Source organism: Amyelois transitella, chromosome 23 (assembly GCF_032362555.1).
Source record: "Amyelois transitella isolate CPQ chromosome 23, ilAmyTran1.1, whole genome shotgun sequence".
Classification (NCBI taxonomy): Eukaryota; Metazoa; Arthropoda; class Insecta; order Lepidoptera; family Pyralidae; genus Amyelois; species Amyelois transitella.
In genome coordinates this window covers 6673733-6817911 of record NC_083526.1, presented here as the reverse complement: position 1 = coordinate 6817911, position 144179 = coordinate 6673733, and the positions used below count along the sequence as shown (strand labels likewise).

Genomic DNA, 144179 nt, shown 5'->3' with positions numbered 1-144179 from the left:
TATTATATACATAAAATCTCGCAAAGAAGAAATTTTAACACAAGACTTTGACATTCAGGAGTTACTGCTACTTTTATTTCTGGAAAATCCCACGGAAGCGAATCCGCGTTAAAAGTCTAGTCTCAATATGAAAAAGCTCTATCAAACGCTAATAATAAAAGTTATTCATAAGGCTATAAATTTTTCACAAAGTCATATTATGGTGATAATGTAAATTGCACTTACTTTGTATGCGACGTACGATCTTTATACTACGTCGGCGATGCATTAAATGACCTTATGGTACGTACCTACAGTTTATACTGGGTGTAACAAAAACAAACTCTTCAGCTTTATAATATAAATCATCTATAGGTACTTATATTATAAAGCTGAAGAGTTTGTTTGTTTGAACACACATTATTTTTGCGTTGAATAGACCATTTATTGAGGAAGGCTATATAACATCACGGTGCTACTACTAGGTGCAACGAAATAATGGAAAATGTGAACAAAATGGGGAAAATTATTCATCCTTGAGGGCTTCAATGATGCCCAAAATAACTATTCCCCGCGGACGAAGTCGGGGGCACAGCTAGTATCTAATATTTTAGTCAGTAGTAGTTTTGGATGGGTGTTGATGTGAAGTAGGATGCAGTAAGTACCTTCTGCAATAACAGGAGGATGTTAATGTATGTTCGCGGGTCGACGCCGAGCGCCGGCACATAGTACAAATTGAGCATTTCAGCCCTTTTACATTGGGACTTCTTCAAGACATCAATGTAATAGGTGGTAAAATAATAAAGCGAGGTGTAAGAAGTATAGTTAATAAAGTTATTTATTCCTACAGAAGAAAGAAAGAGAAAAGAGGAGAGAAATAATCAGTTTTAAAATAATTATATTATGAACATAAAAATTGAGAAGCTTTTACAATAAAAAATATTTTTGACATAAATCACTAACAAAACCATGGCAACCGTTGCTATTGGCGTCTAGCAAGAAGGTTGCCTACACGAGGTGATATAAAAAAATATAAAATGTAATTATTTTGATAAATCTCGTAGGGTTCAGCCTGCGTTTGCAATGTAAGCGGAACAAAATATGATAATTAACGACATCACATTTTAGAAACCTCAAAAATAACAGTATTTCTCCACTATTTAATGGATATTATTATAGATGTAAACCTTCCTCTTGAATCACTCTATCTATTGAACAAAAACCGCATCAAAATCGGGTGCGTAGTTTCAAAGATAGATAGATATAGATAGAGAAAGAGAAAGCGACTCTGTTTTATACTATGTAGTGATAGTGTTGATGATTATACTACACATTTTTATTTTAAACTAGCGGACCCGACTAGCGGACCCGACAGACTTCGTTCTGTCTAAAAGATTTGTAATATGACAGTTTTTTGTTCCTATCTATTAGACCTACAATGCTAAGACAACAGTGAACTTTATATATTAGCAATAAAGCTCCAATTGACTGTACGTATTCGTTAGAAAACGTTTGTATGGGATAAAGAAAAGGACTGTTTTTAAGGTTTTTCAGGAAATTATTTGGTATATGGTGGTATTTCGCCGTAAAAACCATCCTCGAACTTCAACGAACATTTTAAAAAAAGAATTGGCCAAATTTGTCCAGGCGTTCTTGAGTTATACGCTTACCAACACATTCTGCGATTAATTTTTATATTATTATAGAAAGATTGAAATTACTTTGCGGCTTTTATGCCAAAGGTGTCCCAGTGTGAACCTTTACTGGAGCATTAAATCGATACTTCTGCATCTCGTATATAATATACAGGGTGTACCTATGTTAGCTTAACTCTGCCACGGCAACTATGTCACGCTGTATAAAGAGACATTGTGTGTTGATGGTTAAGTTTAACTTTGATGAGAAACATACAATAAACACGTCTTTATCCCCTACGGGATAGAAAGAGCGATCGGTTGTACGACATAATGATTTTAAGTTTAATAAAGTCTGCTTAAATATGCGTAAAACACGTCTTTGGTTCCCGACATTAATAAAAAAAAAATAGGGGTCACTCCATCTCGTTTCTGTGGATGTAGTAAAAGCGATTAAGGGATAGGCTTATTAACTTGAGATTCTTCTGTTAGGCGATGGGCTAACAACCTGTCACTATTTGAATCTCAATTCTATTATTACTCGTAAGCCAAACAGCTGAATGTGGCCTACCAGTCTTTTCAAGACTGTTGGCACTGTCTACCCCGCAAGGGATATAAACGTGATAATATGTATGTATATAAAATGTGATGTAAAGAATTACTGCCTGTTTGTATGTGTGGGAGACGTATGCTGCGCATCCCCTGGACAGGTCATAGAACTAATATCTCCATTGTGAAGGAACTCCAAATTAGCCAAAGACTTTCATCTATTTGTCTCCAAAGTATTGATAGGGATCTTCAATACTTTGGAGACACATTGCAGGAAAAGAGCCAGCAGATAACGTGGAGAAACTGTTGATAAACGGAAAGATAGAAGGAAAAGATCCAAGGTCCGAAGCCCAATACGATGGACCGGTCAAATCAAAGATCATTTCTAGACAAATGACACCTAGCAGAAGATCGCTGCAGATAGAAAGAGACAGTTAGGAAAATAATAGAATAGAATAGATTTATTTTCAAAATTGGATACATGGTATCACTTATTGATGTCACATCACTAAATCTAATTATAACTTCTACCGCTTCCAAAGCGCATGTGTAGAAGAAGCGGCGGAACAAACTACACTGCAGCATTTTCATCGGACGTCAATATACAAATATAGATCTCTTAAATCTAAATCGTGGACGAATACACATTGTCTAAATTAAAAAACATGAATGAATGTAGAACTAGTTATTTCAGTACGAATATTTCGTCAAATAAAAAACTCGGGCACATCACGACGCTCAGGAGGAGTGAGCGATAGACTTCTTCCTCCTGGCTTTAGTCCCGGTTGCATCCTCACCACTCTGGAGAGGAGCCCGGGGTATCCCTATGACTATGGATCCTGGATTGGGTGAGTCAGGTTTTGACACGAAGCGTCTCCCATCTGAGCTTCTCAAACTTTGCAGGTAGACCTTACTCGTATTGGATCGATCATGGTTACACATCCAGTTGCCTGAATGTGCATGTTTCCATACGATGTTTTCCCTCACCGTAAGAGCATCGGTTAGTATTTAAACTAATGTACCTATATTACCTTTACCTACCTTACCTTTAAAAAGAGTCATTGGTGCATGGCCGAGGTGGGATTTGAACCTGTGCCGTTCTGCGCATCAAGCATTTTAACCGGGCATCTTACCTATTCGACCACTGACGCTCTTCGACTAAAGGAGGAGTATATTTGTACTGGCATCACGCAAAAACTATAGTACCGATTTGAATGCGGTTCTTTCATATGTGTTAGACTTAATCAAGCTTAATATTGGTATACAAAAACTTCTCCCCCCACCCCTCTAAGGGGGCAATACAGCTCCCCTTTGTATTAAGAGTTTGGATAGTTGTGAAGTTGACGTTGTTGAAGAAAATGCTCCAGCGCAGTTTGTTACCGCTTCTTCTGCACCGACGCTTTGGAAGCGGCAGTAGGTAAACTTGGTTTTAAGATAGTATTATATTTGACGTCAACCAATGTTGCGAAACCAAAAGATATGACTATTATTAAGTGACGTTGAAGTGTTCCATAATAATGAATATTTTCTTATTGGATTTTGAATTATATTTTCAGTGAACCTTCAAGGCGAAATCGCGGGCAACAGCTATATATATATATAATATAAAATACACGATTCGTCAGTGAGCAAAACGCGCAATTAAGGTAGGCGATGACACAGAAAATTAATTCTGAAGACGTTTTGAGAGGCGGGGGATGTCGCCCAGCCATTGAGATGGTATTATTCAGGAGTTCTTTTTTTATTTTTTTATTGATAAAATCTTTATTAATATTAACTTTATATGAATGATATAGATATATAGAATTTGATGTGATAACACCGATAACCTAAGATTTGATAGTAACATACAATGTATCTTTTTCCTCTTAGCGTTAGTCCCGGTTATATTCTCACCTTTCTGGGAAGGACTGCGCCTTTACGGCGATGAGGGATGGATTGGGTGAAGTAAAGTTTTCAAACTCACTTGCCATAATTATGTATATAATTATTCTAAGTTTGGTATCCAATTCTTTTGCAGTTATTCTAAACTAGCTTTCCCCCGCGACTCCGTCCGCGCGGATGTCGGTCTTCGCGTAGATGGTTTATTTCTCCATTTTATTTTCAGTCCGGTCACTTTAGACCAAAAAATAGGAATGAAGCTACATTAATTCCCATCAAGCTGAAAATGAGTATAATTGTTTAAAAAACAATCAAAAGCATTATTTCAAAATTCCCCATGATTCCGGTTTAAGGAAAAAAATTACCCAAGGTCAAAGGTAAGAAAATGGGATTTTCACGATTTTCTTCAAAACGGTAAGTTTTATAGGAAAATTACCTCAGACATAGATTGTAGATCATAAAGATATCTATAAAAAGGAATCAATATTTTTTTTCAATAAAGCTACCGTTTCTGAGATATTACGATGCAAAAAGTTGCAAGCGTCATATTATGCATAAGCACGTCTCGTATATACTCTATGTAGCAGTAATATAAGTAAAAATATTGTTCTGTCGGTAATTTTAACTTGAATTCAAAATATAAAATATACATAAGTATAATGAAACCCAGTCCCTTCATTTATACTGTAGTGAAACCTTGAGACAACATCTGTCTCTCTGTTTAATTGTGTACGTGGCCTAGGCTCGTATAGCTGCTGATGTGATAACACCGATAACCTAAGATTTGATAGTAACATACAATGTATCTTTTTCCTCTTAGCGTTAGTCCCGGTTATATTCTCACCTTTCTGGGAAGGACTGCGCCTTTACGGCGATGAGGGATGGATTGGGTGAAGTAAAGTTTTCAAACTCACTTGCCATAATTATGTATATAATTATTCTAAGTTTGGTATCCAATTCTTTTGCAGTTATTCTAAATACCTACCCTTAAAATTACAAGTATAAAGGCTTATCAGCTTAGTTATGATGAGAATTCAGAGGTTCCTATTCTATAACATACAATTTAGGTTTAATCTCATTTGTCTATCTATCATCATCTATCAAAAATATTAAAGCCATTGGAGAAATTCCAGTAAAAAAATCACATAATTAATCCCTCAATTCTATTATTATGTTTAAAAAAAAAACAATTAAAGCACGATGATTACGATTTAATCTAAAAACATCTCTGTAAAGATTAATTTTATTTCTGTAACGACGCACCAAAATATCTAGCGGATGGGAGACTACCCCCGCCCAGCTTCCCCTAACAGCCGTTTACGATATAATTTATGGGATATTTTAATTTTAATTAACAGGATTCGCCCGAATTCTGTCGTCAGCTCAAAATAACAGATTTATTGGTGAAAACCGCTGTCAAAATCATTTGTCAGAACAGTATTTTTGCTAAATTTAAGCTGTTTCTGGCTAAGTAGAAACGACTAACAAATAGAGGTAATTACTGAATTGCTCTTCGTGAATTTTGATCAAGAAAATAAGTTTATAATTCACTATATCCTCTTGGGCTTTGCTTGAGTACGCGGTAATTTCAGAATATTATTTTAAAATTTGTAAAAAATAAGAAAACAATCTCCGCTGAAATTATTCTGTAAAATTTTAAAATTGTTATTCTGTAAATTATTAAAAATTTACCGAATAAGTATTAAGATTCTTCTTTTAGGCGATGGGCTAGCAACCTGTCACTTTTAAAATCTTAATTCCATCATTAAGTCGTACAGCTGATCGTGGCATTTCTTTGTTTTCGAAACATTTGGCTCTGTCTACCCTACCCTATCCATATATATGTAATGTATGTATGTATAATAGTATGGATTAGGTACTGATTAATAGATTTTATATATATTTTTTTTAAGAATAACGCATCTTTAATGGTTTTTATGTGAACTGCCACTTTGTTTATGGATTTTCCTTTTCATTTTGGTCGACTGGAAGAAATACATATTCTTCTAAATCCATTGACTGTTTTGTAATTTTTTATATTGCTTTTTTTTCAATAAAGAGTTTACAAACTAACACTTTACCAACTAACAACAATGCTATTCTTGTCTTGAATTCTAGTGTTAAAGACAGGCAAACCTGGGGGAAATCATATAGCGACGTCGTGGAGCCAATTTACATACTCCACGACAAAGCATTCCGTTTAAATAAATGACGCTTACAAAATGGAGCTTTCTGTGGTTACAACTGGATCTATTTTGGATTAAACACGTCTATTTCCCGGAGGGACAAGCAGAGAAATCATCATTCTACTTGCTGCTTATTGCAAGATCAAGTGTAAATAGAAAGAAACATATATTCACGTCTTTATCCCATGCGGAGAAGACGGGGCCAATAGTCTTGAAAAGACTATTCGGTCACATTCAGCTGTTTGGCTTAATGATAGAATTGAGATTCAAATAGTGACAGGTTGCTAGCCCATCGCCTAAAAGAAGAATCCGAGGTTTATAAGCTTATCCCTTAGTCATCTTTTGACGACGTCTATCGGAAAGAGAAACATTGTAAATGTAAAATTCAAATTCTAATAATTCTGCGAATCGACTCCTATCAGACCTCCGCAACCTTTGCAGGTAAACCTAACCCGTATAAAATCAAGCCTTTTATTTAATAAGTGCTGTGTGGTTCCTGGCACCAATATAAAAAAATAATAGGACCACTCCATCTCGTTCCCATGGATGTTGTAAAAGGCGACTAAGGGATAGGCTTATGAACTTGGGATTCTTCTTTTAGGCGATGGGCTAGCATATAGACGTGACTATATGTATGTATGTATTTAATAAGTGGTAAGCAGAGATCGTATTACTCTCGGGAGAATTCACGGACACACTAAATAAGTATATATAAGTAGGATTATTTAAACAACGCGTTTAAAATACAGTTTTAATGTAATTAGGTCATTGGTTTCACGCTTGGCCGACAAGACAGGCCCGCATCGGCTTAGTTCAAAAAGGTCAGGTCAGATTTGAGGAAAATGTGAGGGTGGATATAATATAACGTACTGAATTTTGATTAAAATAATGTACTGATTCGACGGCCTCTGTGGCGCAGCGGTAGTACGCTTGTCTGTGACACCGGAGGTCCCGGGTTCGAATCCCGGCCAGGGCATGATGAGAAAAGAACTTTTCCTGGCCTGGGTCTTGGATGTTTATCTATATGAGTATTTATTATAAAATACATTATCGTTGAGTTAGTATCTCGTAACACAAGTCTCGAACTGACTTCGAGGCTAACTCAATATGTGTTATTTATCCTGTATATATTTATATTTATTTATTTAATGCCGTGTGGTTCCAGGCGGTTTAGAATAGGACCACTTATTTCCCTTGGATGTCGTAAGTTTTTTGTCCTCCTGGCTTTAGTCCCACCTCTTTGAAGAGGAGCCCGCTCTATGCCTTCGTCCATGGATCCTGGATTGGGATTTTGGATTAATCACACGAGCTTGCATGAAAAGAGTAGTTTGTAAGCCTATCCCTCAGTCGCCTTTTAGAACATCAATGAGAAAGGGATGGAGTGGTATTATAATTTTTTTTCTATTGGTGCCGGGAACCGCACGGCACTAAAATATATCTAGGTAAAAGTTACTGTTAGGTAAGCCTTTTCAAAGTGTACCTTCGTAAATGAGATACCGGGAACTCTCGGCAGAGACACGGCAAGTTTTAATAAAATTGTTGCCTCTCACCGAGACTTGACTGTTAAATTTATTTTAAAAAAGTATTTAAGTGCCGTGTGGTTCCCGGCACTAATACAAAAAAAAAAATGGACCACTCCATCTCGTTCTCATGGATGTCGTAAAAGGCGACTAAGGGATAGGCTTATAAACTTGATATTCTTTTTCAGGCGATGGGCCAGCAACCTGTCACTATTTGAATCTCAATTCTATCATCGAGCCAATTAGCTGAACGTGGCCTGTCAGTCTTTTCAAGACTGTTGGCTCTGTCTACCCCGCCAGGGATATAGACGTGACTATATGTATGTATGTAAATATTTTACCACCGTTCCGTGTGGTTCCCACGAATGTAGTAAAGGTGAATCTAAAAATGCTGGTCTTAAGGAAACTAGTATGTTCCATTCAGGTACTGGTCAAGTGCTAGGCTTAAAAACTTGGGATTCTTCTTTCCGGCGATGGGCTATCACATTTTTCCCTTTACGGGGTGAATAGAGCCTAAAGTTTCAAAAAGTCTGTAGGGCCACGTTCAACTGTATGGCATATCGATGGAATTGAAATTCAAATAGTGACAGGTTTTAACCCATCGCCTAAATGAAGAATCCGAAGATTATAAGCTTATCTTTTTGTCGCCTTTTACGAAATCCATAGGAAAGAGATGGAGTGGTCCTTTTCTTTTTGGTACCGAAGAACCACACGACATATATTTTAAAACACACACATTTATTTCTATCTTTTTTTTTTATATATGACTTATCGCGTTATAATTACTCAGAAACATACATTCGAATTAAAAACCTCCTTTTATGCAGTCGGTTGAAAATAAGAAGGGAATAGTGATAAATGATTGATAAACAATCCGGCTCGTTTCCATACAAATCTACCAACATTTTACAAAAATAATTATACACTTTTTTTAAACAAAAATAAGCTTTATATCGAAAGTGTTTAGGATCATAGCTACAGCACTATGAATGTAAGCCTAATCTGCTAGTATTAAGAGATCGGAAAACAATTTGTTTGAAAACTTTTTTGTATATTTTTGCAAAGGATTGGATTTCAACAGCGGATTAGTCCATTTGTTTTTGTTGTATTGTAAAAATATTATACGTAGGTATAGGTATGTTTTAAAGAGCGTCAGTGGTCGAATGGGTAAGGTGCCCGGTTGAAATGCGTGTGGCGCAAAAAGGGCACAGGTTCGAATCCCGCCTCGTCCATGTACCAATGACTGTTTGCGAAGTTATGTACATTAGTTTGATAACTAACATCGTTAGGAGACCTGCACATTGTACATACATACATACATACATATAATCACGTTTATATCCCATGCGTGGTAGACAGAGCCAACAAACATTTACATTTATTTACCTGCACATTTGTATTTATTTATTTACTTACATCAACATAAAAGTCAATAAATTCAGCTCATATTTAGAAAAAAATTCTAAGCCTCAAAACCAGTACAATAAGCAATATAATATTATACCAGCGGTTACCCGCAGATTCGCCCGCGTGAATTTGGCGCCACCTATAAAAGATTACGTAAAGTAGATTTGCGAAAAACCTCGCAAATATACTTTGGATTTAACCGGGATAAAATATATACAATATGTCCTTCATTCATCTATATCCTATCTATACACTCTTAATTATAGATATGAAAAATTACAAGAAGGTAGTAGTAGACAGTAGATAACGCGTGAAGAGACAACAAACTTACTTTTGCATTTAGCATATTTGTTGGGATTCTGTTAATCTTTCCAAAACTTTAAGCTTTGTCTGCTCCGTAGGAGATATAGACGTGATCATACGGACTTAAGTATCAGAATGTAAGTGTTTTCAACTCATATTTCTTTTTAAACTTCAAAGCCATCTATGACACAAATTATATTCTGCGAAATGATAAGGCAAAGTTCTCACTGTGAGCTATATCTGACACCAATTCTCGTAAGAAGCGAGTTCTATTAACGACATCAAGAGGAAAATCACTAAAATCTCCCGCGATCACATCAAAGTGAAACAGAAAAGTTTTGATATGCTATTTCCCAGTAACTTTTTCTTGTTACTCAACTGCTCGGTGTAATGTTGGGCCACGAAACGGGAGTTTGTTATGGTGAATAAAATATATACATATGGTCACGTCTATGTCCCTTGTGGGGTAGACAGAGCCAACAAACAGTCTCGAAGAAAGACTGAATGGTCACGTTCATCTATTTGGCTTAATGATAGAATTGAGCTTCAAATAGTGACAGGTTCCTAGCCCATCGCCTGAAAAAGAATCCCAAGTTTGTAAGCCTATCCCTTAGTCGCCTTTTACGACACCCATGGGAAAAAGATGGAGTGGTCCTATTCTTTTTTGTATTGGTGCCGGGAACCACACGGCTCAATAATAGAATTATTTTCAAAATCGGATATACATGGTATCACTTATTGACATCACTTAACTTAAATCTTATTATATTACCGCTTCCAAAGCGTGTGCAATGTGTAAAAGAAGCGGCGGAACAAACTTAACTTCAGCATTTTCACCGGACGTCGATTTACAAATATAGATCACTTAAATCTAGATCATGAACGAATGCACATTGTCTACATGTAAAATGTGAATGAGTATAAATGTCTTGTGCAATGTCTCGAAATTCATTCGTTTACGGATTTACGGAACAAGTTGAGTTAACACTTCATATACCAACTTATTATATGTAAGTACATATACACTTCTTAATGTCTTACGGAGTAATTAGGGTAAACGTCTCGTAAAAACTGTAAGGCCACGCTCAGCTGCATGGCTAAATAATGAAGTTGAGATTCAAACAGGGACGGGTGTTGCCGGCTGCATTCTTAGTTCAAGACTGGATAATTCTATAGTGTCAGTGGGTCATTCTACTTTTTAGTGCAGGTTTTTGTGTCCCCCCGGCCAAAAACATCTAGATCGGCCATTTTACTAAAAAAATAAAAGGAATTTGCAGGACACGCAAAACTGCCGCATTATTACCTTAATTTCAATAAACATTTACATTTGAATATTTTACCTATTTTAGGTTATTTATGGTAACAAAGTGGAGTGTTACAGTAACATAGTTGTTTTCCATAGTGTTGCAAAGTGTCCCCGGTCTAATGTACGCGGACTACCTAACCAAAAAAAGTATGTTTCTTAGAGTGGAGTCCTGCTTCAAAAAATTGGTAAGGTTACTTAATTTGTGGGCATTTATTTCGTTTTTATCATATACTTTTAATAGGTTTAGTTTTTTTTAAAATAAATAATTGGATTTTGTCCCTATAGAACAAGATAAATACAGTACAACTATGTTACCGCTTTTAAAAATACCGTTGTAGTCGCAGAGCACTGCTGGTCGCGTGCTCGATCGGTAGGATGTGCATGAGAAGAACGGGGTGGGGGGGAAAGGTAGCAGGCCGCGCGACGTCATTTTAGTCACTGCCATGTTGTGAATCACGACGCGTGTGTTTATTCGGTGTGCACTTTGTTACCCGGCAAAAAGGTAAGTTTCTGAACTTTTACGTTATGTTTTAAACATTGACACATAGTATTTATGTCACTTAGTTGTATTTTATTGTGAGATTTGGAAATTACTTCATTGTTTCGTAAATATTAGATAAGATCATGTAATTTTACAACTGTGTTACTGGTCCACTTTGTTACTCCACTGTGGTAACCCAGTAGTAAAGAAGGTAACAGTTGTAAATATACTCTGCTAATGATACTTTCCAATTTGATTTAACTTTATTTGTTCGTACCGGACCCCTACGTTTGTAAATTACCAATTTTACATTTATTTACTGGCTTACTATTATTACTAAAGGTAAAATTATGTGATCTTTTTATCTTTAACAGAACATCATGCCGCTAACACCAGCCGAAAAACAACGTCGGTACCGAAACAAACTAAAATTAGACCCTGTTAAAGAAGAGGAAGCAAGAGAAAAAGCTTTGGAAAGGTACCACAAAACGAAACGCCTCGTCAAAGACGTCGTGAACATCGCCAAATAAAAAAAATGGCGGGTCGCCAACAGTAAAAGAAGGGACCGTATTCGCGCCCTGGAATCTATTATAAGATATACTCCTGAATTGACACCTCAACCCTTTGTACCTCGTGAGAACACATCACCCACAGGACAAAATGCACCCAATATTCCTGAAAATTATCCGATACCCGATTCTCGTAGGTTGTGTACACCTCTATGTCTATCTCCATTGCCTTCACGCCAGAATGCTCAAGAAAACGCTCAAGAACAGATGCCTAGACAATCACTATTGCAATCATGTATGGCTCTGGAACGAATTGTGGACGAAAACAAGTAACTTGAACAACTGTGTTACCATTGTGTCCCTAATTCTAAGTAAAGGTTTTTCAACTTGAGTTGTACAATTAGCTTATAAATTACATTACAGGTATATGAAAACTAAGATATATATATATTATAAATGTTAAATACGTTACTAAGATATTTGCAGACATAATATACATTTTATGTCAAATTATTGTAGACAAAAGTGCACAATAGTAACACAGTTGTCTTTTAAATGTGATTTATCAGACTGAATAAAAAATAATATCTAATTTTAGTTATGAAAGAGAAAGATATAGGTTTCTAAAATACGTTTTGTTAATTGTTTCTTTGTAATGAGTGACTAAAAGTACTCAATAAAAATATTTTGATTGGTAACAAAGTGGTATGATTTTCTTACCTTGGCCGACAAAACCCTTATTATCTGAAAAAAATATGTGTAAAATTCGCTGCTGGCAGTTAATTGTAATTGTGTATGTATAATTACGCATAAATGCAGCAAAATTACTTCATTTATCTTTAATCATAAAATTTTTGAAACCTACTTTTATCAGCGCCGAAAACCTGCACTAAAAAGTAGAATGACCCCAGTAATTTAAAGACTCATTAGTTAAATATACCTTAACCTGCCCGTTACCAGAATGGTATATAAATATTACAGAAATCCTACTAATATTATAAATGCGAAAATTTGTGAGAATGTCAGTATGAATGTTTGTTACTCTTTCACGCAAAAACTACTGAACCGATTACGTTGAAATTTGGTATGTAGGTAGCTGAAAACCCAGAATAACATATAGGCTACTTTTTATCCCGGAGTTCCCGCGGGATTGTTTCCACGCCTACGAAGTCGCGGGCGGCCTCTAGTTTAATATATTTTTCATCGCCTTTTAAATATAATCGCCAATTTCCTGGCCCCACACAACATCGCAGATCCGTCTTCATTCACTCCACACTCGCTACGGGAGATTTACATTTTTATAAGTTCCTCCCACCGTCGCAATAAAAATGACAACACTGGGTGTACAAAACAGAATTGAGAAATATTAAATTTGAGACTAGAGTAAGCCTGTGGTTTCGCTAGAGTAAAGTAAAACAATCTAGTACATTTTCTCTGAAATTCTTTCATTACATACATACAAACATACATAAATCACGCCTTTTTCCAGGAGGGGTAGGCAGAGGCCACGATCCCTGATCTTTCCACTTGCCACGATCCCTGCACACTTCTTCCGCTTCATCCACATTCATAACTCTCTTCATGCAAGCTCGGCGGTTCGGGTGCTCTTGACCATACCTTTTGCCAGAACTTTCTTTAAATTCTTTCATTAAGACCATGTAAAAGGCGACTTAGGGAATAGCAGCATATTTAGCTAGTGCTTTTCTTCATGTTCAAATTCATAGTGTGTGCCAGCTGCCACTCTGCCCATGCAGATTGTAAAAGTCAACGAAAGGAGAAGCTAATATACTAAGGATTCTTCTTTTAGGCGACGGGCTAGCAATCTGTCAATATTTTCTTCAATAATTTCAAGGCTATCTTAACACAGCGTGGCGCCATCTAGGTTTTTACCGTGTAATCATAATATGAATATAGTGGCGCCATCTATCTTTTGAGTACATTTCTATTTCATAAATCATTTAGCTTATCAATAAATCGAATCTACCTGTTTGCCCTATGTGATTATAATAAATTGAATTAAGTAATTGGCTACTATCTGATTAGTAAAATAAAAATTAAGTTAATTTTTATTTTCTAATTTTTTATTTGTATTGTCTCCGCAATATGAATCAAAATAATAACACAACAAGCACGAGTGAAGTTTCACTCAAAATTTTCCTTCTTACCTATTAATTCAATTATACACTGTGACTCTATCTAACCCGTGATGGATAGAGACGTGATTGTGTGAATGTGTGAATGAAACCCATTGTCAGCATATAAAGATACCATTCCACAATCATACAGGAAGTGATAATAATTATAAAAAACATACGCCTTGAAATAATGCAATGAAACGCTACGCCACTGATGAACACTACATTTTTGGATTACTAAAAACTAGTATAACCCGCAACTTTGCCTTCCCGAATTTAGCGTCACCTACAAAAGAAAACAAGTTCTTACGGGAATGATAAGTTTTACCGGGATGAAAGGTATCCCATGTCCTTTTCCAGACTCTCAAAGAATGAAAAAATATTGTTTTATTAATTTATTTGTTCTTTATTGTAACAATTATAAGTAATTTGTAAAGTACATAGCATTATCTAACAGTCTACCATTGGGTTAAGCAGACAAACTTTGCGTGAGTGTTTGTTTGTTACGAATAAAGTCCAAACTACTGTCCTGATTTAAACGGAATTTGGCACACAGATGGAATAAAACTTCGGGTCTTATTCTATCGTGGCTGCTGTTTAGGAAATTCCCTCAGGAGTGAAGCCAAATCAAAGCAAATCTCATTTCTTTTTCTCTCTCTCATCTCTCATCTCTGCGTGTTCCCGTTTGCACCCTCCACAGAAGTGTTTCGGGGCCCTGCTCTCCACTCAAACACTTATAAAAAGCGACTAAGGGAAATGCTAATAAAATTGAGATTCTTTTTGTAGGCGATAGGCTACCAACCTGTCCCTATTAAAATCTCAATAACTGAACGGAGCATAGACCTGACTTTATGTATGTAACTACAGACAAACCCATACGGCGCGTGTGGGGCTAAAATTCTTAACCGTATGTTTACTGAATTTAGAACCGACCAATCACAATTCAGAACCAACTCCGTAAATAAAATGGGACAAAATAAACAAAAATAACTGAACTATACACAAATTTATGTCGGAATCAATTAACAATAGCTTTTAACACGACACAGTCGAACAGGGTTGCATAAACAAGCGACCATCGCCGAGAAATGAGCCAATAAAAATTTGATTCTAAAACGCGATGTCAACATTTTTTCGTTCGGTCGCATAAATACAAAATTGTTGCTTGTTCTGTCGGTCTTCCCTCGGGTTCCATCATTGACCGATCCAATACCGTTGTCTTTCAATGTTGTTGATATTGATGAGTAATTCGGGCACGTATCAATGTCTAAATGTAGGTAACAAAACCTGTATTTAGACAAAAAACGAAGTCACCTCCATCTTTAAGCCTTTCTCGGGTTAGTTAAGTGCCCGTGTTATCTTATCAGATCAATCATCGTTGGAGGAATCCGGTCTTGCTAACTTATATAGTTAGGCAACATTTGACTGGGCATGCTGACATCCTCACCACGGGATAGACAGCAGGCCAATGCGAATGTTGTCCATTGGGAGACGATGAGACTCGAGGGAGGCACCCGTTGTTGTAAACAACGTTAAAAGTTACAAAGCAAAAAACAAACCCAACCTTTTGTTTCTGAGACATATTTTGGAGCTGATAAAATTGAGTTTCTAGCGAAAAAAAGGCGGTAAAACTTGTGATTCTTCATTTAGGCGACTGGCTAACAACTTGTCACTATTTGAATCTATATGCATATACATATGTATGTAATCATGTCTGTATCACTTACGGGGTAGACAGAGCCAACAGTGTCAAATAGACTAAAACGAAGTGCTAGCAACCTGTCACCATTTGAATCTTAATTCCATCATGAAGCTTTACGGCTGAACATGGCCTTTCAGTCTTTTGAAGACTTGTCTACCCCGCAATGTTTATGTATTTTAATAGAATCTGAGTTATAATTATCAATAAACACTTGGAATATCTGAGAACAATCTTAAATTGTCAAATTATTATATATGTCCTACTAATATCATAAATGCCAAAGTTTGTGAGTATATCAGGATGTCAGTGTGGATGTTTGTTGCTCTTTCACGCAAAAACTACTGAACCGATTACGATGAATTTTGGTATGTAGATAGCTGAAGAACTAGAATAACATATAAGCTACTTTTTATACCGGAGTTCCCGCGGGATTGATAGGGTTTCCATGCGGACGAAGTCGCGGGCGACCTCTAGTCTTGATATAATAATCTGACATTTTTAATTACACAAACCAGTGCCGTGTGGTTCCCGGCACCAATACAAAAAAGAATAGGACCACTCCATTTCTTTCCCATGGATGTCGTAAAAGGCGACTAAGGGATAGGCTTACAAACTTGGGATTCTTTTTAGGCGATGGGCTAGCAACCTGTCACTATTTGAATCTCAATTCTATCATTAAGCCAAATAGCTGAACGTGGTCATTCAATCTTTTCAAGACTGTTGGCTCTGTCTACCCCGCCAGGGACATAGACGTGACCATATGTATGTATGTACAATCCATTACTCTTCAGTTTTCGTGTAGCCATATCAAATTATATTTCCAAGTCTTGAAGTGAAAAATTTATGATATTAAATTCGTTCGGGTTTCACTGCATTCGTTCATTTTATTCTTTATAAAGCTGTGTGCACACTGCCATCAAGGGATCGACTTATGAATTTGGGATTATTGAAGGCCATCGGCATTATGACATAGCAGCAGAACGTGGCCCTTTTGCCTCTGTCAACCCCGTAAGGGATAAAGACGTGATACATGTTTGTATGAACGAATAACTTTACAGTAATATAGATTCCATTCAGGTCTGGTAGAAAAGAAAAAATATAGCATGCAGATTGTAATAGCCAATCAAGGGATAAGCTAATTAAATGGGGATTTTTTCATATATAAGTTATTATAATGTATGTAGGTCGGGGTGGGAAGGCCTAGACGAACGTATCTTGATCAAATTGAGGACGTCCTGGTAAAGGGTCAGGTCAAGAGTACCTACCCGAAACCGCCGATCTTGCATGAAGAGAGTTATGAATGTGGACGAAGCGAAGGAAGTATGCAGAGATCGTGGCAAGTGGAAAGATGTAGTATCTGCCTACCCCTCCGGGAAAAGGCGTGATTTTATGATGTGTGTATGTATGTTATAAGTAAGGAATAAAGATGGCATTATGTGAAATTGCCCTAAGATTGAAGTCATTAGCTGAACAAAATGCCGGCTCGTACTCTCATATCTCTGGTACCCGAATTTACGTCCAACTTGTCTTCCTTACTCGTAATTTACGATTTATAACAGTTCCAGCTCAAGTTCTACGTGGGGAGATCGCTTAGATTTATTATAAGCGTTCCTGAAATAATGACCTCGATAATCGATATTTTTTTTGAAAAGGCGAAATGCAAGCAATTTTACACTATTTGAATCTCAATTCCATCATTAAGCCATACAGCTAATTATGGCCTTCCTGTCTTTTCAAGACTGCTGGCTCTGTCTATCCTGCAAAGGATATAGACGTTCGATCGTTACACTTTCAATAGTTGAGTAATTAGTATCGATAGCCCAGGTAATGACACGAAATTATACTACCTATAGTTTTCTTCCTCCTGGTTTTTTTTTTATTATTTTATTTGTACATACATACATACATATGGTCACGTCTATATCCCATTCGGGGTAGACAGAGCCAACAGTCTTGAAAAGACTGAATGGCCACGTTCAGCTATTTGGCTTAATGATAGAATTGAGATTCAAATAGTGACAGGTTGCTAGCCCATCGCCTAAAAAAGAATCCCAAGGCATCCATGGGAAAGAGATGGAGTTTGTATTGGTGCCGGGAACCACACGGCACCTGTTTTGTTTGTTGTAGCTTTAAATTTGTTTTTCACTTGTGTTTTATAAATTATCTTTAGCTATCTGGTATATGCAACTCAAACCTCAAACCAGTTGGCTAGTGTTTTTTTAGTTTGATGACACAAATCCCTCCTCGTTTAAGTCCCCCTTGCATCCTCACCACTCTGGAGAGGAGCCCAGGTTTACACACGTAGCGTTTTCCATCACGATGTGGCCGAAAATTGAACCCGGGCCCTGAGATATCATAATATAAATCATGTCAGTCATTTCGCCATTTAACATCACACGCCTGACACTTTAGTTAAGGCAATGTCGACGAATGGATTCTTCTCTATATAAAAAAGTTAACTCATTTTTTTAGTCCGAGCCAGAATTGAAATAGGACCTGTCCATCTCTTTTCCATGGATGTTGTAAAAGGCGACTAAGGGAATGGGCGCAAATTCATCATTTATATATTTATCTACATCAAGGAAAATAAGAATAAAATTTAAAACAAACATAAATTCAGTACAAGGGCACTACTTATTTGTAGAGAAATTTCTTCCAGCAGTCCCACGAGAGGAAATTGTAAAGAAAGGCATTGGCTTGTGTACATGATAATTACGATATAAACTTAGGAACATAAACTTATTGATTGATTCTTGTAGAGAAAATACATTTTGTGTGCTAGCAGTTTCTCTTCTCGTGCAGATTAGAAGACCAATAAACTAAAAATTCACGACCGGTGAAAATGCTGCATTGTAGTTTTTTCCGCCGCTTCTTCAATAATTTTATGATTAGACTAGCGATGTGACGTCAATAAGTGATACCTTGTATCGAATTTCGAAAAATATATAAATCTATAGATTTAACACTAGAAGGGTCGGGGAAATTGCATACCTTCAAAGACCGCGACCGTCAAATTGACGGTATATGATAATTACGGAGAAAATATGATTGAAATATGTACCTATGTGTGTCATAAAAACAAAATTACGAATTTTAATTAATGCTTTTAATTAAATACTTTGATTAGTTACATAAAACATTTATTACAAATAATTTTTTTAAATACTTTTTTACACATTGACCACAAACAGCTTTCTGGCAAATAGTACATAAGTCACAAGTGCGGTTCTTTTTACATTTTGAATTAATTTGACATTGTCGTCTATTTTGTGATGTAGAAGGCTGTTCTTCTTCAATAGTTATGTTATCCAAACGTTGAAAAGCTGATGCACTTTGTTTTTTATTCACGTACTCTGCGCGGAGTTCACTTACAAGTTGTAGAATATAACGAGAAATGTTTTCACCTGTAACTTGGCGATAAATAATCCATGAATTTATGGCGGCCAAATCTAGAATATTATAGAAGACGTGGACTGGCCATCTTCGTGTTCCAGCTCTTACAGTATATTTTCGTGCCATTTGGTCAATTATATCCACGCCTACCTTAGTTTCGTTATAAAATTGTATAGTCTCCGGTAGTTTTTTTTTTGACTCAGCATCAATATGAATATTTTCGTGTAATGTACTCAATACAATGACATTTTTCCCAGGTTTACCTTGATAAATTGTTAGGGTTGTGTTTGTTGCCGATTTCAGTATAAAGGTTTCATATCTCTTTGTACGAATGTTTCTACAATTCGCTGGTACTTCTCGTCTTGCCCGTCTCATTGTTCCAACAATACTTGTACTTTCAGATCTAAGCTTTTCTGCCAATTTTAGAGATGTGAAAAAATTATCCGTTGTAACGTTCCGACCTTTTTTGAGGTAAGGTTGTAACAATTTCATAACAACATGTTCTGGTAACGACATATTACTTAGGCGCTCACTATCTTTTCCTAAATAAGGAAAACCCCCACACAGATATTTGCTCTCAACATCCACTAATAACCAAAACTTTATTCCAAATTTATCAGGCTTGTTCGCAATATACATATTGCAAAAAAGGGCAACGTGTTTTCGATGGAAATAACTGCTCATCAACAGTCATATTTTCACCAGGAATGTAACACATTTGGCAATTTTCTATAAAATTATTCCATATATCAGAAATCATTGCCAATTTGTCAGTAGATACGCGTGCTTCTCAAATCAAATCGTAAATATTTTATTATTTCTTTGAATCTATTTTTACTCATAGTATTTTTGAAAACTGGCGGACCCCATTCTAAGGACCATAAAATGTCTAGGTCTAAATGGCTCATGTTGTAAGCTCCACGTGCATAAATCAGTCCAATGAAAGCATCTAATTCATCTAAAGAAATTTCCCACGATTCATCTTGACATTTGATACGTGCTTCAGTTTCAGTGCACAACTTTATGCGTCGTAATATAAATTCTTGAATAAAAAGACGCCAAGAAGTAATAACTTTTTTGGATTCTACATACCGCTTTGCATATGGAGTGGGACCTGGGTTTTCTCTGAGTACATTTTGCCGACTTCGACGGCCCGTCTTTCCACCACTAAAACTAGGAATACACGTCCATTCAGTGCCATCACTAGCCACTTGTCTCATACCTATTTCGGGTAATGATGACGTTCTGACTTGCCTCCCACCACGTGTTATACTTCCCGAATGCACTGCTCTTCCGCTGGATCCAGGTCTTCTGCCACGACTTCTACGTATACCACGTTCGCTGTGTAAATTACTGTCCTGCGTTTCACTGTCGAAATGACTTTCAGTTGGAATGTCGGCTTCTGAATCCTCAGATGTAGAACTTTCTTGGTCTAGCTGAAAGTCTTCATCTTCGTTATCACAATGCGTTACTGATAATTCATTGCCACTTTCATTACCTGAGTCATCTTCTTCAATATTACAAAGTTGCGATAACTCTCGTTCTATTTCTAAACTCGAGAGCTGTTTGGAATGCCGATTGGAACTCATTATAAAATAAACACACGACAATTCTCTTCAAATAATCAGTTGAAACTGTAAGTCATGTCAATAAACACAACATATAAATATATAGGTAAGATAAGAAGGTAGAAACAAAACTTTTGTTTATAACACTTCAAAGTATTCAAGTGCCGTCAAATTGACGGCGTCCGGTCTTATTAGGTATGAGTAAGCATACCCCGCATATCAATCATTATTTATTTATTTTTATTAAGTTAAAACTTATACAATCATAAGTTATGAAAAGTCATTAAATATGAATACAAACTGAAATACAGACAAAAAGTTATTAGCCATCAAAATTATTTTGCCGTCAAATTGACGGCCATGGCCCTTCTAGTGTTAACTATTCTAAACTAAGAAAATTTGAATCTCAATTCCATCATTAAGCTAAACAGCTCTTTTCAAACCTTTCGACTCTGTCTACACAGTAATGGAAGGAGATGGGATTATATGTACGTAAACATAACTAAAAGTTATGGGACCCAATATGACCTGCCCTTAACGCGTCGCGTTAGGCAAGATTATATCCAGGTTATCAAAGTTACACCCACGTGATACAAAATTACTGTTACCCTTTACCGCCCTCTACCTAATAAGGGGGGCGATATATCTTTAAAATTACACGCAGATTTGACGTGCCTAAAAATTAATTACGTTTAGGCTTAGAGATGACGTGAACCATAAATACTTACAACCCTTTTAACGCATATTACACCGATTTATTATTCAGTGTCGTGTCCCCATGGATGTTGTGAAAGGCGACTAAAGGATAGGCTTTTAAACTTGGGATGCTTCTTTAGGCGATGAGCTAGCGATTTTGAATCTCAATTTTATCATCAACCCATACAGCTGAATGTGGCCTTCCAATTTTCAATCACGTTTGCGGGGTAGGCAGAGCCTACAGTCTAGAAAAGACTGACAGGCCATGTTCAGCTGTTTGGCTTAATGATAGAATTGAGATTTAAATAGTGACAGGTTGCTAGCTCATCGCCTAAAATAAGAATCCCAAGCTTATCCCCTAGTCACCTTTTACGACATCCATGGGCAAGAGATGGAGGGGCCTTCTATTTGTGCCGGGGTCGACACGGCACGCTAAACATTTGAACCTTAAACAATAATCAAGATCTTAATTAATTTCTAGAATAGTACCGGAAACATTTTACAACTGTACCTACAAGTATATTCGAGTATTTGTAAACATTTATAATGAGTACAGTCGTAGTGATAAAAAGGTTGTGTATTTTTTTGCAGTGCAGAATTGAACTAATTGCTCCCATGCTTTTGAAAAAATTTTTATCGCAGTTACATCAAATCTCTGGATAGTAGAGTAGGTAACTCATTCATAGAGTTATTCATGAAAAAAATATATATGTACGTGAATCACGAAGTGAGTGATTAAATATATCTTTGAATCATTTGAGATCTATAGATCAAATATTCAAATGTATGCTTCCAATCAATCATTTAATTGTTTTTTATTTTCCAAATTGATTCATAAAATATAAATTTACCTATAATTTCAATAACTTATTACCTATATCAATCATATACCTTTGAATCTTTGTTAAAAGTAAATCTTCGCAGCGGATGAAAAATTTTGATCAATTCCCTATCTGAAACAATTCATAGGTTTCCAGGCAGGCAATGATTTAATGATGTATTATGGATTTATAAATCTTTAATCTGCGAAGGTTGCAGAAGTCAAATGGGAGTCGCTTCGTGTAAAGTCTCATCCAATCCAGGATCAATAGCCAAAGGCTCCTCTCCAGAGTTATGAGTATGCAACCGGGATGAAGGCAAGGAGGAAGAAGATATATGCGAATAAGTTTTCCCGCCTGACTGTACATATTTTGATACGACTATTTATAATAGTTGAGATCTTGGACATTTTCCAACTATACAAAGATACCAATGTCGTCTGCCATTTTGTAAAAATAGATTTATCCGTAGGTAATTTTTTCAATAAGTAGTTCACAAGAGAAACTTTGTATAGGAAATGAGAAATTTTATATTGTGACAGGATGACATTTCAAAAAAATTGGGGAAATTAATACGCAATTTGTTACATTTTTTTAATTGACACTTGAAATTGTATCGTGTGGTTTCCGGCACCAATATAAAAAGCAATAATATATAAAATATTTTTGCTATACCAACATTTGTATTGTGGACAATAAAGTTTAAAAAAAAAGAATAGGACCACGCCATCTCTTTCCCATGGATGTCGTAAAATGCGACAAAGGGAAAGGCTCTTTATATCTTAATGCTTGGGTTATTTCTTTCTTCGACGGGTTTTGATTCTGGTACGACCTTTACTTATCTCTTCTTCTGTAACTCTTTTCACTTATAATATTCCTGTTTATTCCCGGTCCCGGCCAGTATTAAAAAATCCAGTATTGATAAATCGTCTTAACAAAATCTTTCAAAATAACAAAAATAAAAGAACCGTTGTTTTCATGTAATGTTGATTGTGTTAATTTTATTCAAAGCTCACTTTCAATGTCATTTTAAAAGAAGCGATTTCGCAATGTTAACCAAATATCTGAATAAGTTTTGTAACATTGAAAAATATGTAGGAAAGTCACAAATGAGTGGATACTATATCTATCTATTTATCACGAAAGGGTAAGAAAGTGAGGTTAGATAAATGTGAGGTCGTTTTGCCCGGGGAATATAAATATCAAAGGATATATTATGTCCTGTTGTGAAATATAGTAGACCAAAGTTAAGCTCCATAAGAAATTGCTACGAATTATAGGTTTTAGGTTTTGTAATTTTCTTTTTTATTTTTGTTCTCTCTTAAACATATCGTAATGCCACAATTGGTACTTGCTGCATACTAGTTACTTACGAGTAGATACTTTATTCTTCTTTATTTAAAAATAAATACAGGGGGAATTCTATTTGTTAAAGAACTCATGATTGGACGATGACATTGAGTTAATTTTTGAATGGGGGATTTTTTTTAAATCATGTAGAACACCTTAACTCACTGTTCACTCTTCCCCCTGGCTTTAGTCCCGGTTGCATCCTCACCACTCTGCAGAGGAGAGCCCGGGGTATGCATTTGACCATGGATCCTGAATTGGGTGAGTCAGGTTTTAACACGAAGCGACTCCCATCTGACCTCCGCAACCTTCGCAGGTAAACCTAACCCGTATTGGATCGATCATAGTTAACACATTCAGTTGCCTGAATGTGCAGGTTTCCTCACGATGTATTCCGCCACCGTAAGAGCATAGGTTGGAAATAAGACTAATGTACATAACTTCGATTATAATTATTGGTAAAATAGTCATTGGTACATGGTCGAGGTGGGATCTGAACCTGAGTCTCTGCGCATCACGCATTTTAACCGGGCACCTTACTCATTCGACCACCGACGCTCTGTATGCGATGAATGTCACTGTCCACTATACATACATACATACATAAAATCACGCCTCTTTCCCGGAGGGGTAGGCAGAGACTACCTCTTTCCACTTGCCACGATCTCTGCATACTTCCTTCATGCAAGCTCGGCGGTTTCGGGTACTTTTGACCTGACCCTTTATCAGAACGTAAATTTGATCAAGATACGTTTGTCTAGGTCTGCCCACTCCGACCTTTCCCTCCACACTCTCCATGTATATCTGCTTAGTCAACCTGTTTTCATTCATCCTCTCCACATGACCGAACCATCTCAACATACCCTTTTCTATTCAATTTTATACTATAGGAGATAGAAAAACAAGTGACTAGCCATTATTCCCTTTGTAGTGAACGGGATTTTTGTGGACTTTTCACGAATCGAGTCCCAGAATCGAATCAGCAAATCGAATGGATAGCAAAGGCTGTTCACATGACGAGCGCGCTCTAGATTTTAAAACTTTCAGCTTATATTATCAAACTAGCGATCAAGTATATGTCGTAAAAGCCGACTAAGATGGACTAGCAACCTGCCAGTATCATACATACATACATACATATGGTCAAGTCCATATCCCTTGCGGGGTAGACAGAGCCAACAGTCTTGAAAAGACTGAATGGCCACGTTCAGCTATTTGGCTTAATGATAGAATTGAGATTCAAATAGTGACAGGTTGCCAGCCCAACGCCTAAAAAACGAATCCCAAGTTTGTAAGCTATCCTTTAGTCGCCTTTTACGACATCCATGGGAAAGAGATGGATTGGTCCTATTCTTTTTTGTACTGGTGCCGGGAACCACACGGCCAGTAGGTATCATTTAATTTCAATTACATTAAGAGTAGTAGAAGTTTTGGAAGCGGTAGTAGTTATAATTAGATTTAAGTGATGTGACGTCAATAAGTGTAATCTTGTAACCAATATTGAAAATAAATCTATTCTATACTAGTAGTACAAGTGGTTCTGCCTACCCCGTAAAGGATATAATCATACCGCCACTACAATTACCTGTGTGTGTCAACTGCTAACTGCAAGTCACTTATTTGTGCTTGCAATAATTTATTACATAAGTAAGTAGGTATAAAAGTATTTTCAATTTGAAAACATATACCTCATTTTCACAGCAGTCGAGCAACGAAACAGAGAAAGATAGGAACCTGGAGCATTCGTATGCAAATCCTTTGATTTACGACCCAAACGAGTCTAAAGTGATGAATGTTAGAGAGAAGAGCTTGGTCAGGGATATTATGGATTTTTTTACCACCGACGTAAAAAATGAGGTGTTGTAGGGTTTCGTGCCGTGTGGTTCCCGGCACCAATACTAAAAAGAATAGGACCACTCCATCTCTTTCCCATGGATGTCGTAAAAGGCGACTAAGGGATAGGCTTACAAGCTTGGGATTCTTTTTTAGGCGATGGGCCAGCAACCTGTCACTTGTTGAATCTCAATTCTATCATTTAGCCAAATAGTTGAACGTGGCCATTCAGTCTTCAAGACTGTTGGCTGTGTCTACCCCGCAAGGGATATAGACGTGACCCTATGTATGTATGTTACATATGTAAGGTTTTGTTAACTTAGTTACATTCTATTCTACGGTCTCGTAGGAACTGAAAGGCCACATTCATTATATATTGACTAAGTAGATATATAAGGAGAGTGTGGAGGGAAAGGTCGGAGTGGGAAGACCTAGACGAACGTATCTTGATCAAATTAAGGATGTCCTGGTTCTGTCAGGTCAAGAGTACCCGAAACCGCCGAGCTTGCATGAAGAGAGTTATGAATGTGGATGTATGCAGAGATTGTAGCAAGTGGAAAGATGCAGTCTCTGCCTTCTCCGGGAAAAAGGCGTGATTTTATGTACTACTAGCCGTGCCCGCAAATTCGTCCGCTTGGAATAGTTATTTTGGGCATCATTGAAACCCTCAAGGTTGAATAATTCTCCCCGTTTTTATTCACATTTTCCATTATTTCTTCGCTCCTAATAGTTGCAGCTCGATGTTATATAGCCCTAAGTCTTCCCAATAAATGGTCTATTCAACACAAAAAGAATTTTTCAATTCGTACCAGTAGTTCCTGAGATTAGCGCGTTCAAACAAACAAACTCTTCAGCTTTATAATATTAATATAGATTTTTGTTATTAGATACAAATAGTGACAGATTCAAAGAGTCGTAAGTTCATTAGCCATTCCCTTGATCGGCTTCGACAATCTGCGCTGGAAGAGAAAAACTCGGTTTTTTTTTATCTTTGGTTTGACAACATTGGTCGACGTAAAATGACTTACTCAAAACTTCGTTTACTGCCGCTTCCAAAGCGTCAGTGCAGAAGAAGCGGTAACAAACTGCACTGCAGCATTTTCTTCAAAAACGTACATACATACATACATTTTTGAATATTATAATCGAAGTTATGGTCACGTCCATATCCCTTGCGGGGTAGACAGAGCCAACAGTCTTGAAAAGACTGAATGGCCACGTTCAGCTATTTGGCTTAATGATAGAATTGAGATTCAAAAACGTCAACTTCACAATTATCCAAACTTAGAATAGAAATTTGAACGAGAGAAAATTAAAAAAAAAAAAATTTAATTGATTTACATATTTTCTGCCTATTTCCAGGAAAGAGTGTTTAGTGAGTGAGTGATTTTATACATACATATATGAATGTAAATAAGTATCTATTCTTTCTATGACAAAGACATACGACTTACTAAAGGATACATGTCTCGTTTGTCTTTCGTCCTTTTAAGGGCTGATCGATTGTGATTTGTCTTTTGGCCAGTACGAGTGTTAAGGGATCAAGGAAAATATTGGAACAATAAATTGAAACCACAACTATATATATATATATATATATATATATATGTATATATCTGCTTTTATCCTGTCACGTATAAATAACAATAAATTCCAACTTAAATCATTTACCCAAATTAAGTGTTACATTACAAAAGTATAACATACATATTATCACGTCTATATCCCTTGCGGTGTAGACAGAGTCAACAGTCTTGAAAACACTAGATGGCTTTATAATTTGACTGCATCCTAGTTTAGTTTAACTATATTTGTTAATTCTGTTCTCATGTAAGTGGATTTAATGTAATCTTTTATGAGAATAAATTCTTGAAACCAAATAATTGAATTAGATTCTAATAGTGACAGGTTGCCAGCCTAAATACAATAGCCATTCCCTTGATTGACTTTACAATATGCGCGGGAAGATAACTAGATGGCAAACACTATATTTTTATTAATTTCCACACCATTTTGAACCTGTTATAGATTTATTTGCATTTTTAGTTAAAGTTTTTGAGTAAATGATGAGGCCGTAACAAAAACGGAAAAAATTAAAACCACAAATGTATATACGAAAAAAATTTCGTTTATTTTGCAAAAAGCATCGATTACACGCACAATATTAGGTTAAAATCTCACCACGCATTCACGAAATAATTTAAACATAATATATCTATTTATTAGCAATAATAATACAGTAATTGAAGTAGAGATCAACTTATCCCATTGGATATGTTAGTAATGAACAATATTTGAATAAATTAATTTTATTTAAATTAATAAATTTTTAATAATACACATTATAGAATTTAACATTTAAGTAATGTTTTTTTTACGATATTTGTTTTCATAGATAAAAACACTTCCAAATTGAATTCTTAACTTGAATCCTTTTTATTGAAATAATAACTCTAAAGTTGAATTTAATACGATTGTTTCAAATGTTAATTTTATTCGCCTTTTATAATAATTTATTAAATTTTCATTTTGATAACGTTTCGTAATTCTGACATTCTATTTTAAAATTTTTGTATGACAAATTTTGTTATTTTATTTATTAATCTAATTAGCGAAATAATTAAACTTATTAGTTCTGTTAATGATTCAAATATTTTGTAAAAAAAAAACATTTCAAACAGCAATCGGTATATTTTCTCAAGGGATGAGTTGATCTCTAGTTCTTTTATCACCTATTGTAATAAAATAATATTTACAACAATAACATAGTAGTGATTTGATCAAGTATTACTAGAAAAAAACATAAACTCTGAAATATTTTAACGAAACAGGTGTAGTGTGGTAACTATAATTTTAAACTATCACAGTCAGAAATGTAATTATATTAACAAAAATGATTAAAATTAATAACGTTGATAGATTGCAAAATAATTTAACAATAATATATGAATTTAAAATAAAAATAAATATGTTAATTTATTATACTATAACGGATACAAATATTACATAACCTATGTATTGATATTAAAATTATACCTAAGTACTTACTAAATTTTATTCTTGTGTCTTGGGCATTATTTTGTAAGAAAAGAAAATAAGAAAACGCGTTCTTTTTTTTTTCAAATTATAAGTACCTTTACAATCAAAAGATATGAAATATCATAAGTTAATTGCAACTTTCCGACAGTAAATATAACTTGCAAAAAAAGTATGAAAGATCTTAGACATGTTTTTCTAAAGTTAATTTATTCAAATAATCAACCTTTTCTACCTTATGCATCGATTTCCCTTTATTTCTTGAAGTATAGCTGTTATGAGGTTTTTAATTAAAAAATAAATCATAATAAAAAAATTTAACAAGTTTTATATTAACCAATTAATATCAATTTGAAAGTTACTATAAAAATAATAACAAAATAGGTTATAATAATGGAAATCACCTTACTTCAAGAAAAAATACATTGTTAGCTTACGATTTCAAAAAATCTATTTCCTAAACATTTATTACGAAGATGCAGCGGTAGTCCTGAAATTCTATACTATACATAGAATCTACGATGAATATATATATATTTCAAAGATTCACTTATTGCTGTATCGTTTTCAACTAGGTAGTTCTTTTTTTACAATACTGTTGCTTTTAGCTAATTAATAACATAAATTCCTACAAAACAGCCATCCATGATCATGTTTTTAAAATCTTAAATCAGATATTAGTGACTTCAAAATTTTTTGCGCTCGAACATCTTTAATTAGATTTTTTTTTCTTGTTTTACTCAGAAATAGGATATGGCTGGTTAGATTATTTCAAAAGCATTAATTTCATAGTTATCTGAACCACATATTGCTGAGAGTGACACTGTTAAAATTTTTAGAATAATTTAAAATGAAAAAAAAAAAAACATGTATCATGGATGATTTTAATAATCTCTAATAAACACTATTGTGGTAAATGTGTTTTATTTACAATTTTCAAAGTCACAAATTTTTTCTAGATATTATTAAAGTTGAAGGAAGCTAAATGAATAAAAATTTTGGACGGATATAAACTAAACCATTACAGTGAAAGTTAATAATTTTTTTTTTATGGAATTTAAATTATTTGTCTCAGATGAAACGATCATGAAACTAAGATAAAAAGGGCATGAAACATAAAATAAAAAAGACATTTCAAGAGTTAGTTGTAATATCTATAGAAGTCACAACCATTTATTATTACTCTTTTTACATATACAGCCTGAATGTGTTTTTTATTTATTATAAATATAGTATAGCAATCCATGATTTGTTGTTTAAATAAGGATATACTTTTATATATATTTGAAAAATAAAACATTTTACACTTGATGTAGTCAATTTATTTTTATTTACTATATTTATAATAACAAACGCACATAATTCAATACCATTGATAGACACATTTAATTAGTTAAATTGGCATTATATATTTATTTTGGAATTGCTAATCTAATTTCTATTTAATTCATTTATTATTTGTAAGGTAAGTTGAGCCTAAATTACTTATTTCAAAGGAAGACACATTGAATTTACAATAGCAGTTAGAATTTTTTTTACTGGAAAGGAAATATAAGATCTGTCTTATTGTTGAAATTTATGTTAACGAAAATATAATAAGACAGGGTCTTGAACATGAATGAAGTTATTTACGCATAATTAATTCAGTTTCATATGATATATTATACAATACTTTCGACTTTTACCATTATGAAAAAAATAATCGATATTTTGTTTCTTAATTATCGTTTTTTTAATTTATTAATTTAAGGTGGCATTAAGTTCGCCCTTTGTGCATTTATTTTTGTGCAATACAGTTTAAAATAAATAAATAATCAATAGAAGTGAATTGTAATTTCAATCTTTATGGAAATTAAAATAAAAAAATATAAGTTTATGTATTGTTTTTGGTATTCTCGTTTTTCTTTGTTCAGTTTATTCGAAAAGTTCATAAAATTACTATAATTCATGCGTAAATAATTTGAATAGTATTTTATAGGTTCTCTAAACGGACATACATTCAAGAAATTCATTTTTGAAAGGAAAGTAGGAAAGCGTCAGCCACATTGACAGTGTTCACTAGAATGTTGAAGTTTTGAGTGAAAGATACCATATTTATTATATTATCAGATAAAATATTCTGAGAGCGAAGATCTCTTACAGGCATAATATGGCTGTCAATAAACATAATTTCAAAATATTTGAAGTTATATACTCTATTATTTACTCTTGTTATAAAGACAGGTATAATGGTGTCAAAAATAATTATCACTCAAATACTTCAATCATTCTGGGACACTTGATATTAGTCGAGTAATGTTAATATTACATCTATTAATAAAATGTTTTATTTTGACACAACACTGACACACCAAATCTAACGGATTGTTACATGTTATAAAGTTAATCATAGCACATCAATAATTATTTTAAAAATTGTTTTTTTTTTTCTTTCTATTGAAGCGTTATTATCCCCATATCTTTAAAGTATCTTCCTATTAAAGTTTAAATAAAATAATTTAAATACTAAACGACTGTACCTATATCTAATTACTTAAAACTATTTACATTAATAGGTATATTGCTCTACCCGTGTAGTTTCACAAAAATTAAAGTTGCAAACAAATTTCAAAAAACTTAATTATAGATCTTTATATTTTTATATCCAATGTATCATGTTCACAAAAAAATATTTGAGTTTTTTAAAATTTACTATCATGATAATGATAAAAGTTTATAGGTTATTTAATTTTCCAAACTGAAATATTAATTTTTAAAATTATTGAAATATTGAATAAATTAAATTTTTTAACACAGTAAAAATCAGCTACATAATTTTTACAATTAAACATATTCGACATATTTACAATTAAGTTTTGGCCTTTATAAATACAATAAATTAGGCCCTTGTTTGATTTAGCCTCATAAAATTACTTAAATCATTCATTTAATTTACTGTTAATATACATATAATCTAAATACATACATACATTACGTATAAATTGATTAAACTGCTTATAAGGACTATGATAATTTTTATTTTACATACCTTAAATTAATTATTGCACATAATATGAAACACGAAGAATTGTCTCATTTTACTACCGAAATTACTAAATGTTTCCATCATTCTATTTTAAACTAATAATTTTTACAATTCTTGTGTACTATTCCACCCAAAGAAGTCTTCTTTGCTTGTTCTATAATTATTATTAACTTAGTAAACTTAAAGGTATTTGTGCCTTTTCATCTATTTATTTATAGAAATAAATAATCTATTATAGAAAAATAATTACACTTTGGAAATCACACTAGATATTAGTTTCACTATAACTGGTAACAAGTCCCTACCAAAGTTAAAATTATATTTACAAAGTTTGGTTAGAAACACAAAAAAATAATCTCTTTGGTTAAAAACAACAATAGATGTCTATAAATACTTGAAAATTAAAATATGAAGCATATATAATAATTCTATATACATATTTATATACGTAGAAAATTCAAAATACAACTATGCAAAAGTTAAACATAATTGAAAAACAAAATAATAAATAAACAGATGATAATTTTAATGACGCGACAAGTAAACTTTTATACACTGTTTTAATGTAATTATATTTTATAAACCAAATTTTATTACCAAACATATTTTTAAACACACCTCTTAAAAATACACTAAAACTTACACCCAATAACTGTACATTTATACAAAGAGAATTCTAAACTCAGTCACAACTTTGGAAATAAGTACATTTGGCCTAAAATACTTCGTTGAGATTCACTAGGCCTCAAACTACTGTCACTTGATTCGCTTTTCAAAGGGACGCGAGATCCGATGCTCGTCTCGACGGTATAGGGACCCTTAATTGCGCAGAACCCCTCCTATCTAAACGTTCCATAGCATCTAAATCTGATGCACTTCTTCTACAAAAACTACAGAACGCACAAGCCAAAGTGTTCTTAAACGCGTTACGGAAATCCCTATTGAAATAGGCGTAGATGATTGGATTCAACGCAGAGTTGAAGTAGCCAGTCCAAAACATGATAACAGTCACGACATCGGGACATTTGCACGAATCACAAAGGGATGTTGAGATGTAATATAGAAAGAAGGGAAGCCAACAGAGTATGAAAGCTCCCATTATGATTCCTAGCGTCCTAGCCGCCTTGTGTTCCCTCTTCATTTTGAGGATGTTTCTGTCCTTAGTTGGAGTGTTCGCGTTTATATGTAATGCACCATTTTTGTCGCCGACTTCCCGGGAATGTCTGTGCATTAACATGGCGTTCCCAGCTCTGGCGTGGAGCGCTTTCTCTTGGCGATTCGCTTCCTTGAATATAGCTAAGTATGTGAATATCATTATAGTGCAAGGTATCCAGAATGATATAGAACTGGATATGACAGCGTACGGTTTGTTCACTTTGAATTCACATTGGTCTTTCTCACGGTTTAGTAAATGATCTGTGGTTGTGTACCAGCCCATGAAAATTGGCACGTATGATATCGTGATCGGACTAAGCCATGTAGCTGCTAACATCACGAATGCCATCTGCAACAAAATTGAAGAAGTTAGTCTATGCTTACCTTTAAAGATTTTAGTTTAGAACCAAAGATCATCTGGACTGATTTGTTGGCTACTATTCCCGGAAATTTTCACACGAACAAAACCCGCACAAAATCAAGGTAATTGAAGATGATGGGGTAGACAGAGCCAACAGTCTTAAAAAAATAGAAGGCCCCGTTCAGCTATATGATTTAATGATGGAATTGAGATTAAAATAGGTTGCTAGTCTATCGCCTAATAAAATCTTAAGTTTATTATCCTATCCATCAGACATCTTTTACGACATCCATGGGAAAGGCTCTGTCTCTTTTAGGAGTATATTAGAATTAAATTAATCTTCTGGTGTTTGTGGCTGTCTTAACAACTGAAGTAAAAGCTGAGCCGGACGATTACGGTGGATTGAAAGCTTGGATTTGTATTAACCTCTAGACCCAAAGGTTTAATGATAAATCCTTTGTAATTAAAATGTGGGTCAGAATTTATAGATCCTAAGTACAGAATAGAACAAATAGTGTATTTTGCTTAAGATACATACATATAATCACGTCTGTATCCCTTGCGGGGTAGAAAGAGCCTGTTTGGCTTAATGATGGAATTGAGATTTAAATTGTGACAGGTTGCTAGCCCGTCGCCTTAAAGAAGAATCCCAAGTTTAGAATAGCCAGGAAGACGAAGATTGTACTCCCTTAGTCGCCTTTTACGACATCCATGGGAAAGAGACGGAGTGGTCCTATTTTTTTTCTATTGGTGCCGGGAAACACACGGCACGTATTTCTAATAATACAATTGTGTTTATAAACAAAAAATCTAATTAGAATCCGATTTTTCACAGACTTGTAAAAAGTTTTATACCACCAAATGGAAGCAAGTCAAAATATGTTGAAACTTTTTAAGAAATTCTGTTCAGGAATATTATAACGAATTTGCAATTCGTTTCAAATTTGAACTCGAAAGGGCAATATCGAACTTTTAATTATTCACTTGAGTGAAAAAACAAATTTTGCGTAACTCAAAAAATGGAAGCCGATGGATGTTTAGTTATAAAATATTCAACTCCAAATACATTCAACATATTTTATAAGCAATAATATTATTTTTCCTCCTGACTTTAGTCCCGGTTGCATCCTCACCATTCTGGTGAGCCACGTTCAACTGTATGACTTAATGAGGGAATTGAGATTAAAATAGTGACAGGTTGCTTAAATGAAGAATCCAAATTATATTACCCTATCCCTTAGTCGCCTAAAAAGTCGCTAGCCCAAAAAGAAAATTACCTTCTTCGTCATCTTGATAGGATACTTCAAAGGCTTCACAATGGCATAATATCTGTCCACGGATATACAACACAGGTGTAATATCGATGTCGAGGTAAAGTACACATCCGAGGAGTTCCAGAGGTCACATATGACCTCGCCGAAGACCCATCCGTTGTTGAACTGAACGCTGAAGTTGAATGGCATTACAACCATGGCCACTAATATGTCGGCGAATGCCAGGGACACGACGAAGTAGTTGGTGATGACGCGGAGTTTTCTGGAAAGGAATTGATTGGTTAGTATTTTAGTACTACTTCTAAAATTACGCTTTGCACGATGATTAAGGAATGTAGGATGTTTAGTTATTCTGTGACCATGATCGTTGCAAAATACGTCAGGAAAAATACGGTATACATATATACGTCTATAAAACTTCCAGGGTAGACAGAGCCAACAGTCTCGAAAAGACTGAAAGGTTATGTTCAGCTTGGCTTCATGGTGGAATTGGGATTAAATATAAATATATACGGGACAAATTACACAGATTGAGTTAGCCTTGAAGTAAGTTCGAGACTTGTGTTACGAGATACTAACTCAACGATACTAAATTTTATAATAAATTATTATAAAGATAAACATCCAAGGCCCAGGCCAATCAGAAAAAGTTTTTTTCTCATCATGCCCTGGCCAGGGATTTGAACCGCTGCGCCACAGAGGCCGTCAAGAATCAGAAGATTCAAATAATGACAGGTTGCTAGCCCATCGCCTATAAGAGGAATCACTAGTTTGTAAGTTAGTCGCGTTTTCGATTCAAGTTAAGAACATAGTAATTATGTACATTCGTATACATATAAACTAAAGATATTGGATTAATACAGACTTATATTATACTGATGTCTAAGAGAGAAATGTATGTTTACCCTTTTCGTACAAATCAAAACCATAATAAGTCAAGTTTCTTTGCAGGCAACTGTACCTACCAAGGGCTGTCAGTATTTTTTTTTTCTTATCAAAACACAATCCATTTTTCATTACATAATTTGGCTATCCGCAAGTATCTTTATTTTCATTACTTATGATTAAGTACCCCACAAACTTACTCTTCAAATCTAGCCTGATTGGCTGAGTCAGAATTTGATTAATAGTTACGGTGCATGCCTCCGAGTAAGTTTGTCAAACTGTGTGTGTAAATTCGTAAAAATAAATTTTCTACACATTGAAACGGTATTTGTGTTCGAAAAATAAATTGTAAGGTGAGACTTGGGTACTAGTTTCTTTAAAATTTTCAAATTAAACAAAGAATCTTTTTAGGTTACAATAATACGGGATTGATTTTTTTTGCTCATTATATGGCTATAACTTATTAGCAGAAACATGTTTGTTTGTTTGTAACATTGTCTGTGTCTTTTTACTAAGTTTTTATTTAGTAAATTCACGTATTAGAAAAAACTTACTTACACCTTACATCCACCTTAAAATATTAGACAACACTATTGAATTTAGAAGGTAATTTTTTTTATTTATAAGGACTAAATTTCGAATGTCTTAAAAAAAAAATAGGTATGTTAGGAGTACCCGTAATCGTCGAATATGCATGAAAAGAGGAATGATTGTGAAGAAAGCGGGAGAGGTCTGTAAGGATCGTGAACAAGTGGAATGGGAAACAGGCGTGATGGAAAAAAGAATAGGACCACCCCATCTCTTTCCCATGGATGTCGTAAAAGGCGACTAAGGGATAGGCTTAAAAACTGGGGATTCTTTTATAAGGCGATGCGCTAGCAACCTGACACTATTTGAATTTCAATTCAATCATAAAGACAAACAGCTGCACGTGGCTATAAGTACAATTTATTTTGCATTACGGCCAAATACCTATATAGCCATATTTCAAATTATAAAGAGGGTGTGGCTAACATGGTTTGGGAAACACTGGCCTGGATTGATTAATGGAGTGGGATTCGAAGGGAAGTACTCTTCGCGGCAAAAAAATATGACCAAAGAACGTGCCAAGATCTTAATACAAAAATAGTGTACGTTTTCTAATCTTTGCAAAAGTATTTACTTTCTGCTTAAGTGGTGCTTTATAAATATGGTTGATGTTTGACTTAATGTAAGAATTGATTTTCAAATAGTGTCAGGTTGCATCGCCTAAAAGAAGAATCCCCAGTTTTAAGCCTATCCCTTAGTCGCCTTTTACGGCATCCATGGGAAAGAGATGGAGTGGTTCTATTATTTTTTTCTATTGGTGCCGGGAACCACACGGCACATATACTAGAATAAATTTTTCACACTATTTCTAAAGTCATATTTGGCGTAAACTGATTTTAATAAGCCTAATTCTGCATACCTACACACATAAATACGAGACTTATTACCGGACGAGTAGGCAGATACTAAATAATTGCATACATATACCTATACCCCTTGGGGGGTAGACAGAGCCAACATTCAGTCCAAATGACTGATAGGCGTTCAGCTGAATTTGGCTTTTAAATAATTGCACTTAACAATAAATATACATTCTGAGGCATTTTCTGCCGCCGAGTGTACAAATTTTCTTCGTGAAAAACAATGAGGCTATGGGTATGAAAAAGTCGCATCAATTACGGTCCGTCATGTAATTTGTCATCCTTTATGACACGAAATACGAAATGCGTATGCTAGGAACGTTTCTTACTATATATTTTTTCTACAAAAACCATGAAAGTATAATATAAAAATAATTAGGTAGGTATAAAGGATTGTTTAAAAAAATAATTATCAACTAAGTTACTTAATTTGTGATTCTTCTTATAGGCGATGGGCTAGCTACCTGTCAGTATTTGAATTTCAGTTCTGTCATGAAGCCTAACAGTTGAACGTGACCTGTCAGTCTTTCAAGACTGCTGGCTCTGTATACCCCGCAAGGGATATAAACGTGATTATATGGATGGATGGATTAACGAAATGCCGTGTGGTTTCCGGCACTTGAAATGGAACCATTCCATATCTTTTACATGGATGTCGTAAAAGGCGACTAAGGGATAGGCTTATAAATTTCTAATTCTTCTTTTAGGCTAGGAACCACTATGTATATCTCAACTAGCTGTGTCCGCGTCTTCGTAAGCGTGGAATAGTTATTTTGGGCATCATTGAAGCCCTCAAGGATGAATAATTTTCCCCGTTTTTTTCACGTATTCTATTATTTCTGTGCTCTTAATAGTTTCAGCGTGATATTGTATAGCCTTAAGCCTTCTTCGATAAATGGTTTATTCAACGCAAAAATAATTTTTCAATTCAAACCAGTAGTTCCTGAGATTAGCGCGTTCAAACGAACAAACAAACTATTCAGCTTTATAATATTAATATAGATTGTATCATTAAGCCAAACAAATGAACGAAGCATCGAAATACTCGTATCTTTATCACTTAATTCCACACGAAGTACTTAATCTCTAATTGTGAGATTACAGATATTAACGGTGACTCGGCCCGGGTTGAAATCCGCTCCCGGCCCGCTCCCGACTCTCCCTGCGACGGGAACTCTCGATATATTTAAACAGCTAAGACGGGATGAAATAGGATGTTTATTTTCTACGGTAAATTGATACTGCAATTTTATGTTCCTTGTGTTCCAATGTGCAATTTTATGTTTCTAGTGTTTAAATGTGCCGTGCAATTCCATGTTTCTGGTGTTTAAATGTGTAATTTTATGGTCTGGGTCTCGGATGTTTATCTATTTAAGTATTTATTAAAAAATATAGTACCGTTGAGTTAGTATCTCGTAACACAAGTTTCGAACTTACTTCGAGGCTAACTCAATGTGTGTAATTTGTCCTGTATATATTTATTTTTTATTATTATGTTTCCAATGTTAAATGCAATGTGTTTACAGATTGAATTCTAAATAGGACTACCCCATCCCTTAAATAATGTCGTAAAAGTCGACTGAGGTATAGGCTACTAAACTTGGGATTCTTCTTATAGGCGATGGGCTAGCAACCTGTCACTATTTGAATCTCTATTCTATTATCTTTTCAAGACTGTTAATTCTGTCTACCCCGTAAGTTATACCTATAGATGTGATTAATTGTATGTAAATTCTAAAGTGACAATATGTATGTATGTATAGGTATATTGTATTCAGCAGAAACTTATGGAAACGATTATCCGTAAGCCTTTATAGTCGTTGTGTCATAAGAACAATATATTTTCCTTTACAGAAAGTAGTATTTGTACGCAGATGTGGTGAACAGGTGATATATATTATATCATACGACTCAAGAGAAGGAGGAAAAACATTTTGAAATGTAGATATATTTTTTGTACCAAATTGAATGACTCTTTGTGTTCCATATCTAACCATTTTGTTTGGTTCCCGGCTCGCAAAAGGCGACTAAGGGGTAGGCTTATAAACTTGGGAGTCTTCTTAGGAAGATCTTCCGCCAGGCTAAGTGTTATGCCTGGAAAACCGCGTGAGAGGCGATGTTGTGTCGGAGGTTGTATTAATACATATACTCACGTCTATATCCCTTGCAGGTAGACAGAACCAACAGTCTTGAAAATACCGATTGGCCATTTTCAGCTGTTTGGCTCAATGATAGAATTGAGATTCAAATAGTGACAGGTTGCCACCCTGTCGCCTAAAAGAACAATCCCAATTTTATAAGCCGATCCCTAAGTCGCCTTTTACGACATCCACGGTAAAAAGACTAGAGCGTTCCTATTCTTTTTTTCTATTGGTGCCGGGAACCACACGGCACACGATGATAACAACATCAACGTACCTATGCCTCATGACACTGACGATGACCAGCAGGTTGCCAAGCACCGCCATCACCACTATCAGCAGCAGCACGCTGGTCCTCAACTTGAACATCACGTCGTAACTCTATTTACGAGATTAGAGTGGTCCTATTCTTTTGTTCTATTGGTGCCGGGAACCACACGGCACACGATGATAACAACATCAACGTACCTATGCCTCATGACACTGACGATGACCAGCAGGTTGCCAAGCACCGCCATCACCACTATCAGCAGCAGCACGCTGGTCCTCAACTTGAACATCACGTCGTAACTCCATTCACGAGATTAGAGTGGTCCTATTCTTTTTTCTATTGCTGCCGGGAACCACACGGCACACGATGATAACAACATCAACGTACCTATGCCTCATGACGCTGACGATGACCAGCAGGTTGCCAAGCACCGCCATCACCACTATCAGCAGCAGCACGCTGGTCCTCAACTTGAACATCACGTCGTAACTCCATTCACGACATCCATGGTTAACAGATTAGAGTGGTCCTATTCTTTTTTTCTATTGGTGCCGGGAACCACACGGCACACGATGATAACAACATCAACGTACCTATGCCTCATGACACTGACGATGACCAGCAGGTTGCCAAGCACCGCCATCACCACTATCAGCAGCAGCACGCTGGTCCTCAACTTGAACATCATGTCGTAACTCCATTTACGAGATTAGAGTGGTCCTATTCTTTTTTCTATTGGTGCCGGGAACCACACGGCACAAGATGATAACAACATCAACGTACCTATGCCTCATGACACTGACGATGACCAGCAGGTTGCCAAGCACCGCCATCACTACTATCAGCAGCAGCACGCTGGTCCTCAACTTGAACATCACGTCGTAACTCCATTCCGACGACGTTCCGTTACCGGTCCAGTCCTCGGTCGCGTTGGCCGTGACGTTCGTTCCGTTTACTCGATCCATATGGGGCGGTCTGCAATTGAAGGTTACTGTTAGTTTTGGAAATGAATCAGAACTTTTTTCTTTTAGCAGGGCAACACAGATTGAGTTAGCCTCGAAGTAAGTTCGAGACTTGTGTTACGAGATACTAACTCGACGATACTATATTTTATCATAAATACTTATTTAGATAAACATCCAAGAACTAGGCCAATCAGAAATATTATTTTCTCATCATGCCCTGGCCGGGATTCGAACCTGGATCCTCCGGTCTCATAGACAAGCGTATTACCGCTGCGCCACAAAGGCCGTCATTTAAATTAAATGGTATTATTAGGTTTGGAAAAAGAAACAAGCTCATCACTTAGTGCTGTTGCTCAATCAATGAATAGGTTGAACAGCGAAGGTGACGCAACATATTATTTGTTTCCATCACTCACTCCCATATAATAAGCTCAATCTCCTGTCATTCCAACTGAGAATTACGCTCTTTGTTTTTTTCTTGATTTAAGTTATGTGACGTAAACAACTGATAGCTTGTATCTAATTTTGAAAAAAAAAATTCTATTCTATTAGATCCATTTGTCAAAGCTCTAAAAAAGAGGCATCATTTTGTGTGCTATGGTATCAGTATTACAATTTAGGTATAACAGGTATATTAGGTAAAATACAATGTATTCAATTTGAAAGTACATAATTTGAGTACTTTCACTTTTAAATTAACTCATACAGCCACAAGCTATAATTCGCACTAAAAGTCCATTAGCAATTTTAATATTAAAAGCAATTAAATATTACCTCATTGAATTTTAACAATAATGTTCTGAGCTAAGCAAGGCTTTTGTTCGCTAAATCTACTAATTATATTATCTATATAAACGTAAAAGTTTGTTTGTTTGTCCGTCTTTCACGTCAAAACACACACAAAAACTAATGAACCGATTTCGATGCAATTTGGTATGTAGACTGAAGACCCAGAATAACATATAAGCTTTTTATCCCGGAGTTCCCGTGGGATTGATTCCACGCGGACGAAGTCGCGGGCGGCCTCTAGTAATGTTATGAACGTTTATCAATCAGATTGTAACGGAACAATTTCATTCTACTCGTACAGAATGCGAACCGAAAATCTCAAAAGGGTTATCGTAATCATCAAAGGAAGGATTTTATTTGAGAAGATCGTATTACAAAGCCCTGGATTAAGAGAGGGGACTATTCCGTAAAATAATCCACATTTTGTACGATTGCAATATTTTGAGTACGAAAAATAGTTTTATTTTCGTCCTGCCCCTGTAGAATGGCACGCGCGACGCCGTTATCATCGCGCGATAAACTATCGCTGTTTCGCTTTTTATAATAATGTGAAACGGGACAGTGATAGTGTGACTTTTGGGTTTTGAAACCGTTAACAAAAAACACCGCGCACACAAACACGAGCACCGCTCGGTTATCCAGGTACTATATTACTTTTAATTTGAATCCCAACCATACACATTCGAACTAATATTATAAATGCGGAAGTAAGTTTGTTTGTTATATTACGCATTATCTTACGAACTAAACTTCTTGAAACTTCGCTTATACATTATGAAAAGTCTGGAGAAGGACATAATATAGTACTTTTCATCCCGGCAAACACTATAGTTCCTATGGGATTTGCGAAAAACCAGCGGATAGAGTTGGTTTTAATTACTATAATGTGCAATCATTATTTGTGATATTTCGATCACCGCAAAAAGAAAATAGAATCCTACTACTATTATAAAGGCGAAAGTTTGTATGGATGTTTGTTACTCTTTCACGCAAAAACTACTGAACCGATTACCATGAAATTTGGTATGTAGGTAGCTGAAGACCCAGAATAACACATAGGCTACTTTTTATCCCAGAGTTCCCGCGGGATTGATAGGGTTTCCATGCGGACGAAGTCGCGGGCGGCCTCTAGTACTTTAATAAAATTAACTGTTAAATTCAGAACAATGCTGTGTGGTCCCGGCACCAACACAGAAAAAAGTTCTTATGGATGTCGTAAGAGGCGACAGGGATAGGCTAAACTCGTGATCTTTTTTTAGGCGACGGGCTAGCAACCTGTCACTATTTGAATCTCAATTCTATCAGTAAGCTCAACAGCTGATCATGGCCTGTGAGTCTTTTTAAGACTGCGGGCTCTGTCTGCCCTGCAAGGGATTTTGACGTGATTATATATATGTAAATTCAGAACGATAGATTTCCAGAATACGCTCCAGAGACTCACCTTTATCTGCCTTTTTTTATTCCCCTTACGTCGGCGTTTACGAAAATATCCGGCGTTCCTCGGAACATTATTACGAATTTATAACTTTCACGAAACGTTTCGAGAGATTATTGTACATTTTCTTCTTCACAGCTTCAGTTCTTGAGTTCTCTAATGATTTAATATTCATTTTCAGCTGCTATCTTACGGTCACCATTTTGGGATTTCATCTCATCTGTAACAAAAAAAAATAAAGATCATTTAAAAGCTCCTTGCTTTTGCTATGACGATACTAGCTTTTGCCGGCAGATTCGCCCGCGTTTATTTAGCGCCATCTACAAAAAGCGATGAATTTAGCGCCACATTTATAAGAACCTACTACAGGTTATTCGCAAATCCCGCGGGAACTATAGTTTTTACCGATTTATTTCATACATAAAATCACACCTCTTTCCTGGAAGGGTAGGCAGAGACTACATCTTTCTACTTGCCACGATCTCTGCATACTTCCTTCGCTTCATCCACATTCATAACTCTCTTCATGCAAGCTCGGCGGTTTCGGGTACTCTTGACCTGACCCTTTGCCAGGACGTTAATTCTTCTATCTCATTTGATGGTAAGTGAAGATGAAAACAAAGATTTATTCTTTTAAAATGTGTTCTTTGGAACGATTTAGTCTCTGCCTACCCCTTAAAAGAAGCATGATTTGATTAAAGTATATATATATATTAATATCTTAATTTACAATCGTACTATGGCATACAAAAACAAATACATTCTTTCACGTTCAAATTATGTTTAAAATAGTTCTCTTTTGTTAAACAAACAAGCAATTCGTTTCTGAGTTATTGTAAATTAACATTTGTATTGAAAAACTTTTATTGCTTAAAATATTTGTGTGTTGAAAGCATTTACATCATGGTTAAATTTGAATTCGACAAAAGCGAAATAAATTATCGAAATTCTGTAATTTTACATTTAATGATGAATGGATTTTTCAACATACATACATGTATGTCATCACTTACAGGGTAGACAGAGTCCACAGTCTTGAAAGACATAAAGGTCACGTTCAGCTATATGTATGTGACATCTCAACCTCAACAAATACTTATTATATACTAGAGGCCGTCCGCGACTTCGTCCGCATGGAAACCCTATCAATCCCGCGGGAACTCTGGGACAAAAGTCGCCTATATGTTATTCTGGGTTTTCAGCTACCCATACATACCAATTTTCATCGTAATCGGTTCAGTAGTTTTTGCGTGAAAGAGTAACAAACATCGATACTGACATACAAACTTTCGCATTTATAATATCAGTAGGATATTTATAAACTTTTTCTCAGTGAAATTCAATGCGAATTAGAAAAGTAACATTGTTACACGGAAAAATGTATTGTTTTTCCCTCCGTTTTCGCCATTTTGTTTCGTTTGACACCTGTCAATTATAGTCAACAAGTGTCACCTGTGAAACGGAACGCGACCAACCTTGTTCTGAACCTTTGTCTTCGTCGAGACAGGTTTAGACTTATTTTTCGGTTGTTACTTATATATTTACATACATACATACACATACAAGGAGAGTGTGAAGGGAAAGGTCGGAGTGGGAAGACCTAGACGAACGTCTCTTGATCAAATTAAGGACGACTGGTAAAGGGTCAGGTCAAAAGTACCCGAAACCGTCGAGCTTGCATGAAGAGAGTTATGAATGTGGATGAAGCAAAGGAAGTATGCAGAGATCGTGGCAAGTGGAAAGAGGTAGTCTCTGCCTACCCCTCCGGGAAAGAGGCGTGATTTTATGTGTGTATGTATGTATACATACACATAATCACGTACATATCCTTGCGGGTTAGACAGAGCCAACAGTCTTAAAAACTGACTGATAGGTCACGTTTAGCCGTTTGGCTTTATGATAGAATTGAGATTCAAATAGTGACAGGATGCTAGTCTGTCGCCTAAAAGAAGAATCCCAAGTTCATAAGCCTATCCCTTCGTCGCCTTTTACGACATCCATGGGAAAGAGATGGTAATATAATATGATCCATGATAATTACATACATATGTATAAAATCACGTCTTCATCTCTAACGGGGTAGACAAAATGATGTTGAAAAGATTGAAAGGTCGAAGGTTAAGTTGTCGTACAATTTGGCGACGACTTGGCTTATGTTGGTGCTTGCATGAAGGGAAGTTTGAATGTGGATGAAGCGGAAGAAGTATGCAGGGACCGTGGCAAGTGGAAAGATGTCGTCTGTGCTCTCTACCTACCCTTCTGGGAAAGCGGCGCGATTTTATGTGTGTTTATATATATTTTTGTTATATGTATATCTCTATCTTGAAGAGATGGAGTAGTATTTTATATAAACATATAATCACGTCTATATGCCATCCGGGGTAGACAGAGCCAACAGTCTTGAAAAGACTGAAAGGCCACGTCCAGCTGTTTGGTTTATGATAGAATTATATATTACAACTGAACGTGGCCATTCAGTCTTTTCAAGACTGTTGGCTCTGTCTACCCCGCAAGGGATATAGACGTGATCATATGTATGTATGTATGTTATATATTACATAGTATTCTAAATATTTAGCGAAAACCACTCTTAATTCCTTGAAAGGTCAGGTGACGGGTCTAAAATTAATTAATTAATTGTATCAATGAAGATTTAACGCCTTCGGACTTCCACTGAGGCACAAAATACAACACCCATTACACAAAGGTGAGTTTCTCGACCAGTGACATTGAGATAAATTGATGATAGATAAATCATCAACAAGACAAATTAAATCCCACGATCCCTGCATACTTCCTTTGCTTCATCCACATTCATAACTCTCATGAAGGGAAGTTTGAATGTGGATGAAGCGGAAGAGGTATGCAGGGATCGTGGCAAGTGGAAAGAGATAGTCTCTGCCTACCCCTCCGGGAAAGAGGCGTGATTTTATGTATGTATGTACAAATTAAATGTTGTATTTCATTTAAAAAATTGTACGCTTATTTGGTATAGGTATGACTAAAACATAGTTTCACTACAATACATTACGTAAATTTTGTAAAAATTGAACCGACTCAAAACCATATCCTAATCCATTGAAGTCGGATAAAAAGATAAGTTAAACCTTGTCCTAAGTGTAATAAAAACTTTCATTAAAACCGCATCAAAATCAGATCAACGACACGCGAGATAATCGCGGACAAACATACAGTTCAAAATGAGAACTACCTTAATTTCGAAGGCGGTAAATGAACAAATCGTAAACAAGAGAAAGCAGAGAAGTATGCAGGCATCGTGGCAAGGGGAAAGACTCTCTGCCTACCCCTCCAGGAAAGAGGCAGTGTAGGCAACCTTCTTCATATACTTACGCCATAGCAACGGTTGCCATAGTTTTGTTTGTTAGGTAAAAATGTCAGAAATATAATTTTCATTGTCAAATATTTTTATTTTATGTTCAATAATAAGTATAGTAACTTTAAACTGATTATTTCTCTCCTCTTTTCTCCTTCTATCTTCTGTAGGAATAACTAACTTTGCAACTATTCTCTTCCTGCAGGCAGACTTAACCATTTGGCAAGAATTGTTAAAAGCTGGCAATTAAATAGGTTCTTATCTATTTCATTATAATATCTATAAACGTTTTGTGCGAATGTGTTACGACCTCATTTCAACACATTTACATATGGGACGTTGGAGCCTTTACTCTGACCGAAACGTTTCCAAGTGGAAATTTGTATTCCGTTTTCGAAATAAAATTGTCTTGGGAAAATGTAGTCATTCATTTTTAAATACAGTTGAAATTGAGCTGTTGTGAATGAGTTGTTAAGATATTTGGCTTAAAATAACGCCCAATGTTAACAGAAATATAAAGTTTGATGCTCTTAAACCTGCACATTCAGGCAACTGGATGTGTAACCATGGATCCAATACGGGTTAGGTTTACCTGCAAAGGTTGCGGAGGTCAGATGGGAGTCGCTTTGTGTTAAAACCTAACATGCCCAATCCAGGAATTATGGTCAAAGGCATACGGGCAGGCAGATAGGTGAGGATGCAACCGGGACTAAAGCCAGGAGGAAGAAGTTAACAAAAAATCAAAGTTCGAATCTTTATTATAATGACTCTTTTTTTTTGTAAACCCTAGTCAAAAGCAAATACATATTCTATTTTATTATTTTTCTTTTTTTTAGTAGGTACACATCTATCGTACAAAACATTGTGAGGCAATATATATGTATGTAGGTACATTCCCAACTAATATTTCTAAATGCGAAAGTGAGTCTGTTTGTTTGTTACCTCTTCACAGGTTATCTACTGAATTTATCTTATTGAAATATCATCTATCTACATATAATTATATACATACATATATTCACGTCTATATTCCTTGCAGGGTAGACAGAGCCGACATTCTTGAAAAGACTGATAGGCCATGTACAGCTTTTTGGCTTGATGATAGAATTGAGATTCGAATAGTGACAGGTTGCTAGTCCATCGCCTAAAAGAAGAATCCCAAGTTTATGAGCTTATAAGCTTATGTGTATACATAATTTTCCTGTGCCCGCGACTTCGTCCGCGAGGAATAGTTATTTTGGGCATCATTGAAGCCCTCAGGGATGAATAATTTTTCCCGTTTTTTTCACATATTCCATTATTTCTTTGCTCCTTATAGTTGCAGCGTGATGTTATATAGCCTGAAACCTCGATAAATGGTCATTCAAAAAGAATTTTTCAATTCAAACTTGTAGTTCCTGAGATTAGCGCGTTCAAACAAACAAACTCTTCAGCTTTATAATATTAGTATGGATTGTTAAATAACATTGTAAATAAACATGTTATGTTATAGAATCTGTACAACGGAAGAGAAGAATAATGGATGCAATAAAACGTTGAAATTGAAGTTATAACTATGCTCCAAGTTGGATTAAGTTCTATAAACCGGGTCACACACACACACACTACCTCATTTCGTCTTAAGATAATAATTGTAGAATGGATTTATACATAAAACAATAGTACCTACTAACGTAAGCTGGCGGGAAGTCTATTTAAACTTGTACGGTAGGTCAACTGTGCATAGAGTTAATAACTCTTGCTAGATCCGGCTTCTACATATTTCATTTAATTCTAAGTATATTTGTTTGTCTTTTTTTATATACTACATAGTATCTATAAGAAAGCGCGGGACTTAAAACGGAAATTCCTGCCAATCGCCGTTCCGCGGGAATTTAGGAAAATCTATCTTAGCTCACCTTCAGAACCACTTAAAAAACATACATACATATAATCACGTCTATATTCCTTGCGAGGTAAACAGAGCCAACAGTCTTGAAAAGTCTGATAGGCCACGAACAGCTGTTTGGCTTAATAATAAAATCAAGATTCAAATAGTGACAGGTTGCTAGCCCATCGCCTACAAGAAGAACCCAAAGTTTATAACCTTACCCCTTATCGCATTTTACGACATCCATGGAAAGGAGATAGTTTGGTCCTATTCTGTTTTAATTAGTGCCGGGCACACGGCACTTAAAAAACCTACATGATAAAATTTATATCTCTTAACCGTGAATCTGTCAGCGTACTTAATTTACATTTAAATATGAAGTGACAAAGATAATTAAAATTAAAAATACAATAGTAAAATTTTAAGATCTATATTTATATATTGACGTCCGATGAAAATGCTGCAGTGTAGTTTGTTCCGCCGCTTCTTCTACACATGCGCTTTGGAAGCGGTAGTAGTTATAATTAGATTTAAGTGATGTGACGTCAATCAGTGATACCTTGTATCCAATTTTGAAAATAAATCTATTCTATACAGCTTTTTTTTGTGCGTGTAAAAATTTTAAAGATCGTTAACTTCGTTGACTTTTTTTAACAGAATTTTTTTCCAGCCGCTTCTTTCACAATTAAACTCTATGTCCCTGCCGGACGCACTCTAATGTGCAATTTCCTTTGAAATTCGGACCAATCAGAAGTTTTGAATGAATTGGTATTAAAACAAAGTGAAATGCGGTGATTTCAAAAGTGTGTTGCACGAGTTTTAGTATTTGAGAACCAAACCCTGTTTCAATATGTAATAATATTCTACTTGTATTGTACGATTAGATTTGTATAACAAATGTAGTGCCGTGTGGTTCCCGGCACCAATACAAAAAAGAATAGGACCACTCCATCTCTTTTCCATGGATGTCGTAAAAGGCGACTAAGGGATAGGCTTACATACTTGGGATTCTTTTTAAGGCGATGGGCTAGCAACCTATCACTATTTGGATCTCAATTCTATCATTAAGCCAAATAGCTGAACGTGGCCGATCAGTCTTTTTAAGGCTGTTGGCTCTGTCTACCCCACAAGGGATATAGACGTGACCATATGTATGTATGTATCTAGTGGATAGTCGAATTTTATTTTATTAATTTTTAACTAAAATAAGTAATGTACAACATGTGGATTTAATGCCATAAAGCATTCTCTACCATTCGCACCTTCAGACCAAGCTGAGATTGTAATTTGAGTTAAAATAATATCTAATATAACATTTTATTTATATCTAAGTAATCTTTAATTATATAATATAGTTAAAAGTTATATTAAATGAGAACAGAGAAAAAAATAAAACTTCGTTTTATTTATATATTTTTTTTGCCCACGGCAACGAATTGCATGCCGTCCAAGAACTGGTTCAAATCCTACTTCGGCCATGTACCAATGACTCTATTCCAAGTTATTTACATTAGTTAGTTAGCTCATCGCCTACAAGAAGACTCCCAAGTTTATAAGCCTATCCTCATTGAAGATTCCTCAATCGTTAATATTAACAACTATTAAATTTTTGCATGCCTGAAGCTTAAGACAAACTGTTATTACTTTATTGTACATTTATTTATATATTTAATTATATAATATAATGTATTTCCATCTATATATATGTATACAGTTGCAGCAACATATATATTTAAATATATATTTTTGAGTTTGGTGAAACACTTTGATGAGAGAGAAAGATTATACAAATAGCTATGAACATCTGTAAGTGGAATGCATTAACATAGTTGATAAAACTAATGCACCGAAATCAGTATTTGTTTATCTTAATGCCTTTAGGTATCTGTGATCTTTAGTTATTTGAGATGATGCCAAAGGCCATATCCTGAGACTATATTACGCCCGCAGCTACGCCTACGTGATACAAAAATCGTGTCATTTGTCCCGTAAAAAAAAAAAAAAAATCCCGATTATTACCTACCACAAATTTTGGGAAATCCTCTTTTAGTGTTGGTAACATTTAGGTTTGCTGGTAACACCAGCGATACCTTTTCTAAAAAGGCGATCTGTCGTGTCGTCGTCGTGCCGGGACTCCTTCTCTTTCCCATGGTTGTCATAAAAGGCGACTAAGGGATAGGTTTATAAACTAGCGATTCTTCTTTTAGGCGATGGGCTAGCGACCTGTCATTATTTGAATTGCAATTCTAGTATCAAGCCAAAAAGCTGAACGTGGCCTATCAGTCTTTTTAAGAATGTTGCTGGCTCTATCTACCCCGCAAGGGATAAACGTGACTTTATGTATGTATGTGATTTTTGTAATCCAACAAACATCCATCATTGTTTTTTTAAGGTATTGTAGAGCACCTTTTTAGGAAAATCCTTTATACCCTCGTGCTGTGATTATTTCGTCATGGGTGATAAAGGACAAGTGTCAATGACCTTTCAAAGCCATGCCCACCCTTCAAAGAGCAGAAGGTCATTCACGCGATTTTAAAAATATACGGGAAAAATGTCGGTCAGTCCACGGTCGGAGTCATTGATTGGTTTTTTACCCATTGGACTAGAAGGAGGGTTATGTTAGGCTTTAAGTTAGATTTGTAACTCAATATTGATAGGTATGAGGTATAAATTAACCCGAAACCGCCGAGCTTGCATGAGGAGAGTTATGAGTGTGGATGAAGCGAAGGAAGTATGCAGAGATCGTGGCAAGTGGAAAGAGGTAGTCTCTGCCTACCCCTCCGGGAAAGAGGCGTGATTTTATGTATGTAGGTATGTATAAATTAAAAGCGTCGTTGGTCGAATCGGTAAGGGTTCAAATCACACCTCTGCCGTGTAGTAATGACTATTTTCGAAGTTATGTATATTAGTTTGTATACCAATTGATGCTCTGACGGTGAGTGAAAACATCGTGAGGAAACCTGCACATTCAGGCAACTGGATGTGTTACGAAATCGATCCAATATGACTTAGGTTCCCCTGCAAAGGTTGCGGAGGATATAGGATTCTCTTCGAGTAAAAACCTAACTCGCCCAATCCGGGATCCATGGTCAAAGGCATACCCCAGGTTCCTCTCCAAGTGGTGAGGATGTAACCGGCCTAAGCCAGAAGTATACTCGTAAAGAAGAAGCAATTCATAACGTACCTGTTGTACATTTTATACATACATACAATCACGTCTTTATCCATGACGGGGTAGACAAGAGCTGATAGTCTCAAATAAGACTGTAATTAAATTAAATAAAAGAAAATTATTCATCCTTGACGGCTTCAATGATGCCCAAATAACTATTCCACGCGGACGAAGTCGCGGGCACAGCTAGTTTACAACATGGAAAATATAAATCTCAATTCTATCATAAAGCCAAACAGCAGAACGCGGCCAATCAGTCTCTTCAAGATTGTTGGCTCTGTCTACCCCGAAAGGGATAAAGACGTGACTATATGTAGGTATGTATGTAAAATATGAATTTTAGAATGTACAACGTATGAATTTTAGAAAATAAAGACCAATAGAATAAACAACATGGGTCACGGCGCATCGCATGTCAAAACAAATTGGTTGAATTATAAAATATTGTGTTTGCAATTGACAAGTGTCGTTTTAATTGTGACGTGATGTTGTGATGTGGAATGTTCTGTAGTAAGATGGTTGATGTAGGTGTTTAAAAATCATCATTCAATTTATTATTACTTGTTACTTCACCTTATGAATGTCTGACTGTTATAGAAATTCCTTATTAAATAAATAAATGACAAATTACACTGATTGAGTTAGCCTCGAAGTAAGTTCGAGACTTGTGTTACGAGATACTAACTCAACGATACTATATTTTAAAAAATACTTATATAGATAAACATCCAAGACCCAGGCCAATCAGAATTCTACTAGAAGCTAATACGTTAATTTACGAGCCTTATTTAAAATTTCTCGCTAGAACTTTCCATTTTATGTTCGCTTAGTAGGTATATTTGGTAATTCTGAAGTCATAAAATACAACAATAGATGAATAACCCAAACAATGGCACTATTCATGAATAAAATACAATAAAACGAATGACTGAGTGGCTGATCTACACATAAAAAATTCTGATGTAATAAAAAAAAACTTGGCAGAAGTTTCAGCTATAAATTCTATAGGAATTTACGTTATAAGAGTGATATAGTATATTTAGTTGTTTTTTTATGCCTATATCTAAAGAATAGAATATATATTTGGACGGGACAATTTACACAGATTGAGTAAGCCTCGATGTTAGTTCGAAACTTGTGTAACGAGATACTAACCCAAAAATATTATATTTTTAAAATAAATACAGCACAAGTGCCGTGTGGTAACCGGCACCAATATAAAAATAGGATCACTCCATCTCTTTTCATTGGATGTCGTAAAAGGCGATTAAGGGATAATCTTATAAACTTGGGATTCTTATTTTAAGTTGGCTAGCAACCTGTCACTATTTGAATCTTAAGTTTATCAAGTAGCCTAACAGCTGAAAGCTATAAGCAGCTATAAGTCTTTCAAGACTACTGGCTCTGTCTACTCCGCAAGGGATATAGACGATTATATGAATGAATGAATGAATAACAGCCCAAAAAGTAAAGATGTTACAAAGGCGGACATTTCGCTGAAGTAATCTCTTCCGGTCAACCTTTGGGTGGAAGAAAATATTTAATTTACGAACGTTAATAAAATACAAAACACTAAGACTTTACAATTTTTCAATTTACTCCAGAATTAAAAACTTTTTTAAAATTTGTTTAACATAAAATTCATCGCAACACAATTGGAATCGGATCGTACATCAACTGCTTTCGTTAATTGACTTACGATGTCCAATAATGTCATTAAAGAGTTGATTTAAATCGAATATTTGTTTGTTTATCAGAAAAAAAAAAAAACTTTAATCTATGCATTTCCTTTACCTTTTTCTCGAAAGTCAATTAGAGGAGACTTCTTAATAGATGATTCTCATTTTAAAGAAATTTTAGTAAGAGGTTGCTATCACATTATGTAAAACGTGAATCAGCTGAACATGACCTTCGAGTATAGGACTCGAAGGAACCTTCACGTAAGTTATAAACACGTAAAATACATATGTATGACACATCCTTGGGAAAGAGATGAAGTGGTCCAATTCTATTTGAGTGCAAGGAACCACCACACCACAAAGGCACTTGCCACGATCTCTCCATACTTCGGGTACTCTTGACCTGACCCTTTGCCAGGACGTCATTAATTTGATCAAAATACGTTCGTCTAGGCCTTCCCACTCCGACCTTTCCTTCCACACTCACCTTGTATATCTGCTTAGTCAACCTGCTTTCATTCATCCTCTCCACATGACCTAACTTCTTTCTTTCTTCTTTCACATCACGACATTCCCTTATCACGCTGTTCCTTATCCGGTTTCACACCGATCATACTCCCTAACGCTCTCATTTCCACCGCATTTATTCTGCTTTCGTGCTTCTTTTGCCATATAGTAAGTTACACACTTTCGTGGTCACAGACGGACGTGGTAAATAAACTACATATAATCACGTCTATATCCCTTGCGGGGTAGACAGAGCCAACAGTCCTGAGCGGACTGATAGGCCATTTCAGCTATTTGGCTTTAAGATAGAATTAATGTAAATAAACTCGAAACAACAAAAAAAAAGTCAACGTCGAAACGGTCTAAAACCGTCAAATTATTTTCTCCCGCTAACTTTCTCAACCCAGCGTGAAAGTGTCAATTTTCTAATTAAGAAATTTTTGCATTTTCATTTCCCTAAATTCGTAATGGATTGAAAACTTGGAAAAAGGTCGGGCTTTGGGAGGTTAAACCCTCTCAAGTGTTCCGAGCAAAATGCCTTTCAAAAGAGGTCTCATGCCGATGGAATATCTCAAAATACACAGAGCATAGAATACGAATCAAATCTAAGTTCTGTGCTCGGAAAAGTTTTAGCTTTCGACTTTATGTGTCTGTACCTTTTTTTCAGTAAACCAAGGCAACTACGTTCACACACCCATATAATCACGTCTTTATCCCTTAAGAGGTAGACAGAGCCAACAATGTCGCAAAGACTGAAAGGCTACGTTCAGCTGTATGGCTTAATGCTGGAATTGAGATTCAAATAGTAACAGGGTTGCTAGCCCTTCGTCTCGAATCCCAAGTTTATCCCATAGTTGCCTTTAACAACATCCATGAGCGAGGGTCCTATGCTACACGACACGTTCATACATAGACATACAAATAATATCATTACCCTAACGGGGTAGTCAGAGCCAATAGTGACGAAAATAATGATAGACATTCAGTTGGTTGTATTTGATAGTATTGAGATTCAATGACAGGAATTAGCCATCTCCCAAGTTTATTACCCTTTCCCTTGATTGGCTTTTACATTCTGGCCGAGAAGAAAACCAAGACAAGCATAGAAGCTTTAATTTCATATGTTTACTGTTCAATGTTAAACTAATAAATTGGTTAGTCACTAGAAAAAAAGTGAATTAAGTCAGGATAAATAAACTTAATAATCTGTATTTGGCATCCGATTTAACAATATTTGTACTTATTTAAAACTTAATAAAAAAGAAAAGTTCACTCGTGAACTATTGTGTAGATTTAAAATACAGTTTGGAATTATTCTCATCAAGTTTTAAAAAAAACAAACCATACTTTTTTTTTGCTAATGGCCAGTGACAAAAGAGGTTTCGTACAAAAATTTACAAATTATCGCGGCCAGTTTTTAATTTCTATGGAAACCGAAGTTTTCGATATTGAACAGATAAACCCCTCGCTCCTCAAGGTAATACCGAAATCCTTGGATATCATAGCAAAACAAATCTAGCAGGAAACTATTTGACCTCAATAAAAGTCGGGATGTTCGTGTTCGTCCTTCTAAGGGCGCCGAGGAATTCCGCCATTGTTATGCTGGGTCTATAATTTATAAGGTATTCTTGAGATGAAATAGCATTGAGATATAGTACGCATAGCGAAATTAATAAAGATATATTCGCGATATGAATACTGTTATGTGGAAATCTAATAGATTAAGGTCTCTGAGCGTGGCTTTTCAGTCTTTTCGAGACAATTGTCTTTTAAGTAACGGATAAAGACGTGATTATATGTAAGTTTACCTATATTTATTTCATTTATTTATTTCTATTATTTGCATAATGCCGTGCCGTGTGCCGCGTGGTTCCTGGCACCAATTAAAAATAGAATAGGATCACTCCGTCTCATTCTTACGGATGTCGTAAAAGACGACTAAGGGATGGGCTTATAAACTTGGGATTCTTCTTTTAGGCGATGGGCAAGCAACCTGTCACTATTTGAATCTCAATTCTATCATCAAGCCAAAAAGCCCAACGTGGTCTTTGCGAGACTGTTGGCTCTGTCTACCCCGTAAGGGATAAAGACGTAATTATAGTATGTATTGACTGTTGAAATTTTTGAACATATTATCAGTCCGATGTAAAAGTTACCTTTCAAAGTTTACGCACCCCTCATTCCCGGTGGGGTAGGCAAAACAGAAAGAGAAAAAAACGTACGGAAAATTTTATGGAATATGATTGGATGACGTCATAAAACAGTAACAGGGTATAACGTTTTTATCGTTCCGTTAATACATCGTAAAGTTAACCCAATTGTGAGTAAAGTGAAGATATTCGGTTTTATGCCATTCGCTTGTCAATCTCCCATTATTTGTAAATTAATGGCTGTTTGAACGCCGTGTGGTTTCCGTCATTTCAGAATAGGACCACTTCATCTATTTCCCAAGGATAGGCTTTTAAACTTGGGATTTTTCTTGTAGGCGTTGGGCTAGCAATCTGTCACAATTTTGCCGTTGCTCCTACATACATTATCACGTCTATATCCCTTGCGGGTTAGACAGAGCCAGCAGTCTTGAAAAGACTTAAAGGCCACGTTCAGTTGTTTGGCTAAGTGATGAGTTAGGGAATACACACATATAGTCACGTCTATATCCCTTGCGGGTGAGACAGAGCCAATAGTCTTGAAAAGACTGATAGGCCACGTTCAGCTCTTAGGCTTGATGATAGAATTGAGATTTAAATAGTGACAGGTTGCTAGCCCATCGCCTATAAGAAGAATCTCAAGTTTACAAGCCTATCCCTTAGTCGCCTTTTACGACATCCATGGGAAGCGAAGGAATGGTCCTATTTTTCTTTTTTATTGATGCCGGGAACCACACGGCACTACACATGGCACAAATTAGAGATTCAAATTGGATAATAAACGCTAGGATGATCAATATGAATAAAATTCTTCTATTACCAATAAACTTTTGACGTTCTGAGAACAGTTTTGTCTGCTGTCGACTGTACATTCAGAGATTAAGCTGACCACATTAGTTATACCGCTAAATTGGTCAATTTGTCAATACACCCCGAACGGATAACGAAGCCAAACAATTAATTTTGTCAATTTGTCCAAAAAGCTTAGTGGTTTTAATTCAATTTCGACAAAGTTTGAGGCAAAGGTTTATTGTTTCAGAGGATATGTGTTGGTATTCATAATTTTTGGGACATATACATATAATCACGTCTATATCACTTGCGGGGTAGACAGACCCAACAGTCTTGAAAAGACTGATAGGCCACGTTCAGCTATTTTGCTTTAAAATAGAATTGAGATTCAAATAGTGACAGGTTACTAGCCCATCGCCTAAAACAAGAGTCCCAAGTATATAAGCCTACCCCTTAGTCGCCTTTTACGACATCCATGGGAGAGAGATGGAGTGGGCCTATTCTTTTTTCTATTAGTGCCGGGAACCACACGGCACTTTTGGGACATTTATATATAAAATATCGGATAGGTGCACCATCCCAACTCATGAATACGAAAATAAGTTCATTTGTTTGTTTGTTACCACGTCACGGGTTATCTACAGAATGTATCTTCTCGAAGTGTCACGTATTTATAATTAAGAGTCTGGAAAAAGGCAAAAGGTACCTTTTAATCCAGTAAAAACTATAGTTCCCGTGGGATTTGTGAAAAAGCTGTATTCTTTTGTTTGCGCAAATTTTGTCGCTTTTTTGTTAGATGGCGTCAAATTCAAATTCGTCGCTTTTTGAGATGGCGCTAAATTCACGCGGGCGTTGTTGCGAATAAAAAGCTATAGTTATTTCAAAATCGAATAAAAAAAAAAAAACAATCGGACGCGTGCATTTCATCAATGGAGAATGGATATTAGATTCAACAGTATCTTCGAATAACAAATACAGCTATTTATATCTTCCGAACTCGGTCGGATAATAAAACTGAACTGTCATCAAAGTGATCAAAGATTCGCATTTGTTTACAAATGACAGGCCAAAACTCTTACCGCTTTCCCAATGAAAACATCGTTGTCAAGTAAGGCTACAGTGTTGCTGACGCGGATAACAAATTACTAGATGTGGCGCGCGGCCGCGTTAAGTCTAAGCGATTATAATTAATAAATAATCATTTAATATATATACTATATATATATACAAACTACATAACTATATATATAATATATATACTATATATATATTAAATGGCTTGTCATATTATTTTTTGTGCAATAAAGAGTTTACAAACTAAAAAAGCCTTGAGTTTCTTCTTGACATCGTTTGAATCTCGTTTACCTCATTAAGCTTTACAGCTGAACATGGTCTTTTATTTTTTCGAGATTGTCGACTCTGTTTACCTCGTAAGGGATAAAGACGTGGATTTATACATGTTAATATAAAAACCTAAGTGCTGTGTGGTTCCCGGCACCAGTATTAAAAAGAATAGGACCACTCCATCTCATTTCCCATGGATGTCGTAAGAGGCGACTAACGGATAGGTTTATAAACTTGGGATTCTTATTTTAGACGATGGGCTAGCAAAGCAATCTCTTCCAGTCAACCTTAGGGTGTATAAGCATGTATGTTTCGTCAAAATCAAATTCATAATCGCCATAACCAAGGCCTGAGCCTTACCATTTGAGTATTTTCATTCATTCTGTTTTGCTTGTACACTTTCCTGTTTATCATTTGCTCTATACATCGAAAATCCTTTTAGGCATGTTGATTAAAATGTCCCATCTTCTATAGTGGGGTTTCAACACATAGCTAGGGGAAGATAATAGGAATCGTTATTTATTCATTCATGTATTCATTTAATCACGTCTATATCACTTGCGGGGTAGGCAGTGCAAGCAGTCTTGAAAGACTGACAGCCCACGTTCAGCTGTTTGGCTTAATGATATAATTGAGATTGAAATAGTGACAGGTTGCTAGCCCATAGCTTAAAAGAAGAATCTCAAGTATATAAGCCTATCCCGTAGTTGCCTTTTAAGACATCCATGGGAAAGAAATGGAGTCGATCTATTATTTTTTCAAATTTGTGCCGGGAACCACACGGCACTAAATAATCATAATTTACTGTCCATAATTCTGATTTTTATAACCGAAACTCTGTGTTAAGTAGGTAATATTAAGAATCTGAAGTGTAATGCTTAACATCACACCTCTTTCCCGAAAGGGTAGGCAGTGATTACATTTTTCCACATTTAAAATAAAGGTACGGTTACGTGCGCGTTTAGTACCTGTATTATTTATATATAGTACTAGAGGCCGCCAGAGACTTCGTCCGCGTGGAATCAATCCCGCGGGAACTCCGGGATAAAAAGTAGCCTATATGTTATACCAAATTTCATCGTAATCGATTCATTCGTTTTTGCGTGAAAGAGTAACAAACATCCATACTGACATACAAACTTGTGCATTTTTAATATAAGTAGGATAATGCAACGCGATAGTTTACAATCAGTTATTAATAAAAAAAATCGTTGAAGTGTTACCAAAAGTCCGAGCGATAATAAAGCTGGGCAAATACCTTCCCTCTTCATGAATGGGAGGTCGGAAACTTTTTTAATTTGGCCAGTAGCCAATAACAGACCTTCGACCTTTAGCTGAAACTGCGGCTAATTTTCATTGTACATTTCCAAGGAGTTGGTCCATGATGATGTAGTCGTTTATATATATTGTGTTATATAAAATATATAAAACTCTTACATATGTACATATACATTCATACATATTGTCACGTCTATATCCCTCGCGGGGGAGATAGAGCCAGTTCTAGTTCCAGTCTTAAAAAGACTGATTAAAAAGCTGAACGTGGCCTACGTTCAGATTTTTGGCTTGATGATAGAATTGAGATTGGAACAGTGACAGGTTGCAAGCCCAACACGTATAAGATATCAAGTTTATAAGCCTATCGTGTGGTTCCCGGCACCAATAAAAAAAAAGAAAAGAACCACTCCTTCTCTTTCCCATGGATGTCGTAAAAGGCGACTAAGGGATGGGCTTATAAAATTCGGATTCTTTAAGGTGACAGGCTAGCATCAAGTCACTACTTATTTAAACCTCAATTATATAATTAAGCCGAATAGCTGAATGTGGCCTTTGAATTTTTGCGAGACTATTGGCTTTGTCTACCTCGCAAGGGATATAGACGTGACCAGATGTGAATTTGTTAGCTGTTTAGGTTAATGATGGATATGATATTCAAATAACGACAGGTTGCTAGACCATCGCCTGAAAAAGAATTCCAAGTTTATAAGCTTTTCTCTTAGTAGCCTATTACGACATCCAAGGGAAAGATATGAAGTGGTATACTAATTTATGTATAGTCTTAACACTTGAGTGCCAATTTTGTCGGAGAACAATCGCGTTTCTAATCAAATAGGTTTTGCATATTGATAAAATATAAACGAGGCTTCATTTTCAATCTAGACTTTGAAATCGACTGTAAAATGCTTCGTTTACAGTCCTATTATGTGTTCTTGATTTTATTATCTAAATTACAAGAGAAATTCTGTTATTTCTCCATTTTATACTGGTGCCGTGTGGTTCCCGGCACCAAAGACCTTTCCATCGCTTTCCTATGGATGTCGTAAAAGGCGACTAAGGGGTATGCTTATAAAATTGGGATTCTCCTTTTAGGCCATGGCCTAGCAACCTGTCATTATTTGAATCTCAATACTATCATTAAGCCAAATAGCTGAACGTGGCCTTTAGTCTATTCAAGACTATTGGCTCCGTCTACCCCGCAAGGGATATAGACGTGACCATATTTATGTATGTTATACTGGTCTGATAGTAAGCCAAAACATAGTATGTGTCAGTTGTTCGTCTTTTATCACCTAACCAGATTAACAGATCCGTGTGGTTTCCGAAACTTTCGAATAGAACCACACCATATCTTTCCCAAGTATGTCGTGAAGGGCGACTAACTGATAAGCTCATAAACTTGGAATTCTTGTAGACAGGCGATGGGCTTGCAACCTGTCACTAAGCTTAAGCTATATGGTTTGATGATGTAATAAAGATTCAAATAGTGACAGGTAGATGGCCCATTGCCTAAAAGAAGATACATAAGTTATGTTATTGACTAACATATATTTATATATACATATAATCACGTCTTTATACCTTACGGAGTAGATAGAGCAAACAGTCCTGAGTAGACTGAAATGCTACGCTCTGCTGTACGGTTCAATGGTAGAATTGAGATTGACTTATTTGTATTATTTTAGATCTTTAAATAAAAGCTTCTATCCTTTTCATACATACATACATATAATCACGTCTATAGCCCTTGCGGGGTAGACAGAGCAAATAGTCTACAAAATACTGATAAGCCACGATTAGTTGTTTGGCTTACAGATAGAAATGAGATTCATATAAAGTGACAGATTGCTAGCCTGTCGCCTAAAAGAATCCCAAGTTTATAAGCATATCCCTTAGTCGCCTTTTACGACATACATAGGAAAGAGATGGAGCGGTCCTAATCTTTTTCTATTGGTGCCGAGAACCACACGGCACATTTTTATGATATGTATAAATAATTCACTAACTAAGCGACATTACCAAGCAAAAGTAATAGATGGTTCTATTCAGGGTAGAATTTGCTATGCATCACAGCTGTTTGAGCTCTCATAATTAAGTATTCTTGGTATAATGTATATCTACAGCGGAATTAGATAGCAAGGCAGACAGTGCAAAAAATTACTTCCAGTTTTCATATAAAACTAATTTGTACCCGCATCTTCGCCAGTGTGAATTAGCGCTATCTACAAATAAGCGACGAAATTAGCACCACCTATACATAAAAAGAAACGAATTAAACGCCACCTACAGAAAGCGAATCGTCCTTGAAAAATTAATCAATCACTTAAGAAACATGGCTCATGGCGGAGCTGACAGCGGTCAAAATCTCAGTTTCGGCGCGAGAGGCGTTGCATGTAGAAAACAGAAAACGCGGGAAGCTCTCTCATTGGTCGTTCGAGGCAGAACGACAATAGTTTGAAGGAAAATTGGCAGTGCGCGCGCGCTTTGCTTTGTTAAAGGCTGCGACTGACAAGGCGGCCATCCTTAGCATAAAAATAGGGTTGGGGAAAGTTCGGTAAAATAGAGATGCGCGCTAAAATGGCTATTTTTACCAGTTGGCTGCGATATATATAACACAGATAAGAGTCAGATCTAGGATTTAAAATTTGTCATTTATTTATTTATTTAAACTTAATGCACGTAAAATGAAGTTGGTAAACATAGGTGGCACGTGAAAATAGGTGGACTGAAAGCCACAAGGCATTCTTTACCAGTCGAACCTTTGGACCAACCTGAGATGGATGATTTAAGGTTCCTGTTCATTGTGTTTTAGCATAGGGAGAATTTCCCGCGGCAGGGGAAAACTAATAATTAACGGGAATTTCCCCATCACATACATACATATAATCACGCCTATAACCCTTGCGGGGTAGACAGAGCCAACAGTCTTAAAAAGACTTATAGGCGACTTCAGCTGTTTGGCTTAATGATAGAATTGAGATTCAAATAGTAGCAGTTTGCTAGCCTGTCGCCTAAAAGGAGAATCCCAAGTGAATAAGCTTATCTCTCAGTTTTGCCGTAATTCAATTTAAATCACAAAACGCTGAACAAAATCGATTCATTTATGAAACTTAACTTTTATACAAGATTGCCACGTTCAATAATATAAATCTCAATTAAACATGACGAATATACCTACTGCCAACAGATCCAGTTTTATTCTTTGAAAGTTTTCCTAATAATCATAAATTATGCGTTTAATCGCCGAGGTCATAATTTTTCATTTGTCTATAAACTCGGCCACGGGTGACTGTTACACTATCATGTAATGTCATTTAGAAGAACAGCTATTTGGTGGATATTTTTAATTCAATATAGGAAGAAATTCACCATTCGAAGGTACCTATGTTGTTAATAAATTATGCATAAAATTAATCTACATACAATCAACAGTCATGTCTATATCCCTTGCGGGGAAAAAATGTGGTTCTATTCTAAATTGCCGAGAAACATACAAATCAATCTATGCATATTATAATGTAATTTTCTTCTTCTTTAATGTTACTGAGACTGAGCTGACAGACAAACGCACAGCCAATACCGAAAGGTCTCGAAATTGGGAATTGACCATGTGGGGTTTCTTATATGGTCTCGGGGTTCACTAAGAGATGATTTCTCGTAATTTCTAGACGCAGATTTATTTTGTAAAATGTTAGGCGAGTATGTTGTAAAATGTTTGGCGAACAAATATACTATGCGAAATCTTGTTTTGAATTAAATATTTGTTTAATTACTTACGCTACGGTGTAAATGCGTCCGATTGCGTAGTTCACACGCCGATAAAGGGCAGTTGATGCAATAAACAGTAATGGATTACATTCTTACTCGTAAACAACTATATTAGTTCTCTTCACTGATTATGACTAAGACTAACCATACATACATATAATCACGTCTATATCCCTTACGGGGTAGACAGAGCCAACAGTCCTAAAAAGACTGATAGGCCACGTTCAGCTGTTAAGCTTAATTATAGAATTGTGATTCAAATAGTGACAGGTTGGTAGCCTGGCGCCTAAAAGAAAAATCCCAAGTTTATAAGCCTATCCCTTAGTCGCCTTTTACGACATCCATGAGAAAGAGATGGAGGATGGATATTCTTTTTTCTTTCGGTGCCGGGAACCACGAGGCGCAAATAATAAAACTCACATCAATCACGATCAACGACTAAATTACTATCATTAGTCATCAAAACAAACTTTTTATTTCCAAAATTGTATTTGTATCACAATTAAAAGGCAATCAGGCATGATTTCTGACTGAAAATTGATATTTGATATAGTACAAAAGTATATAGCTCAGAAACTACTAAAGAGGGTTGGTTTTGTAAATTCAATTCAATTTATTTATTGCATCCTTAATGTACAGTATACAGGTCATCGTTTATAAAATAAAGGAACAATTAAGGACCCTGTCGGGCGCTGCAATGGGAGAAGGTATAGCGGGCAACATTGTAGGCCCCTCCGGGGAGACATCGCGTCACCCTGCGCCCCCCTCGTCCATACCACGCCGTTCCCAGCGCCCGCGCAGAGGACCGCCCGTGCCCCCTCATTGAACAAGTCAGTCTTTAAACAACGCGCGGACCGGTGCGGTATGCACTCTTATTAGCGAGCGAGTTTTGTATTTCTTTTTATAAGTTACCGAAGTAAAGTTGTTATCCCGTAGTTGGCTTTTACTTCTCAATCTCGTCCCGCTATAAAGGGCTATTTATTTACTTTTTAATTTAGGATTCAAATAGTAACAGGTTGCTAACCCGTCGCCTTAAAGAAAAATCACAAGTTCATAATGTTATTCCTTAGAAGCCTATTATGACATCCATGTCACTGAGATGGAGTGGTCCTATTTTCTTTTTATTTTACCGAAAACCACACGGTAGCTAAATAAATGAGGTCTTCAGCTATTCTAATGACCATACATGATATGAGGAAATATAATTTTACCTTCAAAATTGGTGTTAAATCTGAAACAATTAAAAAAACATTGGATTAGTGTAATGATTGTATGCAGTGATCGTGACAAACTCTGACTACCCTTAGGGAAAGACTCGCGGTTTTATGTATATATGTAAATTTATGTATGTTATCCTAAAAAAAGAGAGCGGTAATTTTCTGTGCCGGGAATCACACATTGCTAAACTAAATACCTATCTTATATTAGAAGCAGCCTACATAATTTGTACAATATATATACAAAAAAATCACGCCTCTTTCCCGGAAGGGTAGGCAGAGACGACATCTTTTCACTAGCCACGATATCTGCATACTTCCTTCGCTTCATCCACATTCATAACTCTCTTCATGCCAGCTCGGCGGTTTCGGGTACTCTTGACCTGACTGATTTGTACAACATTACTAATATGTATTATAAACATGCGATTATACATTATGCCGTGTGGTTCCCGGCAACAATAGGACCACTCCATCTCTTTCCCATGGATGTCGTAAAAGACGACTAAGGGATATATAGATATGTATCGCGCTTATCACTTAGACCACGTGAACATAGTTTAGTTTGTGGTTCAGATTCGTGGCGGTCCTGACTTACTATTTCAGTAACATTTACTTTGAATGGGGAATTAGCTACGTGGCTACATAAAACGATTTTATGGTCTCGCGTATTAAAATCTGTGTGTCTTTGTAAATGTATTAATGGCATGTGTGTTCTCGTGGTCATAGAAAATATTTATAATTTCTGTACAAACTCTCCATATTAAACTTGGGTGCCCACCACCCACCACTCCATCTCGTTTCCATGGATGTCGTAAAAGGCGACTAAGGGATAGGCTTATAAACTTGGGATTCTTCTTTTAGGCGACGGGCTAGCAACCAATCACTATAATTATTTGCATCTCAATTCTTTTATTAAGCTAAACAGCTGAACGTGGCCTATCAGTCAGTTAAGACGGTCGGCTCTGTCTACGCCGCGAGGGATATAGACGTGATTATACAAGTCACCCTGTATGTATGTATAAACATGCGAAAGGTTTTTTGTTTTGCTTTCTCAACTAAACTGAGATCTTCTGAATATTAAAAAAGAAACCATAATTCTAAGCGGATCTGGATGCAAAAGCTAGTAAAAACATAGCAAACTCAGTTTGGAAAAACGTTTCGTAGAAATTTCAATTTTAAATGTCTGTTACAGAAACTGACGCAAATATGTCTATATTCGGCAATAATAAAATGTCGGCAATAAAATAGTTGAAAGTAACGCTTTTGCGAATAAAAATGTTGTTTAAAAACAATGGCTTGGATTATTCATACATACATACCTACGTCTAGTCTATATCCCTTGCGTGGTAGACAGAGCTAAAAGTCTTGAAAAGACTGAAAGACCCCTTTCAGTTGTATATTATGTTTTACTAGAGGCCGCCCGCGACTTCGTCCGCATGGAAACCCTATCAATCCCGCGGGAACTCTGGGATAAAAAGTAGCCTATGTGTTATTCTGGGTCTTCAGCTACCTACATACCAAATTTCATGGTAATCGGTTCAGTAGTTTTTGCGTGAAAGAGTAACAAACATCCATACAAACTTTCGCCTTTATAATAGTAGTAGGATTGATGACATTGTGATTCATATAGTGACAACAATCTGATTTTAATTTCAGTTTAGCAGCGGGTTGGTAGACCTCTGTCTATCATGTAAAGGAATGAAGATAACATACGAACGAATATATAACCAAAATAGTATTCAAGTTGTTTAATTTTAGACAATTTAGAACAAAGCACGTAGAATTTGCGAAACGTGACAGGGAAGCTACAAAAAATTGAAAGTACAGAGGGGTAACATTATTTTTTATTGATTTAATTTGTAACAATTACAAATTATATAGCATTTACCAGCCACAGTCATATGACACGCGCGACTCCGTTTTTATCGCGAGAAAAACTATCGCCGTTTCACTTTTTTATTATAACGTGAAACGGGACAGAAATAGTTTGTCGCGTATTAAAAAGGCGTCTCTCGGGCCATGATGCGGGGGGACTGGGAGGTAAAGTTGTCATTGTCTAACCATTACAGTTATCGTAGATTACGTCCTCGCACCTCTATGGAGAAGAACCCAGGTCTACCTATCACCTGGACTGGGAACATCTGGTTTGCCTAATTTGACCTACATTTGTAACGCTTTCCACCGAGTGAGTGAGAGTGAGCATGAGTCAACAGAATAATGCTTTTCATTTGCAGCACACTTAAACGTCAAGTGGTCACACCGTGACCACAAAATATCTTACCTTCCCCCCACCACAAAGATATCACTTGCAGTTTTTATGTCTCTCAGATTTCTGCTGAATTTAGTTCACAGAATAACACTTTTTTACCAGTGAATTCAGCAATTCTTTTTTTCTGCATATTACAACTCGACGTGTGTTTACCGGCACCAATACAAAAAAGAATAGGACCACTCCATCTCTTTCCTATGGATGTCGTTAAAGGTGACTAAAATAAGCTTACAAACTTGGGATTCTTTTTTTAGGCGCAACCTAGCAAATTATTATTATTTGAATTTCAATTCTATCATTAAGCCAAATGGCTGAACGTGACCTATCAGTCTTTTCAAGACTGTTGGCTCTGTCTACCTCGCAGGGGATAAGACGTGACTGACCATATGTTTGTGCGTATGTATGTTACAACTCGAAAAATTAATCTTCACCGCTTGCGTCAAACACAGCGTCAGTTCTGTGTTTTCAATAGTTTTAGCTTCCGTGTGTCATACGTTATCTAAACTGGAGCGAGATGGCTCATGCCTCAGGCGGGGCAACTTTAATGCTAACCGTTTTGTACGAGATACCTTCAGGTATTTAACGAAGAATTAGTTCTACATTCATTCATGTTTTTTAATGTAGACAATGTGCATTCGTCCACGATTTAGATTTAAGAGATCTATATTTTTAAATTGTCATCCGATGAAAATGCCGTGTAGTTTGTTCCACCGCTTCTTCCACACATGCGCTTTGGAAGCGGTAGTAGTTATAATTAGATTTAAGTTTTGTGACGCCAATAAGTGATACCTTGTATCCAGTTTTGAAAATAAATCTATTCTATTCTATTGTCACGTATTTTGCTATGCTATCTTTCATTGATTCATATAATGACGTCTATATCCCTAGCGGGGTGGACAGAGTCAGGTGTCCTGAAAAACTTTTAGGCCACGTTTAGATGCAAGGCTTAATGATAAAATATCTCAATTAGAATATGTTATGTTACTAAAGAAACAGCTGATAAAATGCCGTGTGGTTTCCGTCACTTTAGAATAGAACCACTTCCCATCTTTGCCATGGATATCGTAAAAGGCGACTAAGGGTTTAATAGGCTTATAATCTTGTGGGCACCAGATTAGACAATTCACACTCATACAATTTTTTTCAGGCATCATATACATACATACCTACATATGGTCATATCTATGTCCCTTGTGGGGTAGACAGAGCCAACAGTCCTGAAAAGACTGATCGGCCACGTTCAGCTATTGGGCTTAATGATAGAATTGAGATTCAAATAGTGACAGGTTGCTAGCCCGTCGCCTAAAATAGAATCCCAAGTTTGTAAGCCTATCCCTTAGTCGTCTTTTACGACATCCATCGTAAAAAGATGGAGTGGTTCTATTGTTTTTTTTGTATTGGTGCCGGGAACCACACGGCACTAAGTTAAGTATAGAAACACACAAATAACGGGAAGAAAAATTATTCCGGTCACGCGCTCCTCAGGGACAAGTTCTCTAGTTATTGTTTTTACAAATGCGTCCTGTGGGAACTATTGTGGTCGGGTGCGTTGTGTATTTTGTATGCTGATGTCTCGGTCTGATCAAAATGTAGGTATATGATAAAACAGTAAGAACTAGTATGTTTGTACATTGAATTTTTTCTTACGCCCGCAGATAATAAGGTACCTTTTTAACTGGGCAAGAATTTTTGTTATAGGATCTGTAATCATTCATTAATATAATCACGTCTATTTCCCTTGCGAGGACAGAGTCTGCAGTCTTAAAAGACTGATAGGCCACGTTCAGCTGTTAGGCTCAATGATTTGAGATTCAAATAGTGACATGCTGCAAGCCTGTCGCCTAAATAAGAAGAATCCCAAGTAATGAGCATATCCCTTAGTCGCCTTTTACGAAATCCATGGAAAAGTGTTGGAGTGGTCCTATTTTTTTTTATATTGGTGCCGAAAACCACACGGCACTGTATTTCCGAAGATTATTAATGTATATAAAAGAAATTAACGGTAACATAACGTTTTTTTTTCTGACGTTTCGACTGGGTTGCACCAACGGTGGTAACAGAGCCGAGGTCACAAGATAAGACTGGGTCCCATCCATCGTGGTCAACTACTTTTGTAACAATTCCCACGATAGTGAATCTCCACGCAAATGCTAGTATAGTATAAAGATATGATTATGTATAAATATATGATTGCCGTATGGTTCCCGGCACCATTACAAAAAAAAATAGGACCACTCCATATCTTTCCCACGGATGTCGTAAAAGGCGACTAAGGGATAGGCTTATAAACTTGGGATTCCTCTTTTAGGCGATGGGCTAGCAACCTGTCACTATTTGAATCTAAATTCTATCACTAAGCCAAACAGCTGAGCGTGGCCTATCAGTCTTTTCAAGACTGGTGGCTCTGTCTACCCCGCTAGGGATATAGACGTGATCATATGTATGTATATGATTATGTAGGTACATATAAGTAATAATTCAAAACACAAAATCATACTTCCAGAGCTAAACAAGAAATAGTACTGACAAATATGGATAGCTTGTGAATTTTCCTAACAGCGATACACACTCAGAAGCTGAAAGATATTTATTTACTGTATATTCCTTAGAATTTATTTTCCTACGTCTAAAAATGTACTCGCATCTATTCTCATAGAAATAAGTGTCACTTGTATAAAGTGTTTTTAGACAGGATCTCACCTGACACATTCCGCACACGTTCTATGGAGAACTTGATAAAACTTATCTATACAATAAATTGTGTTACTAAAGATTTCTTATTATTCCGGAATTTTTACTTTTTCGTCAGTTATTTTTACTTTTCACTATAAAAATGAATGCTATTGTTACTTATATTTGTATATAGGTTAAGTAAATGTAAACACGGCGGAAGTAAATAATGTAAAAATACATACATACATAAAATCACGCCTCTTTCCCGGAGGGGTAGGCAGAGACTACATCTTTCCACTTGCCACGATCTCTGCATACTTCCTTCGCTTCATCCACATTCATAATTCTCTTCATGCAAGCTCGGCGGTTTCGGGTACTCTTGACCTAAGTAAAAATATACTTACTTACAATGATCTAATATACAAATAAAATAAATACATATAATCACGTCTTAATCCCTTGCGGGGTAGACAGAGCTAACAGTCTTGAAAAGACTGATAGGCCACGTTCAGCTGTTAAATAGTGGTTAATGATAGAATTGAGATTTAAATAGTGACAGGTTGCTAGCCCAGCGCCTAAAAGAATCCCAAGTTTATATATAGCCTATCCCTTAGTCGCCTTTTATGACATCCATGGGAATGAAACGGAGTGGTCCATACAAATAACTAGAAATATTTATACTTCAAATGATTCAATATAGGTTAGATTCTCCTGTAAAGGTTTTTTTATACCAGACTAGCTGTGCCCGCGACTTTGTCCGATTGGAATAGTTGTTTTGGGCATCATTGAAGCCCCCAAGGATGACAAATTTTCCCCGGTTTTTTTAGCATATTCAAACAAACAAACAAACTCTTCAGCATTATAAAATTAGTATAGATTTGAGTGCGTATGACCTCAATCTGCCGGTTGGTAGGTAAGCAAGATGAGGTCTAACATGATGCACGTATCGTAAATAGAATCAGATTATTTTTAATTGTATAATAAAATGTGCCGTGTGGTTCCCTGCACCAATACAAAAAAGAATAGGAACACTCCCATCTCTTTCCCATTGATGCCATAAAAGGCGACTAAGGAATAGGCTTACAAACTTGGGATTCTTTTTTAGGCGATGTGTTAGCAACCTGTCACTATTTGAATCTCAATTCTATCATCAAGCCAAATAGCTGAACGTGGCCACTCAGTCTTTTCAGGACTGTTGGCTCTGTCTACCCCGCAAGGGATATAGACGTGACCATAATGTATGTATGTGTGTTATTTTTATTTATTATCTTAACGGTATTTAATCAAGTACAAATTGAAGACAACTTGAGATTGAAACTAGAGGAAGTTCACAATTGAAAATCAATTATATTTACTAGGCTTCGCACTGTTAACTTGAGATAATTGATTTTGTTATTTGCTGTATCTAAAGTTTTTTTTTACTCGTTGATTATTAATTGTTATGAGCTATTGAATATATGCCATTAGGTATTGAATTTCTTAGAAATTATATACATTTTTGTTAGAACTTTAGAATAGCACCAATCCATCTCTTCCCCATGGAGGTCGTAAGGGGCGACTAACGGAATAAGCGCACATTCATTCTTCCTGGTAGAGATGAAAAAACAATGTATGTCAGCTGCTTCTCTTCCCGTGGAGACTGTTAAAGTCAATTAAGGAAAAAGCTTCGGAAAAAACTTCGGATTTTTCTTTTAGACGATGTACTATCAACCTGTCATAATTTTAGTCTCAATTCCATAACAAAGCCATCTTGCTGCCGTTCGCAGCGGCCTTTCAGTCTTCACGAGACTCTTGGCTCTGTCTACCCCGTAAAGGATACAGACGTAATTGTATGTAAGTATAGTACATTAGAATTTTATTCAGTCACTCTTCCTATTGTTTATTATTATTACCTCAATGAAGAGAACTAAGAATATGGCTACCGTAAGTATTAAATCCACCGTAAGAACTATGGCTCCACGCCAAAACACTTTAATATGTTTTTCATGAAAATAAAACGTAATATGAACGAACGAATTGAATTTACTCCAAGCTCTAAACGTAGTGCTGCAAAATTATCGATAATTGCGCCATCGATAGTTAGAATAATAGGGATTTTTCTTTCGTTAATATAAATATGGAGTTTAACTTATATCGATCGATAATATTACTAAATATTGATGAAAATATTTAAATTAAATGTTTCTAATTATTATGTAGCGTCGGTGGTCGAATCCCGGTTAAAATGCGCGATGCGCAGAAAGGCACAGGTTCAAATCCCACCTCGGTCATGTACCAATTATTATTTTCAAAGTTATGTTGATTAGTTTGAATACCAACCGATGCTGATTGATGATGATTACGGTGTGGAAAAACATCATGAGGAAACCTGCACATGAATTCAGGCAACTGGATGTGTAACCATGGATCCAATACGAGTTAGGTTTACCTTAAAAAGTTGCGGAGGTCAGATGGTCAGTCGCTTCGTGTAAAAACCTACATACATATGGTCACGTCTATATCCCTTGCGAAGTAGACAGAGCCAACAGTCTTGAAAAGACTGATAGGCCACGTTCAGCTATTTGGCTTAATGATAGAATTGAGATTTAAATAGTGACGGGTTGGTAGCCCATCGCCTAAAAAAGAATCCGAAGTTTGTAGGCCTGTCTCTTAGTCGCCTTTTACGACATCCATAGGAAAGAGATGGAGTGGTCCTATTCTTTTTTGTATTGGTGGCGGGAACTACACGGCACTGTATGTGTAAAAACCTAACACACCCAATAAAGGATCCAGGAAACGACCGAGATGGGATTCGAACCTGTGCCTTTCTGCGCATCACGCATTTTAACCGGGCACCTTACCGATTCGACCAGCGACGCTCTTACATTGTACCATTCTGACTAGTAGTGTCTAAAACTGTCCATTAATGAAATGATTTAATTTATAATGAAGAGTTTTTATTACAATCAAATCAAGTCGTCAATAGTATTTTCAGTTATCAATAGTGTTTTCAATTATAATAATGGCACCAAATTTCAAACAACAATCCCTCTCATTTCAAATGCACAATCCAATCACGAAATATTTATTCTGCATATTTTAATAACGACTGTGAACGACAAAATAGTGAAAGAACAGAGCATTATGCTCATTAAGTCTTAAACACAATTTGAAAAAAAGAGGAAATTAACATAAAAATCAAATAGGTAGGAGGTACCTATAAAATTAAAAGTTTCTGGTATTTTTTTTTAATTAATATTTTATTTGAATTTAATGTAATTTAAAAAAATTGGTTACAATAAAAAAATGAATAAATGAATAAGAAAGTAATAAGAAAATGAGCGATAGAGTAAATGGGAGAATGAGCAAATGAGTGAATGAATAAATGAGTCAATTACATCCTCATTCCTCTGTCGCGCCTTTTCTGAAAACCCTATATTTTGTCAAAATTGACTTTGTAATTACACACGAAACAATGGCAATATTATTTAAACAGGAATATTCATTCATCCCTTCGCAACGTACATTTCGTACAACGCTTATTCATTTTAATTATACAGACAAATGTGGTCGTTTCGTTACAACGTACTGACGGGATGAAAACGTAATTTAATTGACTCGACTATGCGACAGTTGCTTCGGAAACGGTGTTAACTTCGTTGTTTTTAGTTCGTTTTTAAAACACGTACTTACTACCCATACGTAATCCTACTAATATTATAAATGCGCAAGTTTGTGAGTATGTCAGGATGTCAGTATGGAGGTTTGTTTCTCTTTCACGCAAATATGTGAAATTAAATCGATTGCGATGAAATTTGGTATGTAGGTAGCTAAAGACCCAGAGTAACAAAAAGGCTACTTTTTATCTCGGAGTTCCCACGGGATTGATTCCACGCGGATGAAGTTACGAGCGGCTTCTAGTACGTACATAAAAAACCACGCCTCTTTCCCGGAGGAGTAGGCAGAGACTTACTCTTTCCACTTGCCACGATTCCTACATCTACCTAAATTAATGTGTAGTAGTGTAAAAGAGTATTATGAGTAAGTAAAATAAAAGAGGAATTTGATTAACTCATTGAGCGAATCTCCCTCTCCCTCTCTTTCACTCGCGTATTTGCAGTTGCACTCTTCACTCGGAGCCTGGGGTCAGCTCCCCTACATTATCCTTTCATTTTGTCCGGCGTGCGCCGGCGTCTTCAGTTTTTAGACCATTGGCACGCGTATCACCTTTAACGACGAAGCCAGGCCAGGATTCGAACCTGGATATCTTCCTAGTCTTTTGAAAGCCGTGCTTAATCGTGCTTGACAAAAAACGCTCTTATGGCTCTCAATATTTAAATAAAAATGATGATTAATAGTTAATCTATATTTGGTGTATAAACGTTACTGTACGCTGAGAATTATTCATTCATTTTCAATGTTCCAATAATAATGATTCAATAACGATTATTTAATAGTCAGAATGGTCCATTCAAATCAGATATAGCGTACTTAAGTAATTAATTATGATCAATAATTATGCTCTTTATTCGGATCACATATAGTCTATTATTTTGTGACACACAGTTTTTAAGGACTACAAACTTGTAAAATGTTTTATTTAATGTGAGTAACTTTTTATTCTTATTTTTATTGTGTAAACTTAATTACTTAATTTCTTTAATAACCTGTATTAAGAATTTTCGTAAAATTAAAGGTATAAAAGGTAGGTATGTAATAGGTAAGTAATAAAGAAAATACAGGAGAGGCACTATCAATATTAGTCTTAAGCCAAATTCTGATTAATAAACTAAAAAATTATAGCATGAAAGTACCGGGTGCTTCTTCTTGATAAGTTGGGGATTTAATTCACAAATTGAGAAATTTGGCCAAATATCAGATTAACAAAGAACTATAATTGACGCGTTTGCATGAAAAAAAATATATATTAAAATGGAGCAAAAAAACAGAGACAATTATCGGGGATATTATCTATGTTTGAGTTCCGATTATCTATTTGTATAGACGTGATTATATGCATGCATAATTTTTACTACGTGTAATTTGGCTATGCCAATAGGTTTGTTAAACGTAAAGGCGGTGTGTCACGGAACGTCCTTTATAGAACAATAGTGTCAGATTAGTTCATCCGTACATGAGGTAGCGACGCATATATAATGCGCAAATTGTCTACAATGCGGGAAATAATTACAGTTTATGTGTATTCATGTCGCTTTTGTACTAACAAAATAATGTTAAAGTGGAAAATGTTGAAAAAAACTTGTATCAATAATTTGCTTTTAAAACTCCCTGACGGAGAAAGCCAAAAATAATTACACGAATATCTTAGCCGTGTGGTTCCTAGGCACCAATAGAGAAAAGAATAGGACCAATCCATCTCTTTTCTATGGGTGTCTTAAAATGTGACTAAGGGACAGACTAATAAGGCAGATGATGGGCTAGCAACCTTCTATTTGAATCTCAATTCTATCATTAAGCCAAACAGCAACATGGCCTATCAGTCTTTTCAAGACTGTTGGCTCTGTCCGCCCCGCAAGTGATATAAATGTGACTATATCTTATGATGATATATGTTATATCTTATATCAATGAAATATGTATGTACACCTAAAATCCTCACGGTGACAGGAAGGCGTTTGACGTTACTTTGAAAGTACTCGCAATTCATATACCAATGATTTCGTTTCGTTTCGTTCGTATAAGTTTAAAGTAAAAAATATAATATTTCTATATTAAGATTCTAAAATGTATATTGATACCCCACCAATTATTGTGAACTAGAGGCCGCCCGCGACTTCGTCCGCATGGAAACCCTATCAATCCCTCTCAACTCTGGGATAAAAAGTAGCCTATGTGTTATTCTGGGTCTTCAGCTACCTACATACCAAATTTCATGGTAATCGGTTCAGTAGTTTTTGCGTGAAAGAGTAACAAACATCCATACAAACTTTCGCCTTTATAATAGTAGTAGGATATTCCATTATTGATAACTATCTGTCAGTTAGTGGTCTAGTAATCCTGACCGCAAAGCAAATGTCTAGACAGCTGCCTAATAAGTCTGTGGTTTTATCATAATGAAGACGATAATAATAGGACAGAATTATTAATACTCGTTGTACTTAAATGGGGCATTTCAATAACAGAGTATGATTTGAACACTGGATGGGATTTAAACCCGGGACATTGTATTTTAGATGCAAGAACATAAAGACAACCGCTGCGTTACGAAGGAAAATAATTATAAAAAATTTATCAATTTCTGATTTAAATCACCCATAAAAAAATATTTATGATGACCTTGGGTTTATTTTGTTTTATATTTATAATAATGTCTATATAATAATGTCTATGACAGAGTTGAGAGGAATGAATTGTGGTCAGCACTTTCTATGCATGGGGTGAGCAGTCTCTTAATACGAGCACTGAAATCCTTATATGAGGATTCGAGTGCTTGTGTCAGGATAAACGGAGCGCACACTGAGTGGTTTAAGATTGAGAAAGGCGTTAGGCAAGGATGTGTTGCGTCACCGTGGCTGTTCAACCTATTTATGGATAGCTGCTTGACAGATTTGAAAGAGTCTAAAAGTGGATTAAGGATGAATGAGTTACTCGTCAAATGTCTGCTCTATGCCGACGATCAGGTTATACTGGCGTCATCAGCGGAGGAGTTACAGGAGATGGTAAACTGTATGCATGAAGCTTTAAAAGAGAAAGGAATGAAAGTGAACGTAAGTAAAACTAAAACACTGGTTTTTGAAATGGAGTAAGAAATGACAGCATGTAATATTTTGATTGGAGGAGAAAAAGTGGAGCAAGTGAAAGAGTTTGTATATCTAGGATCAAAGTTTACATCAGATGGCAAGTATGATAGTGATATTGAAAGGAGAGTGAACGCGGGGAACATGGTGAATGGAGCTTTGCATGCCTTTATGAGCAGTCAGAAACTATCCAAAAAGGCTCGACTGGCTGTGCACAGGGGCGTGTTGGTCCCGACATTAATGTATGGGAGTGAAAGTTGGGTATGGCAAAAGAAGCATGAAAGCAGAATAAATGCAGTGGAAATGAGAGCGTTAAGGAGTATGATGGGTGTGAAATTGAGTGACAGGATAAGGAACAGCGTGATAAGGGAATGTTGTGATGTGAAAGAAGATGTAGTTACAGGAATAGAAAAGGGTATGTTAAGATGGTTCGGTCATGTGGAGAGGATGAATGAAAGCAGGTTGACTAAGCAGATATACAAGGAGAGTGTGGAGGGAAAGGTCGGAGTGGGAAGACCTAGACGAACGTATCTTGATCAAATTAAGGACGTCCTGGTAAAGGGTCAGGTCAAAAGTACCCGAAACCGCCGAGCTTGTATGAAGAGAGTTATGAATGTGGACGAAGCGAAAGAAGTATGCAGAGATCGTGGCAAGTGGAAAGAGGTAGTCTCTGCCTACCCCTCCGGGAAAGAGGCGTGATTTTATGTATGTATATATATGTAATAATGTCTATATTATATATACAAGATAATTTACAACATTGCCAAAAGAAATCTCATTTATAATAAACATAAAAACCTTAAATCATTTTGCTGATTAACAAAAACAAAAAAAACTGTCCCAAAAGCCGCAGAGCGTCACATCTCATCCTGACATGTGTCACGGGCCGCTGACAGATTCTGACAAGCTGACAAGCGTATTAATGGCGGTAACAAGGGACTACAATCATAATAAATTTAATATCACCTAAAAATACTTCGTTTTCTATTATGGTTGTGTGGTAAAGCTTTTGCACATCAACCAATTGCGTTTTATCTATCAGTTATACCTTGGGTATTTAGAGACAAATGAAATATATACCAGATATGTAGGATTTTAATGCTTTTTGTTCTCAAAAGGCCTTTTTTCTCTCTTTGTAAAGACAGACGTCATTTACAATTTTTCTTTGAAGATTATTCATAGATTAAGAAAAAAAAGAACCTTCCAATAACCGCAAAACAAAGCCTCAAAGGGAAATGCTAAATTTATAGAAGAACACAAGTTACAAGTCAATTAATGGCCGTAGCTATGGCCTACAATTGTCTTGATATTATCATTACTACAACTACCAATAAAACCTATTTTTTAAAACTAGTATGTCCTTTTCTAACTTTTTACATTTGCCTTCAATATTTCTAGGAAAACAATAATAGATAAAGATTCTATCCTATTCTATTCAGATAAAACATACACAATTGTGAATTTGACCTTTATAGGCCCTTAAAAAAAATTGTTTGCGTATAGCAAACTCCAGTTACGTGAAAATGTAAAATTTTTCGATATAAAGAACACAATAACTGTCATAAAACTGTAGAACGTAGCATAAAAGCAATAGGCCAAATCTATGGCAGAACACCACTGCCCATTCTGACATGTGTCACGGGCCGCTGACATTCTGACAAGCGTTCTAATAGCGGTAACAGGAGCCCATGTTCATAATTATATTTATTGCCAAAACTTATTAGGATTCTGAAACTGGAAAGTTTATTTACATCATTTTTTTAAAACCTTTTTCATTTTAAAACATGTAATTGTTTGTTTGCCTTCTTCTTTGTCGTGCTTTTTCCCACTTTCTACGTGGGGTCGGTACAGTATGTTAGTTTTTCCAATTACTTCTGTCACTTGCCATCTCACTGGTCACTCTCTTTCTCCTCCTACTATCCTTCACGTCGTCCATCCATCTCTTTTTCGGTCTTCCCCTATTTCTGACACTTTTCACTTCCATATTTTAAGCTCTATTAGTAACATGACCTTCCTCTTCTCATGATGTGTCCGTACTAACCCAGCTTAATGTCATTCTTTTTGTCATTTATTAGTTTGTTTGTCTGTTAGTCCAAAATTACACAAAGAATTTTACACAATGTAACAATGCATTTTCATCTTTTCATATTAAATAATCTTCAAAGATGTGGTCTCTGCCTACGCCTCCCGGAAAAAGGCGTGATTTTATGTTTATGTACCTATGTATGTATAATATTGACATTAAAAACATTTTGAGTTGCCATCAAGATATTTAAAAAAAAAATGCACTGTTTTAAATATTGGTGAAAAACGTGGGCAGGTTTTTTTTCTTAACTCTCGTTCTGCTGTTGTAGTGATTGATAAAATTTGCCTATTTTCTTTCCTATACCTAAAACTAATAAAGAATGCTATAGTGGCGACATCTCTACGTCACAAGTCACAACAGCTACCAGCCAATAACAGCGAAGAGTCTAAATCGCGCACGCAAAGCTACAACATCCGAGTCAACATCGTCGGAGCTGCGGTTCCCCAGGCATAGCACCTAATCTACCTAGATCTAGATCTTTCCTTTGGGACGGTCGAGCCCGAATCATAGCTCTCACGAGACTGTTCTTATCCTACTAATATTTTAAATGCGAAAGTTTGTGAGTATGTCAGGATGTCAGTATGGATGTTTGTTACTCTTTCACGCAAAAACTACTGAACCGATTACGATAAAAATTGGTATGTAGGTAGCTGAAGACCCAGAATAAAATATAGGCTAGTTTTTATCCCGGAGTTCCGGATTTATTCCCCGCGGACAAAGTCGCGGGCGGCCTCTAGAAGTTCCATAATACTCAGCAATTTCACATAAATCAATAGCATATAAATAATATGCAGTCCAATCACGTTTAAACGGCCGACCTTACAACCTTGGGGCGTACCAAGGGCGACATTATAGTCAATTTGTATGCTAAATTACGATTAATTTGTTTGCGGTTAGATTAATCAAATCAAGAGAGGAAGCAGCCTATAAGGGAGGGGAGTTTTAATTTCAATTGAGGACAGTGACCTAACACTCATTATGTGTAATCATACTTTTTTTTAAAGTATAGTTTCCGGCGATTTATATTAGGACGGATATAGCAAGCGCGACGAGTTTTTATCGCGCGATCTAAGGGATAAGCTTATATTAAACTTGGGACTCTACTTTTAGGCGATGGTGTAGCAAACTGTCACTATTTGATACTCAATTCTATCATCAAGTTAGAAAGCTGAACGTGGCCTATTAGTCTTTTCAGCCAGGAGAAAGAAGTAGATCTTTTTCCTGATTATAATCACACTACTTTTACCTAATCTGAAGTTGAAAGAGTTGAAGAATCTAGGGAAGACTTGGAGCGAAATAAAACGCGAAGCTCAAGACCGAGCGGGATGGCGACGCACTGTGGATGCCCTCTGCCCCAGCTAGGGGACATAGGACCTTAAGTCAAGTAAGTCACTTTTACCTAATCTAACTGCTTAAACGCGAATAGTTCAATACGTGTTTAGTCCAGTTAAAGATTCAAGTTAGTACAAGTCTAGTAAATAATGCCTAATCACTACATACTATAAAGCAAAGTGGGTTCCCGCTTCGTATGCTTGTATCTTTAAAACTACACAACGGATTTTGATGCGGTTTTTTTTAATAGATAGAGTGATCCAGGAGGAAGGTTTATAAGTATGTATAAATTGTACCACTGCAAAGCCAGGACGGGTCGCAAGTAGTAAATAATGTAAATTTTAGACCAATCACGAATCAATCATGATTTGGCCCAATTGCGAATTTATTTTTTTTGTGTCACACCGAACTGTTTTGAACGCCTGAATTACAAACTCCTGGCTCATGGTCATACAAGGACTCTTGGCGTATCCATGGCAAACATTAGAAAAATTAAAAGGTCGAACGATCAGTTAGAACGAACTCAGCACATCAAATATAATAACAAACATGTTTCCCCACGTATCTTGATGAAATTAAGGACGTCCTAGTAAAGGGTCAGGTCAAGACTACCCGAAACCGCCGAGCTTGCATGAAGAGAGTTATGAGTGTGGATGAAGCGAAGGAAGTGTGTGGAGATCGTGGCAAGTGAAAAGAAGTAGTCTCTGCCTACCCCTCCGGGAAAGAGGCGTGATTTAATGTATGTATGTTTCCCCACAAACCGTAATCCGAAGGTGAAGAACTTATATATTTATATGTGACAGTATGCGACACTGAAACCGTTCTGGATGGCGGCCAAGGTTCGCTAAAATAGAGCGTGACACGGAACGAAAAAAGAGATTGGTCGGTGTCACAGAATTGTGGATTTTCAAGGCCCGAATTTGATGTCGCCGTTTTATTTGTACACACTTGTGTGATTCGATAAAATATCGTAACTGCGCCGTGTGATTTCCAAAGAATAGAATCACTCCTTATCTTGCCCATGGATGTCGTGAAAGGCGACTAAGGGATAGGCTAATAAACTTGTGATTCTTCTTTTAGCCGATGGGCTAGTCACCTGTCACTATCTGAATCTCATTTCTATCAATAATCAAAACAGCTGAACGTGGCAAGTATTTCAAGACTGTTGACTCTGTCTACCTCGCAAGGGATATAAACGTGATTATATGAATAAATGGAACCATAAATATTTAAAAAACAAGTTCTCACATCGAACACACAATTCACTTACTTTTATGTGAGCAATGTGATAATCGATTTTGGGTCTTTAAAGGGAGTAAGGCGCTTTATATTCTTTTGTTGGATGCTGTGAAGGATTGTGTACATAAACAATCTTTTTGTATATAATTTTGGGAATTTAATCTTCGCAGAGTCGCGGGCGGAAGCTAGTGTATGTCTTCTTCCTCCTGGCTTTAGTCCCGGTTGCATCCTCTCCACTCTGGAGAGGAGCCCGGGGTATGCCTTTGACCATGGATCCTGGATTGGGTGAGTCAGGTTTTTGCACGAAGCGACTCCCATCTGACCTCCGCAACCTTAACATGATCGTTTGGCACATTGCTCCATGGTTACACATCCAGGTGCCTGAATGTGCAGGCTTCCTCACGATGTTTTCCGTCACCGTAAGAGCATCTGTTAGTATTCAAACTCATACATACATACATATCATCACGTCTATATCCCTTACGGGGAAACTCTTTATATAGTCCCTTTCAAACTCATTTATTTTGAAAATAGTCAGTTGTTACAATGACCGAGGTGGTATTTGAACCTGTGCCTTTCAGCGCATCACGCATTTTAACCGGGCACCTTACCGATTCAACCATAGACGTTTTTTAGATAGTGTATGTATGAACAAACACTGGGAGAGGTCTGTAAGGATCGTAGCAATTGGAAATCCATAGACTCTGCCTACCCCAATGGGAAACAGCGTGATGGTATGTATGTATAACCACCAGAGAGTGTCGGTAACAATCAAATCCAGCATTTGGATGGACACCTACCGCAATTTGGAAAACAGCCAACTAAAATGAGCTAATACTTTTATGCATTATGAATAATGGATGACCAATCTGCCGTGTGGTTTTCGGCAGTTTCTAATAGAACCACTCCATGGCTTTAACGTGGAATTAGTAAAAGACGACTAAGGGTTAGGCTAAACATCGCATTCTTCTTTGAGGCAATGTGTAAGCAACCTGTCATTATTTGAATCTCATTATAAAGTCATAGCTGAACGTGACCTTTCAGTCTTTTTAAGACTGTTGGCTCTGTCTTCACCGTAAAGGATATAGACGTCAATGTATATAGAGAAAATATTTGTGTTTTTATACATAAAGTCACATGACTATGTGTATAAAAGCACAAATATTTTCTCTTTACAATATCTATCCACTTGCCACGATCCCTGCTTCATCCACATTCATAACTCTCTTCATACAAGCTCGTCGGTTTCGGGTACTCCTGACCTGATATTTCCTCCATTTTAAATAAATTACCAGATTTCATATAAATAAATGTTTTGATGTGAACACGCCCCTGTTTTTGTGCCAATTTCTGGCAGCGACATGTTTATATTGACATATATTTAAACCAATATAATATCGCTTTACAAAATGTGTCAGTGACAAAGATTGGTGTTCAAATTAATTTACTTTTTATGCCGTGTCTAGTGGTTTTTTTATAGGTATTGGTTGACTGGAAGAAATACCTATTGGGATAAGTCCACCTTTGTACAATATATTCTTCTAAATCCAATGACTGTTTTGTAATTTGTTATAGATTTTATGCGCATATGGAATTACAAAACAAACAAGATATTTTATAATTGAATAACTGGGTATAGTTGCCGTAGAAAATTATAAATTATGAATGTTACTTCTAAAGGGACATTCTAAATTTATGTTATCAAGGGTTCAGTCGTTTGTAAAATCACTTAAGGGAAAGGCTAGTAGACTTGTAATTCTTCATATAGGCAATGGGCTAGCAACTGCTGAAGCCGAAACTGGCCGTTTAGATTGTTCCGAGACTGCTGGCTCTTTCTACTCCTTAAAGGTATAAATACGTGATCTGGGGGCACGGTAGTGCTCACGCCAAGTCGAGCAAAAAATAATAACTTATGTAATAACTTAAGACAGAAGGTCCTTTAAGTAGAGACTAAATACATTAACCAAAAAATAAAATTTAAAATTGGTATTACATGGATCTCACAATTTTTACGGTGGAAACACTGAGCTTCGAGACTTGGGTTTTTTACAGGTTCAATGTACGTAATTATTCACAAACAAAAATGTAAGATAACTTTTGTAATAAAAAGAGAACCGCCACCAATAGGTTCTCGTTTTATTTGAAGTCTGTTAAATATTCAAAATTTCCTGCTTAGAGTAAGTAACAAACATTGCACTGCACATACATACACGAATACAAACATACATACAAACGTATATACAAACATACGTACAAACATACATGCATACAAATACATGCAGGTCAAACTGTGAACCACCAAAGATGAAATCGTATTTTTTTACCGACTAAAGTAAAGACTTTAGTCGGTAAAAAAATATGTATTCATCTTTGACCGTGCCGCTCGATCGAATAGACGTTAGTACAAAATGTAATGTGATTCTTTTATTTGTTACATTATGTGTTACGTATCATTATCGTCTTGCTAGTGAAGCGCCAAAGTTATGTCAGAATCGAGACATTGCTGTCACAATTATGACGCTGTCATACCGTTGTGTCAAACCTGCAAAATCATATGTCTTGTCAGAAGTTCTCGTGGAAATTTCGGAAGTTTCTTTGTCTTATTTTACTTTTTATTGTTTAACAGTTGTTATTTAAAGTAAAAGAAAAAAAAAGCCCGGCTGAAATGCGGGATGTGCAGAAAGGCACAGGTTCAAATCCCACATCGGCCATGTGACTCTTTTCAAAGTTATGTACATTAGTTTGAATACTAACATACATACATATAATGACGTTTATATCCCTTGCGGGGAAAACAGAATCAACAGTCTTGAAAAAACTGATAGGCGACGTTCAGCTTTTTGGCTTGATGATAGAATTGACATTCAAATAGTGACATGTTGCTAGTCCATCACCTAAAAGAAGAATCCCAAGTTTATAAGCCTATCCTTAAGTCACCTTTTACGACATCGTGCTTCTATTCTTCCTTTTTATTGGTGTCGGGAACCACAAGGCACAAAAAATTCAATCAAGGGAATCTTATAAACTTGAGACTTGAGATTTTTATTCCTTAAGGCGATGGGCTAGCGACCGATCACTATTTAAATCTCAATTCATTAGGCCATACAGCTGAAAGTGGCCTTCCAGTCTTGTCGAGATTGATCGCTCTGTCTACCCCGTGAGTGATAAAGTCGTCATTATATGTGTGTATATATGTACGCGGGCACACTCTATCCTCATATAAAACCCGGCTTGGCACTCCGCCATGTTGGAGACAAACTATATATATATATATATACAGATTTCGATGCAAGGCCAAGTTTAGGCTATTATAATTAAATTCTGTACTTCTACGGTAGCTTTGTATTTCCTAATGATCGCACGTTATCGTTTTTGCGTTAAGCTAATAGTGTTGTTGCTAGGTCGATAATTTTAAAACCAATTGTCCGATTATGAAAAAATGCACGTATTGTGCCGCGTGGTTCGCGGTACCAATATAAAAAAGAATAGGACCACTCCTACTCGTTTCTATGGATGTCGTAAAGGGCGACTAAGGAATAGGCGTATAAATTGGGGATTCTTCTTTTATGAGATGGGCTAGCAACCTGTCACTATTTGAATCTCAATTCTATCATAAAGCCTAACAGTTGAACGTGGCCTATCACTCTTTCAAGACTGCTGGCTTTGTCTACCCCGCAATGGATATACATGCATACATAAAATCACGCCTTCTTTTTGGTAGACAGAGGCTACATCTACCCACTTGCCGCGATCTCTGCATATGTTTTCGCTCCATCCACATTCGTAACTCTCTCTCTTCATGCAAGCTCTGCGGTTTGGGGAACTCTTGACCTGACCCTTTGCCAGACGGCTTTAATTTGATCAAGATACGTTCGCATGAGCGAGCTTGCATGAAGAGAGTTATGAATATGGATGAAGCGAAGGAAGTATGCAGAGATCGCGGCAAGTGGAAAGAGGTAGTCTCTGCCTACCCCTCCGGGAAAGAGGCGTGGTTTTATGTATGTATGTATGTATACGTTCGTCTAGTCATTCCCAATCCGACCTTTCCCTCCACAGTCTCCTGCTTTCATTCATCTTCTTCACATGAACAAACCATCTTAACATACCCCCTTCTAGTCCTGTTACTAAGTACATCTTCATTCACACCACAAAATTCCCTTATAACGCTGTTTCTTATTCAAGTATGCCGTGTGATTCCCGGCACCAATGCAAAAAAGAATAGAACCACTCCGTCTCTTCCCCATGGATGTCGTAAAAGGCGACTAAGGGATAGGCTTGCAAACTTGGGATTCTTTTTTAGGCGATGGGCTAGCAATTAGCACTATTTGAGTCTCAATTCTATCATTAAGCCAAATAGCTGAACGAGGCCATTCAGTCTTTTCAAGACTGGTGGCTCTGTCTACCCCGCAAGGGATATAGACGTGACCATATGTATGTATGTTCTTATTCAAGGGATGTTGACGTGATTATATGAAGGAATGAATTGTCTGTCCCCAAGATGGCGGCGGGCCAAGCTCGGTTTTATGCGAGATTGTTTTGATGTTCACTGATTGATGGACAGATCAATGGGGATTCACAGGGATAGAAGAAGACTCTGTCTACCTCGGAAAGAATAATATTTGTAATCTGTGTTTAGTAATCAATCATCTTTGTAAACGTGACTGATATGTATCAACAATACAGTGGTCAATATATATTTTAATTCGGATTTCTAGGATCAACAAATACTCAGCTGAAACTGCTAAACACTTTTTAATGAAATTTGGCACACAGATAGTTATAATTATGTACATAGTCGTCATGTTATAATACTTGTTATTCAAATTTTATTTACCTTTCTCTACCACGAGAAACTCTGATTTTATTGAAATTTTTTGACTGTCCAACACACCTGAAACAAAAAAAATTACATTAAATATATAAGCCATTTTCTTGGATTCCCTTAGGGGTAGGTAGATACTACATCATTCCAGTTGCCACGATCCCTACATACATACTATTTCCCTTAATTTTTGTACAGCCGACATTCAAACCGGAGAATATGTTTCGCGCGATGCGTGCGAACAAACATACAAACAAAAAAAAAACAGACAGACATTAAAAAAATTACATTTTTGGTCACGTCTATATCCCTTGCGGGGATGATAGAGACGAGTCTTGAAAAACTGAAAGGCCACGTACAGCTGTTTGGCTTAATGATAGAATTGGGATTCACATAGTGACAGGTTGCTAGCCCGTCGCCTAAATGAAGAATCCCAAGTTTATACATACATACAAATGGTCACGTCTTTTTCCTTTGCGGGGTAGATAGAGCCAACAGTCTTGAAAAGACTGAATGGCCACGTTCAGATATTTAGCTAAATGATAGAATAGAGATTCAAATAGTGACAGGTTGCTAACCCATCGCCTAAAAGGAATCCCAAGTTTGTAAGCTCATCTCTTAGTCGCCTTTAACGACATCCATGGGAAAGATGGAGTGGTCCTTATTCTTTTTCGTATTGGTGCCGGGAACCACACGGCACGGCACGGCACACACCCAAGTTTATAAGCCCAACAATAATACAACAAACCTTAAACAAAACAAAATCCTAATGCCGCATGTGGCTTATGAAGAGCATTCAGCGACCCATCGTAATTCCAATGGCCGTGTAATTGACCTATATATTTATTAATATAGAACGTAGTAGCTCCAATTAATTTTAATAGACCGTGGTGGACCAGACTGAAGGATCAAAGGAATGTTATTCTATCTGATTTTTGTACGGAAAATAGACGAAATGCCGTGTGGTTTCCGGCACCAGTGGAAAAGAAAGACCATAGGACAAATCCATCTCTTTCCCATGGATGTCGTAAAAGGCGACTAAGGGATAGACTTATAAAATTAGGATTATATTTTTAGGTAACGGGCTAGCAACCTGTCACTTTATATGTATCTCAATTCTATCAGTAAGCCAAACAGTTGATAGTGGTCTATCAGTCTTTTTAAGACTGATGGCTCTGTCTACCCCGTAAAGGATATGGACGAGATTATATGTACGTATGTAAAATAAAAAAAAAATACAGTATCGCACTCATTTTTTTTTAAACAAGATATACGCTTGATGTTTATCTGTTGTTTAATTATATAGAAAAATAACAATTATTACGGTGTCCAGATTTAATAGTCTTGAAAAGACTAAATGACCACGTTCAGCTGCTTGGCTTAATGATAGAATTGAGATTCAAATAGTGACAGGTTGCTAGTATGTCGTCTAAAAGAAGAATCTCTAGCCTATCTCCTAAAAGGAGAATCCCAAGTTTATTAGCATATCCCTTAGTCGCCTTTTACGACATCCACGGGAAAGTGATGGAGTGGTCCTTTTCTCTTTCCTATTGGCGCCGGGATCCACACGGCAAGGCTCAACAACTTGTAAATTATTAGCGAAATATTGTAGCGTAAAAGTTGTAAGACAAATACTGATTTTACAAATATTTGGTCAAATGTTGGCTGCTATATTACCAACATACACCAATAATCTAATTCTGTCAGTAAGATATTTTTGATACATATAATAGTGTTTGTCACGGATGCTATAGCGATATCATTAGGTGTAAAAATATATTGTTATGGCGTCCTGGGTCGTATGGTATCTGGTATGTCGTCCTCATACATATATATAACTTTTTTATCAATTACGAGTTAAACATATTTGAAAAGACTGACAGACCACGTTCATCTTTATAGCTTCATGATGGAATTGAGATTCAAAAAGTGACAGGTTGCTAACCATGCGTCTACTAGAAGAACATACATTTCATCACGTTTTTATCCCTTGCGGGGGTGCAGAGCCTTGAAAAGGCTGAAAGGCAACGTTTAACAGTACAGCATCATGATTGAATCGAGATTCAAACGCGCTAATCTCAGGAAGTACTGGTTCGAATTGAAAAATCTTTTTGTGTTTAATAGACCATTTATCGAAGAAGGCTTAAGGCTATTTATCATCACAATGCAACTACTAGGAGCAAAGGAATAATGGAAAATGTGAAAAAAAAAAAAACGGGAAAAATTATTTTATTAGTAGTCGCGGTAATCCTACTACTATTATAAAGGCGAAAGTTTGTATGGATGTATGGATGTTTGTTACTCTTTCACGCAAAAACTACTGAACCGATTACCATGAAATTTGGTATGTAAGTAGCTGAAGACCCAGAATAACACATAGGCTACTTTTTATCCCAGAGTTCCCGCGGGATTGATAGGGTTTCCATGCGGACGAAGTCGCGGGCGGCCTCTAGTTATTTTATAATTAAATTTTAAGTCGCGCTCACTGCTCTAGTAATAAATATTTTCTATGACCACGAGAACACACATGCCATTATTACATTTAAAAAGACACACAGATTTAAATACACGAGACCATAAAATCGTTATATGTAGCCACGTAGCTAATTCCCCATTCAAAGTAAATGTTACTGAAATAGTAAGTCAGGACCGCCACGAATCTGAACCACAAACTAAACTATGTTTGTGGTCCGAGTGATAAGCGCGCGTTTAATTTAATACATACATACATACATATGGTCATGTCTACATCCCTTACGGGGTAGACAGAGCCAACAGTCTTGAAAAGACTGAATGACCACGTTCAGCTATTTGGCTTAATGATAGAATTGAGATCCAAATAGTGACAGGTTGCTAGCCCATCGCCTAAAAAAGAGTCCCAAGTTTGTAAGCATATCCCTTAGTCGCCTTTTACGACATCCATGGGAAAGAGATGGAGTGGTCCTATTCTTTTTTATATTGGTGCCGGGAACCACACGTCACCAATACAAAAGTAAATGTTACTGAAATAGTAAGTCAGACGACCGCCACGAATCTGAACCACAAACTAAACTATGTTCGTGGTCCGAGTGATAAGCGCGCGATTACTTTAATACATACATACATATGGTCACGTCTATATCCCTTGCGGGGTAGACAGAGCCAACAGTCTTGAAAAGACTGAATGGCCACGTTCAGCTATTTGGCTTAATGATAGAATTGAGATCCAAACAGTGACAGGTTGCTAGCCCATCGTCTAAAAAAGAATCCCAAGTTTGTAAGCATATCCCTTAGTCGCTTTTTACGACATCCATGAGAAAGAGATGGAGTGGTCGTATTCTTTTTTGTATTGATGCCTGGAACCACACGGAACCAATACAAAAGTAAATGTTACTGAAATAGTAAGTCAGAGTTCGTGGTCCGAGTGATAAGCGCGCGTTTACTTTAACCGTCTTCAAAAAAAAGTATGTAACCCACACAAAGGTTCTAAAGCTTAACCCAATGGCAGACTATTAGGTCCTTACAATATGAGATTGGCATATGGTATAGAAGATTTTGCGAGAATGTTGGTTCTGACTATTCTGTAAGGGATAAAGTCGTATTTATATGTATGTGCCGTGTGGTTTCAAGCACTTTAGAATAGAAACTTAATATCTTTTTCATGGATGTCAAAAAATGCGACTAAGGCAATGAGGAATAAACTTAGCAACCTGAAAGTATGTAAAATTGAATTCCATCGTTAAACCATACAGCTGAACGTGGCTTTCTAATCTTTTCGAGACTGTTGGCTCTGTCTACCTCGTAAGGAATAGCGACTTGATTGTGTATATGTATAAATGAAAATGATGTGAGTTCCATGGACCCAGCACTTGATAATACTTGATAGGTAAACCACTCCATAGTTATCCCATGGATGTCGTGAAAAGCCACTAAGGGAATGGCAAATAGCTGAACGTGAATCAGACTTTTCAAGACTGTTGGCTCTGTCAACCCCACAAGAGATATAGACGTGATAATATGTATGTAAGTTGAACTCTTATAACTTGTACCACAATCAAAACTAGAAAAGACTCTTCATTATGCAGTTGAACATAAACGTTGAGGTGAGTTGTTACTGGCGATTTGTTGCTGTTTGTTCAAAATAATGGCTGTTCTGCCTGTTTTATGTGATATGTTCCACATAAAAAGTTGTAAACATTATAAAATGTTTATAGGCGCGTAGAATTGGAGAAATTAATTAGATTCTGGAATCACCTCCCAGTTTGTCTGTTCCCGGATAGCCTAGGATTTACATACATATGGTCACGTCTATATCCCTTGTGGGATAGACAGAGCCAACAGTCTTGAAAAGACTGATACGCCCTCTTTTAATATGTTACGCTATTTACTAGACACCCTGTATAATAAAAGCAAGATGGGTTCTATCGTGGTGCGTGCAAACAAAAAACTTTTCAATCTTTCTTAAAAATCCTAGGTGCCGTGTGGTTCCCGGCACCAGTGCAAAAAATTATAGGACCACTCCATCTCTTTCCTATGGATGTCGTAAAAGGCGAATAAGGAATAGGCTTACCAACTTAGGATTCTTTATTTAGGCGATGGGCTAGTAGCAACCTGTCACTATTTGAATCTCAATTCTATCATTAAGCCAAATAGCTGAGCGTGGTCTATCAGTCTTTTCAAGACTATTGGCTCTGTCTAACCCACAAGGGATATAGACGTGACCATAGGTATATTATTTATTAAACGCTAACTGTATTATCTGTAAACTGTTAAGTCCTTAAATATGTATGTAACGAGATTTACAAGACACCCTGTATAAATGTATACATACATGACTGTGTTGAAGACGTTGGAGTGAAAATAAAATGCACCTTTGTGAAAAAAAAACGCACAAAATTAAAAAAATACAAAATACCAACTGAAATTGTGACAAAATTATACCATCATTCTACGGATTTACATAGTCATTGGCTGTCGAATCTAAAATCTCATTTCCACATTGAAGAATGTCCAATAGAAAGCATTCTACCCTCTTTTTCGATAGATTAATCACTGTCTAGCACTATCTTGCCCGGATCTTTCTATCCCTGTCGACGCCTTTGTAAAAAGATATAGGAATATCGGAAAACGAAGATTCGTATCTTCATATATTCTGCGTTTGCGTATATACTTGGTAATGTCAGGTCTTTGCTCTCATGTGGGTTTACGTAAAAGGCGACTAACGGATTCTACTGCAGCATGCTAAAAGCTGGACTAGATTGTACATACATACATACATATAATCACGTCTATATCCCTTGCGGCGTAGACAGAGCCAACAGTCTTGTAAAGACTGATCCACGTTCAGCTATTTGGCTTTAAGATAGAATCGAGATTCAAATAGTGACAGGTTGCTAGCCCATCGCCTTAAAGAAGAATACCAAGTTTATAAGCTTACCCCTTAGTCGCCTTTTACGACATACATGTGAGAGAGATGGAGTGGGCCTATTCTTTTTTCTATTGGTGCCGGAAACCACACGGCACTAGATTGTATTTGGGTTAAATGTTGAATCCAATAGGTTTCAGATGTGAGTCATTTTGTGTACTAACCTGACTCATCTAATTTATGACTTATGGTCAAGGGCTCCTCTCCAGGCTGATGAGAAGTTAACCTAGACTATAGCCAGAAGAAAAAAGGAGGTAAATAAAAATATATAGTTACCGCCTACCCCTTGGGGAAGGAGAGGTTATCATGTGTGTACAGTATACACCTAAGAATACAGAAACGGGGTCGAACAAACTATATATATGTATTTCTTCACAGAACGAACTTCAAAACTAAAGCCGCGTACACATAGATGAAAAGGTTTTCATCCTAATACGGAGAAATTGCACTTTTCTTCATTTAACCATTAGGAAAAGTTAAAGTTAATTTCGTTACAAACATTAAGCCTCGCAGAAATTGAGCTCAGAAAGCTTTTTTATTTCATAGACTGAGGTGACAATGACAGTTGTATTTATTACGTTCAAATGTATTATGAATGTGCCGTGTGATTCCCGGCACCACCCGGTCCACCAATAGAGAAAAGAAAAGTCCACTCCATCTCTTTCCCATGGATGTCGTAAAAAGCGACTAAGAATTGATAGGCTTATAAACTTGGGATTCTTCTTTAAGGCGATGGGCCAGAAACCTGTCATTAGCATATGAATCTCAATTCTATCATTAAGCCAAACAGCTGAACGTGGCCTATCAGTATTTATAAGACTGCTGGCTCTGTCTACCCCGCAAGGGACAAAGACGTGATTATAATAATATGTACGTATGTATTATGAACAAAGTAAGTAACATTAATACGACAACTAACTTTACAATTTAACACGGCGACAGTAACAAACGATTTATACAACTACCCTCATTTCTCTTTAGAACCACAAAGCAGTGGACGGCCTTCTGTGCTCTGTGATATAGCGCAAAATCTAAAGTCTAGACTGGCTGTGTATTGTGAAAATACAATCATATTTCTAAGCAGTAAGGATAAGTCTTTATTTAATTTGGATATTATATTTTGTAGGTACATTCATTCATATAATCACGTCTATATCCCTCGCGTGGTAGACAGAGCCAGCGGTTGCTAGCCCATCGCTTAAAAGAATCCCTAGTTTATACGAGTAAGCCTATCCCTTTTACGACATCTATGGGAAAGAGATAGACTGGTCCTATTCTATTTTATAGTGGTGTCGGGAACCACACGGCTTACCATATATCCGTGCATGTAATAAATTGTAACTGATCGATAAATGTACTTTATAAAAACACAATTTAAATAAGTGTATTGTCAAAATATCGATCAAGTGAATCTATGGGACGATAAATAGATGATTTGTAGAATTTTTGTCTGTCTGTCTGTAGTTTTGCATTCGTATCACGCAAAAACTTTTGCATCGATTGGAATGCGGGTCTCAGGTGTGTTAGGATTTGTTTAACTTAAAACATTACATGGTATACAAAAATTTCATTATTATTTCGTGGTCAGCCTTCTTGTTATTATTTTACGACTGACTTTTTTAATTACTGAGCGGATATTATTTAATTAGAATTTTTTGTACCTACGTATATTTTTTGAAGAAGGTATTTGGGAATTTTTTTTAATAATTATAAATAAAAAGTAGTGGATTTCGGAGTAATTTAATCAAATTATAAAATTTTCCTTAAAGTTCTATTTAGTTACATACATACATATAAAGTAGTCTTTTTCCCGGAGGTAGCCAGAGACTACATCTTTCCACTTACCACGACCTCTGCATACTTCCTCCGCTTCATCCACATTCATATCTCTCTTTATGCAAGTTCTAGTTATAAAAGTTATTTCATAAATCAGTGTGAACACACCCTATTCTGTCCTAGAAAAGCATTACTTTGACGCTTAAGCCAACGTGGTAGAGATTTTTTAAAAGAATCTTGGACGAAACGCTTGGAGATTCTTTTAAGTGGAGAGCTTTTAGGACAGATTTTTTTTTTTTTAATTTTACATAAGTACTTGCATATTGTCACGTCTATATCCTTTGCGGGGAAAACATAACAAACCGTCTTGAAAAAAATTAAAAGTCACGATAAGCTGTGTCTGTCAAACCCATGCCAATCCAGAGAAAGTTCGTTTCCCATGCCCCGGCCGGGACTCGAACGCGGGACCTCCGGTGTCATCAGGCGCCATAGAGGCCGTCGATATTTATGTGCATTAGTTTGAATGCTAACCGATGTTCTTTAGACATTGACACGTAATGACTTTATGTTGGAATTGACATTATAATAGTGAGGTTTCTAGTCCATCGCCTACGAGAGGAATCGCAAGTGTATAAGCCTATCCCTTAGTCGCCTTTCACGACATCCATGGGAAAGATATAAATTATTTTGTTCTCAAAGTTCCTCAACTCTCATTCTCCCACTAAAATTTCTAAGTTCGTTGGGCATCAAAATCGGTCAAATAGTTTTTAAGACGTTTACAAATCTTAATTAGTGGCGATCAATTTGTTAACTTAACAGTCGCAAGCTATAAACGATCTTTAAGATTCTCTTAGTAACGTTATGATTAATAAAGTTAGCTATGAATAATGGCCTATGAATAATTGACAAGGTGATTATATCAACCGTCCATGAAATATTAAGAAGCTCATAGTTTAGAAACTAATTTTAATCTTACATATTATCTTATTCTTATACTAGCTGTTCCGACAAACGTTGTTTTGCCATATAAATACATACATACATACATAAATACATAAAATCACGCCTCTTTCCCGTAGGGGTAGGCAGAGACTACATCTTTCCACTTGCCACGATCTCTGCATACTTCCTTCGCTTCATCCACATTCATAACTCTCTTCAAGCAACGAAACCACAGGCATACGTTAGTGTGAATTACTCCGTTAAAACGTACTTGTGTGTACTTACCCTTACAATAACGATGTAACCTATTAAATCATTAATTGGACTTAATCTCATTAGCAATGTATGTTAAGATCAGGGTTGGTACATACTTAAATGAATAATCCTACCAGCTAATGGTTGCTAAACACATTGATTAGTAATTAGTGCGAGCAGCTTACGCATTAGTATATACATTTAATTTCTTGCGGGGCAGACAGAGCCAGCTGTATGGCTTAATGATGGAATTGAGAGAAGCATTTGGTGTATAATTGAAACTTTAGATGTAAGTATTGTATAATTTCGAGAAAATTCTGTTTCGTAAAAGTGAATAAAACAAATAAAACATTCGTATACGATGTAACATCTCTTTATACTTAAGTTAGGTAGAGAAATACTACACCTGCATAACTCTTCCGCTTCATCCACTTTCATCAATCTCTTCATGCGAGATTGATGTAATAAATAACGTTTGAAAATTATTATCTTAACGAAAATTATAATCTTAAAAAAATATTGATTACTTTTGCTAAATCCTGACCAATTTATAAGTATCAAATCATTACACTCTTTTTTAAGCAGTTGGATAAAAAAAAACTAACTTCAATCGCTTCCTGTCGTGTTTCAAGTTATTACCAAGAATAACTTCTGAGAATTTTGTTCAACCAGCGGCGTAATTGATGGAATAGGATGTAAACGCGTGTTTTATGGCACAAGAGAAATAAATACATACATACAATCACAATGCCGTGTGGTTCCCGGCACCAATACAAAAAAGAATAGGACCACTCCATCTCTTTCCCATGGATGTCGTAAAAGCCGACTAAGGGTTAGGCTTATAAACTTGGGATTCTTCTTTTAGGCGATGGGCTAGCAACCTGTCACTATTTGAATCTCAATCCTATCTTAAAGCCAAATAGCTGAACGTGGCCTATCAGTCTTTACAAGACTGTAGGCTCTGTCTACCCCGCAAGGGATATAGACGTCATTATATGTATATATACAATCACACTTTTATCCCTTGCGGGGTTGGCAGAGCCAAAAGTCTTAGTAGTCTAGTCTCTCCGGTGTCAAAGAAAAGCGCACTACCGCTGCGCCATAGAGGCTGTCGATATATGTGCATTAGTTTGAGTGCTAACCGAAGTTCTTTAGACATTGGTAGCCGTGATAGGATACAAACCTAGGCCTCCATGCGCATTTAATTGGGCACCTTATTTAACGACCGGCTGTCTTGTATAGTGAATGATTATGGGACTCTGAACTATACCGACCCTAAGATTAATTAGGGATTACTATCTTCTCGATACGGGAATGGCATTATTGAAATTAATTAAGGCGGGATTTGCTGGGCCTTATTTGGGGCGAGGGTTAAGATCGGTTAAGTTATAAGACCAACTTTTTAAGGAACTAATTTGATTTATACTCAGATTTCCTTTAGTTTGTTATTATTTATTATTATTACACTTAGTGTCGTGTGGTTCCCGGCACCAATACAAAAAAGAATAGGACCACTTTATCTCTTTCCCATGGATGTAGTAAAAGGCGACTAAGGGATAGGCTTACAAACTTGGGGTTCTTTTTTAGGCGATGGGCTAGCAACCTGTCTCTATTTGAATCTCAATACTATCATTCAGCCAAATAGCTGAACGTGGCCATTCAGTTTTTTCAAGACTGTTGGCTCTGTCTTCCCCGCAAGGGATATAGACGTGACCTATGTATGTATGTATGTATTATTACACTTAACAGAATACAACTAAGTACATATAATAATATAAAAAAGAAATAGTAGAAAAGGATCTGGGTCGTATCCCAAAGGATGTGTTTATGCAAAAAACAAACGGGGAAAGAGTTCCATGCGTTAAAATACATTACAATTAACAACCGTGTGATTTCCAATACTTAAGAATAGGACCACTCCACCTGTTTCCCAAGGATGTCGTAAAAGGCTACAAGGGAAAGACTAATTTACTTGGGATTCTTCATTAAGACGATAGGCTTACTTTCTTCAAGGTTGCTAGATATCACTATTTGAATCTCAATTACATAATTAAGCTGAACAGCTGAACATGTTATTTTAGTTTATCAAGACTGCCTTTAAAGACCATGCGTGTATACAGAAATTTAACGGAAAACATTTCCTTTTTGTATTTATTTTAAACGAAATAGAAATTCCATATTTTTATTCAGAAATATCGGTATTCAGTAATTGCCTCTCGTACTGCCGTGGAGTCTTTAGAGCTCATTTCTTCGTATTATTTGGACGAATGCACGGTTCAATTTATTTGCAGTGGAATAAATCGTGAATTGGCTGTAGAAATATTTCCTTAATTTTGTATACTACTCATATTTTAAATAACTTTTGTATGTTACAAACAAACATACACATAATCACGTCTATATCCCCTGCAGTGTGGAGAAACGACAGTCTCGTAAAGACTGCAAGGCCAAGTTTCGCTGTATGACTTCACGATGGAATTGATATTCAAATAGTGACAGGTTGCTAGCCCATCGCCTGCAAGAGGAATCCAAAGTTCACTAGCATTTCCCTTAGTCGCCTTTTGCGATACCCATGAGAAAGATATGGAGTGGTCCTATACTTTTTTCTGTTGTCGCCGAGAACCACACAGCTCTGAAACATGCCTTAATTCCGTGCTTTTTTTTCCAGATCCATATATAATTCTCAAAAGGTTCACAGTACACCTGCTGGTATAATCCTTTCAATAAACAAACCATTGCAATTGATGCTCAGATATGAATGCGCAATCATTGAATGTAGGTCGCTAACACAATAGCTAGTACACACGACTACACATCAAGTCCTCCCCTCATGGAACTCTATGAGGCGGTAATAAAGGCGTATTAGCAGTGAATTGGAGTCGATATGCCGTTGAGTGTACTAGTATTGTCGTTTAGACGAGATATTGTACTATTGCACATGTTATATTCTAAGGTCATATTGGCTTCCGCAAAATTTTAATGTCTTAATTTGACGCATAACGATTACTGGCGGCATTCAAATTTTCATATTTAAAAATTAATATTATTGATCAGGCCTCTTTTCATGGTGATAAGCAGCTTTATTTCAATACTAACTTTTACTTACAGCTTCGCCCGTGCGAATTTAGCGCCACTTACCAAAAGAATACACGTTTTTTCGCAAATTCCTCGGGAAATGTAGTTTTTACCGGGATGGAAAGTACTAGGGTACTTTTCTTCTCTCTCTGTACTGTTCTTCTCCAGAATATTGGTTCAGTAGATAACGCATCCAGAGACAACAAAAAAATAAACTTACTTAACGCATTTTATATTTAGCGATTGGGATGATTTTACTAACAGATGATATAGAAATTTTTTGTTTTAAATTTGTTTAGATGCTTTTACGAGCATAATAAAAATAGGCATGATTTTTCTCCGAATTCGGCTCCGGTGGGCTACTTATTTCTTCTTTTGCTTCACACTCGTACGTACATACATATAATCACGTTTTAATCCTTTACGGGGTAGACAACGCCAACAGTCTGGCAAAGGCGGAAAGTCTGTATTCATCTGGCTTAATGATGAAATTGAGAATCAAATAGTGACAAGTTCCTAGCCTGCGGGCTACATCCATATTTATAAATCTATTTAAGCAAACTCGTATCATTTTAGGCCACTCCTAACGAGGCCTTTTCAGATGATGTTTCGATCAATACAAGACATGGTCTTACTAGGAATTATTCATCCAACAAATTCCACTATTATTAGTTTGTTTGTAATATCTTTATGGAACAGAAATTGACACAGTTAAAAGAAATAGTACATAGTTATAAAAGAAATAAATCACTTGCAATGGCGAACTTATCCCATGAAGGGATCTCTTCCAGTCAACCGGCAAACAATAAAGGAACTAAATAATTTAGTATATAAAACACTGTTATTTGTTTAGTAAATCTTTTGTAATTTATAGTACTTACATTAGCACACCAAAGCAATGTTCTATTCCTGTTTAATATTCTTTCATAACACAAAGGTGAAAATGCTGCAGTGCAGTTTGTTCCGCCGCTTCTTCTATGCGATTTGGAAGCGATAGTAGATATAATTAGATTGAATAGATGTGACGTCAATAAGTGATACTTTGTATCCAATGTCGAAAATAAATCTATTCTATTCTATTAATTTCTACTTAAGCGACTCATAAACTAAGATTTCAATTACACATGATTTGCCTTTAAAACGTTCTTTACAACAAATATTAATCGTTGAACTGTTAATGCCTCATTTATATTAAGCAGTTAATTGGAAAATGCAATTGTATGGAACAAAATTGACTTTAAAATTTCAGTTAAGACGAAACATGGCACCAAAGAAAATGTGTATTTTCATAGTATTAATCATATGTAAGTATGTTTTTTTTTTAATTTTTCTTATCGAATATAAATCTATACTAATATTATAGAGATACATGTTTTTTAATGTAGACAATGTGCATTCGTCCACGATTTAGATTTAAGAGATCTATATTTGTAAATTGACGTCCTATGAAAATGCTGCAGTGTAGTTTGTTCCGCCGCTTCTTCTACACATGCGCTTTGGAAGCGGTAGTAGTTATAATTAGATTTAAGTTATGTGACGTCAATAAGTGATAACTTGTATCCAATTTTGAAAATAAATCTATTCTATTCTATAAATGCAAAAGTTTGTGAGTATGTCAGTATGGATGTTTGTTACTCTTTCACGCAAAAACTACTGAACCGATTACGATGAAGCTTGGTATGTTATGTAGGTAGCTGAAGACCCAGAATAACGTACCTATAGGCTACTTTTTCGCCGCGGGAATGATTCCACGCGGACGAAGTCGCGGGCGGCCTTCAGTAATAAATAAATTATACAAATTACACTGATTGAGTTGGCCTCGAAATAAGTTCGAAACTTGTGTTACGAGATACTAACTCAACGATACTATATTTTATAATAAATACTTATATAGATAAACATCCAAGACCCAGGCCAATTAGAAAAAAATATTTATTTCAAAATATAGTATCGTTGAGTTAGTATCTCGTAACACAAGTCTCAAACTTACTTCGAGGCTAACTCAATCCGTGTAATTTGTCCCGTATATATTTATTTATATTTATTGTTCTGTATTGCAGATCACATTGGCGGTATTAAAGGACAAGCAGATAATATAGGTAAATCAATATCATCAGCGTCACAAATAAAACAAATACTTTAGAATGGCTTAAATATTTGTGTGTGCCGTGTGGACCCGGCACCAATAAAGAAAAAGGACCACTCCATCTAGTTCCCATGGATGTCGTTGAAGGCAACTAAGGGATTGGCTTATAAATTTGTGATTCTTCTTTTAGGCGATGGGCTAGCAACCTGTCAGTAAGTATTTGATCTCGATACTATCATTAAGTCAAACAGCTGAACGTTGCCTGTCAGTTTTTTCGAGACCGTTAGCCCCGTCTACCCCGCAAGGGATATATACGTGGCTGTATGTATATATAGTACGGTAAACTTATTTTTATTTTATTGTTTTTATTTTTTATAGATAAGCAAGAAAATTTTCAATTAACTTTTCCAAGTAAGATACCACATATTTTTACTTATTTATTTTTCTGAAGACTCTGTTTTGCCTATCGAAGCGTGACCAAAAATTTGACTACTCTTTGTAATAATAAGCACTACTAGCACTTTCACCAATAACAAAAACGCCAAGAAACAGTCTTAAAAAGATTGCTAGGCCACGTTCAGCTGATTGAGTTCCTGGCACCAATAGAAAAAAAAATAGGACCACTCCATCTCTTTCCCATGGATGTCGTAAGACTAAGGAATAGGCTTAAAAGCTTGGGATTCTTGTTTTAGGCGACGGGCTAACAACCCGTTTTTGAACCTAAATTCTATCTTAAAGCCAAACAGCTGAACGTGACCTATCAGTATTTTAAAACTGTCGGCTCTGTCTACCCCGCAAGGGTTATAGCCGTGATTATAATTAAGTATGTATGTATGTATGCAGAATTTTTTTAACATATTTTTTATTCTTGATTTACAGCTGACGGTTATACATCAACTTTCTGTAAGTGGGTTTTTCATCTGAAATGGATAATCTTAGCCAAAGTAAACACTGTCCACCCCGTGGGATAATAATGTGTTATAATAAGTCTCTCAATCTCGAAGTTAATTTTTGGAATTTCATAAAATTATTAAGAAATTCCAAAAATCAATTAATAACAATAACCATCTTATTTGTTAATAAATTATTAATAACAATTATCATCTTACTAGCTGTGCCTGCAACTTCGTCCGCGTGGAATAGTTATTTTGGGCATCATTGAAGCCCTCAAGGGAGAATAATTTTCCCCGTTTTTTTTACATTTTGATGTGATTGATGTTTTATAGCCTAAAGCCTTCCGCGATAAAAGATCTATTCAATTCGAACCAATAGTTCCTGAGATTAGCGCGTTCAAACAAACAAACTCTTCAGCTTTATAATATTAGTATGGATTTGTTGTGATTATCATATCTAGGCCTTAGGGGCCCACTATATGACACACGTTTTTCAGCACGCGATATTCAGACTGTCTGAGAGTCTAACTAATGTTAAGATGACCACGAGGCTACGAACTCTACTGTAGCTACCCCACAAGGGATATAGACGTGATTATATGTATGTATATATATATATATATATGTACGTATGTTAGCTATAATCTAAAAAATAATTTTAGATGAGGACTTGGAGGGCAGCGCTAATTGTAAGCACCTTACATATATTATCTTTTAAGGTACGCCTTCCGCTTCATACGAAATTCTCTCGTAAGCGCTCATAAGCGTAAATTTAAAATCCCAAAGACTTCTGTGCCCGAGTTTTATGAGAATTTCGAGAAACTCTCTCTTAAGTAGTGGTCACGTACATATGTATATTATAAATAGTATTACATACCAAATTTCAGCTTTAATAGGACCACTCTCGTTTCTTTCCCATGGGCCATGAAGTTATAGGTTATGGTAGTTAAAGGTGACTAAAGTCTAGACTAAAAAATAATAAATATACTAATATTCTTTTCAACAAAAAGGCATATCAGGATTTACCTTTATTTTAGTATATATGTTACTGTAAAAGCCCGAACTGTGGTAAATCCTAAGATTTTCCGGTAAAACCTAAGATTTACTAACTCTTAATGGCAAAAGTCCGAACAGTTCTTTTATTTCGAACTTTTACCACCATTCACTAGGTAAATCTTAGGATTTACCTCAAGAGCACGGTAAATATTGAAAATGATTTTTTTACTATAAGAATTAAGTAAATGCTAGGTTTTACCAATGATGACTGGTACATATTAGTTTTGGGAATAAAAAAAAATATTATTCTTAATCATTTATTTCTACCTTTAGCATTATAATAGGCATGTATTTATGAATCTTACATAATTATGTATTTAAATTACAAACATAAAATATCTTCTCACAAACATAACGCTTAAGTTGGCTAATTAAATCTCACTAAATTGGTATGATTCTTATAATTTGGTATTTTAAGGAACAAAGTTGAAAAAAAAGACAATCGTCATTAATTAGTAGGTACTAAGTACCTAAGAAAAATATTATTTGTTACAACACGGAGTGCTATTGTGGCACTTAGAATTACAAAGTAATCCTGATGACTTGCAAGCGCATTTCTTCGACAAGCATTTTTTGAGACAGTTACATTTTTTGAATCCTTGTCCTCCAGTCAACGACAATTTTCCAACAACTTCGCGAAGACTCACTTCTTTCTCTTTAACAACATCTTCTATCGTAATAAAATCTTCAGAGCATGAGGTAAACTGATTCTGTGTGTAAAGCTGTTTTAGTACTCCAATATTGGTACCTAGTTGGTAAAACTCGTTGTCCTTTACATCTATTACAACTGCAATGATGCTTTTCGGGTCAGTTTTAGCTCTGTCAATGTCCGGTACTTTCAGTCTTACATTTTGGCCAAGTTTCACATTTGGATTTTTATCAGACGACTTAGCTTTCATTTTTTCAGCAATCATTTTCAATATTTACCGTGCTCTTGAGGTAAATCCTAAGATTTACCAATTACATGGTGGTAAAAGTTCGAAATAAAAGAACGTTCGGACTTTTACCATGGAAAGTTGGTAAATCTTAGGTTTTACCGGAAAATCTTAGGATTTACCACAGTTCGGGCTTTTACAGTAACATATATATATATATAAAAAAATCGACTAATATAATGAAAACAATATTTAATTTCTTAGTTACGAACGCAACGTCAGTCGAATGTAAGTATTTTTTTCTGATACCAAGTCTATCGTATCACCAAAAAAATTTTTTTTGTTAATATTTTATGATTTGACAGACGTAGAAACAACGGAGGCCAGATCCACGTGTAAGTAAAGCTCAAAGCCTTAAAAATTAAAAATTCTGAGCAATTCACATACATACATACAATCACGCCTCTTTCCCGGCGGGGTAGGCAGAGACTACCTCTTTCCACTTGCCACGATCTCTGCATATTTCCTTCGCTTCATCCACATTCATAACTCTCTTCATGCAAGCTCGGCGGTTTCGGGTACTTTTGACCTGCCTGACCCTTTACCCTTTCACAAATGGTGATATTACAAATACATACATACATATCATCACATCTATATCCCTTACGGGGTAGACAGAGCCAACAGTCTTGAAAAGACTGGAAGGCCACGTTCAGCTATTTAGCTTAATGATAGAATTGAGATTCAAATAGTGACAGGTTGCTAGCCTGTCGCCTAAAAAAGAATCTCAAGTTTGTAAGCATATCCCTTAGTCGCCTTTTACGACATCCATGGGAAAGAGATGGAGTGGTCCTATTCTTTTTGTTTTGGTGCCGGGAACCACACGGAACTGCCGGGAACCACACGGACCTCATATTACAAATATATACCTACATAAAATCACGCCTCTTAGTAACCTGCCATTTAATCAGGAAAAGACTACATCTTTCCACTTACCATGATCTCTGCATACTTTTTCTTCTTTCGGGTACTCTTGACCTGAACCTTTGCCAGGACGTTTAGAATATGTTTAGGTAAAAATCCCAACAGTGTCGTGTGGTTCCCGATACCAATAGAAAACTTTCACATGGATGTCGTAAAAGGCGACTAAGGGAAAGGCTTATAAACTTGGGATTCTTCTTTAAGGCGATGGGCTAGCAACCTGTCACTATTTGAACCTCAATTCAATCATTTCAATCAATCTCAATCATTCAAGCCAAACAGCTAAACGTGGCTTATCAGACTTTTTAACTGTTGGCTCTGTCTACCCAGCAAGGGATATAGGGTCTTCTACCAAAATAACATATAGGCTACTTTTTATCTCGGAGTTACCTATATAACAACCAAATTTCATCGTAATCGGTTCAGTAGTTTTTGCGTGAAAGAGTAACAAACATCCATACTGACATCCTGACGTACTCACAAACTTTTGTATTTATAATATTGGTAGGATTATTGAAAATTTTAACAGATTTTGTTTTTCCCTACCTTTAGATTTCAACTTGTCAAGTACGTATCAAATCTGACATACAGAAGCATTAATAAATTGAAATAATACCTATACATTTATCCGTTGTCACACCCTAAATAAAAGTGTTAAAGGTTCAATGTGATGGTGAATCTGTCAACTTTTACTTCTATGATGATGGTAAGTGTAGACGGGAAAGGATATTAGATAAAAAGAAAGAAATAAATTACTATTTAAGTGTAAGTATAGAAACGAACGGGCAAAAACATAATAAGCTTGTCTCTTGTCAAACAGACATTTTTTAAATTTACTTGTCCGCTGAATCTATGGCGGGTCGTAGGAGTTCCGCGCATGAGTTTTTATACATACGGTTGTCCGTTTGTTACCAACATTATAATTTTATTTTTATTGACATTTATATTCTTTAATACAATTAAAATTTGATCCTTACATATAAAGCACCGTTAATTTTGTTTCAGGATTCTTTCCACCGCATAGACGTGAGTAAATAGGAGATGCGATGTTCAATATATATTCCTATTAACGTAGTCACATAAACGAAACGAAATCCACCCGGCGCCCGTAGAAAAGCACGCGCGACGCCGTTTTTATCGCGCTTTCAATCGCTACCCCGTTTCACGCCATAATTAAAAGCGAAACAGCGATAGTATGCGTAAGAGTAACAAAAATACATTCACACTTGTAAACATATTTACAAACTTTAGCTATCGTAACATAGAAGCAAAGTTCCCGCGTCTGTCCTTATGGATGTATGTATGTTCAGTCAGATCTTTAAAACTACACAACTGATGCAGTTTTATTTAATAGATATGAATGCTACCCGTGCGAAGCCGGGCGGGTCGTTAGTTTATATTAAAGTCAAAAGCACCCAGCTGAAATATGTATTTATTTCGGAAATATGTATTTATTTCGGCGAAATTCTGATATAACAAATAGATACCGTGGTAGATACCCAAACAAATTAGTACTACCAGTTATGTCAACGGTTTTATACCATGAAAGTTGTTATCCGATGGCTATTCTAATTTTCAATAAACTGCCGGATAACTTGAAGGATTTACCCTTACCAATATTTAAAAGTAGACTAAGAAACATTCTGATTCAAAAGTGTTATTATTCTGTAAAAGACTTTTTATGTGACAAGGAAATTTAAGAACACATCGACAAGCGATAATGTGACCAAGTAAAATACTTAGCTAAATCTATATATTTTTTTGTATAATATTATAATCAGAAATTTGCATGCCTATTTTAGGTTAAGAGTGAGAAACATAAATGTACTTTGACCTGTAATACCACTTTTAACGCAAATAAACTTACTTACTTACTTACTTTTACTTACCCAATCCAGGATCCATGGTCAAAGGCATACCCCGGGCTCCTCCGCAGAGTGGTGAGGATGCAACCGGGAGTAAATCCAGAAGGAATCTGAATTTCGAAAATCACTTCGAGAATTGTTTGGCGTCACCGATAATAGTAGGAAGTAGAATTCATATTCCTATTAATAGTGGAAGGTTACAACTATTTTAATAGCTAAGAAAATACATCTTATTTATAAAATTCTCGTGTCACAATGTTTGTCTCTGTACTCCTCCGGCTTTACCGATTTTAACCAAATTTTGCATGCATATTCAGTAGGTCTGAGAATCGGCTAACATCTATTTTTCATGGGTATGAAAAATAGATGTTAGCCGATTGATTAGTTATATAAATTATTTATATGGAAAAACAACGTTTGCCGGGACAGCTAGTTATTTATACCAACCTGACACTATTTGAATCTCAGTTCCATCATTAAGCCATACAGCTGAATGTGGCCTTCCAGTTTTTTCCAAACTGTTATCTCAATCTACCTCGTAAGGGATAAAGGCGTGATTATAATGTGTCTTATGTATTTTTCTTTCAGGTGGACGAACCCTAAGTTCCTTCCACATGTTTGAGGGCGTCGAATACAACGATTTGCCTGAAGGTCATTTGTATGAGAATAACAATGACTGTGACGCTTATCATAATCAATGTATACGAGACGAGTAAGTTATTAACCCTTTTTTATCTCAATTAATTGATGAAATATAGTTTTCACCATTTCGATTGAGACTGTCTGATTCGTCGGATTAAATATGTTTATCTTTAGATCGTTAAGTAGTTCCATTGCGTAACGTTCTGAAGAAAACAAACAATAAAATTATGCTTTTTCCAATATTTATTAAAATAGAATTATTTTTATGACTAACTATGTACTATTTGTACTGACCAAATAATCCAAAAATTTCGAGAAACTGCCGAAAAAATTCTGTCCGAATTGCTTTAGTTTAGTTGGTAATTGTAGCTCGATCGCCAAAAAGGAAAGATCTTCCACTAATCTAGTTGTTATGCCTAGAGAACCGCGGATGTATCGAGTCGGAGATAATAATTAAACCAATCCATAGAAACTTTGCATACGCGATTTAAAATCGTCGCTGCTATTGGCTATGGAGTAGCATGCTTTCCTTTGATTGGCCGATAGCGAGTGACGTCATCATGTCGCACTAATACAATACTTTCATTTTTATCATATTCTGTATATTTTCAGACCTTTCCACGCACCTGTATGCGCGTACGATATGGAACAGAATTATTGGAATGAATATTATAGTGTATGCCAAATTGAATTGGAAAATTGTTGGGAGAAATTTTTGAAGAAAGTAGACATGAGAGGGCAAAGCAGGGTGAGAGGTAAATAGACTTTTGTCTTGCGGGGTAAACAGAGCTAACAGTCTTGAAAAGACTGACAGACCACGTACATCTGCAATGTCGCTTAATGATGGAATTGAGAAATTCAAATAGTGACTGGTTGCTAGCTCATCGCCCACGACAACAATTCCAAGTTTATTTGCCTTTCCCTTAGTCGCCTTTTACGACATCCATGGGAAGAAGTAGTCCTTTTTTAATTAAGTACACTCAATAAATGTATTTTCACAAGATTTTGTAAGAACTTTATCATACAGTTTGTTTGTTAGTAATTTCTATTAAGTTTTAAATATTTTCGCAGAAAGATATTACTTCGCCGGTGAAGGATACGATTGCAAGACATTCGCCAGAATGGGTAAAATGGAGGAGACTTATTTTGACCCCAAAAGGAACACTCGGAGGTCAGCAACTGAACTCATGTCCATGAGAGAATACGCCAAGCGGCAGAAAAGGCCTGAAGGCTGGCCTATTTATGTGAGAAGACCGTCAATGAAAGCGATCGCTAACGTATTGAATGCTTACAAATTAGCCTGTCCGTTATGAACATTTGATTGTAATAAAGTCTTTTTATTAAGTTAGTAGCTGTGTACGTCGCGACTTTGTACGCGTGGAATACTTATTTTTGGTATCATTGAAGCCCTCAAGGATGAATAATTTTCCCCGTTTTTTCACATATTCCATTATTTCTTTGCTCCTTATAGTTGCAGCGTGATGTTATATAGCCTAAAGCCTTCCTCGATAACTGGTCTATTCAGCGCGAAAAGAATTTTTCAATTCGAACCAGTAGTTTTTGAGATTAGCGCGTGCAAACAAACAAACTCTACAGCTTTATAATATCAGTATAGATTTGTTAGTTACTTCTATTTTGTTCCATATCGATCCTATGGATGCCGTAATAGGCAACTAATACACTTGTTATTCTTCTTGTCTTTCTTCTTCTGCTGGCTCTGTCTACCCCGCAAGGATAACAGATGTGACGATATGTATGTATTTAGCTTTTCCTTTTACATACCTGCGTACAGTCAACAGAATATCAACCTAGCTGAATTCACCATAACTTTGCGTTTATTTACTCATTAAGAGTTCCACACAGAGGTACATACGGAAACCTTTCTCTGTCCCGTTTCAATACATAATAAAAAGCGAAACAGCGATAGTTTTTTGCGCGATAGAAACGGCTTCGCGCGTGTCATGCTTCAGAGGCAGATAAAGTCAACTTACCGAATCTTACAAGCGTCACCTAAAATTCATAAGAATGGGCATTAATAATACGCTTTTGAAGACTGAATTTGGGATCATTTTGATGAAAATTCTTCCGTAATCAATCATTTGGAATGGACGTTGGGCTTGCTTAAATAGGGTTCTGTTCTGCTTTTGTAGGGTTCCATTCTACTTTTGTAGGGTTCCGTACCTGAAATGAAGAAAAAGGAACCCTTATAGGATTTTTCATAGATCTTCTTATCGTCATTATTAATAAAAATCGCAATGTTTAAGGAAAATTAAAAATATAGATTATTATGTTATGCCGTGCTGTTGGAGGTACCATTCCATATCTATCCATGGGTATCGAAAAAGGCGACTAAGGACTCAAAAAACTTGTGAGTGACGGGCTAGCAACCTGCCACTATTTAAATCTCAATTCCATCATTAGGCCATACAGCTAATCGTGATTTTTCAGTCTTTACGAGATTGATGGTACTGTCAACCCCGTAAGCCCGACACCGCTCGGTCACCCAGGTTATTATATATTAAAAACTAACATAGATAAACATTGCTATTTTTAGTTTACAATCCACACGATTCTCAGTTTATCGTCTTTCCGGACATAAGCATAGACATTTATTTATATGTTAATACTTCAATAAAGCCTTATGAAGTTAAGATATGTGGGCCATTCACGCGTATAACATACTATGAATAATAATGCCTAGATAGTTATGGGTAAATAGACTGGCTAAGGTTATAAACTCTATCACCTAAGTAAGTTTAGAACTTGTATTTTTAAATAAATATACTTACATACCTACATATGGTCACGTCTATATCCCTTGCGGGATAGACAGAGCCAACAGTCTTGAAAAAGCTGGCCACGTTCAGCTATATGGCTTAATGATAAAATTGAGATTCAAATAGTGACAGGTTGCTAGCCCATTACCTAAAAAAGAATTCCAAGTTTGTAAGCCTATCCCTTAGTCACCTTTTACGACATCCATGGAAAAAAGATGGAGTGGTCCTATTCTTTTTTGTATTAGTGCCGGGAACCACACGGCACCAAAATAAATAAATATACTAGATTTTACCCACAGCTTCGACCGTGTGGTACCCTATGCCCTTCTCCAGACTCAATTACACAAAGGAGTTTGGTTCAGAAGATAACGCAAGAAGAGATAACAAACAATCTTACTTTCGCATTTATTATATTAGTTGACCAAATTGCACTGCAATTAGAAGTTCGGGACTAATGTTACGAATTACAAACTCAACGGTACTATACATATTTTATAATAAATATTTAAACAGATTAATATCTATGAACCAGATCATACATACATACATAAAATCACGCTTTTTCCCGGAGGGGTAGCCAGAATAGGGAAAGGCCGAAGTGGGAAGGCCTAGATGAACGTATCTTGATCAAATTAAGGACGTCCTGGCAAAGGGTCAGGTCAAAAGTACCCGAAACCGCCGAGCTTGCATGAAGAGAGTTATGAATGTTGATGAAGCGAAGGAAGTATGCAGAGATCGTGGCCAGTCGAAAGATGTAGTCTCTGTGGCATGTAACAAATAACGTTAGAAACTTTACTTCTTTGTAATCTTTATACAATAAAGTAGTTCATACTACTTCATACGTAAGGCAGTACCGTGAGGTTCCCGGCACCAATGAAACAAGAATAGGACTACTTCATCCCCACGGATGTCGTAAAAGGCGACTAAGGGATTGGTTTATAAACTTGGGATTCTTCTTTAAGGCGATGGGCTAGCAGTCACTATTTGAATCTCAATTTTATCATTAAGCCAAACAGCTTAACATGGCCTTTCAGTCTTTTCAAGACTGTTGGCTCTGTCTACCCCGTAAGGGATGTAGACGTGATGATATGTATGTGTCTATGTATGTAGTTCATACCGGCTACGACCTAAATTCCTCACCCCACTTTTCCACAATATTTCCTTTACTCAGCCTTGCGAGAGGGAAAAAAACAGAACGACAGATGTCTGCAATTTTACATAAACTTATGAGAGCGACGATCTAACGCTGAATAAAGTGTAATACAGTTTCCATAGACACGGTTCCATAGAAAAGCGTTCTTTGTTCTGAATCGTTCCATTTTTTCCATTTATTTTCCATTCGGTGCCTGATGTCTGCTGTTTGTGTTGAAGTGCCGACTTTTATATTCTGTACTCATTTTCACGCTTCGTGCGCGAATGGGAATGTAATTTCTAGTAATTTTTAACGCTTTAACTAAAGTCGGGTATGTTTTTTTTTTGTTGACGTCATAATCAAGTCTCATACATAAGTTTTAACGTGGTATTTAAGAGTCATAACAAAAGACAATAAATTAATACTTCTGGATTTATATACACGTAAACATATATGACGTCTTAATTAATTACCGCGTAGACAGAGCCAACATTCTTGAAAAGACTGAAAGGCTACGTTAACCGGGATAGCGTCATCATGAAACAAACAATTAGTACTTTCGTGAAAATTGCAAACATCAATCCATTAATAAAATTAATTTCTTAGTCTCTAAGAAACCTACCTAAGGACTATGTATTTCCGAAGAGAGGCCTCTTACCTAGGTCTCTTTTCGGAAATACAGTCTTTGAAGAACCCCTTTTTTGAGTTGGGGGTTAAAAGAAGGTCTCATTCGTTAGGATAACAGACGCCGAGTTTTAAAACAGTTTATAGTCTAGATAAAGTTTCAGAACAGTACTATGCTGCATTTTGCGAAGCCTGCATCTAGTTTATTGTTATTTTATTTTCTAAATGCACTTTTAAAAATAGACGGTAGTTTGGAAAGTGTACGTGGACTAGTGGTTAAGATATAAGACTCATATATTTTATTTCCAATTTGATTTTTGTTTTAAATATTCTAAAGACTTTATGAAAACGTATTCATAAAGTTAAACTGGGACTAAAGCCAGGAGGAAGAAGATCTCATCTCATGACTGATGTTCTATATTTATGTAAAGGCCTTATGATTTATTATACATTCAGTCAGAAAAGTATCGGGAATGGATTATTTATTTATGGTTCCAAATTCAAATTTTTGTTTTTTTTTGTTGTTGTTAGATTGGCACAACTGTTTTCCATTTTGGCGCGGAGTTTGAGTTGCATCTGTTGTTTACATTAAATACAGTGCTATTTTTAGTTATATCATATCTAGTGTGTATTGCTAATTTCATAATGGATAAAAACATCGAACAAAGAGTTTGTCTTAAATTTTGCATTGCCAATGGAATATCGTGTTCGGAGTCACTGAAAATGTTACAGAAGGCTTACGGTGAATCGACTTTATCAAAAACTCGTGCTTATGAGTGGTACAAAGCGTTCAAAAGCGGTCGAGATGTGATGGAAGATTTGCCTCGCTCTGGTAGGCCATCAACGTCTGCAACTGAAGTTAACATCGCAAAAGTGAAGGAAATAGTGACTGAAAATCCTCATTCAACTTTGAGAGATAGCCACCGAACTTTCTGTATCTCACGAGTCGATCCGTACCATTTTAACTAATAATTTGGGTATGAAACATGTTGCCGCTCGGCTAATCCCAAAAGACCTGAATTTTTTTCAAAAACTCAATCGCATGAGAGTCGCTGAGGACATGCTAGAACGAGTCAATTCCGACCCAACATTCATGAAACGCATTGTTACTGGTGACGAGACGTGGGTTTACGAGTTTGACATGCAAACTAGTCAACAAGCTTCGGAGTGGCGCCTTCCAACTGAACCGAAACCGAAAAAACCACGCCAAAGTCGTTCAAAAGTCAAAGTCATGTTGACTGTTTTCTTTGACTATCGCGGTGTTGTGCACTCGGAATTCTTGCCGGAAGGTCAAACGGTAAATAAGGAATATTATTTGAGTGTTATGCGGCATTTAAGAGAGCAAATCCGACGAAAAAGGCCAGATTTGTGGAAAGAAAATTCTTGGATTTTGCACCATGATAATGCACCTTCGCACAAGGCCATCATTGTGAACGAATTTTTAACCAAACACTCAACAAATACCATCGAGCAACCACCATATTCACCAGATATGGCTCCAGCCGACTTTTTTCTTTTTCCTAAACTCAAATTACCACTTCGTGGCACCCGTTTTCAATCGGTAGAAGACATAAGAGAATTCGCGGCGAGAACTGACCTCAATTCCGGAAACAGCGTTTAAAAAATGTTTTGATGATTGGATTATTCGTTGGCGTAAGTGTGTCGTTTCTAAAGGAGCATATTTTGAAGGTGATAAAATAAATTTGGATGAATAACAAACAGTTTGTGTATTATTGATCTTTTCCTGCTACTTTCTTGACAGAGTAGTATAATATCAAAATTAATTTATTATTAATTATCAAGTCTTTATATCTTTCGCGATATCATACATTCTTCTGACACGTCTCTATCTTTTATGGTGTAGACACAGCCAATTAGTCAAGAGACTCGTAGGGCGCGTTTAATAACATACAGCTGAAACTGACCTTCCATTCTTTTCGACATGTCGGCTATGTCTACCTCGTAAAGAGATTAAGACGTGATTATATGTATGTATTACATAGTGGTGGAAATGAGAGCTAAACAGTGACAGGTTTCTATCTCATCGCCTACAAGAAGAATACCTACTTGTAAGTCGTAACAAACATACAAATCTTTTTATTATTAGTGATGATAATGATACAATCCCTTTACACTGGTATAGGTACATACATGCATAAATCACGCCTCTTTCCCGTCGGGGTAGGCAGAGACCGCATCTTTTCACTTACCACGATCCCTGCATACTTCTTTCGCTTCATTTACATTCACAACTCACTTCACGCAAGCTCGCCGGTTTCGGGTAGGTACTCTTGACCAGACATTTTGCTAGAACGTTTCCGATTTGATCAAGGTAAGTTCGTCACAGGTATTTTTTGGCAAAACCAAAACCACTTAAGACATACATACATATAGTCACGTCTACATCCCTTGCGGGGTAGACAGAGCCAACAGTCTTAAAAAGACTGAATGGCCACGTTCAGCTTTTTGGCTTAATGATAGAATTGAGATTCAAATAGTGACAGCTTGCTAGCCCATCGCCTAAAAAAGAATCCCAAGTTTGCAAGCCTATCCCTTAGTCGCCTTTTACGACATCCATGGGAAAAAGATGGAGTGGTCCTATCCTTTTTGTATTGGTGCCGGGAACCACACGGCACTTAAGATTCATATAAAAATCCATTTAAATTCACAAAGCTTTCCCAGTCGCATCTTCCATTGTTGCCGTACGCATTGTTTTATGCAATCACAGGGTGGAGTACGCAATTTCGAGAAATTGCTACGCAGCAGTATGCATGTGCTTCGTAATTGGAATTTTTCCGAGTCTGCTTCTGTTTTTTTTAATGGAAGTTACGTTGCAATTAATAGCAATTTACTATTAAATAGGCTATTTGAGTGTGATAAAAATATACATTTCTTTTATGACATCAGTGTTAATATAATTTTTTGGAGCGATTTGTAATAACGCGAGATAAAAATATTGCATTATTTTAACATTTATAGAAGAACTCATTTTAATAATTTGCACACATATGACGTGGCACAAGTTAAATAAAACAAGAGAAAATCAAAACTATTCGAAACACCAACAAGCTTTGTATGATATTTATGCGAAATCTACGTCACTGCATGCCATGGACGCATATTGCTAAAATTCGCGTTTTGGCGGCATATTTGAATATTGGATTTTCTTTTTCGATTTTTTAATATAATAGCTAAAATAAAGACAGAAAAGTACTTTTTAGGGCTCCTTATAAAGTAATAAATACCCTTATATAGTTTTTAGAACTTTGTCAAATATCCTATTAAACGTAAAGATTAAATACATACATACATATAATTATGGCTATATATCCCTTGCAAGGTAAACAAAGCGAAAAGTCTTGTAAGACTGACAGGCCACGTTCAGCTTACCGATGGAATTGAGATTCAAATAGTGACAGGTTGGTAGCCCATCGCCTACAAGAGGAATCCCAAATTTGTAAGTCTACCCCTTAGTCGACTTTACAAAATCCATGGGAAAGATATGGGGTGGTTCTATTCTAAACACCAACCACAAGACAAAGTTATGTTTATAAAACATAACTTTAATTGGATCTCCAGCTTAAGAATGCAATCAAATAAACACTAACAAGAGATCTAGATTTTATTTACAATGTTACAAGACCTAGGCGCCCTATTTAAAATCTGCAGAATAATTGCATTCCGTTTCAATATCAGACATTTGTAGTGCGATTGCGTTAATTAAAGTCTTTCAGCGTCGATTGTGATAATTGAGAATCGCGCTTGGCTGTTTTCAATTTATTTTTATTTAAAAGGAGTATGCAGGGATCGTGGCAAAGGAGAAGAGGTAGTCTCTGCCTATCTCTTTAGAGATGTGATGTAGTAATCAATCAATTCGACCTCTAAGCCTAATGTGGCTTTTCGTTACTGTTGGCTCTATCTACCCCGTAAGGGATCAAGACGTTATTATATATATGTATGTTTTTGCGTACATGTTCCGTGTGGTTCCTGACACTTACTCTTCCCATGGATTCCTCAAGGCCACCAAATGAGAATTACTACATCCATCTAGAGCGTTAAAGAATATGATCGGCGTGAAATTGAGTGAACGGATAAGGAACAGCGTGATAAGGGAATGTTGTGATGTGAAATGTTAAGATGGTTTGGTCATGGGGAGAGGATGAATGAAAGCGATTGACTAAGCAGATATATAAAGAGAGTGTGGAGGGAAAGGTCGGAGTGGGAAAGCCTAGACGAACAGCCAGGTCAAGAGTACCCGAAACCGCCGAGCTTGCATGAAGAGAGTTATGAATATGGATGAAGCGAAGGAAGTATGCAGAGGTCGTGGCAAGTGGAAAGATGTAAAATCAAAAAGTCAACCCAAGTCTCGCAGCTCAGTCTTTCTACCGTGAAAAGTTGTGAGATCCATGTAATACCAAGTCGGTTAATCTATTTAGTCTCTACTTAAAGGACCTTAAGTAGAGACTTAAAGAACATCGCATGAAAACACAATGAATATTACAATCATATTAGATTCTTTAGTCTGTCGCGCCTCAAGCGATCGAAACTCGTCTCCAAAACAAGCTATAAATGTATTATCTTTTCTAAGCGACTCATCAGATAATACCTGAACGAGGAGTTTAACTTGGCAGGCGAATCTAACCAATTAATTGACGTATATAACTCGGATAAAAATCATTGGTACATTTTTTTTTGGGAATCAGGTAAGCTTTTTTTATTGACCACCGAAGCTTATGTTTTCGAGAAAAAAAAATAAAAATTTTCAAAACATACTGACTGAATACTGAATTAACAAAATATTTTTTCAATAAACCTTTTCAATTTCAATGTTGTATAGGTATTTGTTTGAAATAAACACATTGTTATACACGGGTTTTATTATGAGTTTTATATGGCGGTGCCGATTTTATTATGCCGTGTGGTTCCCGGCACTAACAGGAAAAAGAATAGGACTACTCCATATCTACCCCCATGGATATCGTAAAAGGCGACTAAGGCATGGGCTTGCAATTTTATGATTCTTTTTTGAGCTATTAACCTGTCACTATTTGAATCTCAATTTCATCGTAAAGGCATACAGCTGAACGTGGCCTTTCGGTCTTTTCAAGTCTTGTTGGCTTCGTCTTCCTCACGAGGGATATAGACGTAATTGTATGAACATTGTGCCGTGTGGTTCCCGGTACCAATACAAAAAATCCCCAAGTTGTATGGTTGCCTGTGGTTCCCGATACCAATAAAAACGTCAGAACTATATAAATAATCTAGCATCTATGTAATATATGGTCATAGATACATACATATGATCACGTCTATATCCCTTGTGGGGTAGACAGAGCCAATAGTCTTGAAAAGACTGAATGGCCACGTTCAGCTATTTGGCTTAATGAAATAATTGAGATTCAAATAGTGACAAGTTGCTAGCCCATCGCCTAAAAAAGAATCCCAAGTTTGTAAGCCTATCACTTAGTCGCCTTTTACGACATCCATGGAAAAAAGATGGAGTGGTCCTATTCTTTTTTGTATTGTTACTGGGAACCACACGGCACAAAAATAGTATCAATTTTATTGAAACATACTCTCAACGGGATTGCACGTTGTCTACCTATCGTGTTTCATATTAATCTTCATTGATACGTGACCATTGAACGGTGGCCCTGACTCATACAAGTGTATGATACTAGATACGAGTACAAATGTCACATTTGCCGTGTGGTTCCCGGTACCAATAGAAACGTCAGAACTATATATATATATACTGAAAGGCCACCTTGAGCTTAGCATAGCATAGCAACCTGTCACTATTTGAATCTCAATTCCATCTTAAAGCCAAACAGCTGAACGTGGTCTATTAGTCGTTACAAGACTGTTGGCTCTGTCTACACCGCAAGCAATAGACGTGATTATATGTATGTATGTTGGTTATCATATCTATGACACTTTTTGTCGGGGTTCAAATGTACAAAATGCGTTTTCGACAGAAAATCGATAAACATTTTTGCCTATCCCTCTTTCCAGTCGGCTTGACGTCAAAGTAGGTACACCCATCATAGGAATACCGGGGGCATCCTGAATATTCAAATGAGGGCGACGAGTGTGAACTGTAACGTAATTGATGGGCTCGTGTTAATGTATAGATATATATACACGTACACGTACCATTTTGTTTTACATATCTATGTGTTTTTCTCAGTAAACGCAAAAAGAACTGATTTTCGCTTCCATGTGTCGTGTGGTTCCCGGCACCAATAGAAAAAATAATAGGACTACTCCATCTTTTTCCCCGGGGATGTCGTAAAAGGCGACTAAGGGATAGGCTAATAAACTTAGGATTCTTCTTATAGGCGATGGGCTAGCAACCTGTCACTTTTAGTGTAGTGTAGTGATTCGCTTACCCATTGGCTCTCAGACATACACACTCACTGTACCTTCCATCATAAACCGCTGTCCAAAATCCAAAAATAAATAAATATATACGGGACAAATTACACTGATTGAGTTAGCCTCGAAGTAAGTTCGAAACTTGTGTTACGAGATACTAACTCAACGATACTATATTTTATAAAAAATACTTATATTGATAAACATCCAAGACCCAGGACAATCAGAAAAAGTTCTTTTCTCATCATGCCTTGACCGGGATTCGAACCCGGGACCTCCGGTGTCACAGACAAGCGTACTACCGCTGAGCCACAGAGGCCGTCATCATGGTGGCCATCATGGTGGCATGTGTGCTATAGACGAAATTATACTTCCTTCTCTTTCATTCCCATAAATATGCCCATACACTATAATAAGAAACTTGATTCCATCATAAAGCCACACATTTGAACGTCTCAGTCTTTTCAAAACTGTTGGCTCTATCTATACCGCAAGGGATATAGACGTGACGTACATATGTTTGCATTGAGTACGTTAAACACGTGATGAACTGAAAAGTCATTTAGTTAAAAATGAGTAGCGTAACCGAAGGCCGAAATCATCTGCTTACTTCTTTCGTTTCGGGCATGACACGATTTTTATGATTTGCATGACTATGAGCAGTAGGTTAGCCATGTTTTTATTTTATTATTTTTTATTTTTTACATACATACATATTGTCACGTCTATATCCCTAGCGGGGTAGACAGAGCCAACAGTCTTGAAAAGACTGAATGGCCACGTTCAGCTATTTGGCTTTATGATAGAATTGAAATTCAAATAGTGACAGGTTGCTAGCCCATCGCCTAAAAAAAATCCCAATTGTGTAAGCCTATCCCTTTATTTTTTACAATAAAAAAAAATATATATTTTTGTTTTAATATTATAACAATTTGAGTGCGTTTGTCCTCAATCTGCCTGGTGGTAAACAAGATGAGGCCTACTAGATAGTGGACGCAAGCTCAAATAATACCTACCTATTAATTTTTATTATTATTATGTTTCTCCTTTTATGTTTCACGGGTCTATACACCCCGGATTTTTGAGAGGCTTGCGTGAGGACATAAATCCAACACGTAGAGGCCCTTTGGAGAAGTTGATGTTATGTTGTTCTCCTGCCAAAACCCGTTCCCGGGCATATCAATAAATGATATGTCCATGAACAGGTCTCGGCAGGAGGTGGAGCTGTTACAAAATAAGGAAAAGGATTATGGGTACCTAATGGAGTTGACGTTTGGATGGATTTAAACTGGGCTATTGCTGGAGAAGTTCGGACACCTGCCATAATCATGAATACGTGACTATTATGTGGCAGGTGGTGACTCGCCACTCACTTAATGGGCCCCTCAAAACTATTATTATTATTATACATAATGCATCTTCTTTTTCGGTCGTTAATTCAGTTAAATCCACATACCTCTGGAGGTGGCCTGGAGTGCACTTTTTGACCGTGATCATGCATTGGTCAGTCAGCTACACGAAACGACTCCCATCTGACCTCCACAACCTTTGCAGGGGAACCTAACACTTGGCACATTCATGTAGTGAAACTTTCACTAGATGAATGTGCCTATTCCTCTCGCCGTCTTTTATTAAATCCATGACCAAGAGATGGAGTGGTCTTATACTTAAATGGCAAGAACCACATGGCAGTTTAGCGCAAATACCTTCGGCGACAGTTATAAATCTAGCGGCCTACAATATTATTAAGATATTCACGAAATTAGTTTTAAAGCTTCGAGATCTATAAATCACATATATAATTCTAAATCAAATATATAATATTCACATATATAAAATGGTTGCAAACAAAAATTCTGTAATCAATTTAAAGTGTTTATTTATTTGTTTACGCCAATAATGCAACGGTAGTAGTAAGACTCTTAAAGTACCTAAGTGTTATCAAAGTATACATTTTACAACCTGTATATTTCAATTAGATCCTTAAATGTTCATATGTAAACTAAATACGATATGAATGTGGATGAAGCGAAGGAAATATGCAGAGATCGTGGCAAATGGAAATATGTAGTCTCTGCCTACCCCTCCGGGAAAAAAGCGTGATTTTATGTATGTATGTACAGTAACAATGAGCAAAGCAAAATGTTTCACTAACAGTATAAAAAAGTTATAACAACGAGTGAATTGAGTCCCCAACATAAAGAACGCAAGAAACTTAGGTACCTCACGGATCAATGTCCCGAATTCCCATCAAAAGTTGTCAAACCTACACGGTGACACGCCGACAGTATTGGTCCCGTGACAATGATCCCATACACAGTCTACATCATTGTCTAACAAACTTCTGACAGTGTAATGATGAATAACTCAGCGTGTGGTACAAGTTGTAAGCTTCAGCGATATATATTAGCTTAATTTTTTGGATTTCAGTCGTTCAGGTGATCTTACTACAACTTATGTTTTATTCGGGTTCTGAAAAATAATAAGGGGATGGGCTAGCAACCTGTCACTATTTGAATCTCAGGCTATACAGCTGACTGTGGCATCTTTTCTTTTTGAAACAGCTTTAAATGTCCAGAAATATTAGGTCTACTGGATTTATCAGGTATTTGTGAGAGGGTAATCTTCAACAATGTGCACAATAAGCGCTAAATCGATCTGTTTAATGTTTTATAATATTATTTACTTTTTGTACAAAAATAATATTATTTAAACATGGTATAAGAAATTTAGATTTCATTGTCAAATGATTCTTAATCAAGTAGGATTGTGTCGAAATAATTTATACAACCGACGAGTTAAACATTGAAGAATGTGAATGAGGAAAAATAATGTCCACGGATTGTGCATTGTGTGTGAAATGCTGCAGTGCAGTTTGTTACCACTGCTTCTGCACTGACGCATTGGAAGCGGCAGTATACTTATTTTAAGTTATTTATTTGACATCAACCAATGTTGTCAAACCAAATGATATGACAATTAAGTGATGTTTGAAATGTCCCATAGAGAATAAATACTTCGATTTCTGTCAAGTGTCAACCCCCATCATATGTAAGAGGGGAGTATTCGGAATTTCATAAGTACTAACCGGGCTGTTTTGATTCTTGCAAACAGAGCAGCGTATTTCTGGGGATTCTGAAACTTAACTTCGACAAATGTTTCTGTGCCGGATGAGCAGCCGACATAATGGTTCGTTTATGTGTTGAAAACAATAAAATCGCTGTCTTTCAACCATTGTACCACACTCCTGCGCATTGTCTACTGATGTCAGTCGTTCAATGTATTATTTTGTTAGACAATTTTTAAGATTCTTCTCTGGTTGCGTAAAATGGTTTTACGTAAGATAATCTACTTGTTTTTGTGAATATTAGAACTGTATAAATTTAACTATTTACTACATAGTATAAAGCAAAGACGCTTCCCGCGTCTGTATGTATGTATGTCTGTATTCTTATATCTTTAAAACTACACAACGGATGTTGTTGCGGTTTTTTTTCATAGGTAGAGTGATTCAAAAGGAAGGTTTATATGTTTAAAAGCTACACGTGGAAAGCCGGGGCGGATCGATAGTTATAAATAATACAGGTATTAAAGGCGCAATTTTGGACGCTTCCAATAATTTTACAATGATCCGTGTAAACGAAATCACGAAAGGTTATATAGGTACGTGCGCGTTTAATACCTGTATTATAAATAGTATATTACAACACGAGAGTATAAAATTGGTTTAATATATTTTAAGGTAAAGTAAATTTTGATAATAGCTTTTTACCGAGACCTAGCCCTCATGGACTAGTTTTACATTTTATTAGCTTTACTGCTGCGTCGTGTAGTTACAAACACTTGAGAATAAGACCACTATATCTCTTTCCCATGGATGTCGTAAACGGCGACTAAGTACATTCATCTAAAAACAGTGTATTCCAGCTGCGTATCTTCCCGTGCAGAATGTAGAAGTCAATCAAGGGAAACTTGGGATTATTTTACACGATGATGGGCTAGCAACCTATGTCTATTTGAATCTCAATTCCATCATTAAGCCGGCGTTTGATCGTGGCCTTTCAGTCTTTTCAGGACTGTTCTGTTTACCTCGCAAGGGATATGGACGTATATTTATGTAAGTTAAACTATGCTTAGAGGTAAACAATATTATGTTAATAGGTGTTTACCAAGACCTAGCCCAAACGGACTGAAAGACATACATTCATTCTCACGTCTAGATATATCCCCCGCGGCGTATAGACGTGATTATATGTACCTAAGTATGAATGCATTTTCACTGGACGATTTTATTCAGTTTACAAATATAGATATACATAAATCTCTTAAATCCTATCCCAAAGAAATTTATGAATACCACAATGCACTATGGTAAGTACCTACATCGTTACTGAATTTCTCTAAAACCCCGTAAAGTTTTCTAACACAACTTTATGGACGTATCTTACTCGTAACGGATAACAGTCTTGGTAACTTAGAATTTACGATCTCAAATATCAGGGAAATCTTTTATATTTACACAGTGCCGTGTGGTTCCCGGCACCAATAAAAAAAAGAATAGCGTCTCATCTCGTTCCCGTGGATGTCGTAAAAGGCGACTAAAGGATAGGCTTATTAACTTGGAATTCTTCTTTTAGGCGATGGGCTAGCAACCTGTCACTATTTGAATCTCAATTCTATCATTAAGCCAAAGCTGAATGTGACTTATCAGTCTTTTCAAGATTGTTGGCTCTGTCTACCCCGCAAGGGATATAGACGTGATTATATGTATGTATGTATGACAATAATAAGCTACATAGATAAACATACTAATATAAATTATATATATATGGATGAGATGGTCCAATTCTTTTTTCTAATGGTGTCCGGGAACCACACGACACTATCTACCTCATAAGCGATACATGCGTGGTTATTTTATCTGGTGTCAGACCTAGACTATATCAAGGCCCGATCGGATATCGAACCGGGACCATGTTCAAGCTAGCACTGCGCCACAACAACGGTACCAAGATGAAATCCCCAGAAACCATTAATTTAGCTAACAAATGACCTTACCAAAAGTATCAAATTTGATTAATAAATTTGTAACACAATACACAACTCAAGCTTTATCATTGGTTACGGTGAAATATCTTATTTCACGTTCCATTTTGGTTATTTGCGGTTTAATTATACAAACAATGCGTAACAAGGAACGTTGATTTCATCTTTAATTATGTTTCGCTCTAATAAGGGATCATTATCTGTATTCAAAATTTCAACATTTTCTCACATACATTATGAGAACTAATATTATGAATGTGAAAGTAAGTTTGTTCGTTTGTTGGCTCTTCACGCGTTATTTACTGAACCGATCTTGTTGAAATTTCTGTATTACTAGAGGCCGCCCGCGACTTCATCCGCGTGGAATCAATCCCGCGGGAACTTCTGGGTCTTCAGCTACCTACATACCAAATTTCATCGTAATCGGTTCAGTAGTTTTTGCGTGAAAGAGTAACAAACATCCATACTGACATACTCACAAACTTTCGCATTTATAATATTAGTAGGATAGAATTAGGAATCTGGAGAAGGATATAACATACATACATATGGTCAGAGCTAACAGTCTGGAAAAGACTGAAAAGCCACGTTCAGCTGTTCATGGCTTCATGATGGAATTGAGATTCAAATAGTGACAGGTTGCTAGCCCATCGCCTACGAGAGGAATCTCAAGTTAGACTATCCCTGTGTCGACTTTTACGATGTCCATGGGAAAGATATGGTTCTATCCCTAAGTGCCGGAAACCACTCGGCAAATTTTACTTATAACTGCGAAAATTGTTATATTTATTTTGGTAACCTCCCATCATCTTCATTCCTTTCAAAGTACTTACTTATGTCTCTCCTAAGTCTTTGAGGTTTTAATTTGTTTTTTTCTACCAGACCCAAAGTAATTTTATAACTTAAAATTTACAAACAAACTCTCAACTTTGTCTATTTTCTGCTGCTTTTAAAAGCATTATTTCTAAGTGTCAACTTGAAATAAAACCCGGGACTCCATTGTGTTCAAACTTTCCTTAAACTCTTATTGGGCCGTTGTAATTTATATTCTAATTCGGATGTAATAAAGGATAATTTTATCTGCAGGATTTGCTCCCCAAAAAGGGGATTCGTAGATGTACCGGGGAATTATTTTAATTAAACGATTCAGTACAATTTAATGGACGTCACGGCGTAACGAGTAATTACGTTAACTATGGTGAAATAATGTTTGAAATACATACATACATACATAATGTTTCAGTTTACAGTAACAGTTATTTAATGAACCAATTGTACTACTGTAAAAATCAATCATTTACTCATCCGCCTAATATTATAAATGCGAAAGTTTGTATGTCAGGATGTGAGTGAGTATGTATGTTTTTTACTCTTTCACGCAAAAATTACAAAACCGATTACGATGAAATTAATGTATGTAGGTAGCTGAAGACCCAGATAAACATATAGGTAGTAGGCTACTTTTTATCCCGGATTTCCCGCGGGATTGATAGGGTTTCCATGCGGACAAAGTCGCGGGCGGCCTCTAGTTCATTAATATAATCACGTCACCGTTTGTGGGGAAGACAGAGCCAGCAGTCTTGCAAGACTAACAGACCACGTTCAACTGTTAGGCTGATTAATAGAATTGAGATTCAAATAGTGTCAGGTTGCTAGACCATCGCCTATAAGAAAAAAATCAAGGGAATTAAACTTGTGTTTTACTTATTTTATGATAACCACTATATCTGTTTACTTGTAAAATTTTGCCTGTTTGTCCCGCAAGGCATAAAGACGTGATCCATAATACATTGTACCTTACGATTACAAAGTATATACATACAATGTTTCTCTCATCATTGCATTTGGTCAAACTTGAATTGTATTGTCTAATTCAGCCAACATCTGCGCAAACAATATTCTTTGTACATATGGATATATATTATTGCGTTTCTCGTTATTTTTATTAATTTAATATCATTGTAGTACACACTAAAACATATATATACAGTTAGTTGGATAAAATATAGTGCCGTGTGGTTCCCGGCACCAATAAAAATAAAAGAATAGGACCACTCCATTTCGTTCCCATGGCTGTCGTAAAAGGAGACTAAGGGGCATGCTTATAAACTTGGGATTCTTCTTTAAGACGATGGGCTAACAACCTGTCACTATTTGAATTGACTCTTCAGCTTTATAATATTAGTATAGATAAAGAGTTTAGGGAAAGAGGCGTGATTTTATGTATGTATGTATAAAGAGTTTACAAACAAACAAACATGTTTTGTCTAATGTATCAAACTATTTTTACGTAACTACGGCCAAATGAACACCTCTCAGTCACTGAATACGAAATTATTCAATACACGAGTAATGTTATATTTTCTTCAGATATTTTTCGTAACTCCCATCATATCGAAATCAACTATACAGCGTTATTGAATAAGTACATTAATTAATATTATATGACTATCGATTTCTGATTATGTTCACACACAACTAAGCAAATGTACAAAGAGAGTGTGATTGAGAGACGAACGTACTATGTCAAATCGAGGACGTTCAGGAAAAAGGTCAGGTCAAGAGTACCCGAAACCGACGAGCTTGTAGGTATAAAGATACTTAATGTGGATGAAGCAAAAGAAGTATGTAGAGATCGTGGCCAGTTAAAAGATGTAGTCTCTGCCTAGCCTACCCCTCCTAGAGAGACAATCACGCCGATTTTAAATTAATAACTTTCGTGCCGTGTGATTACCGGTACTTTAGAAAAGGACTGCATATATTTACCATGAATGGAGCGACTAAGGGAATAAAGGAATAACACTTTCTTCTTTTAAGCGATGGACTAGAAACCTGTCACTATTTGAATTTTAATTCCATTAGCAAACGGCTGAGCTGAACGTGGCCTTTCAGTCTTTTCAAGACTGTCGAGTCTGTATACCCCGTAAGGGATAAATACGTGATTGTACGTATGTAAGTAACACCTTCCCTTTTGTTCCCACCGTTAGCTTCTACGAGTACAAAGTAAAGGCGGATCGATGTAGAATCTTGATTGTATAGACCACAGCCTCCCCGTACAAGTACAAACACTACAGACACTAAATGGGGCATCGGAATAGATTAAAGAAAAAAGGAGATGTGACTGCCCAAGAAAATATATCAAATATGTTTTTTTTATATTTTTTTGTACCCTACAAAGTGAAAGGGTTATTAGAAGTTAGAATTTGTCATTAGATTAGAATAAGTAGATTGATTTTCAAAATTGGATACAAGTTATCACTACATTGATGTCAACATAACTAAAGTCTAATGATATCTCCTTCTGTTTTCAAAGCGTATGTGTTGGCGAAGCGGCGGAACAAACTACATACACTGAAGCATTTACATTGGACCTGAATATAGAAAATAGATCTTTAAATCTAAATCGTAGACGAAAGCATCTTGTCGATTATTGTGTTAATTATCTCGCCTATAGGAAAATATTTACAGCAAATCATATTTTATTAAATTTTATTTGATAATGTTGTAATTGTAGTGCTCTACCACGGTTCCATGATGATACTTATTTAGTTGGTAAGATCTAAACTGTAACCATGGATACAGTAATTAAATTAATTAATTAATAAATGTTTTCCCCATAAAGGTATTTCATTAATAATATGGCGAGTTTTCCTCATCCTCAAACCAATATCATACAAACCACTGAAGGGATATAAAAACCCCCAATTGTGGAATCCTCCTTCTAGCAGTGATCACCAGAAGTGCACGTAGACCAAGTCAAGGTTATTAGAGAGGACGCGCATAAAGTCACGGGTGCCAGCTAGTTACTACATATTTCATTTATTCTATCATCTAAGGCCACCACAGATCAATAACTTCTTATTGGCTGCTAACTGCAACTTTGTATTCAACACAGTTAAATGCAATTCTCACGATCTTCTTTGAATGTCAACTGGTAAATAAATTAGAACTAACATTTTTTTGCCTGACTCTGCAAGAGAAGGATAATGTATTTCCGGACTATGTATCTGAATTTATGAAACAAATGTGTGAAAGATTTTTCGATTACCTATCAATTAAATTATACGTAAGTATTTAGTGTAATAAAACAGGATGGAAAAGGGGTTCCTGTACATTTAAATTGTAAAAAAAAAATATTAACGATTAAGCAATATTTAGTAGTTAGATAATATTAAAAAAAAACTGTCGATTGGTCGTGTGGTTCCTAGCACTAATATAAAAAACGAATAGGACCACTCCATCTCTTTCCAATGGATGTCTTAAAATGTGACTTAGGGATAGACTTCTAAACTTGGGATTCTTCTTATAGGCGATGGGCTAGCAAACAGCTGAACGTGACCTGTCAGTCTTTCAAGACTGCTGGCTCTGTCTACCACGCAAGATGGACGGAAAGAAACTAAGAAAATTCAAATAAGAAGTTAATTTTGACCAAAACATGGACGTGTATGTCAACATAATTGCTTAATAGTGAGAGTTCGAAGTAACAAAGTGACTTAAATTGAATGGAGTGTCTGGGATGCCATTAATCTAATTTATTATAGATTAACTGAATCATGACTGAGCACCGCAAACATTGAAACTTACTTAGGTGTATAGTTAAGTGTTAATTTCACCTTTCCAGACGAACGTACCTTGATCAAATTATGGACGTTCTTGTTAAAGGTCAAGTCGAGAATACCCAAAACCGACGAGCTTGCATGAAAAGATTTTTGAACGAAAATAAAGGAGTAGATTATGCCGTGTGGTTCCCGGCACCAATACAAAAAAAGAAAAGGGCCACTCCATCTCTTTCCCATGGATGTTGTAAAATGCTACTAAGGGATAGGTTTACAAACTTGGGGTTTTCTTTTAGGCGATGGGCTAGCAACCTGTCACTATTTGAATCTCAATTCTATCATAAAGCCAAATAGCTGAACGTGGCTATTCAGTCTTTTCAAGACTGTTGGCTCTGTCTACCCCGCAAGAGATATAGACGTGAGCATATGTATGTACGTATGTATAAAGGTAATTTTTGCGTGGGTTAGGATTAATCTGCACATTCCTAGCAACTGGATAATTAACCAGGATTAAATCTCAATACATTACCCTGCAAAGGTTTCAGAAGCAATTATGGATTCAGAAGAAATTCGCCCGCGAAGGTCTGACGGGAGTCGCTTTGTGTAAAAACCTGGGTTACTAGTACCAATTCCAGTCTCTTGTGATGGAAGGAACTCAGGCTCTTCGCTAGAGAGTAGAGGTCTAAGCTCAGTAAAATGATACCTATGTATACAATCACGTCTTTATTCCTTACTGGGTAGTGAGAGCCCAAAATCTCGATAAGATTGGAAAGCCACGTTCAGCTGTACGGCTTACAGATGGAATTGAGATTCAAATAGTGACCGTGGCTGCTAGGTCATCGCCTAAAAAAGAAATCCCAAGTTTACTAAGCCTTTCCCTTAATAGACTTTTACAATTTGCACATTAATAAAAGCATCCGGCTCACACTACGTTTTTCCTCGCTACCACATCAGTATGTAAGCTGAGGAGAATGAAGATTAATCTTTTTATCGTTCTCGAAGAAACACACGTATGTAGAACAACATTGTATAAAACTGTAAATCGTCGTGACTAACTCCCATTGAGCATTTCCCATTGAGACAACTTTGTCAGTGATTGTTAGTCGTAAAATCGGAAAAAAAAGTGGTAAACGTGACTATTTCGCTTGGACTGTGAACATTGCATACATACATATAATGACGTCTATATCCCTTGCGGGGTAGACAGATCCAACAGTCTTTAAAAGGCTGATAGGCCACGTTAAGCTGTTTGGTTTTATGGTAGACTTGAGATTCATATAGTGACTGTGTATATAGTTATGTTTGATATTGGAAATTTCTATAATTCTTAAACTTAAAGTTCACGGTATGAAAACCACCAATAGAATGCTCCATATCTTTCCCATGGGAGTCGTAAAAGGCCACTAAGAGAATGGCTAATGAACTTGTAATTCTTCTTGTAGACGTTGGACTAGCAACCTGTCACTATTTGGAATTTCAATTCCATCATTAAGCCCTACAGCTTAACGTGGACTTTCAGTCTTTTTGAGACTGTTGGATGTCTACATTTCTGGTTTTGCCGTTGCCGCCAGACTTAGGTAAAAGGGGCAGGCTGAATAACCCTTGGACAAAGTGTGAAGTAAAATGTCGGAAGGCAGACCCCGGGCCCCGAAGCAGTTTGAAACTGACCTTAAGTCGGCATCGGCAAAGATTACCAATACGCCACAGAGACTGACAATGTGTAGGCGTTATATTTTTAGACCCATCCTTTTTTCAGGTCGAATTAATTCTCCAACAAACTCCCATTTAAACAGTCTTACAGAAATAAGAATTTCATTTCTCCGAAACTAGATAATCCCTTACAATCGGACGAACGTGATTGGAATGGAAAAAATCCTCAAAAGTGGCCAAGACAGAACCTATTTGGTAAAAATGTTGGTTCGAAATTTAATGGAATATTGTATATACACAAGCGTCGAGCCAACATTCACTTTGTGAAATGCGTTGTAAGCCGTTGTAAATTATTAGTATCAAAATGTATGTAAATTGTTGTTTTAAAATAATCACATACACATGGGTATCACGTCTTCATTCTTTACGGGATAGATAGAGTCAATGTCACCAGACTTGAAGGCTCAGTGATAAAATGGCACGTTTAATTTTAAAAGCTTAATGTCAGAATTGGATTTCTAAGATAGAAAAATGTTACATTAGTATTAGATTATCTTCTGAAAGAAATAAATTTATATGTTTATAGGATTTTCTCACAATTGAATATACATATACCTAATCTGTGTATTAGTAATTTATAGAGCAAAGATTATGAATAAAAAATATATATGTAAACTTAAATTTCATTCGTCAATTGTGTAATCCCTGTAAATCGTTAACAATTATTATTAGATACCTATCTTCAATTTGGTCTACTTTAAAAGATAACTAATGTTTTTTTCTATATTAATGACGAATCATTGGATCGATTATAGACATTAACACGTGGCGGGGTCAGACAGTTGCCCTATAAAAATAATTATAGATTATATGTATCGTCACTTAAAAAAACGACCAATTAACTATCACTACATATAATAAAACCGTAGGAAAAATGTGTCTGTACATCGAGCACATTTTATAAAAGATAATAACAGTAGTTAAATATATATACATAAATCACGCCTCTTTCCCGGAGGGGTAGGCAGAGACTACATCTATCCATTTGCCACGATCCTTGCATACTTCTTACGCTTCATCGACATTCATAACTCTCTTCATTCAAGCTCGTCGGGTACTCTTGACCTGACCTTTTGCTAGAACGTCTCCGATTTGATCAAGTGGTTAGTTAGATCAATTAGTTAGTCTTTGGTCGAATGGGTAAGATGCCGGTTAAAATCCGTGTGGCGCAAAAGGCACAGGTTCGAATCCCACCCCGGCCATGTACCAATGACTATATAACTATGTACTATTTTCTTGTACTGTGTAAATTTCTATGCAATAAAGATATTACAAATAAACAAACAAACAATTTTCGAAGTTATGTACATTAATTTCGATACTAACCTATGCTGGTACGATGAGGGAAAACATCGTGAGGTAACCTGAATATTCTTTTATGATCGATCCAATACGGGTTAGGTTTACCTGCAAAGGCTGCGGAGGTCAGATGGGGGTCGCTTCGTGTAAAAACCTGACTCACCCAATTCCTGGTCCATAGTCACAGGGTTACCCCGGGCTCCTCTCCAGAGGGGTGAGGATTGGGACTAAAAGCCAGGAGGAAGAAGAAGAAGATCAAAGCTCATCTCCGAAATAGCTAGACGGTAATTAGGGTCATCAATGATTTCACGCGTTAGAATTCGCGGAAAAGCTAGTTATTAAAAAAATATGGGTTTTGTCACCTTTTGCCTCATTGGTCCGGTGCTATCATTCTGGCTCACACGGTCTCGGGTTCAATTCTCGGTCAGTCAATAAAAAAAAAGTTATCTTTCCCGATTGACCTGCTATTCTAAATAATCTGTCTAGATTTTTTATATTCATTTCTTTATATCTATCGTTTTTTATCAGTCGCTAAGAGGAATTAGATATAACAATTTATTTGTTAATAAATTGTTAATTAGAATATTTTAAATTACTTACCGATGATGGAAAGTTGCCGTTCATACATACATTCAACAATATCTTACGTTCATACAATCAAGAATGTCTCCCTTACTGGGTAGACAGAGCCTATTAAAAAAAACTATGACCATGTTCAGCTGTACGGTTTAGTAATGAAAATGAAGTATAAATAGTGACAGGTTGCTAGCCCATTGCCTTACCACTTCGATTCATTCTTAACTCTATACCAACATAATATTGGCCAACCAGTTATTACGTAATTCGTAACATGTTTTGGAGGAAATTGAGAAAATTATGTATAATTAATTAGATACAGATACTTCAAACTTTCGTTGTAAAGTGTTTATGTCAAACTATTCACATTAATCTTAAAAGTAAAATTATATGATAGTAAAAATAAATTCTCCACAATTTTGATGGTATAGTCTAGTAACGTTGTTATAAATTCACTTACTTGTATTAGACACTAAACTGTATATTGTATTGAACTGATTTTAAAACAGTGAATGTGTGTGTGTTTTAGAAATTCATTAACATATAAGTAAACATAAAAAAATATGTTAAAAATATAATATAATATATTTCCCCAATTATTTTGTTTGTAAAATTGATTCTTCGTAAATATTAATTAATAGTTACACATAAGTTTAAACTTGGCCTACATTTCACCATGCATTTTTAAAATACATTAACACCAATCCTACATTTCAACAAACATCTTTACACTTTACGGGATAGACAGGGCCAACAAACTCGAATAGACTCGAAAAACGTTCGACATAAAATATTCATAAAGATAAAAATTTAAAATAAAACCCGATGTATCGGGTGATACTATATTTGCTTAGCAATGTAGGTACTTACCAAAAAGGGTATAGAGAAACCTTTTTCGGGCGTCCCTGACTCGGCAAGCAATGGAAGCTAAAATTAAAAATCCTAATCACGTTTATAGAAGCGTACAATTAGGGTAACGCACAGAAGGTTAATAAGCCCGCCATTGTATCGCTTTCGTTTTTTTTTTAAGCAGTATTTGTTTTTTTTTCGTACACTGTCTTGGGCAATAAGGTGTTTACAGCCAAATATATTGTAACAGAAGCGCATAATTAGGATTAAGCACACAAAGTTAAGCTTGCGACTGTAGCATAAGTTTTTTTTGCATTTTTTTTTTCTTCTTTTTGATATAATTTTGACCAGTAGAGTTTACAAACAAATAAACATAATAGAAGCGTTTATTTAGGACTAGCTGTGTCCGCGACTTCGTCGGCGTGGAATACCTAGTTATTTTGGGCATCATCGAAGCTCTCAAGGATGAATAATTTTGCCCATTTTTTTTTCACATATTCCATTATTTCTTTGCTCCTTATAGTTGTAGCGTGATGTTATATAGGCTAAAGCCCTCCTCGTAAATGTTCTATACAACACAAAAAGAATTTTTCTATTCGAACCAGTAGTTCCTGAGATTAGCGCGTTCAAACATACAAACATAGAAACTCTTCAGCTTTATAATATCAGTATAGACAGTGTAGCATTTTTATTTTATTTTTGAATTGTTTTTTTCTTGTTTGTGTTAAAAAGTGTTTATAAGCAAAAATACTAAACTAATATCTGTTCCCGCAGGAATGTCGTGGAGGCAGCCTAAAGAATATAACGAAACTAACTAAAGATCAGAAATACGGGTTAAAAAAATGTAGTTGTCACAAATTATACGTACTCTAGAGTCATACTTAGAGTGGACTTCCTGCGAATACCTCGGGAACAAATTACACAGATTTATTTACGCGAGCGAAGGTTCTTTACTAGTTTCTATAAATTATTAGTCTGACTTATCTTAGTTTAATTTGGTTTTCACAGATCCCCAGATCCCTTAAAAGGAGTGATTGAATTGAGCGGAAGGGATAAATTGACTGTTCAAATTGGACTCTTCAATTCTGCATTCGTTCCCGCTGATTCTCGATTCACTTTCAAATGATATTCATATTAGATTATTATAATTAGGATCAATATTAGAATTGATAATGAATATACGACCTGATTCTTAAATCAGCGTCGATAGTTGAACGGTTTTGATGCGAAAAAAGTGATTGACATTGCTATTTGTTAGTCTTTAAAACCACTGAACCGATATTCAAGAAATTTTGGGTACCTGTAGGCAACCTTCTTTATGAACGCAATAGCAACGGTTGCCATGTTTTTGTTTAGTTAGGAAAAAATGTCAGCGAATTTTTTTTATTGTCAAATATTTTTATTTTATGTCCAACGATATAGTACTTTTTAACTAATTATTTCTCTTCTCTTTCCTCCTTCTGTCTTCTGTAGTGAATAACTAACTTTGCGAATATACTTCCTATATACCTATACCTATCCTACATAATAATATAGTGTGTTTAATGACAAAAATGGACATTGTGTAAACTAGTATAAATAAAATAATTATAAAAAACTTTTAAAATAAGCTTTTATTTATGTGCCCAAAAACGATCAAAATAAAATTTTAAATCACATTAACCACATTCATTGCAATATACAACAAACTAAATAAAAGATTTTAAAAACAATTTGGGTACATTAAAACACGCTTATATCTTTCCCAGAGGGACAGGCAGATACTACATCTTTCCAATTACCACACGATAGACTTATACTTCTTTCGCTTCATCCACAATTATCACTCTCTTCGGGCAAACGCTACGGTTCATGACACTCTTGACCTGACCTTTGGCCAGGACGTCCCAGATTGGACGATATTAATACATACATACATATGGTCACGTCTATATCCCTTGCGGGGTAGACAGAGCCAACAGTCTTGAAAAGACTGAATGGCCACTTTCAGCTACTTGGCTTAATGATAGAATTGAGACGATATTAAGTAATATAAAATTATATATGTGGAAAATTGTTGCGACATGACATGACATACAGATTTACACCGAAATATAATACGCAATGTCATTAGTTGAGGAAACGTTATGATACAAACGGAAAAACATGCAGTTCAAGGTTCAACATGTGTCACATTCGAAAATTTTTTCCAAGTAAATAAGATACGTGTGGTTCCCGGCAGTGCCGTGTGGTTTCTGGCACTAATTGAAAAAGAATAGGGCCACTCCATCTCTTTCCCATGGATGTCGTTAAAAACGACTAAGGGTAGGCTTATTAACTTGGGATTCATCTTTTAGGCGATGGGCTAGCAACCTATCATTATGAATTTGAAATTTCAATTCTATTATCAAGCAAAACAGCTGAACGTGACTTATCAGTCTTTCAAGACTGTTGGCTCTGTCTACCCCGCAAGAGATATAGACGTGATTTTATGTATGTATGTAAATAAGATATTTATTAATTTTGTGGTAGTCTAAGAGGGTCGGTGGTTGAATCGGTAAGGTGCCCAGTTAAAATGCATAATGCGCAGATAGGCACAGGTTCAAATCCCACCTCAGCCCTGTACCAATGACTATTTTCGAAGTTATGTACATTAGTTTGAACACTATGGTCCATCGAGCCGGATAATGAATGAAAATCGACAAGCACTCCAAATACACTAAATGGCGAAGAGCCAAATTTGGGCTCCAAAGGGTTTATTGTACTTTGACATTGTCCTCAAGTGTAAACTTGTTAACCAGACACCACAAAGTGCCGTGTGATTTCCGGCACTTTAGAATAGAACCAATCCATATCTTTAACATGGATGTCGTAAAAAGCTACTAAGAGATAGGCTTATAAACTTGAGATTCCTCTTGAAGGCGATGGGCTAGCAACCTAACACTTTTTGAATCTCAATTCCATCCTAAAACCATACAGCTGAACGTGACCTTTCAGTCTTATCAAGCCCGTTGACTCTGTCTACCCAGCAAGGGATATAGACGTGACTATATGTATCTATGTAGATATACAAAAAAAAATTGTGATGTTATTTTAAATTCGATCGTTTAATAAATAAATATGTGCAATGTCACTGACCTATATAACGATCCAGTAAAATATTCCCCCTAAACTGTCGTTCATTACCCACACTTAAGTAGGTTAGAGTGTTTGAAGTGTCCCTCATATTGAATTATGATGTTAAAGGTCTACCTTAATTAAATTCGGTTTAGTACTTACAAAAAGATGAAACGAAACCAAAGGGTCTGCCAAAACATTTGCTCCAAATGTTGAGGGAAAAGATTTGAGCCGCGTGATTGAGGTACTTAAGAAAAGGTATCATGGGATCTCTTTCACGTGATGTCGTAAGAGGCGAGCAAAATAAGGCTTTTAGATTTAATAAATAAATGTCGTAGTGCCGTGTGGTTCCTGGCACCAAATAAAAAAAGAATAGGACCACTCCATCTCTTTCCCATCGATGTCGTAAAAGGCGACTAAGGGATAGGCTTACAAAATTGGGATTCTTTTTTTAGGCGATGGGCTAGCAACCTGTCACTATTTTAATCTCAACTCTATCATAAAGCCAAATAGATGAACGTTGCCATTCAGTATTTTCAAGACTGTTGGCTCTGTCTACCCCGCAAGGGATATAGACGTGACAATATGTATGTATGTATATATGTATAAATAAATACATACAGGACAAATCACATAGATTGGATTAGCCCCAGAGTGAGTTCAAGACTTGCGTAATGAGTTTACTAAGACAACGGTACTATATTTTATGATAAATACCTAAAGGGATAGGCTTCTATACCTGTGATTCCTCTTGTGGGCGATGGGCTAGCAACCTGGGAAGCTCTGACTTCCCCTTAAAATATAAAGACGTAACATATAATCACATATTTATCCCTTGAGGGGTAGATAAAGCCAACTTGGAGTCTCGAAAAGACCGAAAGGCCACGTTCAGCTGTATAGCTTTTTGTGATAGAATTGAGATTCAAATAGTGCCAGATTGCTAGCCCATCGCCTACAAGGGGAATCTCAAGTAAAAAAAGTAGTTCCCTTAATAAATTTTTAGATAACTCTTCGTAAAATCAGCATCTGAATTCTGAAAACTTTTCCAAGTATGTTATGGCACGTGAAGTAACTATATTTCATTGTCATATAAATCTTACTAAATTGGCATAGTTTGGAAACTTGTCATGGTGATAAGATAAATTATGCGTTAAAGTATTTCATAGTTTGGTAGCTAATATAATACAGTGTCTGCCAGCTGTTTCTATTACCAGCGCAGATTGTAAAGTCAATCAAGGGAAAGACTAACTAAGGATTCTCCTTTAAGGCTTGAAATATATTATTTTTTAGTTTACATACATCATCACGTCTATATCCCTTGCAGGGTAGACAGGACCAGCAGTCTTGAAAAACTGATAGACGACTTAAAGAAGAATCCCAAGTTTATAAGGCTATCCCTTAATCGCCTTTTACGACGAGATGGAGTGGTCGACTATTCTTTTTCTTTTGGTGCCGGGAACCACACGGCATAATTTAATTTTCATTTCATTTTCAATATATATATACATCATAAAATATAGTAAGTACAGCACAAATGGCGAACTTAATACTTACCTACTTAATTTTTTTTTTAATTTTCATGCAATGATCACCGTTACTGTTACCACAACAGTTAATTTGACGTAAACTACGACCAAGGCTGCGATGCAAATCGCACTAAAACAATACACGCGTTAACAAAAGATTTCGCATTGTATCAGAGCTACTCAAACCTACTTATTATCATTTGGTTTTGGTTTTACTTACTTATTATCATTTGGTTTTGGTTTTCGAGTTGATGAATAGGATAATTAGTGAAGACAAATATTGTCTGTTAGATTTTAATGTCAATGGGGTCAATGATCTGAACAGCGCCTTTGTTGGTTTCTGCCAACCACTACTATGTCTGTGCCGTGATGGGGACTGGTCCTATTCTTTTTTGTATTGGTGCCGGGAACCACACAGCACACACCTTTATTTTAAATTCCAATAACATTGTTACAGCTGTTTTCGAAAAGCGAGTCGGTACAAATATAGTAGGAAGGCCTAGACGAACGTACGGTCGCGTTCATAATTGCAGTCATAGTTCGCAAAACTTTATAGCTTGCAGTCACCGCTGTCACTCACACATTCACACAAATAACACAATAAACAACAAGCGGTTAAGTGTTGGGTAACGCGCCATCAAGAAGAGGGTAGTGTAAAAAGTCGACCGCTCAGCGACCGTCGTCCGCTAATCAACACAGCGACACGCCACACAGCGGAGATCCATGGTGGAACAGTACGAAAATAATGGCTTCATACCGACCAGAACATTTGCGGAACAGTTCGACACATCAGTGGTTACTGTTCGTCGAGTTTGCACCGTGAGGGACTATTCCACAGACAGCCAGCAAGAAAGCCGTATTTATCCGAAATAAATAAGCAAAAACATTTAGAATTTGCTCGGCAGTATTTGGATTTTGACTGGAACACGGCGATATTTACGGACAAAAAGTTCGTTTACGTCATCGCAACACGGTAGGCTTCATTTATGGCGAAGAAATGCAACTCGGTATGAAGAAAAAAATATTGTGCCAAATATGGAGTCTGGACGCATATCTGTAAATATGTGGGGCTGGATGAGTGCTGCTGGACCTGGGGAACAGGTGTAGATAGCAGGATGCGCTACAGCTGCTCATTATGTGCAAGTGCTGCAAGAAACCATGTTACCAACTGTGCGGTGTATTTATCCGATTGATGATATGCAATATCATTTGTGCAAGACAACTACCCTGTGTATCGAGTCCATATAGTGCGTGAAAGGTTCTGCCAGTTTATATTAAAACTACTACTTAGATAGTATTTTAAGGACAGCTTCAATATCTTTTCTTTATGAAAACGAATAATTAAGCTGTAACCTTAATAACAGGAGATAGGTAAATTAGTGTAATATGCTGTATGTATACCTTTATATAATCATCAATATGTAAACAAAACTATAGGTAAACTGTTTCAATAAAATTTACTAATTTTAATTATTGAGTGTTTTATTTTGCTCCCTCTTGTTTAATATTTCTTGCTGATTTCCGTGTTTGAAGACACGGGTATCGTAATTCTTAGATATCAGTTAGTTAGTTAGTCAGTCAGTTACTTAGTTCAAATGGCACCTTGAAACATTAAAAATTGTCAGTAACAATATATATTTTTTTTAATAGACAGAAATTCCTTGAATAACTTCGGAATCCGCTAGTAACTAGAACAAGCGAGTGTGAGCAAGCGAGATTATCTAGTATATCTTAGATCTCACTTGCACAAACGAAGTAATAAAATTGCTACCCAATAACTTTCAAAGGAACCACTACCTATGTTAGGGTCGTGTGCAGACAAACTTTCAACTTTATTGAAATGACATAAGTCTGGCAGTCGCAGGCTTCCCTCTATAGGCAAATCTTATGCAAATCATGAGAGACGACGATATCTCGATCGACAATTATCGGGCCCAGTTCGGACATCGTTGATTACCGTCTCTTTCTGTTTTGTTATGTTATATGTCATAGAATAATAAACTGTTTTACTTAGTTATCATTGGTATTAAAGACCGTATTCATTTGAAGGAATATTTATTCTTTTTAAATATGCATGTGTGTGTGTATCTAGTGGAACCACAGTGCACGCTATTTTAACCCGTAAGAATTTTAAAACTATGACTGCAGATATGAACGCGATCGTACCTTGATCAAATTAAGGTCGTCCTGTCGTAAATTTTAGAAAAAAATATAGAAATTTTCATTTAATTCCCATAGATATCGTAACAAGCGACTAAGGGATAGGTTTATAAACTTGGGATGGGCTAGCAACCTGTCACTGTTTGAATATCAATTCTATCATCAAGCCAAACAACTGAACGTGGCCTCTCACTCTGGGCTCTGTCCCCCCGCAGGGGATATAGACGTGATTATATGTATGTGTTATCTTCATTTTAGTTGCTATCTATATATCAATTGAACTATCACAATCTTATCAGTACCTATACCTATACAATTATCTAGATTTTTATTGGGCTTTGTTAACTAGAGAATTTTCAAATATTCTTCCTTAACTCGCGGTTAGTAAAGTTTTGAATATACCTATATTGGTAAGTATCTAACTATAATATTAGTTATGTGGTAATATGAAATAAGCAATATTTTTATATATTAAGGAATTTGTACAATCAATAGACATAATAATCATATCACAACATATCTTGATCAAATTAAGGACGTCCTGGCAAAGGGTCAGGTCAAGAGTACCCGAAACCGCCGAGCTTGCATGAAGAGAGTTATGAATGTGGATGAAGCGAAGGATGTTTTCAGAGATCGTGGCAAGTGGAAAGATGTAGTCTCTGCCTACACCTCCGGGAAAGAGGCGTGATTTTATGTATGTATGTATGTAATAAACATAACTACATATATGTATTTATGCATGTCTGCACATTCGGGCAACTGGGGGTGTATCCGTGATCCAATTTGGGTCAGGTTTCCATGAAAGATGGCAAGATTGAAGTGGACGAGAGTCGCTTTGTGTAAAAACCTGACTTCCCCACTTTAAGATCGTGAATATAGTTCCACATCTTCAGCAGAAAGGTGTGGTAATAAATGGAACTGTCACAAACACGATGATGATATAAAAGAGGATTTTATACATAGCTTTTACCTGAGGCTTCACTTCCGTGCGAAGCTTTCAAATGTTAGACAGATCGATAAAAGTCTTTATTGGACCATAAGAGTAAAACATACAAAACAGATAGACATACATATATATGGTCACGTCTATATCCCTTGCGGGGTAGACAAACAGTCCCGAAAAGACTGAACGGCCACGTTCAGCTATTCGGCTTAATGACAGAATTGAGATTCAAATAGTGACAGGTTGCTTGCCCATCGCCTGGAAAAAATCCCAAATTTGTAAGCCTATAGCCTTAGTCACCTTTTACGACATCTATGGGAAAGAGATGAAGTGGTCCTATTCTTTTTTGTATAGGTCCGGGAACCACACGGCACATCACACAAAACAGATAGAGATGGTAGGTACAAAGGAAATGCAATCTCTTCCAGTCAACCAAATGTTCCCTCAGATTGTAAAACTAAGTCAGGAGAAAGGATAATAAACTTGGGATTCTTCTATAGGCGATGGGCTAGCAACCTGTCACTATTGAAATCTCAGTTCCATCATGAAGCTAAACAGCTGAACGGGGTCTTTCAGTCTTTTCGAGATTGTTGGCTCTGTCTACCCCGCAAGGGATATAGACGTGATCATATGTATGTATGTTGGCTCTGTTTTCCCCGTAAGGGACAAAGGCGCGATTTATGTATGTTTTGAAATAGGGTGATTGCGCTGGTTTTCGTCCAATTAGCGGAGTTGCTAGCTTTCAGACGTAAAAATAATATGATAAAGTATCCTAATTAAAATAGCTCATATTTGTTTATATACCTCATATAGTCTATTTTTGATAAAAATTAAGAAACTTTTAATTATAACTTCATTGTTTTTTATATAAATAATTAAATGTTAAATGGCAGATTTCACTAGTTTTCGTCCAAAAAATTTGGTTTTCGCCCTGGTGTGATCTAGTTTCCGTCCAGTATGTAAAAAAGAGTAAAAGTGCAATGTTAAATAAAAACTGTCTTTATAATCTTTTATTTAATCAACAAAAATATTTATTCTTCAGCAGTAGATTTCCTGCTTTTTTTATTTCCCCGAATCCATCTATAACAATTAATTTCAAAGTTTAGTACCTACTAGAAAAACCTGTACGAATTAACAAGAAAATGTGTTAGAAGTAGATTTCACACTATTATGGACGAAAACTAATACAAAAAAAATTGCTGTTTAGTTTTCGTCCATGCCATTTAAACATTTTTTTAAACAAGCAATACTGAGAAATTATTGGACGTTAACTAAATATCTTGTCAAATAGCCAATAAAGTTCATATCTAAAGAAAACACATATTTTTTTATAGGTCTGAAAAAGTAAAATGAACATTCCAAATATTTAGCTTGCTATTTTAGTTTCCGTCCACGTGGACGGATACCAAATAATTGGTAAAATTGGCATGTCAGTATTCGTCCGCAAACTTTTACTAAGATTACTACAAAAACATTGTAAAATAACCTTAACATAATGTTAGTTATACTCTTAAATATCCTTACATGCCAAAATATTACCCAATCTATGTGAAATAGTCATAAAACCCACCACTGAGTGTTCCTGCACCAGCTATTTTTTTTGTATCGGCAATGACGTCTACGAAACACGAACACATGCCGGCCACTGAGTTTAATTTTTTCGAAGTTTTCACTTGACAAATTGGATTTTGTGGTTGTTAGAACTGTTGCTTAAGTATGAAGGATCGTGACAAGTTGCAACATGCGTGCATAGGTAGGTGTGTTTATATTCTTTTTATATGCGTTTAAAAGTGAAATGGACGAAAAGTAGAACTGGACGCCAAACCAGCGCAATTACCCTACCTACGCACAAAATTTTTTGCATAATAGGTAGGTACCATGAAATGCCAAATTTTGCATTTGCAACATGGAAATTAATTCCTTAATTAGTATTTTCAGCTGAAGGTACCTATATATTATTATCTGAATTCAAATTTAAGCTTTCGCGAAGTGCATTTAATATTCGATTAATTTGTTTTACATAGTTTTTTTTTAATAATCTACAATTTATTTAATCTAACATTAATTAAATGTTTTAGCTATGAAAGTTAAAGTTATTATTCTCAAATTATTGTTTTAATATTAAATACTTATCAATTTTTTTAATTGCCACCAAAAATCTGAAAATTAATAATCACTTCATCAAAATACCTATCCTCACCTTTTCCAATCCGAATGTTACTCCTGTCCTGTAAAAACACCCAATGACAAATCTATTCCGGCGCACAATCACATCACTAAAAACACTTGAAAACAACCTTCACAATTTTATAGCACACGTTATATAGTTCAAATTTAGTCACTGCGGCAGAAATAGTACGGACATCCGAATATTCTTTTCACGGCACTATATTATATTTGTTGCGAGCGCGACGCGTGCGTTCCGCCCGGCGGTCGGCGTCAAACTGGCCCGATCCGATTGAGCCAAAAAACGCGGGAAATGAGCGCGCGATTTTTCTACAATCTGACATTTGCAGTGCTACCGTTTTCGCGAGGCGCTTAAAATTTGACACACTTTTTACGAACTATCATTAGTTAGGGGATGCACAGAACTAAGTCGGAATAATCGAAGGAAACGTTTAGTTGTATCGTGGAATGATTTAGTGGAAGCTCACGTGAACTCACTTTGCAATAATTGTCTGCGGCCTGTCGCCATCGGACAGAAAAAAAGAAGAGTCCCTAGTTTATTCCTTCTTGACATTTGTGATTTGCGCGGGAATTAATTTATTAATTATTTTTTTCTTTTTCGGGAAGCAGGAAGCAAAAATATTAAAAACAAACTGTATCTAGGTACTTAACATATCCATCCTACTAATACTGCTTACTAACCTTTTTTTAATGTGAAGTTTGTAAGGATGTGTGTGAGTGTGTTTGTTACTCTTTTACGCAAAAACTTCTGAACGGATTTTAATAAAACTTTGCCTAGACATTGGAAAGAAAATAATTAGTAAAAATTTAAAAAGATTTATCCCCCAACTTTAATCCTAATATATAAAATGAGAAAGTTTACATTTGTTTGTTTATTTGTAAGTTCTTCTCGCTTTATCTACTGAACCTCTGGATTTCGAGTTTAAATTAAATGATTAAGAGTAAAAACTATAGTTCCCGTGGGAATTGCAAAAAAACCTGTATTCTCTCATGAGCAGCTCAAGTAAAAGCTAGTTAATTAATTATTAAATATATAAAAGCCACCATTTTGAATTTATTTTTCTTGTTATTATCCCTCACCCTTGTCGAGGTTGTAATGAAATCTTACAATTTATTTGACCTACTTTATGTGTGCGCAGCTGAAATTTGGTACGCGAATTCAGGGAAATGCAATTGAAAATGTAAAGTTTATTTTTTTATTTACATTAATGTACTTATTAGATTTATGTTGGTAACACCTATTGGAGACGAGGGTAGAGGAAGTTTTTATAAAACTATATTCGTCGCGAATATATAAACTATAAATATCGCGGAGACCAAAAAAGGCGCGTCAGTTGGTCGAGATCGACGACGCGTTCGAATTTGAATATAATCACGTCTATATCCCTAGCGGGGTAGACAGAACCAACAGTCTTGAAAAACTGAGGTCACATTCAGCTTGTTGGCTTAGAGATAGAATTTAAATTCAAATAGTGCGTAATAGTGCGTCTCAATAATTGTATCAGATTTATTTTCTGTCTTCGTAAGTATGACCATGTCTCTGAATTCCGTTCTCAGCTTAAGTGGCTGCCCATCCGACAACGTAGGAATCTTCATATTCTTTGCCAACTTTATAATATACTTAATAATCCCCTAGCTCCAGATTATCTTAGATCCGAATTTCAACTTTTAAGTTCCACTCATGAAAGAATCCTACGTTCCTCTAACAGGTTGACCCTTGCAACACCTTTTCACCGTACAGGTTTTTATTCAAATTCTTTCGCTGCTACAGCTGTTAGACTTTGGAATGCACTTCCCGATTCCGTTCAAGCTTCTCTGAGCCGCGCCAGTTTTAAGTCGCATGTGGTCCAGTTGTTTCTGACTCAGTCATGAGAGATTAATCTCTGTATGTAATCTGCTGCAAATATATATATATATTTATGTATATATATGTATTTATGTATATGTATGTATTTATGTATATGTATGTTTACTGTAGTATATAGGTATATATTATGTATAGGTTTTTAGTATATATCATATAGTAAGTAAGTATGTTTATTGTACATTATTATTATCACCCACACAAAGGTTCTCCGCTTAACCCAATGGTAGACTGTTAGATAATGCTATTAGCATTAAGTCCGCCTATTGTACTTTACAAATTGTTATTGTTACAATAAAGAATAAATAAATAAATAAATAAATAAAAGGCGACTAAGGGCTATGTTTATCAACTTGGGGATTCTGAACGTGGCCTTTTAGTCTTTTCGAGGCTGCTGGCTGTGTCTACCTCGTAAGAGATAAAGACCATATATGTATTATCTTTCTCTTATTCCTGGCTTATTGCGCCTTCAGAACACTTAATGCAAAACCTTGCTTACCTAATATCAAATGTTTAAATTAATATATGCGTGACAAATTACACAGATTGAATTAGCCTCGAAGTAAGTTTTGACCAGACTTGTGTCACGAGATACTAACTCAACGATACTATATTTTATAAAAAAATACTTATACCTATAGATAAACATCCAAGACCCAGGCCAATCAGAAAAAGTTATTTTCTCGCCATGCGATTCGAACCCGGGACCTCCCGTGTCACAGACAATCGTAGGTACTTCGTCACAGAGGCCGTCAAAAGGTTTTCAGACCCAGCGGTATGGGCTGTGTCGATCTGTCAGTCATATTGTCAGTCAGTCAGTCACATTGGAGAAAATATTTAAATTGTACGATTAGTGGTCGAGTAGGTACATCATTATCTCAGTTAACCGAATTTCAGCGTAATCGGTTCAGTGGTTACGCCGATCCTGCTCCTGTCATATATACATACATACATATAGTCACGTCTATATCCCTTGCGGGGAATAAATATCCTTAATTTAATCCTTGTCTTTGCTCCTGTCATACACAGAAATCTTAATAATATTCAAATTATAATGATGTCATCTTCACCTTTGATCTGTTACTATTAAGTTCGCTTTTGACGGCGCTTCGCTCCCTTGGAAATACATACATACATATGGTCACGTCTATATCTCTAGCGGGGTAGACAGAGCCAACAGGCAACGGGAATTACAAATACACTTATGCACACCATTAAAAATTTTCGCATTTTTAGAATTAGTAGGATATAGTTCAAATTTAGTTATTTAAATAAAATAAAAACGATCCAAAATATAATTGTATAGTGAAATCGTGATTCAGTGAACGATTGCTAGCCTATAAAAATAATCCGAAGTTGACATACATATCATCACGTCTATATCCCTTGCGGGGTAGACAGACCCTACAGTCAGGAATAGGCCACATTTAGCTTTTATTTATTACCCTAAACTTAATGATAGAATTGAGATTCTAATGGTGACAGGTTGCTAGCCCACCGCCTAAAAGAAGAATCCCAATTTAATAAGCCTATCCCGTTGTCACCTTTAACGACATCCATGGGAACGAGACGAAGTGGTCCTATTCTTTTTTTTTATTGGTGCCGGGATCCCCACGGCACCCGAAGTTGACAAAACAATGTAATAATCTTAGATTAAATTTTACCTCAGAATTTCGCCCGTTGAGCGATGTCCATTCATTATTTGCGGCTACAGGATTATCTAAAAAAAGTTACAAACACATCAAAACAAACCGAGGTGGATTTGTCAAAGCGCTAATCAACTAATGGAGTTTGGACGGTCAATATGGAGTAAGCGTGGTTAAAGGTGCGATTGCGAATCACGCTTCATACGAATACATACAAAAATACATATGGTCACGTCCTACCCTTGCGGGGTAGACAGAGCAAACAGCCTTGAAAAGCCTGAATGGCCACGTTCAGCTATTTAGCTTAATGATAGAATTGAGATTCAAATAGTGACAGGTTGCTAACCCATCGCCTAAAAATGAATCCCAAGTTTGTAAGCCTATCCTTTAGTCACCTTTTACGAGATCCGTAGAAAAGAGATGGAGTGGCCCTATGCTTTTTTGTATTGGTGCCGGGAACCACACGGCACGCTTCAGGTTGAAAATTAAGCGATTGACACCGTGTAACGAGTATGTTAAAGACCGGCTTTTCGTAGGATAATTTAAAAAAAAATACAAATCGTTTAAATATGTTGCCGTCGCGTTGTTTTGCCTATAAATATGGAAAAAAAATCCTTAGATATGAAATATTTTTGAATTTTGTTCTTAACTTAAAAACCTGCAATCTAATCAGATCATTGTATTATCAAAAACAGTAACTGTATCGTCAACAGTTATTTGAAAAAAAAAAATGAGAGCATCGGTGGTCGAGTTGGTAAGGTGCCTGGTTGAAATTTATGTCGCGCAAAAAGGCACAGGTTCGAATCACCAATGACTACATATTTTCAATGTTATGTTTAAATACTAACCGTTACTCTTACGGTGAGGGGAAACATCGTGAGGAAACTTGAACATTCAGGCAACTGGATGTGTAACCGTATGATCCAATACGAGCTAGGTTTCCCTGCAAAGGTTGCGGAGTTCAGACGGGAATCGCTTCGTGTAAAAACCTGGCTCACCCACTCTAGGATCCATGGTCACTGATTAACCCCGGGCTCCTCTCCAGAGTGGGGACGATGCGACCGGGATTAAATCCAAGAAGTAAGAATGTAATTGTGAAAGAAAAAAAAACTTTAACGCCCGAATAACACCCGACGCCACATAAATACATATATATAATCACATCTATATCCCTTGCGGGGTAGACAGAGCCAACATTCTTATAAAGACTGATTGGCCACGTTCAGCTATTTGGCTTTAAGATAGAATTGAGATTCAAATAGTGACAGGTTGCTAGCCCATCGCCTAAAAAAGAATCCCAACCTATCCCTTACCTACCCCCGACGCCACTGTCGCGTGAATCAGAACAGCACCTTAATAAGTAATTGAATCAGGGGGCCTAGGTCTGGTAAATAGACACAATTGCCGCTCAGTCTCAGGAAAAGCCGGGTCATAGATTAGTAATAAGATTAACTTGTTACGTGACGTTCTGGTGACATTATTTACTGATTTTTTTTTTTTTTTGATGAACGCATATACTATTCAGCATAAATCTAAAAAAAATCAAAGACAAGATCATTTAGTATTATTTAACTTTTAATAAAAAAAAAACAATTAAATATCCCATTACATTGGACATTTTGGGTAATTCTCTCTTAATGTACCACTAGATTATTT

General features: G+C 36.2%; 1 protein-coding gene across 2 annotated transcripts; it reads right to left on the bottom strand.

Annotated features, from left to right (window-relative positions):
* Nucleotides 1-31851: 31851 nt before the first annotated feature.
* Nucleotides 31852-139245, bottom strand: LOC106129281 (octopamine receptor beta-2R). 2 transcript variants are annotated; one of them, XM_060950988.1, is made up of 6 exons: nucleotides 139027-139245; nucleotides 63138-63157; nucleotides 42042-42255; nucleotides 39630-39821; nucleotides 34105-34363; nucleotides 31852-32815 (listed from the first exon to the last, which is right to left on the bottom strand). In XM_060950988.1, exons 4-6 carry the CDS (start codon nucleotides 39809-39811, stop codon nucleotides 32084-32086), a joined length of 1173 nt encoding a protein of 390 aa, XP_060806971.1. In that variant the 5' UTR covers nucleotides 39812-39821; nucleotides 42042-42255; nucleotides 63138-63157; nucleotides 139027-139245; the 3' UTR covers nucleotides 31852-32083. The 2 variants fall into 2 exon arrangements, with proteins under 2 accessions (XP_060806971.1, XP_060806970.1); XM_060950987.1 differs by lacking the exons at nucleotides 39630-39821; nucleotides 42042-42255; nucleotides 63138-63157; nucleotides 139027-139245 and adding an exon at nucleotides 38853-38955.
* Between the last annotated feature and the right edge of the window lie 4934 nt (nucleotides 139246-144179).

Excerpts from the sequence above, each read along its gene's own strand:
- LOC106129281 (XM_060950988.1), bottom strand. The coding sequence starts at position 39,811 with ATGGATCGAGTAAACGGAACGAACGTCACGGCCAACGCGACCGAGGAC. Across the intron at positions 34,364-39,629 it reads GTCAGTGTCATGAGGCATAG|AAAACTCCGCGTCATCACCA; the intron begins GTACGTTGATGT and ends ATTCCTTTCCAG. Across the intron at positions 32,816-34,104 it reads CTATCAAGATGACGAAGAAG|ATGGCATTCGTGATGTTAGC; the intron begins GTAATTTTCTTT and ends ATTTTGTTGCAG.